This window comes from Python bivittatus, unplaced genomic scaffold (assembly GCF_059951505.1).
Source record: "Python bivittatus isolate LINGU-HERP-01145 unplaced genomic scaffold, Pbiv_v1 ctg000580_np1212, whole genome shotgun sequence".
Taxonomy (NCBI): Eukaryota; Metazoa; Chordata; class Lepidosauria; order Squamata; family Pythonidae; genus Python; species Python bivittatus.
The window spans coordinates 25,315,780-25,426,661 of record NW_028277087.1 but is presented as its reverse complement, the minus strand read 5'-3'; the positions used below and the strand labels follow the sequence as shown (position 1 = coordinate 25,426,661).

General features: G+C 38.0%; 2 protein-coding genes and 1 long non-coding RNA gene across 3 annotated transcripts; 1 reads left to right on the top strand and 2 right to left on the bottom strand.

The window, feature by feature from the left end:
• Positions 1 to 361: 361 nt before the first annotated feature.
• LOC103056224 (uncharacterized) lies at positions 362 to 5,296 on the bottom strand. The gene is made up of 4 exons (XR_455929.4): positions 5,184 to 5,296; positions 3,706 to 3,820; positions 2,095 to 2,139; positions 362 to 542 (listed from the first exon to the last, which is right to left on the bottom strand). It is a non-coding gene; the product is annotated as an uncharacterized LOC103056224 (long non-coding RNA).
• Positions 5,297 to 9,162: 3,866 nt separating this feature from the next.
• On the top strand, positions 9,163 to 99,145 carry TDRD9 (tudor domain containing 9). Its single transcript, XM_088149915.1, has 38 exons — positions 9,163 to 9,317; positions 27,497 to 27,603; positions 28,849 to 28,857; positions 35,477 to 35,568; positions 36,696 to 36,917; positions 39,017 to 39,139; positions 42,005 to 42,085; positions 45,675 to 45,842; positions 48,777 to 48,880; positions 54,491 to 54,505; positions 55,358 to 55,404; positions 57,556 to 57,610; positions 58,745 to 58,829; positions 59,275 to 59,332; positions 60,476 to 60,580; positions 61,634 to 61,731; positions 64,145 to 64,276; positions 64,745 to 64,907; positions 68,518 to 68,581; positions 69,052 to 69,115; positions 69,411 to 69,455; positions 70,556 to 70,609; positions 76,034 to 76,150; positions 76,963 to 77,070; positions 77,646 to 77,746; positions 79,895 to 80,068; positions 80,770 to 80,881; positions 82,627 to 82,839; positions 83,712 to 83,801; positions 83,915 to 84,175; positions 85,607 to 85,762; positions 86,692 to 86,762; positions 87,403 to 87,512; positions 87,644 to 87,740; positions 88,046 to 88,184; positions 90,795 to 90,913; positions 94,185 to 94,257; positions 98,811 to 99,145. Exons 1-38 carry the CDS (start codon positions 9,163 to 9,165, stop codon positions 98,910 to 98,912), a joined length of 4,089 nt encoding a protein of 1,362 aa, XP_088006041.1. The 3' UTR covers positions 98,913 to 99,145.
• On the bottom strand, positions 13,390 to 15,189 carry RD3L (RD3 like). The gene is made up of 2 exons (XM_007423460.3): positions 14,891 to 15,189; positions 13,390 to 13,895 (listed from the first exon to the last, which is right to left on the bottom strand). Exons 1-2 carry the CDS (start codon positions 15,187 to 15,189, stop codon positions 13,598 to 13,600), a joined length of 597 nt encoding a protein of 198 aa, XP_007423522.1. The 3' UTR covers positions 13,390 to 13,597.
• Positions 99,146 to 110,882: the final 11,737 nt, after the last annotated feature.

The following is a 110,882-nucleotide window of genomic DNA, read 5'->3' as shown; positions in this document are numbered from 1 at the left end:
TTGATTTTCCCCAGGTTCTTTAATTGTAAACTACTTTATCTTGGCTGGCAGATTTTATGGTCTCATAATATTACTGTAGATCCTGCTGTTTTTAATATGCTTTATTATGTTCTAAAGTTCTGTAATATATCCTAGAACCTGAACCCTCAAATAAATATGCTGGATACAGTATTATACTTTAGATAAACATGTTGTACAATGTCATTATGTTGTACTGTATGCCATTTTGGGAGCTGGACAATTAAACAGCAACATTTAAAAAAAAAGTGAAGAACATTTCTAAAAAAGAAACATTGATCATGCCTAGGGGTAAAAGATATTTAGAGTAAGTCTATATTCATTAATAAAATATTCAGCACACTTCTTGAACACCACATTTATTTAGTCCATGACAGATGGCAGATTATCACTGTGCTAATGATGCACACTGTTTACAGAACAATTAGTTTCCCATGATGTAGCTCGGCTTGTTTACAGCTAAGATGACAGTTCACAAATTCATACTGAAGAGTGCAAGTTTTAATGATGGTCAGACCTGGATCCTGTAATAACATAATCTTAATTAGACAAACAATAAACCAGTGTTAATAAAATACCTATACTTTACTGAAAAATTATGTAACCTTGACTTAAAATGATGGGAAAAAATTCAGCAATCAATCCATCAATTATAATATGACACATTCCACTGGGCACTATATAATTGTGCTTTCTCATCTGAATAAAAGATGCCACCAAATGTTTCTAAATCTTCCTCCCCAAATCTGCTCCAGAATATCATGTAGACTTTTCATAACAGACCTAGGATGTACATGTGAGATTGCAGTGGGAAGGAAGAACAGCCCATTCATATGATGTTGCAGTTAGCTCACTATTTTAGACACCTCTGGTATGACTGCATATAATATCTACGATTATTCTGATACAGAAAATACAACTATCTATGAATTTTCCAAAGTCTATTCCTCTTGCTAATTGTGCCTGATCAAACCTGGATAGATATGCAAATCTAAGTGTTATTTTATGCAGATACATAACATGCTACAATCTAAATAAAGTAATAGCATAATGCGATGCATGTTTACTTGGGAGTCAATCACACTATATTCAATGTTTCTTATTACTTATTTAAAATAAACTACAGCTCTTTTGCATTCCATCCATTCCCTTCATTAACACATGGCTATCAGAGCCAGCATATGAAGGACCCAGTAACCATACAATTATAGTCAGCCCTTCTCCTATCTAGTAGCAAAGTTTCCACAGGCCTCAGCCAGGTAACAGATTTGCTTTTTCTGGAGTGGAACTGTTATGACTGTTTACATCACAAGAATGTGAATACCAGCTGCAAGGCAACAGCTAGGATTGCAGCTAGACTCTTCCAGGTATTTCTGGGAGTTGTGAGAGATAATGGTTTATTCACTAAGTTTAAATAATTGTGAACAAAAATAATGTCTATTCAAAAATAGCATTATCTGCAAAAAACAAAAACCACAAAAGTAGAAAAGCATATGCATGTGAGTGAGAAAGAGAGTTTAAAATGTTATACAGATAAGATGGTAAAATTTTGACTAACTTAACTTAATACACAATTGACCGGATCCAGATTTAAAACCTATAAAATATCAGTAGCTTGCCCTTGTTATAACATCTGCTTCCCTTAGCCTAGCAAATTGACAAGAGATTATTTCTACCCATCCCCTGAATATTAAACTGTCTTGGATAATCCAGTTTAATGGGTTAAGTAGAGGAAAGGGGACCCATTCATAGGAGCCACCAACAGTTTTTAGGAGTACCCCTTACTCCTCCATATACCATACTATTTTAGTTTCCACCATGGGGAAAGAAGGAGCCCAGCTAGCCTAGATGCATGCCCCTAAATCTGAATCTTACTTAATGGATATACACAGGAAAAAAAGCCTATATTCGGAAGAAGTAGCACTATTTTCAGAGCTCTGTATACACATTTGGCACCAATGACAAATGAAGAACCATTGTCAAGTTCTACATTAAGATTAATCTTAATGAATTAAGATGAATGAAATACATAAATGTGACAGACATGTATACATTTCCAATTATGCTAGTACTTACTCCTCCTCCTTTTTTCTGCTGCTCTTCTTTCTGCTGACTTTTCACCTAAGGGTAAAATGAATTTCATTACAAAAAGACCAAACAATAATTCCTAATATATTTAAATAATGCTATATCAGCACAAAGCTATATTTGAAGAAGAAAATGTCAGTATAAGAACCTGAGTATTCAAGACAAATATAATTACAAAAAATCTGTAAATTGGATTAAGACCAGAAATTTTGTAGTCATAGATGAGAAAATCTTAATCCTTTTACTTCACAATTTAGGGTACGTGTATGATACACAAATACCTGGGACTGGAACTTTCAGGAAAAACATGCATAAGACTATACTATACCACACTGGGGAGAGATTTTGTAAATAGGAATGCTAAACATACTTTTAAAAATCTCTATCAAGGAATTTCAGTGAACATTTGAATTACCTTTCATTGCTTCTTGGTTATTTATTCAATTTAACAATTTATTTGGATATTTTGATATTGATGTCACTAATGCTTTGAAATTCCATATTTATTACAGACTGTTGAAGAATATATATTAGCTCCAAAACCAGTAACCCATTTTTATAAGAATTTGAAGAAATGAGATGAAATTGATATTTTTGCAAAATTTGGGACAAATTTAATATCCATGAATTGTTTTCTTTAGATTTTAAAGTGAGAAAATTTTCTTTTGTTTGAATACTTCAGGTAATGTTTAATAAGGGTTGGCTGCAATCACCACCATTCAGTACTAAAAATGAAATTCAGGAGTTAGAATGTTAATTCACATGGCTTGGGCTTGCTCTGCTATTGTCATATTTTTGGGCTAAAATCCACAGAAATCCTTTGTATCAAGGCTGCAGATGGTGTTCTTGAAACCTATCAAGACATTAAGAATTGTGGATAATTTTGCTAAAAATTATTATACAGCACCAGAAGAATAAATCTATGCATGTTTTCCAGCAGTAGATAGCTGATGTGTTGTAGTCAACATCTGCATTTTTTAAGAAAAGGATCAGGAACATCCTAATATCACATTATCACTTTTATTTTATTGATTTATTTTATATAATAGAAAAAGTAATTCCTGATTAATGTTGACCAATATACACAATTGATTAAGTTGTATGATAATGTAACAAATATCTATGCAATGAATATAGCATAAGGCAAACTGGGAAGATCTGTTAATCTTTTATAAGAGGAAAATTTGGTCTATTCACAGTCTACTAAAGATGCACTGTAAATCAAATGGAATGCACATCTTTTACTGTACTTAAGTTACTTTGATGCAATCAAACTTAAGGAAAGAAGCCTCAGTGCAAATTTGGGAACAGTTTGTCAGGCCACAGATCAATCAAGAATCCCTTTTGATTTCTCCATGATAATAAAAATTATATTTCTCCATGATAATAAAAATTATATTAATATAATTATTGTACAGTATATTATTTATTATTTGTATCCAACTAAATGAAAGTTGATTATATGGAAGCTAAAATTTAATCATTCAATAGCTGACTATCATAATTTTATTTGTCCTCTATCCCAAATCAATGTAGTTTGTCGAAATCCAAAATTACATCTGTAACTGCAGTTCCAGAAATCAAGCATATAAAATTTACCTCCAAATTCAATTTTGTAAAAAATGTATCCAGTAAAAATTGCAGAAATCAGGATAGGCTGAAATTCTTTTGAAGGTTTATACATAGTCCACAACTTTGAAATATTAAGCAGCATCTGTAAGTTGGAACAAAACAACAGTATTTCAAAGTAAACCAGTGCTTGGCATTAATTATAGTTCCTGTTTTTGAAAAAAAAATTGAAAAAGAAATACAGAAGTCCCAAGTGGGATACACATAGAGGAGACTCACAACTGAAAGCCTTTGCTTTCAGCAAAGAACTGTTAACTACATTCTTAAGAAAACCAAGCATAATTCTTTCTTTGTATTTAGTGTTTTGTAGCATTTGCTTTTAAGTATACATTGTGGAAACTCTTACAACTTTGCTGAACATTTTGTTACTGCAGCATTAAGAGTTGTAACACAGTGAAACATCAGATGCTAACAGACCACTATAATCAAGATGAGTCCAGAACATTCCTATGAAAAGCTTTAGCTAATACATGACCATCTCCCTGCAGTGAGATCAGCTAGTGGAACTGTATTGCACATGTTCTCCATCTAGCACAATTCTTTCTAGCTGAAAACAGCTGTTTGAGAGCCTGATGCCAGAGATGGAGCCTTTGTACCTTGTTTGCCACAGCGATCAACTACAAGCCTTTAAAAATCCACAAATCGAGCATGAAACCAAGAGCCCACCCTTATTACAACATTTGTTTCTCTAGCCTAGCAAATGGTATCCAGTTCATGTACAAAGGTTCAGGATGAAGCAGCTTAATACATTATTTTACCACCCAATACACTACACCAGACTTCTCCATGACTGGAATCAAAATACAACACATCTGTATACAACGCTGGCAACACCAATCTGTATCAGTTTCTATAACAGCTTCATTTAGGGATCCCATCTCAATTTGTACAACTTTTTCCCAAAGAGAAAAGAAAAAGGGCAATCGAAGCTGGTAGCAGTTTCTACCTCCTGTGGCAATGAATTTGATATACTGTACTCTAGGACTGCTTATCCAGGGATCACTTTTTAAAAGATACAGGTAGGACCTGGAAGTGAGCTACAGCTCAGAAAAGCTTATATCTTTTAATAGCATCTGTTAGTTGGAGAAGATGCTACTAGACTCCTGAGTTTTTGGCATCGTGGACTAACACAGCTCTCCTTCTACAAGGTAGGACTCGGGTGTAAGTGGGGTAGCAAGTCCCCCAACACCTCTTTCTCTATACAGTACTCCCAATCCTTCCCCAGCTATCATAACAGCCGGGACTGGCCTCTGACTTGTCTTTGTGCTCCTCAGACCCATCCCGGTAGCCTTCGGGAATTCGGAGCGTTAATTACGACCTCAAATGACCGGGAGACCCTCAAGGCGCACGATGGAGCGCTGCCATCAGGGTTGCAAGCACAGACAGGAAAAGATTTAAAAAATCCGTTAGGCAACCCCGCTAGTCCCAGAAGACAAGACCGAACCCACCTTCGAAGTCAGAGAAGCACCAAGGAAGAAAGGTCACAAACGGATAACCAGAAGGTAAGAATGCCGCAGGGATTGCTGGGTACGGAAGCAGTTTCTGCCTAGAACGCCGCCTCATCCGCTTTTCGCCGCCTACAGCACCCCCTGTCCAGGAGGATCACGCTAAACAGGCGCTTCCTGCTCCTCAAAGGGAGAGAATACCGAAGAAATCTGGGTCTGGTTTGTTTTCTGGAGATTTCAGTCCTTCCGAGTAAAAGATGCAATTCGAGGCACAGACACCGATATGCAAGGAAGCCCTGTTGCTTTCTCTTTCTCCACGGGGAGGAGCGTTAACTGCCAGTTTTGTTTAGGAAATACATTTGTGATTTCAGTAAGATTCAGTGCATAGAAGAAAATAAGCCTGCCAAATGCAATAGGTTATGTCCAAGGGAGGTTGAAATACTATGGAAGCTAATATGTGGATTTAATTAATTGACGCTTTATTTTGAGTCGACTTGCATAGGATCGGGCTGTCCACGTGGCTAACGCTTTGTATAATCTGCTCTATCCGTGGTGATTCACGATGGACCAAGCCGTCTTGATTTTCCTCGGATGATATTCTTATGTTCAGTGTGACACTCCTCCAAAAAATATGCATGGAATCGTAGCTTGTTTCGGCTTACATTTAATAATCCAAGTACAAGAGTAAGCCATACTGATTTCAATAAAATTTATTCCCAGGTAAGAATGTACAGGATTGCTACCTTAATTACCCTTATTCTCTCAAAGTACAATATGTTGTGTGTTCCTCAAATACAGGTGACTCATCGTAGAAGTGTGCTTATTAAACAGGCATAGCAGTGGTTAACATTTTTGTAAAGATCATTCAGTGTTCACACATTAAGAATTGCAGGCTTGGTTCTTACAACGTGGGATGACCACAAAATAGCACTTTCTTCATAACAAATTGCGTACAGTATTGTTGTTAGGATTAGAAGAATCCAGTCTTCAACTTGGTTACATCCTGGTTTATTGGAAATTAATAGGTAAAAGGAAAATGATGAGAGCTTCAGTCCAACCCAGCTAAAAGGCATCAGGGTGAGAAAGACTGAATTCAATCCTTCATAAACTAAATGCCATTTTTATTCCACCATCCCATACCATTCTCAATATTTAATATGGCAGAATAACTCATCCCGGTTAACTGCCATGGCCCATGCTGCTTTTGAGATGGCTAGGATTGTCCAGCACATCTGGAAGGCACCAGGTTGGACAACGTTGCTTAGAATACACAACACTTACAGAGATGCACATCATCTTTAAAATGATACGCAACTTGACTCTCAGTGGGATTTACCTCTTCATAAGCACACATAAAATGAAATGCAGATTAATAAATCTCTTCAACCCACTTGCTATACTTGTCAATTTATCTGTGCAAGAGCTTGTCTTTATCATAAATCTGCAGGTTAGTGACAGATCTGACAGGTTGCAGGATGTCTGGTTTGGCAGGTGAACTACTACACAAGAGGGAGAGTCACATCTGCTGAATTTATTTCAGCTGTTGAGACATGTTGCTGAGATAGTTTGAGGCTTGTATTAAATCCTGATAGTTAACAACAGAATGATAGGAAGACTACATTTTAAACTGTAATCTGGATCTTACTAAAGGGGCTTTATGGAATGCAGTTCTAGAGATTTAGTGAAATTCCAAAGACCATTATTTTTGAAATGCGCTATTAAGCTGTATTCATTACAAAACACTAACCCATGATTGACTGAACCATAGTTCATTATTTTAACTGGGTTTGTATCACATGCTAAACTGCAAGCTAGCCAACATTTTAGTGTAGCATTTTGTGTAAATCTAGCTATAAACTGGGATGCCTGATCACTTTTATAAACTTCCCTAGAACAAATAATTACAGTGGAACAGCTGTAGTACTAATTAAACACAGGTTTTTCCAATGGAAGTGTGCTTGTTTGCATCTTTATGATTGTAGCTTTAAGGCTATGTTCACACAAATGTGGGCTTGTTAGTTTGCAGTTAAACTGCTAGTTTGTAGATGAACACAGTCTAAGAATTACAAAACAAAGTGCAACCTTGTTTATATCAAAGTAACTCCTGCTGAATTCTGCAGCTTGCTTTCTGATAATCTTGCCAGTGTGTCTTTGGAGACACGTGTGACTTATTTACATGCTCTACCACTGCAAATATATTTAAACTAATTGCTTTAATAGCTAAATTATTTCTGCTACTGGCAGGTAACTGATGACTTTCTGGGTTTCTAAAAAAAAAATGAGGGGGAACTGGGTTCACGCAGTATGCTAGGTCAGCCCTCCCTAACATTACACCCTCCATATTTTAGGACCAGAGCTACCCATTTGCCTAGTCAGCAACCTGAAAATACCACCCAAAAAATACCATCTACGTGCAATGTAAACATGCCCTGACAACCTCTTTTTCTGTTGTGTCCTCATGTCATTACTTTCATCTGATCCCCAACTCATACCTGAGACAGACTTAAATCTACTTAGTTGCAGTGGTGTTAGTATCCTGACACATTTTTTGTAGTTGATTCAATCTGACATGCTTCGCCAACCATTCCATTAGCACCATGCACATGTGATTCCTGGAGGGGGTCATATCAGCTCCTATTGGGCAACTTTCACATTGGGAGCCCTGGACAGTCGTTCAGGGTGGTTTGGCCTATGGCAGGAGGAAACTCTTTTTTCAAGTCTTACTTCCCCTGTACCCATTAGGTTTCCAAGCTGGTAAGACTTATCAACTTGGCTTTTGAAAGTGAGATCAGCCTAACAGTAGGCAGGGGTTGAATGAAGAGACAGAATCCTATTTCACAGTGCAGCCCTGTAATGCTGCTGGATGTTGCGTGGGTTCTTTTTAAACAGTAGTTGGGGTGTTTTTTTTTCAAATGAGGGCTAAACCTGGGTTTAAAAACAGCCTGACATTTCTTGGCCTGCATGGTGCAGTAGGAACGAGAATCTTGCAAACTTCCCTGTCAATTGTCAGGGTGCACTGCATGATGTCACAGATGGCCTCCTCCCACCCCAGTGCAAAGCTCCCTCTAACCCTATCAAATGTGCAGTGTAGGCTCTAAAGCCAGAGGTTGTAATCCTGCTTGGGATAACAAATTCCAGAATTCCTGGCTAGGAGCTCTGAGAGATCAAATGAGGCTAAAATGCGATTTGCTAGTTGATGGCTCAGTATGCTGTGAGAACACACCTGGTACAGTTGGTGTATGGTTGAGTTGTGCAAATGCAGCCACTTGGGTTAACTACATAAACTATAGCTCAGTTAATCATGAATTAATGTGTTGCACAAGCCAACTGCAATTGTATGCAGTTAATTGGAATTCACTTACCACTGATCACAGTATGAATTGAATCTAATAGGTGTGATCTAGACTGCAACCCTGAATTAACTTTATGCTGAGTAAATTCACAATGCATCATATCACTAAGCAGCCTATCACATTTTAGTCTAGTGTGTTGAGTGAACCTAACCATATACTCTATGGTTCAGTATATTATTAAAACCCAGAAAACTGGGTTAAAGTAATTATGGATTACATGCAAACCTAACCCATTCCGCACTCGCATGTGCTTTCCCTGTAAGACTGCGATAGTGTATACCGTTGACTGTCTATACTCTTCCTAAACGCCACTGAATACAATCGAAATTGCTTCCAAGCGCAATCCTGCGCGCTTCTCGGAAATAAAGCTCCTTATTTTCAGTGCGTCTTACTCCCAAGTAGGTGTGCATAGGAGATACAGTAGTTGCCAGACTAAGAAGCCAAAATCGAACTAACCAGAAAGCGTAGCTTGGGAAGCAGGCAAGCAGTTGCAGCCTCGCTCACTATTTGCAGAATCTCGGGGTCGAATTGCGCACGTGGCTGTAAGGCGGGCGGATCCCACTAATTAGTTCAGCGCTTGGCGGAGGGCTGGATGGTTTCCTTTGTTAGCGGCTTGTTGAGGTTGAGCCATGTTGCGAAAACTCACCGTAGATCAGATCAACGATTGGTTCACAATTGGCAAAGCGGTCACTGGGGTGGAATTCCTGGGGAGTGAATTCCGGCCTGCTGGGTTTGCTCCTCACCTTGATGGAAGTGTTCAAGAGCAGGCGCCTGCTGCTCGTGTGTAAGTAGCCCGGGACCTACAGCAAAAATTTGATGCTGGTCCTCTATCGAGTGCATGGTTTATAGTATAAGCTGCTTGGAAAGGTCTAAAACTGCTTCAGGTTCTTCACTGTTGAGTGGTGTAAATAAAGCCTCTTCGGTCATCAAGGGGATGGATTTCTCCCATGCACAAATTCTTCCAATATTATCAAGCATGCTTTGTTTTCCACCTTAGAAATTGAGTAACCCCCGCCCGTAATAGTCTGATGGTGGTCCGCCTCAATCTGCGAATGCTTCTGCAATGCTTATATTAAGCTTGAAGATGCTGCAGAGTATTTGTTTCTGGAACACAACTTGCTTCTGCAAAGTAAGCAGCACCACGGAACTAAATAAGTTAAACTCAGTGCTAGCCGAAAAATGGTCTGTATGGATGTATGCATATAAAAAGTCAACCTGAACGTTTATAACATCATGGTCAGATCTTCAAAGAATATAGTGCTGTTTTCTTGTTTAAAGGAGAGTGAAAAAGGAGTGGGAATTGCTCCTTCCTTTATCATTAGGCAGGAGATTAGAGTTAACTATCTGGTAGCATCTGGAAAATACATTGAATAATGACTTAGTCAAATTAATCAATCGGGCTCAATTTGGCCATCTTGGTTAACAGACTATATGAACTTCAAGTAGCACATTTGTCTGTTGGTTTTAGTTTTAAATTTTTTTAAAGTTTTCCACTCTCAGTTAAACCACCTTGCCAGGTCATCAGTTTTACCAATACCTTGACTGGGTTCACAAACAGGGCTAAGCCATAATTTGCTTATGATTTATTTAATAAAGTACAATTGGTTATGTGCATGCAATACACTGAACTGAACTCAAGCCACAGTAGGGCTTAGAGTAATGTATGTATCCAGCCATTATGTGATTGAGCATCATATGTAGCATGCTAATAACTCTTAGAGAACTCTTGCACCCGTGTCGGTCCCGTAGAAATAAATTGTTTGTTGCGGGAACAAATTCTGAACTAGATAGATCTTGGATTTGACCAAAACTGCTGTTCTGATTATTACCTTTTGATCTCTTTAGTTTATTAAATGTATTTATATGCTATTTTTATTATTCATAGAATTCTGTAGTGTTCTCAACTGTATAAAAGCGATACAATTTTAAAACTTAACAGGACAGATCGATGAATTAGCAGCTTGGGAAAACCAGGATAAAAGATGCCAGTATTTGTGAATGAGACCATTTCTTTGCTTGCTCTCCTCATCCAAACCTGAGTAACTGTCAGGATTTCTGCTTTTTGAATAAACGCATGAAAAGCAGAAATTAAAATTAATGCTTCAGTTGGAAGTCAGTAAAAGTCTGAGAGGACACTGTGTGCGTGGCAGAAATCTCTGCTGCTACCAAGGTTGTGTTGGATCCAAGTCATGATCTTCAAAATCCGTACAGCCTCTTTGACAGCAGCCCAAGAAAGAAAATGAGTATGTGCTGAATCCAGAGAAGAGGAACACTTTGGAAACTTGGAAAATGTACTAGATATCAGTGTACTAATACTAGAAATAAGTATTTCCCAGTATGGCAAATATCCAAATTGAACTTTTTTTAAAAATTCACAGATACAAAGTCCAGGAAAATGACATAGCAAATATATCTATTCTGTCTGAGCAGTCCACCTCCCTTTAGTTCAGTGCATATTTACAATGATTGTGATTTAGCTTGGATGTGTTTTCAGGAAGAATCCATCTTGACAACTATTTTCACTGATGTCTTGCTCTGTGAATGTGAAATTACTGTATGGCTATAGTTTTCACAGTCAATATGAACCTATTAGAGGATTTTTCAAGCAAAACATGCTGTGTGTTTATAAAATTTTAAATTGTAATAGTATTGTTCTTATTTATGTAGTCTCATGTATATAGGGAGAGTTTGAAAATAAATCTAATAGCTATATTACTTAACATGATCCTCTGAGGTAATGTTAGCTCGTTTAAATTATCACAGTGTGGTTGTTTTTGTAGATTTTAGTATTTCAGCATTTTAACTGAAAATAAAGCAAATGGGAACTTTTTTTTAAGGAAAAACAGCCAGAAAAATATTTGAATCTCACCTGAATTAGCATCATGCTTTTTTTCTTGTTGCCTGTTTCTAACTTGGGGTTTGCGGTCCTGAAGAACAATACACTGTTTTGTACATGTTTACTAAGAAGAACATCACAGATCAAATGAGATTTATTCACAGTAAGAGTATACTAACCAGCTTTTACAATAATATTTTTCTTTGTTGCTTTAACTTCACAGTTTTATGGCATTGTTTTGCAGCCAGTGAGGCAAAATAACACTGATGTGAAAGAAACATCTTGCAACCCCCTTTTTCTACTACCTAATTTTCACAAATGTTGTTTAATAGTTGTTTTCTGTGCAGAGCCTAACTAGGGTTTCCTGAACCAACGCTGTTGAGTAAATTGATATAATACAAATTAGTTATTCATATTTTAGTCCAGCATGTTATAGATACTGAGTCATTTGACTTAATATTCCTAAGTTATGGCTACTCTTAGAAATTACACTCCATGGAAGCTGACTAGTTCTATACCTGCAGACTTTTCACTAACAGAAGCAATTATTTAGTCAGATTTTAAGCCCTCATACAAATCTATATACATACTAATCTTATTCATGACTTTTCAAAACATTTTATGAGCATCATTTGGTAAAAAAATATGATACTATTTTAACAATTAAAAAAACCCAGTTCTTTGCAAATCTAGATTTCATCTTTCATCAAAAATTACAGCATAAAATCTACTTTGTGTGTTGCTCCTGGGTATTTCTCTTTTAGGTGGATCTGAAGCAAAGGAAGAATGACTCTTTTTGGTATCAAAGATAAAGGTTTGCAAGACATAATATCTTATTGTTGTATCTACTTTTTTACCAGACTATTGCAGATAAAGGAACTTTGGCCTATATAGCCATTTTTTTAGAACTTATAAATGAATGACATCTTAAATTACCCTATTTATGGACAAACCTTTTACTAAATTTCTGCAGGATGAAAATAAAATTATCATGCAGATTTTGCAGAGCTTTATCTCCCCCCCCCGGTTTTAATTTTGAGCCAGTGCAAATAATACTTCAGCAATTAGTATGGCTAATATTTGCATCCTCCATAGCAGTGTTTATCAACCTTGGCAACTTTAAGATGTGAGGACTTCAACTCCCAGAATTGACTGGCTGGGGAATTCTGGGAGTTGAAGTTCACACATCTTAAAGTTGCTGAGGTTGATAAACACGGCTCCACAGTATTCCAGATGTAGCCTCATGCCAGGGTATTGTGGAGGGCACGTGTTAGCCACTATAAAAGAGAGAAAAATATGTCTTAAGTCTGTGCAATGCACGCATTTTTTCCTGAAGGTGTATCTGAGTATAAAAATGTGCCTTTTGGGTGCTAATGTATGTTTGGCATGTCTTACTGCTTTTTTTCTTTTTGTTAAAAAGGCAAAAGATGACGCTGTTGTTGTGACCTGTTTAGGCCTGCATAAAGCCTGTCTGTTTCCAGCCTGCCTATTAAAATCAGGGATCTATAACAAAATGGAGAAATAGCCATTATTTTCCTCCTTTAACTTTTCAGATTTGAGTTCAACATCTTTGGAAAAGACGACGTGTAAGCAAATTGCAAGATAAAAATCTGTCAATGTCTTTTCCTGTGATTGTATTTCAGAATATCGTTAAATCTTTAATTTGTTGTTGCCTGTTTAGAGGAGCAAAATAAATGGTATACCAATTAAAGAGAGCCAACATAGCCAGTTAAGTTGGTGGACTCGGAGTGGGAAGGCCCAGGTTCTAGTCCTCCCTCAGTCAGAGAAGCCAGCTGCGTGACCTTGGACTATCATTCCCTCTCAGTTCACATCAGCATCAGGCTGTGCGACAAGACAGCTGATAAACAAAACCCCTCATGGCATCGTGCATTGTTAAACTTTGCTGTAATAATTAGGTGAATGCAGTGCAGAAACAAGGGGACCCTGCAACTATGCAGGATTAATGCTAAGAAAAGTGACAAAATATTAACCCTCCATAAAAAAAGTCTCTGCTATACGTATTTGGTTAGAAGGATCTTAATGCAATGCTGTTAATTAGCATAAAGCAACCATCCTGTTTATTTAAGGACTGTCTATGCCAGCTGTAGTTGGTATTAAGTTTAAATTGCATTCATGAGGATAGTGGGATGGGAAGATAATTTTGGAGTACTGAATCATTACAAGATGCTTATAGCCAAACTGAATGGATATTAGGGAAGAGAAAGTAATTAACTTGACGGGTAGTAATAGGGAAGATTCCAGATCCTGTGGGAGAACGTTGGAAGGATGCCTTGCGTATTTTTGTCAACGTAGCTGGATACAGTTGGGATTTCCTCTTGGTCCATTTTCCTGGAGTTGGCGTTAGATGCTGCAAATTGTCTGGAGCGATCTGTATTCCCAACACCAGCCAGTTGATCTTGCTGAGCTTCTTTTTCAAGATTAGTAAGGAACTCCTTTAAAACTTGCTTGAATGTATAAACAATTTCCCAGGGTAAAACATCATTTTCTGCTAGAACCTCTCGAAATCTAGAAAAGGAAAGAGAAGGAAGAAAGAAGAGGCAAATAGCCTGAATTCTATTAGCATGTCTTCTTCTTGTCTGTTTAAAAAAATAAAGGGGGGAAGATACTCTATCCTTTTTAGCATTGCCTTCTAAAGAAGAAAAAACAAGGAATGGGAAAGAATTATGCTTGCGGTACAAACAGCTGAAGCATTTTTTTCTATGTTAAGTTGTCCAAGCAAGTTGATTCAAACTGACATTTCCCTGGAGCCCTTTTCTAGGATCAGAGAGAAAACACTGAGTGGTTCTGGGTTTTGTTTTGTTTTAAATTCCATATGCTGTCTGTATGGGTGAGTTTATATATAAAGAATATTGAATGGAGAATTGTTGAGAAACTTGTTTTGTGACCAAAACGGTCTTATCCTTATTAAAATTGCATGAAACAAATGTGAGTCAGGGTCACCAGTTTATAATGACAGTCATACCATGCAGATTTTAAAGCTGGGCACAGGATAAAAATATAGCTTATGAATATGGTGAGAAATGTGTAGCGAAAGGACTAAACAAACTAGCTTTCGAAATAATAAAGAGGTTTGAATATGTAGTAAGCATTTGAGTGACATGTGTTAAATTATTACATTTAATTATTTTGCTGAGCCCAGCATTAAAGACTGTAAAGAGCTGAAGATGAATTCTTCTATTACATTTTGGGGGCCAATAAATCTTAGAAGCTCCTTCACTGCATGCGATTCAGTAGAACAAATGAAATCCTAGCAATGCTTTGTGAGATGGCACAACCAACTCAGAGAGACTTATGAATAAGGTGGTGTGTGTGTTGCCAGAAAGTAAGTTTCTTTGAACTCACTCCCAAGAATTATTCTGTTAGTCTGAAGCATGCTAATTTGGAATTAATTTGAAGCCGTTTTCTTTTAGGTATAACATTTAACATAAAGCTGCAAAGATGGGATCCCTTTTCTCCTTTCCTGAAGCTTACGTGATGCTACTTTGATAAAATAGATTTACCTGCTGAGTATGATTCCAGTTTGACATGGTTGGATTTGAGAGCAAAGAGCTTCAAGCTGTCGTTGTTCAGTGGCTGGGATAGTCATTTGAAGATTTTGGTAGCTCTTTATCCCACTGTAATCACTGTCAGCTTTCTGAACTTTATGTCCATTTTCAATCTCCTGTATCAGCCGTTCACGTTCTTTCAAATGCCATTTTAGTTCTCTCAGAAGTGTCTTTGTCACAACTTCTGAGCCAGGGTATTGTCCGTTTCTGTAAGAATAACTTTTTGGCCATTTCATCCAGCCAAAGAATGGCATTTTGATAACTAATTAAAAAACAGAAACAAAAGGAGACACACACATACTGATGCTAAAAGGTAAGTTGAAATTCGGTCCTCGGGGATTTCTTGCTTAATTTTGATAGTTAAATGTTGTAATTTTTACCCATTTTTCACATAGCCAGGCAGTTTTAAACTGCAAATCCATCCATGTTTAAATGGGAGTAAGGCCAGTTGAACTCAGTGGATCTTAATTCTGACTACCTATGCATAGGATTGTGCTGTCACTAACAGTGCAATCAAAATTCATAATTTCCCTCCCTGATTCTTAATATATTCTATTTTAGCTGTATTCTGTTCTATTCTGTCCTGGGTATGTTCAAAATTTGTAGTACTTTTTGAAGTAACTGCCTAAGTCCATCCCAAAATAATTCAATTTTTATTTTTTTAAAAACAAAGATAATTTAAGGTATAATATTCTGTATGTGTCCAAGTATAGTTCACTCTGAACTGCAGTCTAAATGTAAGCAAAACAAAACAATTCAAAATCTAGATACCTACAAAAAAGTAACATCTAGTATAAGAAAATCTAGAGTTTAGAGGAAATACTAGTTTTTAATAACAAGATTACATATATTTACAACAGGATTTTTTATTACAAATACAACAAAGAGTCTTATGGCAGACTAACAAATTTATGCAATTGTCTTTTTATGGGGTCACAAGATTCGAGGATATTTGGAGTAGCTCTTAAGAGTTTTATATTTTTTATTTCAGCTCATCCAAAATTTTTAAATAAAATTATTCTTATACTTACCGTATTTGTAGAAAACAATCTTTTTCTTCAGTGAGGCTGTAGATGAGTTCTGCTTGATGTGGTGATTGTTTATTCCAGCATGTTCTATCTGAGACAAGTATTCTTCATTTCACCCACTTAAGAAAAGCGTGTGATAAATGCCACATATGTGATTTTCAATTATCCCAGCTTCCAAAATAACTTAATTCCTTCCAACAGGAGGGAACCAGAACCCTCTGGCATGGATTCTTCTGAAATTCTTTCCACAAAGCCCATTCAGAGTTTCTGCCTTTCCACACAGACTTTGTTTTGAGCCAGCGAGAACAGTTTTGGAAGCTCTCTATGGATGCTAAATGTATTGTCTGTAGTCATATGAATAATCGTAGTCTGAAGCCAAGCCAGATGTGCTCCTAGCTAAAGTAAAACTGTCGGTTGGATGATGTGATGCTTGGATGTGCATAGCTGTAGGTCACAATTCACTGCTGTATTTTTATGCCCTGTTGTGCTCTAAAAATAACCCAGTTGCTTTTTGTCGTTGGACTGAACTTTTGGGCAATTTTGACTGGATTTGTTGTCTGCTTCTTCGTATTAGTTTGAGGTGCAGCGACAAGAAATTATTGTGCTGCTCAGATTACCTATTCACCGTTATACTAACACATACATACAAACATACTTATACTAAAATTAACAAGACTCTGCAAGCTCATCTCAGGTAAATTTATGTCAGTTTAAGACTACCTACTAAGCAGCATACAGAGAGATTCTTAGTGTATGCTGTCTGTGGTTAAATTAATCCTTCAGTATTTGCAAAGTTCTTATTTATAGTCCACAGCTGTCAGCAAGTTTGTGAATCTTTTTCCTAATCTTATGAGTATATTTAAAGAAGAAGCTTGCTCCTCTAACATTTCAGAGAAACTATGTGAAAGTTATGGTTTTTAAAAAATAACATCCTAATGGCAAGAAGTCAGTGAACTTAGAAGTTGCCTTACATTATATAATCACAAGTCTTTCTCCATCTAGATCAGTATTGTATATCCTATGATGAGATTCATGCATTGCACTAAATTATGCTTCATTGAATGAAGTATAGTTTGCTGGGTTTACATAACATACAGCCATAAAGCAACCATAATATATGCTGCTTTGTGTATTGTCTATTTCATGTCTGTCTTTTCTATTACTGTACCTGCTAATTCACCTTTTGCACCAGAACCTAGGACATGGGAATCCTGTTAATACAAAACATTTGTTTTACCATGCAGTTGAGGTCCTGCCAATAATTTAGATTTCAGCTCTGTTGAGAAAAAATATTCATACCTGATCCTAGATTTTCCTTACATATTTGAATATACCTTCTCTCTTAGTTTGCCTTCGCTTGATTCAGATTGGGGAGAGGATTGAGGAAGTAATTTCCACTTTAATATTTGTTATCTTTTCTTAGCACAAAAGCATCAAGCAGCCATTTTGCCATTCCCCTTATTGGATTTCTTGCTATAAATATGAAGAACAAATATGGAATACATCTTAATTCATTCTTTCTCCTGATGTAATTTTCAGTAGAAATAGTCTCTTTTTGTAAGAACTGGTCTCACCTGGTTAATCCCCTTTTCAAAAATGTTGAATTGAACGGTTGTAGAAGAATAGTTCTGCAAATCTGGTCTAGATGTCACTGTATATAAAGGGTGACATCTGTGGCTGTTATTAAAGCTGATATTGCTTATATGTTGGAAAAATTCAAATGCCAGTACTAATCATCCTCAATTGGAAGGTTTTCACATTGCATTGTATGTGGTGCTAAAAAGTGGGGAAAGTAGTTGGATGTAGAATGACAGGATGCCTTTGCAAATTTTCAGACAAAATTAAAATGTTCTTTGCCGGCATAGTTGCCAGGTTAATACACTCTTTTATTGTGAAAGCTAAATAGTGGTGATAAGTTGCATTAGAAAAAAGAACATACTTTAGATAATGTGACCCACTCTGCAGAAGAATCAAGAAAGTAAAATTCTGCAGGATTAAGGATTCAGCAAACAATCTGTTGGAGATGCTAGATTGCTTAAACAGTATGGACAGAAAATGATATATATTTTAAAAGTCCAATATTCCATCCTCAGAGCCCATGTAAATAGAGTAATGGAGTTGTGTGTCTGGAAATCAAGTAAGAGATTACTTCATAAGATTTAATGTGTTTTCATAAGTATACTTTTTCAATGGGAAACTTAAAAATTCTTCCTCAAGTCTGTGGGCAGGAAGGTATCAAACAGGCCTTATATTTACTAAATATATAATGTAAGAATGGCCAGTTTTACTCATCATACTGAGCCAGTGTTCTCCAACTCAGATAATGTTGCATTAGCTCGAGGGGTGCAGTTGGTTTTATATATTGGTAGAAACATCTGTAGTGAATGAGAAATGAAGAAAAAAGCGTATCAGGCTGCGTCACTAAGTATACCATTTATTTTTTAAAATACTATGAAGCAGCTACTTTTTCACCATTTCATTAAGCAGATTACCAATATTGGTTGTTTTGAATAACAATATGGACTCCTTGTAACTAATCACCTTGTGAGGATAAATATACAGGAAGTTGTGGTTGTGTGAGGTCCTCGCTTAATGATGGCAACCGGGACTGCTGTTGCTAAGCAACACAGTAATGTGACACCACACTTTACGACCACGTTGCTTAGCCATTGTAAGCTGAGGACTACCTGTAGGGTTTTCTCCATTTTCTCTAAGCGGACAGGTCACACACAAGGAAATCAAGGTAATAAATCAGCACATATCACAGTATTTTAGGCTGAGGAAGTGATCAGTTGGTGTTTTAAAAGACTGTATAGAGAACAAAGTGCCTGGTATGTACAAAAATGGTAAAGTTTAACCATATAAGGGAAAAGCATACCTTAAACCAAGAGAAATGGACACATTGTGTTATGCATGACTGTAAGTACTGTAACCATCATGATATTGGTATCTGTTCCTGCTGAATAAATGTTTCTATTTACCTGTTGGCCTTCTCTCCTCTTTGGATGTGAGTCATCATCATCCCACAACAGTTGAAGCCTAGCAGGGTTTAGCTTCTTCAAAGAGGCAACTATGCCTGAAAATCATTTCCAATTCTGCCAAGAAAAGTTATATTGACAGTTCTCTGTAAAGGAAAAAAAAAATCAAGTTTTTAATTTGGCATGTGTCAGCTTCTTATAAGAGGCTATAAATCTTGCAGATTTAGCTCAATATTAGATTATTTTTAATGGGAATCAGGCTAAAAATTGATTTAAAAAGCCATTCTGTTCCACAGAAAAAAGCATGTGCCTTTAGGGGTTTTTCAGGTTTTAACAGGGAAGCATGGGGGTTTAGAGTTTAAAACCAAGTTTAAGATTTGAGCTTAAACTGAAGATTTGGACACTGATGTGGTCCTATCTCTAATGCAACACATTCTCAGATAACTCTAGTCAGCTGAAAAATTTGATTTCTTGCTAATATATTGTTCTGGTGACTATTTATTTTATTCAATTTTTATGGCTGCCATCTCAACAAACTGACTCTAGGTGGCTAGCAACAGTTAAAACCAACAAAGAATATTAAAAAAATAAATAAATGCACAGTCAGCAGCCATAGCGTTTTTTTTTTAAGGATAACTCAATATAACAACTTAATGGGCTCTAACTAACACTCTGACCCCACTCCTGGGAACACAGCAGTGTTTCAGGTTCTTGCGAAAAGCCAACATGGTCAGGGCCAATCTGATCTCTGAGGACATGATGTTCCACAGGGTGGGTGCCATGACAGAAAAGGCTGTCTTCCTGAGCCCAATAGATGGCACTCTATAATGGACAGACCTGTAGTATGCCCCTCCTGCTGGATCTGATGGGAGGGATGAACAATTGTGGAGAGGCGAGCCCACAAATAACCTGGCCCCATGCTGTGAAGGGCTTTGTAGATGACCATCAGCACCTTGAATTGAACCTGGAAGCATGCTGGCAACCAATGCACCTTGTGCAGATCAAGGAGTGCCCATAACTGTCCACAGTGCTGCACTTTGTACCAACTGCAGCTTCCACGTGCTCTTCAAGGGCAGCCCCATGTAGAGTGCATTGCAGTAGTTCGCTTGGAAGGTGACTAAGTCATCATGAGTGATGGTGAGCAGAGCTGCTTGGTTCAGAAAAGAGCACAAATGACAAAAGTCCTCCTGGCTATGGCTGATACTTGTACTTCAAGCAGGAGCCATGAGTCTATGACACCCCCCCCCCCCAAATTGTGACCAGTTCTGCTTGGAAAAAAAATATGGGAAGTCCCCGAAACCGAGTGTGTGGGTGGGGTGAGCTAAAATCTGAAGCCACTCAGTCTTGCTATGGCTGAGCTAAAGCCTGTTCTTTCCCATCCGAACCCCAACAGCCTCCAGACACCAAAGCAGAACCTCTCTTTAACAGCAGATAGCGTATGATTGAACAGTACTAGGTTTTTCAATGGTTTATTGTATTTTGAAATAGATATACACCAGAAGGATAACACCTAGAATAGCCTTTGTCTTGATGTTCTCCGTATCTGCTGGCTAAAAAATCTGGGAATTGCATTCACCAAAATTTTGGAATGATATTGGCTGGATTCATGAGACTTGTATCATATTGTGGCTTAGCACAATGTGTGAATTGAGTATTCCATAAATATTGCTATGTTATGTTACAGCTCTTGACAAACGGAATTTTTGCATCCACCAAAGAGATTCCATTTGTGTCTGGATTGAGTTGTTGCTAAAGTGTGGAGCACCTGCCTTTAATGGCAGAGATTTTAATTTGTATTTAATTTGTCAAGAGCTGTAACATAACATAGCAATATTTATGGAATACTCAATTCACACATTGTGTTAAGCCACAATATGATACAAGTCTCATGATGTTTGGTATTTCATGCTTGTTTCACACAAATTAATACTTTTAGTAGCTCATTATAAGAAACATGGGTATATGTGATTTCAGCTGGCATATAACCTGAGGCTCATATTTTATTTTATTTTATCTTATCCAGAGCAGTATATAAAGCTGTTTACATTACTTATGTAAGGATGTATTTTTATTATTTTGGTAGCTGGTTGCTCTTTGTTTTTTACTTGTACTATGTGGATAAAGGTGCTTAATTAACTTTCATTATGGCTTTTTCATTCAGTTAAAAAAACAGGGTAAGAGAATTGTGAAAAAGGAGAGAGGTACATGTTTTTTCCATGAGAAACAAGTCCCAGATTTAACTGGCATCACTAGTTAAAAGGATCAGCTAATATAGAACAAATACTTGCCTAAGATTCTAGTTATTGCTCCTTCACTAATCTGATGAACTCTAAGTTGGGATCATAATTTTCAGAATTCCTGGCAATCAGGGAATGTTTCTTTGGTAAATGTGATTTTTTAAAAAAATTGTTGAGTTTGGCCTTTTAATCTTACAGTCTTGGCAAAATTCGTTGGAGAAAAAGCACCTGCTTAGCTAACTTGTTTTTCTTTGAAATGCATAGTAATTAAGAGTACATGTTTGTATTCTAAAAAAAACCCCTGTCATATATTGTTTTGAACAACATGGTTACGTGGAACATAACATCTTTAGACATAAAACAGTATGGTGTCTTTAATGATAGACTCTGCAATTAAGGGGTGGGGTACCTGTGATGCCTGAAGTTTTTTATATGCCCTTGGCAAGATGTGTTTAATCTACGACATGAGAAAAGAACTTGTTTGTAATATAGGTCTTGGAAGTAGGTCTTCAGCAGATTTATGTCATATTGGCCAAACATCGGAAAGGAATCCTATTACTAGTTCTTTTATTAAACTAGCTAGGCAGATGGACTCCCTGTGCCATAGGATTTTTAAATATTGTTATGCATTGTGCTATATGGTGCTTATTAGTCCTAATTTTCTTTAGAATGATATATATGTAAAAGTACAGCATTTATATCAGAGTGCATGCTTTATGGGCTAGCCAGGCTTTGATGGACTATGTATCATCTGTATGTGATACCATTCTGTATAAAGAGAGCCAGTTTGGTGTTGTGGTTAAGGCATCAGGCTAGAAACTGGGAGCCCATGAGTTCTCTTCCTGTCTTAAGCAGAAAGCCGGCTGGGTGATCTTGGCAATGGCAAACCCCTTCTGAAAAAACCTTGCCAAGAAAACTGCAGGAATTAGTCCAGGCAGTCACCAGGAGTCAACCCTGACTCAAAAGCACCCCCCACAAAAACCTGAATAAAGATATAAATACATATTAAAACTACCATGGATCAGTATAACTCTGCTCACTATTACACTCTAGTCATCTCCCAAGTGGACCACCGTATCACGCTCTGTGTTTTATGCCATTGCATAAAATGAATGTTCCACGTGAGCATCTTGCCTCATTTTTTCTGGATTTCAAACCTAGTGTAGCCCAGCTAAACTTTGAGTTAGAACATGTGTAGGAAGGTGTGAACGAATGTGACTTTATGGGTTCAGAAAGTAAGCAGGAAGTGTTGCAAATCTACTTTTGTTGCTACGTGACCAGATTTTTTTTTTTAAGTAGTGCTAGGGATACTCTCTGGCCTTCTTAATTTAAAAGGAGTTTTATTTTGCTCCCTATTTAAAAAATCTTGAAGTAGTTTATAGTTCCCCATCTCCTTTCAGTTACTACAATAAGTTTTAGGTTATTGTAGTAACTGAAGCTTTAAGTGTCATTGTTTTGAATGCCATCTAGAAAAAAATGACACTTTTTGTGTGAAAATTGGTTGAAGTCTGCTCAGTCTTTTTCAGCATTCATTGAAACATTCAACAAGTCAGACCCTGGAACATTGTGTGCCTTAGGTTAAAACTGCATTATACATTTTTTTGATTGAATTTCAGTACTTTGCATCTTAAAATTCATGTGTGAATGGTGCTTCGGGGTCATTTCATACATTTAACTGAATCGAACAGCAGAAAGCATCAGCTACCTGTAGCTTTCTAGTGAGAGTATCTGTTTGATGTATGCTGTATATTGCTGTAGCTACTGGTTTTAACAGGCTGTCTGAAAATCACAAGTGAGGATGCCATCTGGATCTCCTGGAGACTTCCACAAGGTTGGTGCCACAACTGAAATACACTGATTTCCTGCTCCTGAATCTCTCTTGGGATAGGAATCCTCTATACCCCTCCTCAGGATGTGCACTGGCATGCTGAACGGATGACTCAGTTTGAAACAGTGATCCTGCAGATACTCGGTACTTAGCCAGATATGGCTTTATGGGTCAGAATCAGCATTTTAAAATGTAACTAGAAGCCTATTGCTAACCAGTGCAGAGCCTACAGCATTACTGGATTGTGCAGGTAGTGGTTTTCACCTGCCAATAACTAGGCTGCTACACTTTGCATCAAGTTTCTGAGTAGTCTTCAAAAGCAGCCCCTTAAAGAATGCATTGGAGTAATCTATACAAGCTGTGATAAGAGGGAGGGTTACTTTCACCAGGGCCTCATTTCTCCAAGGATTGCAGCTGGCAAACCAAACAAAATTGGATAAAATTCTCCTTAGCCATGATATCCACTTGCTTATCTAGCAGTAATATTGAGTCTAGGAGGACCTTCAAGTTAGGGTCCTGGTCTGTTGGGAGTGCTACGCCATTCAGAATCACCACTGGAGCAGATAGAGTACTAATGGTTTCTAGGCAAACAGCAGCTTAGTCTTGCTGGGATTCGACTTCAGTGTGTGTCTTTCCATACAGATCAGTACAGCCTCTAGTCGCTGGGTTAAGATGCCCACTGCATCATTGGCTTGGCCTGGTGATTTGCTGCATCTCTAGGTATCATCAGTATATCTTTTCACTCCAAACCAACAGAATACTTCTTTTGGTGGTTCTGTATAACTGTTAAAGAATAAGGGAGAATGAAAGAAGAACCCTGTGTAAAAGACTGACACCTTGTAGTATGCAGCAAGTAGACCTGTCCTCTTCCTAGAACTGGAACAACTCAAGAAGGAGCTCAAACTTGACAAAAGGTACTCAGATACAGGATGTGGCATAGCTAAATAAGAATCTTCATTGTATGCAAGAAGAGTGCCCCTTTAAGCAGTTGATTGCCTTCTGTCAATATGAGAATATGGCTGCTGCTTATACCCATTATAGGTTATAGCTGATGCTGATTTTTCCTACCTTTCCTACAGCTTGATGGACACTTCTCTTTGCAGTTTTTAGGCTTGGTGCTACTTGGCTGTAGGCTGTTGACATATCTAGCATTCTGGCTCTAGGAACCTCTAGCTTTCAACATGTCTCCCACAATATATAAGTGAAATAATGCATTCTTGCTCATGATAGCAACTGGTATCAAGTAATATATTGCTTTTAACAGTTAGTATATGCTACTGCAGCTAATTGCTTAGATGGTTTAATACTCCATGAATTTATAAAGCTGTCCAGTTAGTACCTTGTGCTAGAAAGTTCCATTGCTTAACCATATACAGTACTATGAAAATACAAAAAACATAACTATACTACATTAGCCTAGTATTCTATTTACATAGCAATTAGTTAGGTACCAATAGGCAGCCCACAGATGGCACAGATTCCATTCAGTTTGATGGGTATGACCAACTTGTGGCAAATTCTGTAGCTTGAGAATATGTAAAGTGTGTGCGCCTTCAAGTCAGTGTTGACTCCTAGTGAGTGCCTGGACAAGTCCCTGCAGTTTTCTTGGCAAGATTTTAGAAGTGGTTTGCCATTGCCTCCTTTCTAGGGCTGAGAGAGTAACTGGCCCAGAGTCACCCAGCTGGCTTTGTGCCTAAGGTGGGACTAGAATTCACAGTCTCCCATTTTCTAGCCTGGTGCCTTGACCATTACATCAAACTGGCTCTCAGATTTGATGGGTATGACCAACTTGTGGCAAATTCTGTAGCTTGAGAATGCATGAAGAAGTATTTTCTTTTATCTTCCCCGAATCTCTCATCATTGTTTCATCTTATGATCCCAGGCACTAGTGTTATGAAAGGAAACCAAAAGCATCTCCTTCTCCGCTTCCATTACATTCTCTTGGAGAATTGATAAAGCATATCCTGACAGGACTTTGTCCTGTGAATGTGAAAATTGGAGCATGGGTCCTTATTTGAGAAGCATCAGAATGATACTAGAAGCAACATTTAGATCAGAAGGTCTTTTTTCATTGATGTTCAAAGTTGCTGTGAGTTAGGCAACCTTATAAATCTACAATAAAATAAAATAGATATACTGTATGTATGCTATTGCTGACAGTGTAATTTCAATTGTGTGCTATTAAGGTGCAACAGTATATTCTATTCAGCAGAGCAGCCTTTTGTTAAGTGCTCCCTTAGTAACAGCATCTAAATGATGGAAAGACAAATTTTAGAGCAGTTACCATTTGAGCAGCACATTCATAGTCCTTCCCTTTAAAGAGAAAGTGCAGGAGATGAGAAAAAGGGAGATGTGTGTTGCATAAGAGCATCAGTGTAGTTGAAAGCACACCCTTTGGATTAAGAGTGGTTGACATCAGTTTTATATGAAACCTCCAGCCCTTTCCTTACAGAAGCGTTGATGCTGGGATGGAAAATTGGGTATTAAAATGGAAACATAGGGGCCCAAAGTTATCAAGGTCTGTGAAAGAAGGGATGCTGTCAGAAATGTTTGTGTTCAAGAGAGCAATTTCCAGTGGCCTTGCTCCGTCTTATTTTTTTCCACTTAAATTTTCATACTTTACTTGCCTTCTTAATGCCCTGTCAGTTTCTCTTATTAAGAACATTAGTGGAATGCTGGAATGGTTAGTTCTCCGTCATTTTTTTTAAAACTGTAAGACTCTGAGTGCTATCAGTTTTGGTAAGCTATAGCTGTTGACAGTACTCTGGTTTAGATTTTCATGCAATATATCTATTCTTATGTATGTCTGGTAAGGGGATTGTCTCCCCAAAAGCCTTTCCAGATCTCCATTAAACCACTTGTATTAACTTTGCAGCTTAAATACAATTTCCTGTTCTAACAAAGGAATAATCTGATTCTGTAAATGATGCAACATCTGAAAAGATAATGAAGTTGCTGTACTAACAGCATTTAGTGCACCATTGATTTATCAAGAAAAATAGATTAAGCAGACAGTTTTATACCACTAAACAGCTATTATGTTATGTTTTTATATTTATTTGGTCTATACATCTTTGTGTTGTAGAACTGACGGAAATGTATAATCTCCAGCTTCCAATGCAACATCTGAGGAGCATGACTATATCTGGATCGGGGCTATTAGCTTTGCCACTATGCTACAATTGGCTATGTTCATATAACACACTAAGCCAAAGATAGCCACATTATGTCTTAGCATGAACATAAATTTAGTACTTAATATGAATGTGTACTTCTCAGATCAGCAGTTGTAATTCTATCTCATATGTGACATTTTTCTAGACCTAGGTTCAGACATTTAGTTCGTCGTTTATATGGTTAAAGTTGTCCCATTCCTGTACAAGAAGAGCAAGTCTGAACAGGGACATGCAAGAGAACTACAAGGTTTGCAGAACTACACTCCAGGCAGAATTTTGCGCAATATTGATAGCAAGCTGACACATAATGTCTATGCAGTAATTCTCTTGGAATTCTTTATAACACTTTTTGAAGACAGGAACAACTTTTACCCTCCATAATTTATCAAAGATAACAGAAAAGGACTCTGAGATGATATCTGCAGATTCCTTCAGGACTGTCAGATGTTATTTATTTATTTATTTATTTATTAAATTTATCCCCTCCTATCTCCCCCTAGTTGTCTAGTCTTGGAAACTTAAATTCATTAATAATAACAAGGGGCTCCCTAACTTTCTCTTTACTACCTTGGGATGCTCTTCTCTCCTTTTTGCTCCTACTCCTATTTTTAAATTGTGTGCTGTCTTCAGTAGAGTACTGTATAGTTGCGTTAAATGTAGTAAATCTTATTTAATATAGTAAAGTAGTAAAATAAATAAATTGTGGTTAATAAATATTTCCCTTGTAGTTTCTTAAAATAAAAGAGTACACAAGGGACTTGCATTCTTCTGAAGAAATATAATATTGAATACAAGACGGGAGAAGGCAAAAGCAGAACTCATGCTGATTCATTATTAACGTTTTCAGTTAAAAAATCATATAGTTCTGTTAATGTTTGCAATAAATATGTCACCCACAGTTGTTCTGCTCAAATGCTTAACAAGCTGCTCTAATGCAACCTTCTTGAACATGAGAGACTCTAGATGAGTGACCTCCATCACTTCCAGTCTGCATTGGACATGTTGGTTGAAGGATCATGGGAACTGTATCCCAAAACATCTGGAAGGACCCAGCTTTGTGAAGATTGCTGTAATACTTGTTTCCTACTTTATAGATTATTTTAGTTGGTCTTATGCATTTTCCTTGCATGCTCAATGTCCCAGAACATTTTGTGTAGAAAATGAGTTTTTTCATGGACAGAAACAGTGGAATCAGATGACTGTGCCCATAATTAATTATGCCTCTTTGTAAAATTATTTTGTGGTGGTACTCAGGGGTTATCAGTCAGATTTTTTATGATAAGTTTCCATTTTAAGTCAATTTTTTACTTCTAGGACACCTGTGCTGCAAAGCGCTGGAGTGGAATATGTAAAAAGATATAGGCAATTGGAGGCAGAAGAACTGAATGCAGCAGGTGGCAATTGGTCTTCCACTAAACCAGGTAATTTTTCCCCACTTTCTCCCTTATCTTAGAAAGCCCTTCCAATCATGCATTGATCATAAGAATGGATTGTGAAATGTGGCATTTGGTAAACATTGGAATGAGATCTTGTATTTGAAGGAATGGCTCTGTTTTTCACCAATTTCAAGAGGAAGAGCTGAGCATGCATTTTCCAAGCTGGAAAAAGATACAGCTTTGGTTATCCAGATAGCTGCAGCTGTTCAAGCAGAACAGAATGCTGGATTTGCTCTTCCATCTTTCATTGCTAAAAGATGAATAATTTTGCATTACTTCTAAAAATGGACCAGTGATAGAATTTCTTTTTTAATCCGAGTGCTGTTCTGTTCCATAGCTGATGGCAATTTGGGTCTTGTCTTAGAGCAAAAGGCAAGAAATTCTGTGGATGATGGGAAGAACGTCTCTTGTGTTAGTCTGGGTCTATGAAGGTCCTTCGGATTGCTCTGGCTTAACTTGAGAGTTTATGTGTGTTCATATCTGGAATACTGGGCATAGTTCTGGTTGCCCCACTTGAAAAAAGATATAATAGAGCTAGAAAAAGTGCAAAAGAGGACAGTCAAGATGATCAGGGATTCAATAACTTCCCTAGGAGAAAAGACTGGAACCTTTACCGTGGAATAAAGATGGCAGAAGAGGACATGTCTGAAGTGCATAAAATTCTGCATGGCATGTAGAAAATAGATTGGGGAAAGTTTTTCACCCTTCCTCAACGTTAGGAACAGAGTCCATCCAATGAAGCTGGCTGGAAGGAATTTGAGAAGAGATGGAAGAAAGCACTTCTTCACATAGCCCTTATGCTAATCTTTGAATTCATTAATATAAGACACAGTTGTGGCCACTAACTTGGGTAACTTTAAAAGTGAATTGGGTAAGTTAATGCAGGTCTGTTGATAGCTATTGATCTTGATAACCTACTACCCCTCGGCTTTTTGGTTAAGATAAAGTGTAGATAATTTAATATTACTTATTTATGTATTTGATTTACACCCCATCTTTTTGTACAGGAGCTCAAGGCAGCATACATAATGCTCCTTCCTCCTGTTTTTCTCCACAACAAGCACCCTATGAGAGTTGGACTGAGAGAGAGTGATTGGCCCAGAGTCACCCATTGAACTGAGGATGGACTAGAATCTGGGTGTTCCCACTCCTAGTCCAGTGTGCTTCCAAATACAAGTTGCATAGAAACCATGGTGGGAGAAGGGTATGTTTTTGTTTCCTCCTTCCAAGCACCCCAAAGTTACCTGGTTAGTCATTGTGAAGAAAAATATGCTGTATTGATTGGGCTTGCCTGATCCAGCAGGGGTGTTATTATGTTCTAAAATTGGTGCACCTGTTTCATCTTTACAACTTCTGAACCTCTCTCCTGAAACGGTCCTTGGCTCTACTCATTTTTGTAGTGTAGCTATTGATGTGCCATGCAAAGCCTAATGTATCCTTGAATTGATAGAAGTTGATTTGTTTATTTTTTATTCACATAAGCAAACAGGAGCTTTATTTTTTTTATTCACATAATTTGTATTCTAGCAATTCCAGGTGGCTTAGAATATATGAAACTAAAATCACCCATAAAATCATGATAGAACAATTCCCAGTTAAAAAACATTACAGTATATACTCGCATATAAGCCCATCTGCGGATAAGCCAACCCTCAAATTTTTAACCCAAATATCATGAAAAATGTGCCACCTGGGGATAAGCTGGATTGAAATTTTTGAATGTTTTAATTTTCACAATTGGCTTGTCTGCGGATAGCACGTTTCTCATGGTATTTGGGTTAAAAATTCAAGGGTCAGCTTATCTGCAAATGGGCTTGTCTGTGACTACCTAGGGTTAGGGTACTTTTAAAAAGTATTACTGTATACTGTGGTCATGTGATTGTGATCTGTGACCTTCCCTGCTGGCTTCCCACAAGCAAGCCCCATTGCGCTTGCGCCATGCCTTCTCTGCTTCCTGCTCACCCTCTCCCACCCAGCAGCAGCCACCCAAGCCCCACTGCACTTGTACTGTGCCTCCCTGGCCACCCATGGACCCCCTTGCTCCCTCTCCCACCTGGCAGTAGCCACTTAATCTGCCTGCTGGCTTGCTTGCAAGCAGTCTGGGACTTGCAACTTCCCACCAGCTTCCCCACTGACTTTGGTTGTTGGAAGCCGGCAAGAAGTTGGGAGGAGCTGCTCACTTAACGACCCATGATCCTCGCTTAACAATGGCAACAGGGACTGCATGGATTGCCGTTGCTAAGCGATACAGTCGTGACGTCGCACTTTACGACCGCATCGCGTATTGATAGACATTCCAATCCCAATTGCTGTCATAACTCGAGGAATACCTGTAACAATACCTGTATCAGCAAGCAGCCAACTGCATTCCTTGGCAGGCTGCAAATTTGGAGTCCTTTTCAAGGACAACTCCATATAAAGTAAATTGTAGTCATCTAACAGATGACAAGGATGTAGAATCCAACTTTCTGCTAGTTGTGGATCTTTTTACTGATGAAGCTTACTAGTTACCATTTTTCCATTTCGCCCTTCTGTAGCCTGTGTTAACACAATACACTGAATCACAAACGAAACAAACTTACTTTATCTTAACAAAATAGAGTTAGGAAATTATAATAAATATTTTTGGGGCCACACTTGAATGATATGTCTCAGAGATGTCTCTCCATTTAATTAAGGCAGTTAATGAATGCATTAGCTGTATTTCCAGTGACATGAGTTATTTATTTATACATAGATTTAAAAAATGCCTGACTCCCAATGACTCTGAACACTTTACACAATAAAAAAGTAGAATAACACATTAAAGAACAAAGAGTTGTGCGCCCAGAAGAATACCATGTCAAATAAAACCATTTAATATTTTAGACATCTTGAAATATTGATGCTACTTATAGAGCTGAAGTAGTTGAAGTACTGATGAGTAAAAGCTAGGTAAGGATCTTGCACATATAGGAATATAGAAAAGGAAATGAAGCAAGGTATCTTAAATGGGAAATTCCAGTGGTGAGTATCAGGAAAAAGGGAAGCGTTTGGCAATATAAATGTTCATAAATGATGTCACCTTTTTGTTGTGCCTTGTTATAAAGGGGTGGGGCTTTATTATGGTACAATTATTAATAGTGTTTACTATAGGAGTAAAGTGGTGCCTTGGGAACCATTTCTGAAGAAGCTGGAGATTAAAATGTGTTTTAGCTTTAACTAAAAAGCAGTTGGGAATAAAATAATTTCTTCTGTTAATGTTGTGCAAGGCAGTGTCAAACTTCTGCTTGCAATCCTGTTTGGAACTGGATTAAAAAAATAAATTTAGCTTCCTAGTTATTAACCAACAAATTTCTAGGCACCTATCAGTGAACTTCTGGGATTTTTTTTAGCAGTGCTTGAAATATTTCTCCTAGCAGCTTGAAATATCTTTTAGCTCAGTTGGTCAAATTGAACAGAGCTCTTGATGTTTCCATACTGACATCTCTGAATTTGCCTGAGGGTGGATACCAGCCAGCTCTATAATGTTGTGACAAAATATATGAGTCTTTCAGAAGAAATTTATATTTAAAAGTAGCCCAATATTAATAGTAGTATTTTATTGTCATCACTATAACTTTTAAGAACAAAAGAATAGCCTAATTTTACTTACCATACTGTAGTATGTATGTATGTATGTATTTTATTAAATTTATATGATAATTAGTTATCTTAGTTATTAAGCCCAGATATATAAACAATTCACATATATAAACAGTTCATTTTACTTAAACTGCATCAGAACCAGAGAAACAGGATTATGAGATTTGGAACAAGCCAGGATCTATGCAAGTCTATTTCAAATCATGGTTAAGATTCTGGCTTGTTCTAAACCTCTGGCTATTTGAACAAGATGGAAGCAGTTAATGCAAGATACTTTGTGTAACTTTTCTCTATTCAGTGTTGGTCAGACCGCACCTGGAATATTTCACCAAGTTCTGAGTACTGTATTTTAGGAAGGACGTTGACAAACTGGAGCATGTCCAGATGAAGTATTGGATATGTTTAGCTTGGAGAAGTTTGTAGGGAGACATAATAGCTGTCCTCAGATATTGGATGTCATGTGAAAGACAGGGCAGAATTGTTCAGAGTTGTTCCAGAAGACAGGACAAGAAATAATGGATTTAAATTACAAGGAAGTAGATTTGGCTGTATATCAGGAAAAATTTCCTAATGTTAAGATTTGCTCCTTACTGGAAAATACTGCTTCAGGAAGTGGTGGGCTCTCCTCATTGGAGGTTTTTAAATAGAGGCTAAATGACCATTTGTTGGAGATTCTGTGGTAATGAATACCTGCTTTCCTTCCAATTCTTTCAGATTCCATGAACTGCCATAACTTTAATAAATCTCAGTATCAGATGTGACTGGGATAATGTGAAGGCCCTTCCAAACTGTAGCTTCATGGTCAATAATAGAGGCTGTGTTCTCGTGACATGCTAACACGATTGACTGAATTAATTCAATTGACAGGGCACAACATACTGAACCATAAAGCAAGCATACTGGCTGGGCTTGCGCAACAAAATGAGATACAAACCAGGCAACCACATTACAGATAGTCCTCATTTAACATCCATTCGTTCAGTGACTGTTCGGAGTTACAACTGCACTGAACGAAGGAACTTACAACCGGACCTCAAAGTTCTGGCCATTGCAGCACCCCCACAGTCACATGAACAAAATTTGAGCCCAATCTGGCCCACCCACACTTACAACTGCCTTTTGGCCACCCGCCTACCTGCTGCCGCCAGCTGTCCTGCCCCCTGGCCCTGCCCCCCCCACTGTGTCCACCTCACTGTGCGCCACTACTGTACTGGCTGGAGTCTTCTTTCATGCCACCTTTCGTGCTGGTGCAGCTGGGGCTTCTCTCACAGCCTGCCCGGGGCCTCTGTTCACATGCCAGCCAGGGCTTCCATTCCTTTTTTTCCACAAAAGAAGCCTGGCACATGAAAGAATGCCCCAGCTGTGCTGGTGCAAAAGAGGGCCCTTCTTTTGTGCCAGCACATCCAGGGCCGTCTTTTGCACACTGGCAAGAGAAACTCAATATGTGAAAGAAGGCTATGGCTGGTGTGTGGTTGCAGCTGCAGTCAGGGCTGGGCAGCAAGGGCATCTGGCAGCAGTGGGTAGGTGGGTGGCCAAAATGGCAGAGATGGGGGGGAGATAGGCAGGTGGGGGAGTTCAAGAGGAGGCAGTCCCTTACATTACTGAGGCCCGGAGCTGGAAGAGACCAAGCCTAATGACCGATGGGATTCAGTTAACAATGCCAGTAGGAACTGCTGGGATTTTCATCCTAGGCGATGTGCTCACGCAACGTTGAGCTTCACAACCTCATTGCTTAGCAGTGGAAATTCCAGTCTCAATTACCATTGTTAACAGAGGACTACCTGTATATCTTACTGTGTAGTGTGAATCCAGTTGTCAGATGAGAGTCAAAAGCTACATTGTCAGCCTTGCCTGTTAGACCTTAACTTATACTACTGCTACTATATTTTAACTGCTTATTGGTTGCTGTTCTTTGTTCTTAAACAAAATTAGCTTTTTTATAGTGTCTTACAATTTAATTTCTTTAAATTAAGATGGGAATACAAAAATGAGGTTAATAATGGGAACTTTGCAGCTCCGTCTCCAAGAGCTCATTCTAAACTTTAAATAAAACGAGGAGATAGATCTGAGGTGGCAGAATCATAAACGAAAATACTTAAATCCCAGGATAGGTTAGGAGAATCCTCCTCTGTATGCTTCTGCATAAAAAACGTTTGTCCCCTCTTTCTGCAGTCCCTAATCAAGAACTGTGCAAAGTAATTATGTAGTTAGATTAGGAAGAGATCCAGATTCAAAAGACAAAATGTAGCATAGAACGCATCCAAGCAGCTGACTTCTGCAGATGCTGTGTGACCTCAGGAAAATATATTTTTCGTTTAAGAAGTTTCTGATAGGTGTTATATGAACGTAAACCTAAAGCACTGTTGATTTGATTATTTATGATTGAAAGAATTAGTAAAGGATAGAAGTGTGACAAGAGTTCTGTATGTGAGACCAACCACTTGGTAGTGTCAAAAGTAGATATTTGGGAAAAATGAAAAAGAAAAAACATGAAAGTAAAAGTTGAAAAAATGCGGGAAGCTACGAAACAATTGTTGCAAAAAATAAGGATGAGAAAAATATGGTATAATGTGTAGAGATTGAAAAAGATATAGGTAGTCCTTGACTATGTCCATTCGTTCAGTGACTGTTTGAATTACAATGGCAATGAATGAATGGTGGTTATGACTGGTCCTCAGAGTTCTGGTCGTCCCAGTAGTCCTGCGGTCATGTGATCAAGATCTGGGCGCTTGGCAACCAGTTCACACTTAGGAGCAGTTGCAGTGCCCTGCAATCACGTGATCACCATTTGCAACCTTCCTGCTGGCTTCTCTAGAAAGTCAGTGGGGAAGCTAACAGGAAAGGTTGCAAGTCACTAGAATAAGTCTCCTCCACCCGCGCACCCTCCCCAGCCCCTCTGCACTTCTGGCCACTCACTCACCCTCCCACACCCTCCCCGAGCCTCGCCATGCCTTCCTTGCACCCCTGTGCACCCTCCCTGACCCTCATTGCACCTGCCGCACACCCTTGTGCACCCTCCCTGATCCTTGCCACACCTCCCTCGGATCCTTGCTTGCATCCTTGTGCACCCTCCCCAACCTTGCTGTGCCTCCCTGGTTCCCTCACATGCCCCCTTGCGACCTCTCCCACTTGACAGCAGCCAGTTAAACTGCCTGCCAGCCTGCTTGTGAGCCACCTGGGACTTGCAGCTTCCTGCCAGCTTCCCCACTGATTTGGTTGTAGGAAGCCAGCACGAAATTGTCTTGCCTAACAACCGTGGGATTTGGCTAATGATGGCAACTGGGACTGCGGGGATTGCTGTTGCTAAGCAATGTAGTTGCGCTTTATGACCGCATTGCTTAGCAATGGAAATTCCGGTCCCAATTGCTGTTGTAAGTCAAGGACTACCTGTAGTTGCAAATAATGTATTCAAGAGAATAAGGAACAGTTAAAAGAGAGAAAATGCAGGGTGATTTTGATGGAAATAAGTAATTTTAGAAGTGGGTGAAAAATGAAGCAAGGAGCTTACAGCAAAATGAATGGAATTAAAAATAAAAGTGATGACATTATTTGTGATGAAACTGAAGTGGGAATGCTGGAAGGAGAATGATTGTGATGGGAATACTAATTTGTATGAGTGATAGTGTGGTATCTGAAGGAATGGTATTGAAATAAATACTGTAAGTGTTAAAATTGAAGAAAAAAATGATGAAAAGGAAGCCATTAACACTGAAGAAAAGATGGTAAGGCTGCAGGTACAGATGATGTGACAGGAGAAATACCTGTACTAAAATTATGCCTTAATATGTTGTATAAATTAGGCCATCTGTTATTTCTCTAAATTCATAATTTCAGGTGCTCGAAAGAAACAGTAAAATGTGAATGGTGCATATGAATGAGAAAGAATTTCCAGTTAGAGCCAGTATCTGAATTTTGATTGACCAGACTTGACTTGCTAGATCACTGAGATACTGTATCAGTTTTTGCTTTCATTTCTTTTCATCCCTTTTCATGATGCCTGCCTGAAGTACAGTAGGCTCCTTCACCTTTCTGGATGCTGCTGCTGCGTGATAGAGCCAACCATAGATGTTGTGCACAGTTGAAGGAATAGTTGGATATTAGAATTAGAAAAACAGGCAGCTGTTCAGCAGAGATGCATTCAGTATCTACTGCTGATCAAAACTTGGATTTTGTGGTCTCTGAGCACAACATTTTGGTTAACCTGCATTTCTCATCTCTTCATTTGTGTCTCCAGGAACACCTCAGCACGAATCTACTCTTGCTACTTGCATACCAGATGGCAATTACAAATATCCTGACTTGCCCATCTCAAGATACAAGGAAGAGGTACCTACTTCTTTTTAAATCATAGTTTAAGTTACAACTGCTATGTCTTTCTTCCCCAGTGCCCATACTTTTTTTTGATCAATTGTGTTTTGTCCATTAATGGTTTTTGTGATGCTGAGTTAACTTTATTTTTCAGTCTTTCAAGCTTGTCTGTGTATATGTAAGTTTATATTAGGCTAATTGGGTTTGTTGTTGATCCTATTCTGAATGGGAAATTCACTGCCTCTCAAGGTAACAAGTGCACAGCCCAGAGTGTTACTAAATATGCCACTTACTTTGTAAATTCAAGAGATGTTTGTGGCCTGAAGTGCTTTTCTTCAGCAGTGTTGATGTGCCAGTTGTAATCCTATCTTGGGGTGGATGATGTTGCTACAGTCATTCATACTTCAATAATGTTGCAATGGAATTATTCAGAAGCATGGAAGTTACAATGAAGACCTGCAGTCCTTGCAATAAGGCAGCAAAACTATTGTCTTGCACTTGCCAGGCTTCTGAACTGAACCCAACTCTCCAGTATATTGTGCTTTTTGGGGGGGGGCGGTATTTGTGCTTGTTTCAATGAAAAATGAATTTAACAATACACTAAGCAATCTTCTGCTGATTGTACTCTTCAGCAATTTATAGGATGCTTCATAAATTAAATACATGAGAACTAAAGTAGTATTGGTTAAAAAAGATTAGAAAACAAAAGGAAATTCACATATAACCAATAGATTTTACGGAATATGGCTTAAAAAGAAGTTGTTTTTTTAACATGGAATTGGAATTTAACAATACCTGGAGATTTGCTCTTGATGTAGATGTTCTAGAGGAGAATTCCTAGCAGCTGGATCAGCAAAGAGGAATGGTCATTTAAAATAATAATTGGGGGCAACGAAAGATGTTGCAAGTGGAGGAATAAGAATTATGGACAGTGAAATAAGGGCTAAAAAGTGACACACAGCAGTGTGGAATCTGTAAAGGTGCACCAACAAGGAATTTCTACTACGAATATAGAAAAGAGAATTTTAGAATTGTTAAGAGTGAAAGAAGGTGGTAAGGTATAACAAAGAAGACAGAACTGGAAAATATTTTAAAATTTGGGTCTCTCATCCTTTTAATACAATTGTTTTCTTTTTTAATTTCAGATAATTTCATTGATAGAAAACAACTCAGTGGTAATTGTACATGGATCTACTGGTAGTGGCAAAAGCACACAACTTCCACAGTATATTTTGGATCACTGTGCACAGCATTCTGTTTATTGTAACATTGTGGTTACACAGCCTAGGAAAATTGGTGCTAGCAGCATTGCAAGGTGGATAAGCAAACAGAGGTCATGGCCTTTGGGTGAACTCGTGGGCTACCAGGTAAAGCAGTGCATTACTTAGCATCACGTGAATGTCACTGAAATAGAAATCACATCCATATTTTCCTTCCCCTCCTTTTTAAACATTCATTCCCTGTGCTTTAAGAGGCAGTTCATTTAATTTTTACATAGCTTTTGGGTGTACTAAAATTAGAAATCTAGCTTTGTAGAAAAGAGAATGGTCAAAATATAATATTGCATAAGTGGAACTGGACTCTACTTTCCCATCTTTCTACCAATAGCCCGTTTATACAATTATCAACCCTTGGGACCAGATCTTGAGACTAAAGGAGAGATGAGGAATTCAGTCTATAAGTATTATCCTTGGACCCATCCCCTTAGTATTTTGGGTGCAAGCCTATGATTGAAGTCTCCTTGGATTCCTTCCACTAGTATGTCCTTACCTTGGCTCAAAGAGATTTTCTGTAGTCCACCATTAAAATCCATCAGTTTGGTGACTAAGCTCGGATTTCTGATTTTTTTTGTAAAGATGTTTGTATAGCTTTTTCTGAATTTGTTTTTAATCAAACATTTAAAATGCTTCTGTTCCAGTGTTTTATCAGTGCATTACACATAATTACTACTGTTTTTGAGTTCAGATTGCTTTAACTGTATTTAAATCCTCAATTTTGTTTTAAATTTTCGTAAGATGTTCTGGGAAATCTTCCTTTTATCTAAAGAATAGAGGTGACTATACGTGCATGCGTGTCTCCCTATTTCTGTGTGTATCCAATCTGTTCATGTATAAAAGGGAGGATAGTAGGAATAAGGACTCTATTCTGAACATATAAAGGAGTGTGCAGGAGAACCAAGCAAAAGATCTGCTACCATATTTTTCTAGTATATTGCTTTAAGTCAGGGTGGCCTCCAGAGGTTGCATTCCAGTATCCATCAGCACAGTCAGCGTGGCTAATGATCAGAAATGACATGAACTGTAGTCCAACATTGTCTGAAGGTTTCCATCTGTGTTCTAAGCACTGTTTCTCAGCCCAGTTCACTTCCAGTAAGATAGCTAGACAGAAAAGAAACTGATGGAGGTAAACAGCTACCTAGATGTGTGACTTTTTATTGATTTTATTTATCATATCCTCCCTTTAGTCGAAGAGCTTAGTTTTATGCTTTTTTTCTGGTAAAGCAAGAGGCCAGCTATGGAAATGATTCAAAGTATGTTGATTCAGCCATCTTGTCACATTTGGTCTTGCTCTCACACAGGTTCATTGTGCAAGTGATAGTTCCTTTTGAAACTTACAGCATTTGGTACTTTATTTCTTTGCAGTGGACTTAACACACATTATTATCTTGCTTACTGATTATAGGCATCCAGTATTTTAATGTGGTGTTTTGGTTGAAATACAGAGCCACTGATTGCAGGTTATCAAAAATACAGCCTCTGAAGCTAGAGAAGAAGGCAGCCATTTGCTTCAGATTTTGTAAGGAACACTGCATTGTCTCTGCCAGGCCTTTTTTAGGAGGAACACATTTGTATTTCATGAACTTCCATACTTTGAACAAAAAGTGGTCCCTTGTTGTCACTGAAGAATTATTGGCTTCAAAATAGGGTAGTCTCTAGTGTTAAGCAAAGTGATACGGCTTCCTTTGAGAAATTGATGGTGGGGCAGGATTCCATTTGCATTTTCTACCTCAAGCACCAAAATGTCTTGCACTTTATGAAACTTCAGTACGTGAGCACAAATCATGTACAAATAATTGGAATCCAGGTACAAACTTACAGACCCATAGTGGTAGCAACTTAAACATGGATAATATCAACTGCAAACGAGTGGCAATGCAACATTAATGTTCTGGGGTAATTTTAAAAATCTTTAGAAAATTGTATCACATGATAAGTTTTTGTATGCTTTTATTTATTCTCAGTTGTGTGTGTGTGGGTGTGTAATGGCTTAAGGACCATGGGATTATTCCAGCAAGTGAGATTGCAGTACATGCCGCAACTTGTGCTGTTCATTTGAGTAAATGTAGGATTCCTATTTAATACTTCAATACTTTAGGATGTAATAGTGAGCTTATCACAAATGCTTACAGTTTTCACAGTGATTTATAAGTAAATACAACAAGCGATGTCTCTTTCCAACATTCCAGGTTGGTTTAGAAAAAGTTGCAACAAAGGACACGAAGCTGATTTATATGACAACTGGTGTCCTTCTTCAGAAAGTAGTTGGAGCCAAAAGTCTTTTGGAGTTCACCCATGTTTTTATAGATGAAGTAAGAGCTGGACTGTTTATCTTGAATATGTCTGTTTACTTTGGATTAGACAGATGTAAAATTATATTGTAAGACTGTTTTTATCACAGATATTTACTGTAGACACCTTCATGAGAGCTCTGTTAATTATATATATATAACTTGTCCTTAAACAGTAAAATCATTAATGCATTAGGAGTAAGTTCCCATCTCTTTGGAATATACATGGGCCTTACCTTTTAATTTTCTCAGGATGAATTATAATATCTGGCATCCCTGGGCAGTTCCCAAGATACATGGTTTATAACTGCCCTGAACCCTATTATTATTTTTTAAAAAAATAATTCTGGTTTAGCACTCCAGTTGGGCAGCTGAATCTGGCTGTTTGACTTTTCCAAAATAATCTGAAGTGATTACAATGCTAAATTTCACTAACGGCTAGATCCAGCACCCTGACAGTGTTTGACGTGTTGGTAGTGCTGCCCTGTTCCATAAGATTAAGCCTATTAGATTTTTAAAAAATTATATTTATTAACAATTTTGCATAGAATAAAAGACAAATCCAAGAAAAAAAGGAAAGAAAGAAAGAAAAGGAGGAGAAAAAAACAAAAGTGACTTTCTTTCATGTTTGCAAAACTAAAATGCTTGTTTTAGCTCATAAGGTTTGGAGGACCATGAGCTGTTAAGTGCCAAAAGTCTGTCTTTCTTGGCCTTTATCACTGTTACTCACAATGACGATCTAGCATTTCAACACAGTTAATGGAATATACAGGTGAAACTCGAAAAATTAGAATATCGTGCAAATGTTCATTTATGTCAGTAAGGCAACTTAAAAGGTGAAACCAAGATATGAGATAGACGCATTACATGCAAAGCGAGATATGTCAAGCCTTACTTTGGTATAATTGTGATGATTATGGCATACAGCTTATGAAAATCCCAAATTCACAATCTCAGAAAATTAGAATAGTGTGAAAAGATTCAATATTCTAGGCTCAAAGTGTCCCACTCTAATCAGCTAATGAATCCATAACACCTGCAAAGGGTTCCTGAGCCTTTAAATGGTCTCTCAGGCTGGTTCAGTAGGAATCACAAGCATGGGAAAGACTGCTGACCTGACAGTTGTGCAGAAAACCATCACTGACACCCTCCATAAGGAGGGAAAGCCCCAAAAGGTAATTGCAAAAGAAGTTGGATGTTCCCAAAGTGCTGTATCAAAGCACATCAATAGAAGGTTATGTGGAAGGGAAAAGGTGGTAGAAAAAGGTGCACAAGCAGCAGGGATGACCGCAGCCTGGAGAGGATTATCCGGAAAAGGCCATTCAAAAGTGTTGGGGACTTTCACAAGGAGTGGACTGAGGCTGGAGTTAGGCATCAAGAGCCACCACACGCAGACAGATCCTGGACATGGACTTCAAATGTCGTATTCCTCTTGTCAAGCCGCTCCTGCACAACAAACAACGTCAGAAGCGTCTTACCTGGGCTACAGAAAAAAAGAACTGGTCTGTTGCCCAGTGGTCCAAAGTCCTCTTTTCTGATGAGAGCAACTTTTGCATCTCATTTGGGAACCAAGGACCCAGAGTCTGGAGGAAGAATGGAGAGGCACACAATGCACGATGCTTGAAGTCCAGTGTGAAGTTTCCACAGTCTGTGTTGATTTGGGGAGCCATGTCATCTGCTGGTGTTGGTCCACTGTGCTTCATTAAGTCCAGGGTCAACGCAGCCGTCTGCCAGGAGATTTTGGAGCACTTCATGCTTCCTTCCGCAGATGAGCTTTATGGGGATGCTGACTTCATTTTCCAGCAGGACTTGGCACCTACCCACACTGCCAAAAGTACCAAAACCTGGTTCAATGACCATGGGATTACTGTGCTTGATTGGCCAGCAAACTCGCCTGACCTGAACCCCATAGAGAATCTATGGGGCATTGCCAAGAGAAAGATGAGGGACATGAGACCGAACAATGCAGCGGAGCTGAAGGCCGCTATTGAAGCATCCTGGTCTTCCATAACACCTCAGCAGTGCCACAGGCTGATAGCAACCATGCCACGCCGCATTGCGGCAGTCATTGCTGCAAAAGGGGCTCAAGCCAAGTACTGAGTACATATGCATGCTTATACTTTGCAAGGGTCCGATATTGTTCTATTTCCAATCTTTGTGTTATTGATGTCATGTAATATTCTAATTTTCTGAGATTGTGAATTTGGGGTTTTCATAAGCTGTACGCCATAATCATCACAATTATACCAAAGTAAGGCTTGACATATCTCGCTTTGCATGTAATGCGTCTATCTCATATCTTGGTTTCACCTTTTGAGTTGCCTTACTGACATAACTGAACATTTGCACGATATTCTAATTTTTCGAGTTTCACCTGTATAGGACCAATTAATTTTGGATATGAGTAAGTTAGCTCAGGAGGAAATGATTTATCTCAGGAGCAGAGGACCACACAGTCTTTGAGTGGCATGCTATAAGTTGTACTCTGAAAAGAAAAAGGTATAGCCAGGACAAAATCTATGTTTGATTTAGTTAGAATTACATGACAGTTGATATAATTACTCTTCAATCATGCATTTTATATCCCCCCCCCAAAAATTGAATAACCACTGCTGGAAGTTTTTACAGCCACACTCAAGGCTTTTGAAAGCTGGATGAGATCCTTGAGGCCTTAGGACATACATATCTGATTTAGCTCTTTCAATTGTAACTCCCTCATTTAGGTCATTAACCACAGTTCAGCTAAGCTCGTTCACTGTGTACCTTCCTCTTGTATATAAATATTGAAAGTTCACTGTTTTCTAGTGGCTCATCTCAGAATCCATGTACATGTATAATAAGCTCATTTTTAGTTGAGCCCTCTCATCTTTTAAAATAATGTTTTAGGTACATGAGCGTACAGAAGAGATGGATTTCTTGCTGCTGGTGATCCGTAAACTGCTGCGCACGAATTCACGATTTGTGAAGGTAAGTCAGAACTTCCAGTATTATTCAGCAATACAGCAATATTCTACCACAGCTCAGCAGAAGTTTCTAACTTTCTGTTGCTAGTAACATTTACCAATACGATATAGACAGCTGTTTGTAGAAAGTCCTCATTCCCTTTGATAATGATCACTTTCATTATCTTTCTCATTCACAAGGAATACTAATATCTTGTTCTTAAAATGTTTGGCTTCAGCATTGCTCTGTATTTAAGAAAGTGAACAGTCCTTAGCTTAAAATAAAACCAACTCATTCTTTTCACTCCTGAATCCATTTTCAGTCCTTTCTCCACTACCATCTGCTACTAATACTCAACTTGTTCCCCACCTGCTGAAAAGGACATCATAGCTGAATTCAGCTCAGTTAAAGCCAAGGTTACAACCAGGCTTATTCTGAAGCAATCTCTGTGTACAGGGGGAAGTGTGTTCTCAGCTGGAGAGCTGCAGAGGTCTGGATGCTGTTTTCCCTGGCATCAATAATGGGGTAGCCCTGAAAGCTCAGGGTGCCCTTTGTGAGTGTTTATCTTTAAACATTGGCTTCTGCCCATAAAATGCTTGTAGGGATAACTGATATTAACAATTTTCTGGCAATAAAAACTATGGACAGTTTAATGTGCTGTATTGGTAGCTGTAAAATTATTCTCTCTCAACTGTGAAAGAAATATAGAGGATAGTGTTTGTATCCAGTGGTCCTCAACAGACATATAGCTGACACTTCAGCGATAAAGGAAGATGCAGATAAAAGGTGAAGTAGGTAGCTAAATACATTTCATGGCCTGAAATGGAGGTAATGCATCTTAGCTACACACTGAAGTATTTATCACCTGTCTTAAGCCAAAAACATGAGTTTTGTTTTATGACATTTTCTATATATAAATTTGGAGCAGTCCCGATCTTAGACACGTAAGAATGTTTCTGGTTGTGCACATTAACTATGGTGTGATCTTTTCTCATATATATTTTGTTTTTAAATGGAGAGATGTGACTAAAATTACATACAAATTATGTTAAGAAAATTCTATTTTCTATGATATTGCTTGGATTACAAGGGCCAAATTGAAGTGTGGGGGAGTGCTTTCACAAACCTGTATTGTTGTATTTGCATATAAAAGGAAGAACTTCATTTTCCATATACAGGAAGTTTGGGGAATGGAGCAGATATGAATTCCTGCCACTGTGCTCCATTCGTTTTAGCAAAAAGATGCTTAAATGTCCAAAGTGCAGTTCTTTGGAAAGATTCACGCCTCACCCTAAGTCTTAATGTGATTTATTTCATTTTGCCTTAGCAAATTTTTGAAACCAGATATTATGATTTGTGAATGGTAGATTATAGTTTAATACAGTAGACAAATGCAGCATTATATGTGACTTATTTCGCATACAACACCATTTATGCAATTTCCTTAAGTTTGTTAATAAGGTGCAATTTTAAAATGTGAATTTGTAAATTATGTGAAAAACTACAAATTTATCAATCGAAGAAGATTATTATTTAGTAAAGATAGAGATACCACAGATTTACAGTTTTGGATTACAGATATGTATTCACATTCTGTTTGTGATCTGGATGTTTATGAATATAATGCGAAGATTGATTAATATTATTTCATGTGGTCAAGATTTCATGGTTTGTTAAAAACTAGGCAGAATAATTTATTGTATGCAATTTTAGTTGCTACTTTTTCTTCCTGTCTATTTTTGTCTTTTTTTGTTCTCTCGTTTTTGGGATATTGAAGAATAAATTTTTTTAAAAATCTGAAAAATAAGCAGGTGGGTTTTTTTGGAGGGGGGTGCCTTCAAGGCAGTGTTGACTCCTGGTGACTGTCTGGGTTAGTCCCTGCAGTTTTCTTGGTGAGGTTCTTTTTCAGAAGTGGTTTGCTATTGCCTTCCTAGGGCTGAGAGAGTGACTAGCCCAAGGTCACCCACCTGGCTTTGTACCTAAGGCAGGACTATTGACGGTCCCCCGGTTTCTAGGGTTTCTAGCCTGATACTTTAACCACTACACCAAACGTTCTTGCAAACGTTTCATTACCCGGCTAGGTAACATCTTCAGTGCTAGAATGGAGTGGAGTTTGTTCTCTGTTTATATCCTGTGGCATGCCCTGCCAGTGTTGGTGGGGGTAGGTGGGTGGGTTTTGTTTTGTTTTATTTTTTCCTCTGGTAGTTCCTTGATTAGGGTATTGTTTACTGCTTGATTGTGTACCTGGTTGTAATCTCTGCTTATCTGGGTGATGATTGCTGGTGTGGAGATGTTCTGATCTTTCATTTTCTTTTCTATTGTCTCTTTTGAATAGTGTGTAGATGTTGTTTATCTCTATGTGCCTGTTGATGGCTGTCTTGTCTGAATACCAAGCTTCCAAGAATTCCCTCGCATTTTTGGATTTAGCTTGGTCTAAGATGCTGATAGTTTCCCAGTTGATACTATGATTAAGTCTGTCCATGTGTTGTGAGTAAGGAGTTTTCATCATGTCTTCTGACTGCTAGTTTGTGTTCATGGATACGCTCTGCCAGCCTTCTGCCTATCTGTCCTGCATAGTGGTTGTTACAGTCCTTACACTGTATGTTGTAGATGACTCCTGTTTTTTCTTCTTGGGCTAGTTTACTTAAGATGTTTTGGAGGGCTTTAGTTGGTTTGTGTGCTATGGAGATGCCATATGGTTGTAATAGTCTGTTGGTAGTTTCTGAGACGTTTCTGAAGGATTCTTATAATTCCAAAATCTTATCTCAAATCCACCTTCCAAAATCAAAGTTCTAATCACCCTTTTGCTGTTTATTCCAAAAAAAAATTTTTTTTTTTAATCCTTAAACTTGTATTTAAAACTTCTTTCACTAAGGAATGAAGGAAACTCACCTGGTGTTTTCAGACTTGTCAGTCCAAAGCTTCCTAATAGCTAAAAAGCAGTTAACAAGCAATTTCCTAAAGCGATAAGAAAAGGAAATATGGGAACTCAGTGTCCTTAAAGGCGCCGACTGTGGTTTGAGCAAGTTGGCTATTCCCTCATCTCCCACAGCTCCAAACCTGCTGGAGACTGCTATCTTGTGGTCTCCTTATGAGGAGCAGCTCTCTGGAGCACTTGTGGGTAATCTCAAGTCCTCTCCTTGTCCAGAGAGGAATTAGGAAGAGCCAGTCTGCTTGCCAGCTATGGTCGTTCTCTCCGCTTTTAGAAGAGCCATCTTCAGTTTGCCATCTCTTCCCTGGAAGTCCTCCTGTGACACCATGCGTTCAAGGAAAACAGCAGCAGAAGGCTATTGCATGAATGTTCTTCTTATGAGTTTCCCAGAAGAATCTGGTTGGCCCCTGGGAAGCAGAATGCCATCCTTATGTTCTGATGGATTGTATTTTATTGTTGTAGTTCACACTCTGCAGCAGAAATCAGCAACATACATGTCCATATATGCCTTTGACTACTCCAAGAAGTAAACCCAATATTTTTTTAAATAATGTGAGATCTTGGCAAACTCAAATGATTCTAACTCTTTGTCCAAGAGGGAAACATGTTCTGGACAATCAGAGTTTGCTGATCCATGGTATGTACCTTGTAAAACTTGTTTGTATGCTTTTGTTTTTTAAGGTAATTCTGATGTCTGCAACTATTGACTGTCAGGAGTTTGCCAACTATTTTGCAATACCAGTTTGCAACAAATTGTATCCAGCCTATGTATTTCAAGTGGAAGGCAAGCCTCATGCGATTGAAGAATATTACCTGGATGATCTGAAGCCTGTTATTGGTCATATTAGGGTATGGAATAACCAATTTTGGCTTATCTCTCTCATTGGGTATCTAAAATATTTGAGTATTATTAATAATCAAGCACCTTACAGAGATGGTTGAAATAGAGATTTTTCCTGATGATTTTAAATCTGATGAGATTCCATACTGTCAGTGGCTGGGTTCATAGACTTGCTGTGTCATGCCTTGTTTCAACCCTGTTTTGTTGAATGAGTTATAGGACTTACAGGTCATATAAATCAAAGAAAGAAAATATATCTGAATTCATTGAGGAAGATTCTCTGGTTACAGACCATAACTGCTATTTTTTTTTAATCTTAACTACATCATAGGGATTTGTCCAGCATGATGCAATTTAAATAGCAAATCACACCAGAGAATTGGTGATTAATAGTTACAAACTTATGTGTTAGGAATTAGTCAGATGATGATGATGATGATGATGATGATGGGCTCTGTGCTCTAGGCAGAGAGAATAGTCTTGCAGAAACATTAAAAAAATAAAATCTCTCCGATAGGATTTTGTCAATGATGTGTCAGCTCCAAAGGGAATGTGTCAGGAGGGAAGATTTTATAATATCTGACATTTATGAAAGATTGCTGGTGATGGGTTGACAACTGTAAAAATAACCAGGACATTCACTGGATGACCTTTTGCTATTGGGTTAGATCTGTCAAATGTTCAGTTGCCTCTAGGATAGATTAGCTGGCCCCCTCTTCCAGCCCTGGCATCTTTGTGAATGGGACAGGAGTTATTGTGGGTTCCTGGCTTACTTTTTCTTTCATGGTTATGTGGCTTTACTCCTCATGATGTTTTGTATCCTGCTGTTGTGTTTTTCTCCTCTTTTTCCCTCACTGGTCTCTTTCCTTAGTGGCAACCTTTTCTTTGCTTAACTGAGAACAAAAGCTAGGATGTTATAGATAATGGTTTGTTGTACATTAGGATAACTCCAGTGTAGTTTTAAAGAAGGCGGTTTGCTTGAAAAAGAAGGCTTTGCATTTCAGCTTGATTAAATGATATTTTTGCAATTCTAAAAAATAAATAAAAATGAAGTCACCGTGTAACAGACAGGATGAACTCAGGAAACCTGGAGCTAATGATAGTTTTGTTTTGTGTGATTATATGAAAGTGTTCAGGGCCTTGAGCCTGATACTGTGGAAGGAACAGTGCAAAGCCAGTTGTGTTGGGGGTATGGTGTAACAGAGCTAAAACAAGCTTTAAAGTGACGTACACCTTTTAACTATATCCAGTCAAAAAGTACATTCCAGTGTTCGAGCAAGCCTACTAGAGATGAAATCACCATCATACTAGCTTACCTGGTTTAGAGAGCTACCACAGTCTGTTTAAGCAAAATAAATCCATTTGATGCATTGATCCATTGAGGCAAAATCCTTAACATGGCAAAGCATGTCACATGAAGGGGCCCCTAGAAATTATTCTGCTCCCTCCTTTACCACTACCAAGGTATATTCCAGATGGGAAAATATTTATAAATCAGTTGCAATATCTTATTCTTCTCTTGCATACTAAGGGTCCCCACCTACCAGGAGATGTGGTGAGAGGGGGCCTGATGGCAGGTGGCATCTCCCCTCCAATGGAACAATCTGTCCCCTGAAGTGAGGATGGCCACCACTCTCATGGCTTTTCAGAGACTGATTTAAAAAATAGCTTTTCTGGAAGGCTTTTGGGGATTGACAGTGGAGCCATGGGTACCTATATTGTATATTTGTCATTTTAGTTTTAATCATTTAAAGTACTGTATTTACAAATGTTGAACAATAATAAATAATATATAAATATGACTTAAGTCATATTGCAAACTAGAACCCTCTAGGATTAAGGTGGTAGATAAATTGCATAAATAAAATAAATGTTCCTGATTTAACAACAAAAAAAAAACATTGGGAAGAAGTTGCTATCTTAATGTAATATGAAATAACAAGTTGTAATTAGTTTTAAAACATATATTCAGACAAAGTGTTTTAATAAGGTTGCTTTTTTTAAAAAAACTGCTTGTTTAAAAACTTGATATGGATGGACAAATTGCTCAATCAGGAGTTGCCAGTAATTTACCACAACAAGCTAGTACTGTAAATCAAGAAGATTAAAAATAACTTCCTCTTTGAGTAGATTGCAACAGATTAATTCTTTCTTATCTGTTGAGTTTTTGAGGTATTTAATATTTGCCCTGGGATATTTGCACTTGGGAATATTATGTCACATTTGGTTGTCCATCTAGTTTTTCAGCAATATGGCTGCTTGCCAAGTCTAAACACAATCTAAACCTTGCCCTTTTGGGTGGAGAGGGGAGATCTATGAACAAGAGCTTTGATTCAGCAGCCCATAGTAGCTGGCTGTGTACATTGTATTAGGCATAGTATGTTTCATCATGATTTATTAAACAAGAATGCGTTGGATTCACACATCACTAAGCTATAAAGTATGTTTTACAAATCATACTGATTAGATTCACATACAGCACTTAACTGAAACCAAACAAACCATATCATGACTTAGCATGATGAGTTATTAACCCAGTAGTTATCTTGAACTTTTTTTTTTCTAAAGTTAACAGAGCTTCTTTTGGAAGTCTCGAGAAACACACAGCTTATATAGAAACTGGTTTTGGTCAGCTAATGCCAGGAAAGTTTTTAGATGAGCTTTGCTGTCTTCTTCAGGTGCTGCTAGTCATGATGGTTATCTCATGGTTAGATGGTTGTCTATCCAGAATCAGGGACTGAATCTGCTAGGGATTAATTGCAAGGAAGGGCTGTTGAATTTATATCTTATTTAAAGACTGGCCTTTTCATCTGCAGTGGGTTTAAAATCCGTTTGCTGAGGGACCAGATTCTGCATTCTGTTCCATTGCCTACAGTGGAGAAGTGGCCTATATAGAGTAAGAATACCAGAGATGGCTTTACTGTCCTCTCTTTTCTCCCTAGATTCCTGCTCAAATTATTGAGGAGCCACTGATAAATCCAGAGACATACAAAGCTGCAGTTGCTCTGATACAGTGGTTTGATGAGCTGGAGACGAAGGAAAATGGGTAAGGTATTTTCTTCAGTGTAGTTTCTGTGAAGAGGTCTGCTTCTATCCAACAGACCTTGGAAAGTTCTAGAACCCTTGCCAGGGAGCTGATAGATGTAGCCCTTGATTTTGTTTTAATATATTGTTATTAGACGTCAAGAAGAAAAATTGTATTTTAGTTTCTTGATGGGTTAGTTATGTAAGGTAGTATGTCCTTGGCTAAGGAGGGCAAGCTTTTCACAAAGGAGATGGTACCTATTGGAGATTTATCTCACATGTTTTGCTTTTTAATTACTTTAAAACAAAGACAAAATTTATGCTACTTAAAAGTCAACATGTCCTGCCTATAGTGATACCTGGAGACTGGTGCCGATGAGGTCATTGCTTCCTGTATGAAGGAGTTCTCTGGTTTAATTTTGTGTGTTGCAATACTAGAATCTGTGATGGGGAAATGTCCTTGTTGACCTTGTATTTATTGGCTGTCTCATGTGGGCAGCATGCAACCGTCATGGAGGCATCATCAGTACCACCTGGGCTTTGTGATACTGTTGTGGAAGTTGTGGATAACTCTGTTTTGGGATCATTTACTGATTTTTTGAGTATCAGTTTTTCTTTTCTTGCTTATAATAATGTTTGTAGAGATAAAGGAGTAGCATATTAGTCTCTCCCCACCATGACTCTGGTATAATTATATATTATTACTATGCTGAAATGAGACATTGTCAACTCTGATTAAAATATTCAGGAGCTTTTGGTGAAAATACTGCCAAGTATTTGATTTTATTCTCTTTTTTCCCCCTCTATCTTTTTTTTCAGAGTTATGCAGAATTCAGCTCAGATTAATCAGTGTTTACATGTTATTGTTTCTTAAAAGATATTCAAAATATTTTCAGTGACAGCTATGTATGAGTGAGTTACCAAGCAATGTTGGATGAAGAGGTTGTTTTGTTAGCTGCAGGGCAAGATCTGGGTGTTTGTCTTCTGTATAAAATGATTGCATTTTGTAAACAAATGAAATGCTTGAAGGGAAATTGGAAAGAAAGCACTGTAATTGATTTTGTTCAATTTATCTGGCTTTGATACTTAAAGTCCATGTTCAGAGTGCAGACTAGGTTAAAGCAATTTAATTTAGTTGAAGCATTTTGTAGCTTAGCATTCAGGAAGTTCAGAAATATGAACTGTAATATTTTTTTAATCGGGACCATTTTTTACTTGAAATTGTATTTTTAGTAGATTTTAGTACTGTTACTAAGATTTGTTATCAAATATAATTTTAAAAGAAGACACGTTTGGTACAGTCTTTTTCTTAAACCTCGTTAGTTATATCGCACTGCAGCAAGAAAATAAATGGTGAAAAAAACATGAACAGATAATTTCTTCAAGTCATGAAAATACAAGATCTTTTTCAAATAAATACTATAAGCTTCCCTGCACCATCCACCTCCCTCTGTTGGATGTCTGACTTACTTTAAGTAAGAGTAACTGGAGAGCCAGTTTGGTCTAGTGGTGAAGGCACCAAGCTAGAAACCAGGAGACTCTGAGATCTAGTCCCGCCTTAGGCATGAAAGCCGGCTGGGTGACCTTGGGCCAGTCACTTTCTCTCAGCCCAACTCACCTCACAGGGTTGATGTGGGAAAAATGGGAGGAGGAAGGAGTATTAGGCATGTTCACCACCTTGAGTTATTTATAAAAATAAAAAAGGCGGAATAAAAAAAAAATTAAAAAATACTTTTTAAAACATTTTCAATTAACCCTGACACTTAAAACCATGTTTTTCTTTGAGAGTCTCATTGATACAAGGAAACTATACTAAGGCAAACCAATTTTGGAGTATTTGTGGCAGTATAAAAAATGACCTTATGCTAAGTTAGATCATTCCTCCATTTAGCTAAATCTTATACTGTATGCTCATGTCCTCCACCTGGATAGGGCCACCTTTTTGTTCTCTTTTGGGGCTCACAATGATTCAATTTAGATTTATTTATCAAGACACGGACAGCGTTTTACTTCAGAAGCTCTTGAAATGAGTTGTAACGGGAAGAGCCATTGTCCAGTGGTGTCAGCTTGACAGTGAGAGTTGTATAATTGCAGTGGGGTATAAGTTCAATAAAATTCACAGGGAGGAGTTTAAAATTCTATTAAAAGTTGACTCAAATTATAGTGCTGTTAATTTATTAGCTTGCTGTTCTGGAAACTCACAGTGGATGTAAAACTCCCTAAAAGGTGGAAATTTGACAAAATAATTATGAACATTTGAAACCGTTTGAACTCAGCATTTGTAAAATACAGAGTGAAATCACGGTTCCTAGTAACTCACCAGTTTTTTTGACACGACCATCAATCTCTTGTTTTAAGAGGAAGGTCACAGATAAAAGAATGCCTAATTTATATGCAGAATGTTGCTTAGTTAGTAGCCTGTGGAACGTTAAAGGGATCAGGTTGTGTGTTATGAAACACAGCATAGAAAGCCATTGTAGAAAGTGCTCATTTAGATGTGAAAATAATCCGACTTTATATAAGAGTTCTTCTATTCCTCAGGCAGGGTTAGGTAATCAAATGTGCCTATGGATGACTCCCTGCACTGCCTGATTTTATTTTTAAAAATCATTTTAATTTACAAAAATTTTAAATGAGAAGTTGACATGCTGTAAAGCAAAATACCAGCTTCTAATTTCATCTTCATTTACACAAATGTATCTAGGCCCCACATAGTCATTTCTTTTAAACAAACAGTGAGTGGAAGAACCTCAGTATTTTGTCTGGAAGCAAAACAAAATACCTTACCTACCTAGGAAGAAAACAGTTAAAAACAAATTGGAGTAGTAAGAGGGCATGTTGGGAAAGTAGAAGGGAAAAGGAAAAAAAAAATCAAATGCTCAATGTATAGTGTTTTGCTCTTAAGCTATAATTGATTGCCCTTGTAATCAACTATAGTTTTATCCAAAAAAACACACATAAACTTATAGTACACTCCCCATTTTCTGGTTAGCAGTGGCTAATAAGGAATGTTTTGTATGCATTTAGCTGTATACTATAAATATGCCAAATATTGTATAACTGATAAAGCACGCATGCACAGTTCAAAAGTTCCAATTTCAGCTTGTTTTTCAATCTAGAATTTGTCCAAAACAACAGCATTATTTTGTTGATCTTCAGTGCACAACTATGTGTATTAGTTATAAATAAAATAGGCATACTTAACTACACAAAACCTTGAGTCCCCTTCCAAAAGTTGCTCTGACTTGTAGCTTTTAAAGTGACAGAAGGGGAAAACACACTGAAGCTTTTCATTAATCAGATTAAATTTAAATTTAATCAAATTTAGTTTTCAACTTGGACCTGTCCACTTTTTCCATTGCGGGCCCTACGATGCTTATTAAAGGCCTGAAGTAGCTTTACAATAAGACAAAAGTGAACAATTCACAGCCAGCTTGTGACTTTTCATACGCTACTCCAGCATTCTCAGGAATGTCCCATTCTCAGAAATTCAGTAGGAAAGTGGCTGATTTTCAGTAGTGGGTGTGGGTTTTTTTTAAAGATAAGGTTAGAATGCAGTCTGTGTATAACAAACTGTTTCCATTCCCCCTCTAAAAAACAAAACAAAACCCAAACACCAAAAAGTATCTGATGTGCCATAATAAATAAATAAATAAATAAATAAATACAATTTACTCAAATCTTTATTACAGTCAAAGACCAGCATAGTAAATGAATCCATACATACATACTTATCCTGTCAAATTTGGGGCATTTTACTTTTGAATTTTGATAGGAGGATTACAAGCTATTTTGAGATGAGAATTGTTGGGAGGATTTTTAAGAACGGAAATGGTAGTACAGTAGATTGCCTTTCGTAGGCTTCCTGTTCCCATTCCTAATCTTGTTGTTGGGATGGTCCATTTGGTCAGCCCTGACTTCTGGTGATTCCAGGGGCAAGTCTCTGCAGGGTTTTTTTGGCAACATTTTTGCAAGTGGCTTGCCAGTACTTTCTTCCTAAGACTGAGAGAAAATAACTGATCCAAACTCACCCATCCAGCTTCCATGCCTGCAGCAGGACTGGAACTCATGGTCTCCCAACTTCAAATCCACTTTAACTACTAGACCAAGCTAGTTTTGTTTCCCGTTCCTAACCTTTAAGGCACCAAAAAGGTACTAAAACACTGTCTTTGCCTTCGTGATATTATGTCTACCTGATGATACATTTTCGGTGATACGACAAACAGGAAACACGCTATCTGTACAGTGTTTTCCAATATAATGGATACCTGCATAACTTCATTAAAAAGTGCCCAGCTACATAACCTATTGCAAATTATGAAAAGGATAACTCCCATATATCAAAAACATCTCTGAGGCAACCAACAGACTGTTTCAACCTCTGAGCATCACTGCAGCACCCAAACCAACAAAATCCTTCCAAAGCATTTTAAGCAAACCCAAACACTTAATAACCAAAGAAGAAGAAGCAGGGGTCATCTACAACATATAATATAAAGACTGTAATAGTCACTATGTAGGACAGACAGGGAGCAGATTGACAGAATGCATTCATGAACATCAACTGGCAATCAAAATAATATGAAAATTGCTTAATCTCTCAATGCATAGACAAATTCAACCACTATTTAACTGGGGAACTGATGAATTTTAAATCATGCCAAATCCTAAAATGCTAGGTGTCAGGGGAAAAATCTCATTAAACACAGGAGACAGACACACCAGAACATAAGTCACTTCCAAGTTCTAAAAGCTTTATTAAATGTTAGTTCAATAAGCAAATAAATTCAACCAATAGCATACAAGGTACTCACTTAGATTCACATTGCAATGAGGACCAGCATGAGCAAGCTGTCAGGTAAGACAGCTTGGCCAAGTGGCCCCGACCCCCTTGTTGCAATCCTTTTTATCCTCAAAAACTGCAAACCACAGACATGACTCCCAGGATTAGCAACTGATTCATAACGTCCTTGGTGCTAATTTTACCATACTTCCCTGTTCCATTTCTCCTGTCACACTCCTTCTATCAGCACTTTACTTTGTCCATCTATTTTCCAACTTCCTGTCCATGACTGAAAACTTTAGTCCACATAGCAATTTTATTTATTGCTCTGTAATTTTATTTACTTTATTGCTCTATAGGCTTGTTTTATTTGTATGTTACAATTAACAAAGGCCTTAAGTATTAATAAATCAGTTTTTTTCCTCTCACAAAGGGAATTCCTAGAAGCTTGGCATTCTGATAGATCAGCCATCAACAGATACGTAGAGATAAACACCATCTATATTCCATTTAAAAGATGTAATCGAAAGTCAAGGAAGAAAACAAACAGCCCAGGATACACTCTCCTTAGCAACCACTACCTAGATAAGCAGGAAAAAGCACTAGATAGGAATGATTTCTGTTGAGGAAACAATACTGTAAACCAGGAAAAAAAACCACACCCCAACCAAGGTTGGAGGGCAGGCTACTATATACAAACAACCAGCAAACCCCATTCTCCTGTGCACTGATGTTACCTAGCCTGGTAGTGAAATGTCTGCAGTAAAACAATCTTAGAAAACACTAAGAATCCAACAATATCACTTTAGGCCCTTTACCTGGGGAAGCTGCCCATCCCTGCTGCAAGAGAAAAGGTTCATATTTGTAAAAGCTTGTTATATACAGTAATTCCAGCTTATTTCAAATAAAATATGGTATAAGAATTTTTTTTCTCTGCCAAGTTTCTAGGGGAATACAGGTAGTCCTCACTTAACAACGACAAAGAGACTGGAAAATTGGTCATTAGTGGGGCAGTTGTTAAGCGAGTTACCACATAATTGGACCTGATTTTACAACCATTTTTATGATGGTTGTTAGGCAAATCACCATGGTAGTTAAGTGAATCGTGGTTATTAAGTGAATCCAGCTTCTCCAATGGACATTTTTTGCTGGAATTTGCTTAACGACCACATGATTTGCTTAACGATCATGGTGATTTGTTTAACAACCATCATAAAAAAGGTCACAAATTGCAATCATGTGACCGTGGGGGGGTGCAACAGTTTGTGATCGTTGTGTGAATACAGGTTGTAAAGCACTTTTTCTGAGGCCATTGTAACTTTGAACCATTGTTAAACGAACAGTCATTAAGCAAGGACTACCTGTAATTTGCTTTTAGCATCTTTCTCCATATATATTACTACAAACCTAGTTTTAGATGAGTCTTTGTGAATAGGTAGATCTGTTTACCCAGTTAATCCAGTATTGCTTAACCATACCAGTTTCCAGAATTCAGTTCCCAGAATTTTCAGTAGTCTGCCTGGGGACTTCTGGGATTGATGTCTACAGATCAGGAGGCTGTTTGGGTTGGAAAAAATTGAGTTAACCAAATGATACCAGGAGTGTGCTAGTCGGTCTTTAAATGTATATGTACCATAGGTCTTCTGAGGAAATAAGTAATATTTGCTTTAATATTAACTGAGGCAAAAACTGTGTTTCTTATACTAGGGATCGTAGTCTGGAGTTTGTGTCAGAACGTGGCAGTGTGCTAGTATTTTTACCAGGTGAGGTTTTGTTTTGTCTTTTAATACAGTAAGAACTGGTTTTCTAACTGGGGAGAAAATGTTTACCTTGTCTGTTGCAAATAATAATAATAATAATAATAATAATAATAATAATAATAATAATTATTATTATTATTATTATTATTATTTTATGCCATTAGATTCCTAGCAACTCTGGGCAATTAACACATTGTTAAAACCATTTAAAAACAAGGGACCAAAACAAAAAGGAACAAAGATAGTAGATATAGCAAACCCAGATGGGAACAAAGAAAAAAAAGGGGGGCTTTAATCACACTTGCCAAAGGCCTGGGCAAAAAGCCAGATCTTCAGGATCCTTCAAAACACAAGTAGGGTGGCATTCCAGAGGGTAGGCACTGCTACAGAGAAGGTACGCTTCCAGATTCCTGTTATATGGCATTCTTTAAGTGAAGGAACCCAGAGTGTGCCAACCCTGCCAGATCAGACTGGCTAGGCAGATACTAGGGAGACAGGTGGTCCCCCAAGTAACCAGGCTGTATGCCATGTAGGGCTTTATAGGTAGAGACCAGGACCTTGAATCACATCTGGAAGCAAACTGGCAACCAGTGCAGCTCATGAAGCAGAGGTGTTACATGGGCATACTGAGGCATGCCCATCACTGACCACACCTCTGCATTCTGGATCAGTTGAAGCTTCTGGGTAGTCTTCAAGGGCAGCCCCATGTAAAAGGCATTGCAGTAGTCAAGCCATGAGGTGACCAGGGCATGAGTGACTGTCTGAAGGTGCCCCCCCCATTCTAGAAATGAGTGTTATAGCAGGTAAGATTATTTCTCATTCTAAGCCAGTTGTCTAACCTAACTTGGCAATGACTTCCAAGGACTTAAGCATAAATCTTCCTTGTCTCCTGCTTCGTCTGGGATCTCTATGTCAACTAAAGAGGCATAAAGTATGCTCTTGGTATCTGTTAGGCTTCCTGTCCCACTTGATTTTTACATTTTAAAACTTCTCAAAAGGATAGAAAGCTGGCATGTTACAAAACCCCCAACCTTTAATACCATCTTTAGTTTTAAGAATGACCCAAATAGGCCATAAAAGTTTTCTTAGAAAATAAAAACGAATGTGGCCACTGCATGTTCTGAAGGTGTATTCACTTCTACGGGTAAATAAATATAATTGGGAATATCCTGGGGTAAGTGGGGGCTGGAGTGGGTGACAGGCAGCATTCTGGTAAAGGATTTACCTCCGGATGGCCATTGGTGAGGGCACCCACCAGTCTGAAAAGGCTGGGTCCTCCATTATTAGGTGAACCATTTTTAAAGGGATGCACATGGGAGATGCCAGTGATTGAAGGTGGTGGGGACGTTTTGCATGCCATGTGCTCCATCACTGATGGAAACTCGTGGGTTGGAATTGAGGAGACTTGCCTTAGTTAAGGAGCCTAGCCTGATGATTTACATCGGGATTCCTCAACCTTGGCGACTTGAAGATGTATGGACTTCAACTCCCAGAATTCTGGGATTTGTAGTCCACACATCTTCAAGTTGCCAAGGTTGAGGAACCCTGATATACAGTACTGTAGGCTGAGAGCATTTTGGGGGTGGGGAAAGCAGTCATTCCAACAGTAACAGTTCTTGCCTTTGGCAGGTACTATAAAGCTTCTGGATTGGACAGACCTAGGGAAAGGGCCTGTGTTTAGTCCTTACTTGTTCAGTTAAACCTGCCTTCTGCATTTAGAGACACTAGATTTGGGAATATACAGGTTGTGATATGTTTACTACCAGGCTTAGTGGTAAACTGGAGAATGAAGTGCAAATAACATTGTGTCTTAGATCACATATTTAACCCTAGTTTATTGAATTAATTAGAATTAGCTGTGTTCAGACAACAGTCTTAGCCATGTGTTTTGCTTGGCTTTTAGCTTTGCTCTGTTATAATAACAGTAAGAATAATTACTTACTAATTACTTAATTAACAATAATTACACATCTAATAAGTGTGATGGCCAGAAATGAGAATGTTAAACTGTCAGCTGAGTACTTGGTTGAGGCATCTGAGAGATGCTGTTAAGACAGCTACTTTTAGCTGAAGAAACTTCTAGATTATTCTTTTTATTTATTTTACATTACTTTTTTCACTGAGATGAAACAAGCAGTATTTTCTACTCTTTAGGTTTGGCGGAAATAAATTACTTGCATGAGCTTCTCACAAGCATGGTTCACAGGAGGTGAGACAAATTCTTCTCTGTTTACAATGCCAGACATTCTGAAAAGGTCGCAAGATGTCTTGCCAAAGCTGGTGCCTTTTCTGTGACAATGCACTATGAAGGGGTAAGGATGAAGCAGCTGATGAAGGTGGAGTTTGATGGGGTAGCACAGAACATCATTGGAGGTGTAGGATGGTCTTTAAAAAGGAGGAGGAGTTTGAGATACAAAAATAGCATGACAGAGGCATACTGTGCTGTTGGTACATTGACTCATCTCAGCTACACCAGGTGGGATGCAGGAAATGGAGGCGTACACTAATGATGTGGTATTTTATCTCTCGAGCACATTCTTTTAAAGATTATTGATTAGAAACCCCATGACAACATAGGGCGGTGGCCAAAGTCTTGATGACTGGATTTTGAAATACTAAAGGATTGTGCATTACACAATCTTTGGGTGTGCAGCCCCATTGCCCCCCACTCCTACATCAAATTGGCTTTGTAACCCACAACTAGTTACTTGCAGAAGACTTCAGTCTGTTTTCATCTCTCTCCACATGGTTAGGAGTTACAGATTTCTTGCTCTTCCTGCTTGCTTTTTCTCCTTTTGGTTTTACCCCATCCTGCAGCTAACTGAAAGCTTTTTGCAGGGGTTCTCCAAGTAGCATCAGTTTTTCTTTTTATGCACAATCCCTTACACATGCAAAATAAAACAAGAGGGGAAGAAATTTTCAGAGCGATGGATTGAAGGGCCAGAATGAGCCCGTTTGGAGAATAAAAATACTCTCTTTGGCTTCATGCATTTTTCCTTCCACTAGATGATTGCATTGTTTTTGTCCTCTTTAGATTGGAATCAGACAAAAGCACACTCATTGACCAGGTTAATACATCGAGATGCCATCATTTTTAACGATGTTTTAAAAAATAAACCACAATTATGTTCACAAAACATGTTAAGTCACAAATATATAAAGATAACTGAGACATAGGGAACAAGTCTGGTTGAAGTACTGTCTTATTTGCAATGTATATTTGTAGAGTTGATGTATATTTGTAGATGTTGATGGTTTCAAATATGTGGTTTTGGACCCAGCTTGGGGGTTGTGGGGAAAATGTGCATCTTCCTCTTACAGCTTCTCAAATGCATTTTCTTAGGTTACAAGTATATCCACTCCACTCCATTGTCACATTGGAAGAACAGAATAATATATTTTTGGCTCCAGTTCCTGGTTATCGAAAAGTGAGTTTTTAATTAGTGAGTTAGTACTGTGATTTCTAATTTTGAAGGTGGACGGTAGGCAGCATCAGCTGAATTAGCTAGAAAAGACTTACAAAAATTCTTGCAGTAAAATATTGCCAGAGAAAAGGAAGAGGTGGATTGATTGACTGATTAATTAATGGCAGATCATCAATGAAATTCATGAAAATTTGATATCTTTAATCCTGTTTCCCCAAGTGCAAAATGGTAATAATTTTACATTTTAAATACTATACTTTTATAAGATGTTTTAAAGAAGAAATTAGTTGTTATTTTTATTTGGGATTCTATCTAGGTTTGGAGAAGCAGAATGTATAAGCTAATAGAAAAACACACAACTGTCTGTAATTGCATAAAATTATTGTAAATGAGATCAACAATTAGATTTTTAAAATTTCTTAAATCTTATTTTAAAACCTCCTTGTAGATCCTTCTGTCTACAAATATAGCAGAGAGCTCTGTAACAGTTCCAGATGTCAAATATGGTGCGTATGTCTTGTTATACCACAAGTCTGGCTTCACCAGTGATTAGAATCTTTAGAAATCTTTGTTTAGGACTAACTTTTGAAAATGCTATTTCTGTAACCCGGTTTTAAAGTGAAGGGCACAGTTGCTACAAACTGTTCCCTTTCTCCCCCAGCAGCTTTTCCAAAAGCACTTTTCTGTGCAAAAAATAAAATTCTGTTAAAGCCAACTGACATTTGTACAAAAAGAAGGGTGAGAACATGTTATTAATACTAATTATTATTAAATGATATTCATTTATGACCATTGTTAGTAGCTCTTTGGATTAAATTAGATAAAGAATTTTAATTTGTTTTAATTAATTCAGTTTTTGTAATAACAAGGGCAATGCTTATGGTTATCTTTGGCAAACACCAAAGAGATAAGAAAGGACAGAAATTCAGTGAATCTTGCCAATAGATTATATTCTGCACTATTTTGCAGGGTAGTGCTGTTACTCTTTCAGTTAGATTTATGGAGATTTTATTCACTTAACATATACAGTACTGTAGTTTTAGCACAATACTGAATGGAGATCAGAAAGCTATTGAAGCTTTTTAGTGTTGCTGTTCCTTTTTAATGAGATGGTTTCTTCTACTTTTTTCTTCTGCAATCCAAGAATGGGATGGTGATAACATTAAATTGTACCTCAACTGGTTTCTGTTTCCTTTATTTGCATTTTAATTATTGGTTTTGCTTTCTAAAAATTTTTTTAAAAAGCAATTAAATGGAAGAAGTCATAGGAAGGAATCTTCTAATTAAAGTTACAAAACACTCTTGCTGAATTCAAGAGACACTTCTGAGTTAAATTACAGAAAGCCATGAGGGATTTCAGATAACATTGCAGTATAATTAAAACTACTATCTTAATTTATCTGGTTGCAGAAAAACAATGTCACCCTAGCAGGGAAAGATTCTAAAATAGGTCGTATTTGTCCTTCCCCCATAGCTACTCCATAATTCCATCCTATTATTTTAGGATTTTGCCCCTTCATTTAATTGAGTTGGGAGAACCATGAACTATGTTCCAACAAAGTGGAACTGAATCTAATTTCTTTTTAAAGTACTTCAGGAAGTTCTAATATAATTCCTATCTATTTGTATCTTTTGCTTTTATTCTACAGTCATTGATTTTTGTTTGACTAGAAATCTGGTTTGTGATGAAGATACCAACTATCAGAGTTTGAGGCTTTGTTGGGCATCTAAGAACAGCTGCAATCAGAGGAGGGGTAAGGGATTTCATTGTATAAAATTCCAGGTCTCTTGGAGGCCCCAATCCTGAAAATTATTTTATGTGTGAAGTGTGTCTTACATACGTGCAGTGAAGCTATTTACTTAATCGGCAATTCTTTGCAGTGCTTGAAATACATTAAGACATAGGTGCTTGCTCTTTCTACTGATCGTTTAAGTAACCACATAGGTATTTCAGAAATAAAAACAGTGATGATCAGATGGCCAACCCACTTTAAACAACAAAGCAATTTAACCTCTCTCTATAGAGTGTGTGTACATGTGGTGGAGTGAGGGGGGGAGTTCCTTCCCCATCATTAAGTCTTTATCCAAAGGTTGGCACAATTGTGATAGTCTTCAATTTCAGACAACTGTCTGTGAAAACTATTAAGCAGTGAGCAGTGGAACAGCTTGGCTCCTGAAGTCATGGGTGCTCCATTCCTGGAAGAGATTGGACAGCCATTTGTCCAGGTGGATATGAGGATTCCTGCAATAGCCAGGGAGTTGGACTAACTCCAAGACCAACTCCATGGTCCCTTCCAACTCTATAATTCTACATTTGCAGTACAGTGATTTATGCTTAAGGGCAGTGTTATTCCTGAAATGTGTTAATTTAAATTATCTTGTATTAAGTAAAAAAAAAAAAATGGTGAGCCTTGTAACAATATGTCTTAAATCATTATCTCACAGTCATTGTATCGTGGAATGTTTTGCTAATAATGAAAATATCAGAATTTATTGAACCTGTCATCTACTGGAGTCAATATTTTAAATCCATCTTAATGCACTGCTGCCCATCAGAACTTTTGGAATGGAATGTTTCAATTTCACAAAGTTTGGCACATTTCTGCCAGCTGTTCTTCCTGTATCAGTCTTAGAACAGTCTCCTGAGGCCTCCCTGTTGATGATCCTTTAATGATTCCAGAAGCTATTACTGTAGTGAGGCTTTGATTGCAAGCAAGCAATCAGCATGTCCAATGCTGGTCCCTGTCGCCATTATTAAATGTAAGTGGTATTGCAGCTTTTGAATTGTGTTTTTCTTTAATGTCAAGGTCGAGCTGGCCGCGTCTCTAAAGGATACTGCTACAGACTAGTATACAAGGACTTCTGGGCAAGCTATATACCAGAGAGCACTATTCCTGAGATGATGGTAAGAATAACATACACCATTTGCATGTCTTTAGACTGGGAAGACCAGTTATAATTTTGGTGACTACAAAAGAGTTGCCATTATAGTTAAGAACAACCAGTGACAGGAACTGATGAGAACTCTTTGATAACACATGGAAGGATGATAAAAGGACAGTTTTAGATTCTGACATTCTTAGGAACAGTTGATATAGAAAACACACAATGTTTGGCTATAACTAACCCATCAGCAAACAATTGTTACCTAAATCTAGGACATTCAGTAGAAAGCTCTGAAAGGGAAATATTTTTTTCTGCCTGTGATTGATTTTTTGTATTCACTCATTGTAACAAATTGACTGAGAAAAGGCATGTACCTTACTGGAAAAATTTAGGTAGTGCTTCGACATGTTCTCATGGCTCAGAGTCATTGAGAGTTGGGCAGCATACAAATTTAATTTATTGTTATTATTTAAACAGTGCTTCAAATAGTACAAACTATTTCCTAGAGCCTGCTGACCTGTCCCTTTCTTCTGTTGTGTCTCATTGTGCCTTCTCAAGATTCCAAACCCTTAACGAACGGTAAAAGAAAGTAGTCCCTGCTATATGTTTCCCATAAAAAAAGGAATAATCCATTTTATGAATTACTGATGAAAAGAAAATGTGTGTGTGTGTATAATTAAATGTTATTATAAAAAACTTTTTGTGTTCAATAACATAATTACCTTTTAATCTTACTTAAATTTACAATAAGTAATACTCTCAGATTGTCAGTCCCTTGCTTATAACAAATAAATCCTGCTTGATCAGGTTGTATCAGGTATGTTAGTACCACCTGCAATTGGCTTGCAAGAATCCTAGGTAATATTTTAATGCTTCATTATCTAATAAATTGGGTCTATTATTAGCACAGTTCTCAATATAGACAAGTTTGTAATGGGAGAAGTGATTCTTCAGATACTCAGATCATAAACAATTTAAGGCTTTCCAGGATTAATACCAATACCTGAAATTCTGCCTATTAAGCAGTCGGAAACTAATGCAGATACTCTAATAAAAGCATTACATAATCCGTTTGACTGGTTATGTGCCATCAAGCCATTTTCAACTCCTAGCGACCACATAGATATTCTCCATGTTGATCTATTGCTAACCTTGTTTTCAGGTCTTCCAACAATGCACCCATCGCTACTGTAACTGAGTCCATCCACTTTGCTGCTGGTTGTCCTCTTCTCTTTCCTTCCACCTTTCCCAGCATTAGAGCCTTTTCCAGAGAGCTGGATCTTTGCATAATGTGTCCAATGTAGGGTAAATTGACTGGTCATTTGTGCTTTGAGAACTCTGGGTGGATTTGTTTGTTTTCTTGGCTGTCCATGGTATCCTTAGTCTTCTCCAACACCAAAGTTCAAAAGCATACTTCTTCTGTCCTGCTTCTTCAGAGTCCAATATAATCCATGTACCTTGCATAAATTAGCCCCAGTTTGTCACATTTTGGACCAGTCCTGTATCCTTCTGTGCAGAACTTTTGTATAACTTCTGTACCCTTTTCAAGGATAGCCTTGTAATGAGTGCATTGCTGCCATCAAGACTATGGTGACAGGTTTGTGGAGTTTGTTTTTCTAGAGCTGGGCAATCAAATTTTGTAAATAGTCTGTCTTCGTTCTCAGGGCACATTCTCAGAAGGACACGGCAGTTGACTTTTCCCTTTATTCCTTTTTGGCTGCTGCAGTTTGTAGGAAGTTTTGCTTTAATGTTCATCTTTGCAGTCACAAAATTCATCCTTCTTACAGGTGGCATTTTTACCTTGATCATTTTCTTTTGTTGTGTCTTGGATAGCTGTAGTTGCCCATTTGGAGCTGAGCAGCAAGATGGAAGCCACATCTTGTTAGAGCGTGCAAGTAGAGGGCTGAGACTGGGCTTCTGGTCAAAATTTTCATCATTTAGTGTCAAGGAAGTGAGAACCATACAGAATTCACATCAACGGAACAGAGAACGTTGTGTGGTTCTCACCTCTTGGGTTGCTAGTTATGTGGCTTCCATCTTGCTGCTCAGTTCTTTAGTACTAGTCAGGAGTAATAACATCATCTTGAAAACTGTAGATTTAAGTTCCCAGGCAGCCTTACAGCAAGTGAACTAAGGCAAAGTCTCTTTGAAACATTTCGTTCCCATAGCCTTACACATCTGGGTGTGCTGAACTCCCCCATCTGCTTCTCACAGTCTTTCACATCATCCTTTAGAAAGAGATACTATTCCTGCTTATTGAATAAAAAACATATCAGGAATTAGTTACTGTGTCTAGATGATCTATAGGCTGGGCATACCGTAAAAGCAAATAGCTTTACTAGCTACTACTAATTTTCTGTTAAAAAAAATCACAAGAGTATCCTTGCAGAATTGTGGAGTGTCAAACACATGCCATTTATTTTTCCTTTTAGCGTTGCCCGTTGGAAACTACTGTACTAAAAGTGAAGCTGCTTGACATGGGAGAACCAAGAGCTTTGTTAGCAACAGCTCTCTCTCCTCCTATTATCAGTGATATTGAACGCACAATTCTGCACCTTAAAGAGGTGAGTGTTTTATTAGTTAAAATAAATGCACTTAGTTCTTTTCAGTTTAACTATTTTGCAAAAACCAAGCCATGCGCTCGCTTAATTGGTGAACTGAAAAGTTGAATAATCCATGACTTTGGTAATTTGTATATGTTGTGTCACTGTAAATCAGCCTACCTCAGTCTGGTGCCACCTGTTGAGCATGGATAACCAATTCCCAGAATTAAGTTTTGGGAGGTTACTCTGAATAATTAAGAATGAAATCAGGTCTCAGAGAATGAGACCATATGCTTCAGAAAAAGGTCTACTCTTTTCTTTAGTCAATACATATGTGCATACAACATGGTGGGCTGCAAATTGTGCTAGCCTGACATCATTTGCTACTAAACTTTGAATGTAACTTTTAGCTAAAGGCTAGTCTTAAAAGTCATGATTGTTGGGACTCATTCTCCCATTAATATTATTATTGCTTTTGTTTTGGAATAGTTAGGGGCACTTGCTGTTGATCATTCTGAAGAAAGAAACCCTTACGATGGTAAGCTGACCTTTCTAGGAAAGGTGCTGGCACAGTTACCTGTGAATCAGCACCTAGGCAAACTAATAGTTCTTGGACATGTCTTTGGATGCCTGGAAGAAACACTTATAATAGGTGAGTCAACAAATACAGACATTTCTCAGCTTAGGTTAATAATAACTTACAAACTGATCACAATAGAAAAATAAGAACAAGGCAAATCTTTAAACCCAGAAATGCATGATTGTAGCCAAAGAGCCACCTAATATAAAAATAAAGTGGTTGAAAACAATGCACTGAAACTGATGAAAGAAATCTGTTAAATTCAGTGATGCTGGAAGGGAGATACTGATGTAATGAGGGATGGATACACATTTCTTCTTCATCCTAGTGTTTTCCCACAGGCACAGGGTCCGTTTTTCAGATCAGTGAACTCCATTTCATGTGATCAAACGCAGCAACCAGTCCAACTGTATAATTTTCACGTCCACATTAATTGTGTCCTGCCACCTTTGCTTTAGTCTTCTGCATGGGCATTTGCCATCAGTGTTAAGGTGGTAGGCAGTGCAGGTGACGGTGTGGGATACTGCTTGTAGAACATGGCCATACCACTGTGGACATTTTCCCTGCATTTTCTCTGTTATTGGTGGAACACCCATCTGCTGCTGGACTGTATTCTTGCTGATGTGGTCAAGAAAGGAAGCGCCCAATGACCAACAGAGGATGTGCATCTCAGTGGCATGTAAAGGACGCTCAACACTTTTAGTGGTTGAACAGCACTCAGTGCCATACAGTGCTACTGGGTGGACCATCATTCTGTACACTTTCGAGTTTACATGGATTGGCATGTGCTTATTGCAGAGTGCTCCAGTGGTCTCCTTCCACTGCAATCATGTTGCATTCACCCTCGTGCACTTCCTCATTAATGCCACTGTCACTTTGCAGATGGGATCCTAAGTAACTGAAGCAGTTTGTCTTCACTAGATCTTCGCCACTGACCTGGATAGTGGAGGTGCTCGGTCTAGTCTCTAGATACTCAGTTTTCTTGATATTAGTATTAACAATATTAGTATTGTTTTAATTCTGGATGTATTATGTGTTTTAGATATACTTATAGTTTTAATGTTTTTTGTAAGTTGCCCAGAGTCCCCTGTTGTGGGGGAGATGGGCGGGGGAGAAATCCAACAAATAAATAAATAAATAAAATATTGAGGTGCAAATCAAATTGGCTAAGACGGTCGTTCCATGTCTGGACGGAGTGCTGTAATTCTTCCCTGGTGGTAGTTGTGAGCAAAACATCGTCGGCCTAGAGCAAGGCCCAGGGGGCACTGTGTTGCAGGTCTCACATGACGGTATCCATGACGAGAATGGTGATAATGCCAAGCCTTGGTGCCCACCACCGTTCACAGGAAAGCTGTCAGAAAGGCTGGCAGTGCATCTCACTCAGTTGCTGGTATTAACGTAGAGCATCTGGATTCATTTTATGAGTAGCTCAGGCGCACCATGGTCACGTAGCGCATTCCAGATCAGCTGATGCGGGACATGGTCAAAAGCTTTTTCTAGGTTGAGGTGTAATGACTTCTTTTCTGTATGCTTCTCTGTGAGTATGTGAGGTGTGAAAATGGCATTGGTGGTACTCAAGTCTTTGACAAAACTGCACTGGTTGATACTGATTTCAGTGATGTTATGGTTGATAGGCTGGTTTCACTGCTTGTGACAGGAGGTAGATTGATTGGTAGTTGGAACAATCTGCCAGGTCACCTTTGTTCTTAAAAAAGGGAATTGTGGTACTCATGGCCCAATCAGCAGGCAGGTAGCCAGACTTCAGTGGCATTGAAGAAGTTTGTCAGTCTATCAGTTGCTGTGCCGTGAAGTTCTTTCAGCTTCCAGACGTCTGTTGGTAGATTGTCCGGGCCAGGTGCTTTCAAATTTTTCATGCCGCTGATAGCTTTGGTAACCTCTTCAGGTGTAATGTGCAGGATTGGGCCAGCATTAGCTGAGCCATCGGGAATTGGCAGGTGTGGAAATTTGACGTTAGAGATTTTGTCGAAGTGCTGCTGCCAGCATTTCAGGATTTTAAGCTTATCCTGCAGTTGTCCATTTTTATCCTTAACACACACGGAGTATTCAGTGCCTTTTGCCACCTTGCCATTTTCACTAGTCAATAGATGTTTTTCTTACCTTCCTTTGTGGCCAGTTGTTCATATAAGTCCCGGTAGTGATTGGCTTTGACGTCTGCGACAGTTTTCTTTACTGTTCTTGCAGTGACGTACTTTTGCCAGTTCTCATTGGTCTTCTGCACATACCAGTTCTTGTAAGCCACCTTCTTTTCCTGTACCTTCTGCTGCACTTGCTCCATCCAGAGCCACACCTTCTTGTTGATTTGATGACAGCCTGGTCTCGTAGTGCCTAAGGTTATTCTCGCAGCAGTGGTAATGGACTCGTGGAGACCTGTCCATGTGGCATCAGTCGAACCTGTGATTGTTGAAGGAAATGTGATGCAGTTAATGATGGCTGTCTTGTGGTCCCGTAGCTTCCACCATTTGATTATCTCTGGATCTGTCATGCTGCCGCCTCTCTTTGCATGCTTGCTGATCTTCATATTGGCAACAAGCATCTTATGTTGCGGGGCGAGGCAGTCAGATGAAATGATCTTTATGTCCATAATAGTGGGGAAGTCAAGTTGTTGCACAAGGACAAAATCAATCTGGCTATTGTGGTGGTTGATGTGCTTTTTGAAAAATGTGTTGATAATGACGAGGTCATTTGCTTTGGAAAAGTCCAGGACTCACTGTCCATCATTTTGCATGTCATATCCATTTCCTCCATGACAATTGTAGCCTTCCTGCACACATCTGACATGTCCATTTAGGTCGCCACAGAGAAGCAGCAAGTCTTCTTACGGGCATGTAGATACACAATCTTGTAGTTCCATCCAAACTGTTTTTCTCTCCTTCATCACATCCAGTTTGTGGGGGATAGGTCGAGAAAACGTGTAATCGATGGGCAGCAGCGTCGATGACAGTTGACATGAGGTGGTCGGAGTGTTGATGGACCTTAGCAACATGGCTGCACAGATCAGGGCCTATTATGATAGCCACACCTTTGTTGTTGAACCCACCATGGTAGATTCGTTTGTATCCTTCATCGATGTCACGAGACTTTTAGCTTTTCCATCGTATCTTTTGTATGCATGCAATATCCACCTTGCATCGCTTTAGCATATCTGCAAGCTCATGGCTGCGTCTGGTCAAGGTGCTGATGTTCAGTGTGGTGGTGTGTAATTGTGATGTGTGAGCTAGCTTTTTTAGCCGGTTCCACCCTTGAACTGGTAGCCTTTGCCGACACCTGTTGCCTCTGGGGGACGCCCTAGCATTGTTCAACATTGTGTATGGCGATTGATCCGTAGTTGTGACAGAAATTTACTGACTGGCTTGTCGCTCGAGCCTGATGTCGGTTGGTCCATGTTCAGCTCAGCACCACCCTTGCAGGAGGGCAGTTTCCAGCAGCACCAATGAGGAAGAATGAACCTTGCTGCCTATGGATGCACAGTCACTTTTCAATGAAATGGGCGGTGGCAAATTTAATAAATAAATAAATAAATAAGTACCCCCATTAGTCCCCTGCATCTGATAATTAGAGTATACAACTTCTTGGCACGGAAATAAAATTTGTGTCCTCTGTGATAGAAAGGCAAAACAGAGTTGTTAGCAATAAACATTATTTTTTTCTCTCTTTGTTACAGCTGCAGCCCTCTCTTTGAACAGTTTCTTTGTAATACCTTTCAGGCAACATCTTGATGGATACAGGTATTCTCCCTAAAGCCAACTCCTGATTTTTTGAAATTTTATCTTTTCATTTTATTTATTTATGTGTGTGTATGTGTACACTACTGTTTTTCATGAAATTTGTTCCAAGGATCTAACCATCTTAAAATTCCATAAAGAGAAGCAATAGAGAAGGGGAAGGCAAGTATAAGAGGGATAATCAAAGGAGGATTATACAGTTGTTACAGCTGCATGCAGTTAAGCTTGGTATCAGATTCATCCATTTTACAGGCTGTTTGTTGCTGCTGTTTCCGAGTCCTGTCTGTTGTTGGCTTAACTTTTTTCTTTTTTGATGCAACTCTATAAATAATTTTACAAGTAAAATATGTTTTACTACATACATATTCTTTCTGAACCCATAGAACAAAAGGGTTGGCCAAAACAGAAAGAACTAGTATAGAGAAAACTATATAAAGGAATATATGTATTTTAGACCTCTTGTTGATCTACAGGAACAAGCTACGTTTCTCTGGGAATAGCAAGAGTGATTGCATTGCAATTGTTGATGCATTTAAGGTAACTCATCTCCCTCGTTCCTCCTTTTATATATTAGGTTCCTGGAATAAACAGAGGTTTCTTTGTGTTATTACCTGCATTTATTTATTTTTCCTTTTCTTTAGTAATTATTGCTATTAATGAGATACTGCAAACTGTCCTTAAAACTTTAAATTAAAAGTCTATCTAAAAATATTTTCCATGTAAATAAAAATCAGAGCTATTTGACTATAAGATTTGGGATCAATGTGCATGGAATATGCTGCATCAAGGTCAATTACAAATTACATTACGACTTTTTTGTTGTTAATGTTAGGAATGGCAAGAAAACAAGCAAAAAGGAAAGCTCAGACATCCAAAGGTTAGTTCTACTGATAATCTTGTTTTTAGCTTGAATGTTTAATTGATCAAATATACTATATACCGTTGTGGAGTGTATCTTCTCCTTCTGCCTCTTTCAGTAGTGCTGAGCTGATCTTTTGAAATGCTGGATTAATGTCCTAAATTTAGAAAGGAGGTGAAACTGAGGGGAACTCATATCCAATTGTAGGAGATTAGATTAGTGTCCACTGGTCTGTGTCTCTTAAACGAGTTTAAATATTCTGGTCTTGGTACTCAAGTAGACCTTTTATCCTAACAGCTGTGTGTAGAAAGGTTGACTGCATTTGGTGTATATTGACTAACCAGATTATTTCTCATCCAAAGCTTTGGTACTTGAACAGATTGGGTTGCCCTGACACTGAGAATATTACCTTGGCTATTGTTTTAGGGAAAGCAGCCAATTAAATGTGAGCTTTTAAAAGGTTTGTTTATTACACCATTTCTATCCTGCCTTAATCCATGTGGCAGGAGCTGGTTGGTAAGCTTTTCGAAGTTTTCTAAGCTGCCAAGCTATTTTGGGGGTGCTCTTCCTGCACTAATGCCACTCTGCATATTTATGAATTTGAGTTGCTAGATTTCTATAGGATTCCATGCATCTAGTAGTAATTATTGTGGAGAGCTGGGACTCTCTTGATTTCTCCCTTTTGGATTAGGCCTACCTACAGATATCATGCTTATAGGGTAGAAGGGAATTTAACTGGAAGCTAAAGGGGGCCCGATACCACAACTTAGCCTGCTTCTGGAATCCTGATTGCACGTATAAAACAACCTGCAGCTAAAAGACTGCGTGCTTGCATGATACAATCTTGGAAGTTTGGGCGTTCACATGACACACAGTCTGTGGACAGAGGAGAGCCTGTATCTAGAGTAGAAGTTCTTCATTGTTTGCTCTTGGCTTGACTGCTTGAATAGTTCTGGCAGGTTGCTAATGACTACTGGAACAAAAATCTTGGTAGATTTAAAATAAAAAGGGAATGGCACAGAAACAAAAACAGTTGAGATTATGCAAGTTGCTTTTTCAGCTTCTGGTTACAATTATTATTGTTAGAATTATTTTTAATTCTCTTTTTTTCCGTCTAGGATGAACTGGTCTGGGGCCGTTCCAACTACATTCACATCAAGAGAATTAGAGAGGTGAATTTGATAGTATCTTTGCTGTTTCACTGTTCTTCCCTCCTCATCACATGATTAAAAATAATTGCTTGGCCATCTTGTTACACTTTTGCACCCACCTACTTGTGTTTTTTGCAGCTTCTAGTTTACACTGCCAATATTTAGTGGTGTGCCAAATTTCAGGTAGGCTTTTTATTTTTGCAGGGTTTTTTTTCAGAAGCAAGGCTGGTAAAGTTTTACTTTCTATGGTTAGAATTATTGCCCCCAGCCCACAAAGGCAGGTTACCATTTTTCAGGTTCATTTGCCAGAGATGTCACCTCACTATTGACCATTTCTGTACTATCTTTGGTGGCCAAATACCATTAAGATGGAAGATATGGGCCCTGGTTCCCCACATCTGACTTAGGAAGATAAAAGTGATCCAGATTAACCAGACCTGTATCCCCAGAATGTTGTTCTTGGCATTGAGAAGTACAATAAAATTGCTTTTAAAGCTTTTATCTGGGACAGGCATTTTCACATTTACTTTGGAGAACAAACTATGGATGATGCAAGAGATGTCTGATCAGGTCAGATGATTATTTTTTCATTCTTACAGAGCAATTTTAGGTAGGGAACGATGGGAAGATGTTTCCCCAGTGCCCCACCACCCAGTTAAAAACTTCTGGCTGTTTTTCCTTGCTCCCCTATGGGCTGATTTAGACTTAAAAAACCCCAGTCACTTGCAATTTGGCCATCTGTGTCTTACAGTTCCATGGAAAGCAATATTGTCAGGAGTTTTGCCTCTCATCCATCGAATTTGATTGTACCCTTTTTTCTTCTAACTGCATTTTGGAAAAAAAAAGGATATAATTTCATGAGTTCAGAGGTATACATGAGGTGCTGTCCTGTGTGCCTTATATAAGTCTTAGTAGCATGCTGGGTTTTAGCTGTCTGACTAGATCAAAACAAAAGAACGCATTTTTACAATATGCAATCACTCTCACCTTTATTAAAGAACTTAATTAATTTTTTTATTTTTGTGCAAGGAGAAAATATAAAATAATAAAACAGTGATTAGCATAATTAGCATTGCTGTCTGTAACATGTCTAATTAATAAAAAAATGTAACAGATAAGCTCCTTACTTCCTGCTCTTGAATATAAATGTTTGAAGCTAGTACCCCATGGATATAAACATGAACCTTGTTCCTTTCAAGCAAAGTTACTTTCCCATTGCATTTAGCTTCCAGGAGTAGCTTTCTCCTAAGAAAAGGTAGGCTTATTCAAGGCCAAGAGAAATGAAACATGTTCAAATCCCAGTGAAGAAGAATCTCATGCAACCCAGATTAGGTTCAAAAAAGATTTCATTTATTGGAACAATACATGCAACTCTAGGCAAAGCATTGCTGAAACTAAAGCCCGTACTTTTTCCCTCTCTTCTTTTACCCCTATTTCTCACCCCCCTCTTTCCAGGCGCCAGTTCTGTTTCCCACAGAGGTGCGACCTTGCACATTCCTATCCCCCGATAACAGTCCATCTTCCTGGCCTTTGATATCACACCAATTCCCTCTACTTTCCTTTTCACCCCTCCCCCTTCTAAAGAATGGCAGAAACGAAGCAAGCAACTACTAAGCTAATATTTTGATTGCTGAAGGTTCTGACATGCCGCCCTTCCAAAGAAAATGGCTCCTCCACGGATGTCTTGGGAGACCTGAAATAATAGGATATGGTTAGGATAGATACACACTACTGTAGATAAGTTCGTATTTACATTGTACATTCATTTAGGTTTATCTGGATATGTTCTGTAGAATTCCTTAATTAAATCTGGTGTTTTCACATGTTTCCTAGCTACCCGTTCTGCAAATGATTTTGGGAAATGTTTCCATTGTACTAAAAACTGTATGTCTGCCCTATGTCTCCTGGCATCCAGAATGTCTTTTATCTCGAAGTGCTGTTCACCTTCAATCATTAAGGGATCCGAGGTTGGTGGTGTGGGATGACATTTAGCAGATTCTTTATATGGCTTCAATAAATCACTGTGAAATACAGGATTGATCATGCTTAGGTTTTTTGGTAATTTAAGACGAACCGACACGGAGTTAATTACTTTCTCAATTTCAAACGGTCCTAAATATTTATAGCCCAATTTTTTGGATGGCTGTGAAGATTTTAAATTCTTTGTTGACAACCAGACTTTGTCTCCCACCTTCCATTTTTCTTTCCTCTTTCTGTCTGCATACTTTTTATAACTTTCTTTCACTTTAACCAGAGCTTTTTGCGTGACTGGCCACAGATCTTGCATCTGTTTAACCCATTCACCTACTGAGGTGACTCCTGTTTTTTCATGAGGTAGTTCAGGGATTGGCACAAAGTCTTGCCCTGTCGCAATTTTGAAAGGTGAACATCCTGTATGTCACAAACAGCGTTATTATATGCCACGTCTGCATAAGGTAGCAAGTCCACCCAATTGTCCTGTTGGTAGTTTACAAAACACCTCAAATATTGCTCCAGTCCAGCATTCTGTTGTTCACTCACCCCGTCCATCTGTGGATGAAAACTCAAACTCAGACCCTGCTTAGTCCAAGTCAGCCTCAAGAATGCCCTCCAGAATTTCGAAGTGAACTGTATTCCGCAATCGTTGATCACCCTTTCCGGACATCCATGAATTCAGTAGATGTGTTGGATGAACATGGCTGCTACTTCAGATGCTGAGGGGATGGCTTTGCAAGCTATAAAGTGCGTTTGTTTTGAAAACAAATCTGTAACTGTCCAAATTACTGTTCTTTTCCTGCTCTCTGGGAGATCGACAATGAAATCCATTGCAATCTCTTCCCAGGGTCTGGTAGGGTTTGCCACTGATTGCAGCAATCCTCTGGGTTTACCCCCTTGCTTCTTTGCCATTGCACATGTGGGGCATGTATTTACATAGTCTGCCACATCCTTTCGGATGGTTGGCCACCAGAATTGCCTCCAGAGGAGGTGAAGGGTTTTCACGAAGCCAAAATGCCCAGCTGTTTTATTGTCATGGCTTCTTTCAAGTACTTCTTTTAGGGCTCCGACAGGAACGTACAATGTATCTCCCCTCCACCACGCTCCTTCCCATTCCTCTAAGTCCGCTTTATTTTGTAAGAACCATTCATCTTTGTCAATATGGGAGTTAATTTCCTTCAGCAGACCCTGGGCCAGTTCTTTCACTTTGCTCTGTGCTCTGGTTACAGCAGCTAACACCTCTTGATGGTTCAGAATAATTGCTGACACCACCTTTTCCCTCTGACTATTGTGTTGGGACAAGCGCGAGAGGGCATCTGCTAAAAAATTCTTACCCCCTGGAATGTATTTCCAAGTAAATTGGAATTGGCTGAAAAACTGTGCCCAACAAACTTGTTTGGGAGACAATTCCCTAGGGGATCTTAAAGCCTCTAGGTTTTTATGATCAGTCCACACCTCAAACGGTAGATTGGACCCCTCCAACAAGTGCCTCCAATTCATCAAAGCCCACTTCACTGCAAATGCCTCCTTTTCCCATGCTAACCAATGCCTCTCTGTTTCAGTGAATTTCTGGGACAAATAAACACATGGTAGCAATAGTCCCCCTTCATCTTTTTGCAATAGGACTGCTCCTATTGCCACATCAGAGGCATCTGCCTGAATTACAAAAGGTTTCTTTGGATCTGGGTGGCTCAGAATGGGTTCTGCAGTGAATAGTCTTTTTAATCGCTCAAATGCCTCCTGGCATTCCCTAGTCCAGTTTAATGGGGAGCTTGGTTTCTGTGCTTTTTCCTTGTCCTTGCCCTTGGTTTTTAATAAGTCTGTCAAAGGCAGGGCAACCTGAGCAAAGTTGGGGATGAATTGGCGGTAAAAATTAGCAAAGACTAAGAAGCTCTGTAGCTGACACCTGGTTTTTGGCGCCTCCCATGCTACTATATCACGGACTTTGCTTGGATCCATTTCCACCCCCCCCAACTGGAAATTCTATAGCCCAAGTAGTCAGTTTGTTCTTGGTGAAATTCACATTTTGAGAGTTTAGCATATAATTGTGCTTCTAATAGCTTCTGCAACACCTGCCTCACGAGCTGTACATGCTCCTCCCATGTTTCAGTGTAAATTAGGATATCGTCCAAATACACCAGCACCCCCTTGTATAAATGCTCATGTAACACCTCATTAATTAACTGCATAAAGACCCCGGGTGCCCCCGATAATCTGAACAGCATCACGCAGTATTGGAAACTGCTAAGCTAATATTTTGATTGCTGAAGATTTGGACACATGTTCAGATAAGACCAACAGTCATGTTATCTCGGTTAAATTCTATTAAAGTGGAATGGAAAGAGAAAATTGCAATTTGTTGACTGAAATCACATGGCATTGCTTAACAAAACTGCATGTTCCTGCTATAAGCAATTAGAAAAAACTGCTCATGGGTACTTTTGAATCATTCTCTGTTACTAAGGTTACTATAGCACTTAGTAGCGGTTGTATTCCAGAAGCTTTAATGGGTAGCAGGATGAAAGAGAAAATACAGACTGATATTCTTAGGGCTAGCATCACTTCTGGTTCCTGCTTCTTGTTCCCCTGATCTCTCCTCTCTCTTTCAGTAATGGAAGGGGCTAACAGACTACATGGCCTTTCAACTTACTTTCATATTTCTCTTAATGTTCCCAAGTCTGATTTCTGTAACAAAGTGGGCAGAAGCATGCTGTTATACACAGCCATTTTTGCTTCTTTTGACAATAATTTATTCTTTTAGCAGGCCACATGCTACCCACTGCTTTTTTTTATCACCATCTGTATGTATTAAAATTTCTCCATCCATCCTGTATCTTTGGTAAACATTCTGCCAAGATGCACAAATTCAACTACTGACTCTAGTTTTTTGCCATGTATCTTCATTTTCCATGTCAAGCACAATTACATAATTTTCAAACCTATGTTCCTTGTTGAATCATTCAGCCTGTGCAATTACAAATCATTCATGGTCTTAGTTAACACACTTCTAACCACCAGAAGCACTCCTCATATTATTATACTAAAATACATGAAACAATTAAGGGGACATTACTTAATCCTGCCCAGTGTTGAACTGTTTGTTAAGCATTCTGTTCATTCCATATGTGCTTTACTTCCATCACACAGAGCTCATGTTATATTCAGCAACCAACCTTCAAATCATATTCACACTGAAAACCCAGGATCTTATTGGAAGAACTCCCAGAATTCCTAGCCAGCATGATGCTAGGAATTCTGGAAATTATTAATGTTACACATCCGAGAGGCACCAGAACATGGGAAGGCTACTCTTGGATTAACTCAGTCTACTGCTCAGGTAATATTAAGTAGGTTATCAGCAAAAGTCTAGGACATAAACATGTGGGACTTTATTTCGTAGAAGTGTTTTATCTTCATGCACATTTATTTTTTAGGTCCTCATGAGTTTTAAAACAGTTTTACAATTTTTAGGTGGCTGAATTGTATGAGGAGTTGAAAAAAAGAGTTGGTGCATTGAATATGTATGTCAACACTCATTCTCCTGTCATGGATCATGACCATGTATATAAGCAGCGTTTTATTTTGCAGGTGAGAGGGTTGGTTATATTAGAAATATTTTAAGGGATATTCAAAACATTTATGAATTTGTTGTGACTTAAACAGATTAATTTCAGAGTGTGGCTTTGAATACATTTACTGCTCCTTTTGTATTGTAATGGTACAATTTAGAAACACAGACAAAACTATGATTAAAATAAAGATACACAGATTTTGTAGTCATAATTTTCTTGTTTTTAGTCTTTAAACACGAGCTCTGTATTCCTCTGGATGTGAACATATATATGCGAATACAATTAACTTGTATGGTTTAGTGCTTTGTATTGTTTCTTTGTTACATTTATATCCCACTTTTCCTCCCAATGGCTCAAAGAGATATATATAGTACTCTCCTCCAAGTATGGAAAGATCCTTCAAGGAAGGGGTTTTTTTTCATTAGGAATGAGTGGCTGCAATTTTCCTTGGGGACATTCCCTGCTCTGTCCTTACAAATGCCCAAATGTTGAAACTGCATCTTCTGCTTAAAAATGTGTGCTCTGTAACTGAATGTTGGGTTCTTTGCAAGACTTTCACACATGCATACTTACTATTCAGTAGGTGTAATATTAAATCATCCTCATATTTTAAGGAGCTATTCCATCCAGAGATGTCACCACCAGGTAGGCTCTCTAGTGTATTGGGGAACCAAGGGGATAAAACATATGTAAGTTAGAGGAACAAAAGCATGTACCTGAGAATGGGAGTGTGGATCACATGATCATATTTCAGTAATTGCAGTGGGAAGGGGTTTGCTAAGAGGGAACTGCCCCTTTTACAGCAACTTACTCCCTCTTATTTCTCAGGTGGTAATGGCTGGAGCTTTCTATCCAAATTATTTTACTTTTGGGCAACATGATGAAGAAGTTGCTGTGAGGGAATTGTCAGGCAGAGATCTCAAAACAACAGTGATGGTATGTAAATTAAGTTTTAAGTGGATCTCACAATGGGATCATACATTTCCACATGGTAGCTGCATTAATCTTTTGTGGCCAATGTAACAAAGAATCTTGTGGCATTTTAACATATTTATTGTGACATAGTTTTCATGGCTACAGCATACATAGCTGCTTCCCTTCCTAGTCCATTTCAGGTCCACTTATAGTGGATTGAAAGAAGAATATAAGAAAAGGAGCAAAATCTAGGAGGAATTGAGGTTGGGAACAAAGAAAAAAATGGAACCAGTAAAACCTTACATGGGAGCCAAGAGACACTATATTCTTCTGGCAGGAAGTAAGTACATAGACAGCAGAACCTGGGATGCTGGTAGGCCACTGGAAAGAAGAGAACTGGTTTTCACATTTCAGTGGACTTAATGTCAATCAACTGACATTTGCCTTGGTAATTTGTCTTAAAATGTTTAAATATTGAAGAATGATTTAAGAATGGTTCATTTATTTAATTATTATTTTAAAAATAATGTTAAAAGTTTGTTTGAAAATGTCAAAATAAAATATTTCTGAAGGTGCATTCTTATTTTTCCTAACAGTTGAAGAACATTCCTCCCTATGGCTTTTTGTATTATAAGCAGCTGCAATCCCTGTTCAGACAATGTGGTCAAGTCAAATCCATTGTTTATGATGGAACCAAGTAGGTGGTTTTTGCAGGTTTTCACATTGTGCAATTTTTGTTTTGTTTTGTTATGATCTTCTGAGCGATCAGTGGTAGCCTTGGCAGTTGCACAGAGCTCTGCAGTTCCCCTCAGACCACTAGAAAACCTTGGACTTTAAAGCATACCTTCATAGTAAAAAGCTGTTATAAATATAACACCTGGGCACAGAGAGAACTGCTCCTGTCTGTGCTCCTGCCCTCTGAAGATGCCGGTCACAGATGCTGGCGAAACATTAGGAAACAAAACTTCCAGAACACGGCCACACAGCCCGGAAGACCCACACCAGCCATCGTATGCCGGCCGTGAAAGCCTTGGACAATACACTGTTATAAATATGCTTATGCTCTTTTTAATACTGAGGGTGTAAGGAACTGCAATGCTCAGTTCCCAACGAGAGCAACTCTCCTTGAAACCAATGCAAGTTCAAAGAAAACTTCATTTATTGAGAAGTAGTGTACAGCCTCTAAACCATTGCTGGAACTGGGTTCCGTGTGTGCCAAAACTTGATTTTACCCCCATCCCGTTTCACCTCCCCCCCTTGTCTCTGAGTCCCTCTTGCACATGTCGACCGTCCTCTCCTGGTCTCACGCTGGTACAGCCTTGGCATTCCTGAGAACCATCTGCACCTAATGGCTCACCTTCCAACCCACCCCTTCTCTGTAATCGCAGAAACTAAGCAAGTAAACTAGCAAGATGGTTGGTTGGTTGATTGCGAGGATTCTGGCAGGAACTCAAGAAGTGAAATTCTGGACCCAAAAATATTATACTAGGGCTGACTTCAAATGGAAGTTGGAAGGAGACGGTACTTTTGTACTTACTTTGGTGGTATTGGTAATAAGAATGACTTGTCTTAGGAGCAAGAGAGATGGAACAGTGTGGCGATGACAGTTGTACCTTTTTCATGTCCCCCCCGCCAAGTCACTTAAAAAAACCTTGCTATTTGTGGCAGTATCGGGAGCAGAACTCTAGCAGTATTGTTTAAAGGAAGGATGAAGTTGGAAGGTATAGATAAGAGAAGAGCACCACTGTCAGACTCCCCGCCTCCATTGAAAATTATCTGAATTTTTGCCTTCCGAAACAGCTGATTGAGTTAAGGTAAAGGAGAGTTTCAGGGAGAGAAATCATCATAGCTCTTCTCCATTCATGAGTCTTCCTTTCCCCCTGGAACTGTAGCACACACAAAATCGCCTTACCCATCAGCTGGGAGTGTTTTTAGAATTCTCAGATCTTTGTATTGTGGTGGTGGTGGTTACTATTATGGCATGGTTTATTATGTTGTGGTTACTATTATTATATCATCATGGCAGGAAACAACAGCAAATAATGAAATAAGAATTGCCCCTTTTCTGGTTCCCTTTCCCTTTTGCTTGCTGCTTATTTTCCAGTTTTAAGTAGTTCCATCAGTAGCTAGAAGAGTCCTCCTGGTAGTCATGCTTTGGTTCTGTATATTTTCATGGGAATCCTGGAGGATCAAATAGCATCAGGCAACATCTGTAAGGAAAATTCTTCCAACAATATCCTTCTCCCCCCCCCCTCCAAATTTCCTTCCTCTCTCTTTCACCATCTGTAAATGGGATGGGAGGCAAAAATTGAGACTTGTTTTCAGTCTAACCATTAGCACATCAGCTGGCAGCTATTTGTTGTATTTCTCAGCTGAGATGCAGCTGTTTGTTTTGTTGCTTTAAGTTGGGATGCTGACTCATCATACAGTTCATCTGTGCAGATAGCTTAAATTGTGGTTAACTTGATTATATTGCTGTACTGTTTCCAGTGATGCAGACTAAATAAGAAAATACACACACATATTGAGTTGTATCTGATTCTTGGAGACTGCCTGGACAAGTCCCTGCAGTTTTCTTGGCACGGTTTTTCAGAAGTGGTTTGCCATGGCTTCCTTCCTAGGACTGAGAGAAGGTCACCCAGACAGCTTTATGCCTAAGGCAGGACTAGAACTCACGGTCTCCCAGTTTCTAGCCTGATGCTGTAACCACTACACCAAACTGGCTCTAGTGTCCTCTTAAAATCTTGGTGTTGTACAGATCTGAGCACTAAGTGCATTTTTGCAGTAGTTGCTTAGTTCTAATCCCTAGGATACAATTTTATTCTTTTTAATTTTTTTAACCTAGAGCCTTTGTAGAATTTTCTCGGAATCCTACGGAACGTTTTAAAACACTTCCTGCAGTGTACCTTGCCCTTAAAATGGCACAGATGAGGATTCCGTTTGAACTGAACGTACATTCCCCAGAGGAGATAGAGGGGAAGATGGCAGAAGAAGCTAGCACTGTTCTGAGGGGCGAGAGGTATGTTATTACGAAACTGGATTAGATTCCTTATCTTACAAGGAAGCTGTTTTGCTTTAATTCAGCAACATCTAATATCTTTTGCAAATGTACTTTGCAAAATTCTAATATGGAATGAGCTTTAAAAGAAAGAATGCATAGTTTGGAATACTAAAGAAAGACTGAGTGATGTGGAACTCTGAAACGAAGAAGAGGCCTGGAATGTCCAAGAACATGACATATGACCTTTCTACCTGATCCAGGATCTTCTGACATGAACTAAGAGTAGTTTAACCCTAATTAGCTGCTTCCTACTCTACTTTTTATCTGCACCAGCTTGGTATTTAAAAGTTTGTCAGTAGTCATAGACAAGAAACAATTCTGTGGAAGGAGTGGTAGAATGTTCCATCCTTTGCATAGAAACTAAAAAGACTCCACACCCAGGACAGAAATGCAGAGATACAGTGAAGGGAGGGTGGGGTTCTCCATACTTGCTCTTCCAATCCCCATCAGAGTGGTAAAAGTTTTTGCATGCCTGTAACTCCTATAGATTTATTTAAACAGTTGATCTAAACATTTTTATCCTAATGGGATATATATAACAGGGTCCATGAGCCATCTTTTTGGAATAGCCTCCAAGGTGACTTATTGACAGGGATGTCTTTAGTTTGTAGAAGATTAATGACTGGGTTTTGTTTATTATGTTTGATATTTGTTTTTAGAGTGAACATTGACTTTCAGAAGCATACTGTGACTCTTATGCAGAAGTTCTGTAATACCTTGGAAAAACTTCAGACTATAATTAGTCTTGATTTATCTATCAGTGTCACTGAGGTAGGTGATAAGTGTGTGTGAATGCACCACATCAACTTTAGTTGGGATGAATTCTAAAATGGGAGAGATTGGGAACCAACTTTTGGGTGTGAGTAAATTATGACTGAGTTACCCAGGCATATAAAGCATGTACGCAAGTAGTATTTATTTCTGATAGCTGGCTCTGCTCAGAGCTAGCAACCATAAAAAGAATGAAACTTAAAACAGTTCCAAACCCAAAAAGTATAAAATGTAAACACTTACAATATTGTAAAATAAGTTTAAGTTATTAAACTAAATTCAAATTAAATCAAAGACCTGCTGGAAGAAGAAGGGGTTGTCTCCTTTTCTCTAAGCAAAAAAAGAAAAGGTCTGAATAAAATTTCCAGGGGGCTGCATTCCATAGCTTGGGAGTAACAAAGGAAAAGGCCATCTCTTCTATACTTGCCTAATAGAAATACCTTTGTTTCCAGACAGAGTCATATCCAGATAAGCAGTTTCTTAGGAAACTAAACCTTAAACTGACTTGTGTCAAACTTCATGCCAGGTGCATTTATAAATCTCAGCTCTCCAGACATTTAATATCTTAATCAACACTTGGCTTGCTTGACAGAAAGCTCACAGACACAAGTGGGCAAGATATGTCTTTTTATTGCAAACAAGAATGAAACCACAGATACACAGAAGATTTGTCTATTTCTGCATAGGTGTGTGTGTTCCAGGGTTTAAACGCTAGACTCTTTCCTCCTGTCTTCTTGAGTCAATGGATATTTGGCTGTTCTCTTTATGTCCTTGGAAGGCACCTGATCTCTGATGACAAAACACAGCTTCATTAGCTTGTGAATCACAATACAGGTAGTCCTTCCTTAACAACTGCCTTGTTTAGTGACCATTCAAAGTTATAACAGCACTGAAAAGGTAACTTTATGACTGGTCCTCACATTTACTATCATCGCAGTATCCCCAGCAGTTACATGATCAACATTCAGGCTCCTCACAGCTGGCTTCCAACAAGCAGAGTCAATGGAGAAGCCAGCAGCAAAATTGCAAGTCACAGTCACATGTCTTGCTTAATGACTACAGGTGATTTCCTTAACAACTGCAGTGGAAATGAGGTCCTAAGTCCATTGCAGTCATGTGACATCTCGCTTAATGATCACATCGCTTAGCGACAGAGTTGCCAGTCCCAATTGTGGTCGTCAAGCAAAGACTACCTGTAGCTTCATTCCTAAAAACTAAGACCTTAAAACATGGTTAATTTTGCAGAAAAAGCAATGCCTTGACATGGCAATGTAGGTAAAAATATTTAAATGTTACAGAAGAACAGCAAATAATTAGCTCAAGAATAGACACTTGCAAAATATAATAATTTGGGATAAATCCTGAGATAAATTATTTAAATTTCTCCTTTTTTTTTTTTCTTGTCCTACTTGACTCCTAAACTGTGCTTTAAACAGACTATTAACTGAATCTTGTTAATTAAGAGCAGTTTGAAAATCTAGGTTTGTTTCTGTGTGTGACTTGGTTATATATGCAGATGTGGCAGTCATGATAAACTAGAGCGGCAGTCATAAATGTGTATGTGCAAATTATACATAGCAGAATTTGGGGTCACATTCTTTAAGGACATGTGTCTATAATAGTTTCCAGGAAGGCCTTTCTAGACTTTTCCAGCTCAAGCAGCTGCAAGTCTGTCTGTCAAAATGTGTGTTTGGGGGTGGGGGATTGTTCAGAGCATGCTATAAAAAATACCTTATATTTTTCAGGTTGTAGAGGTTGGACACTTCTGGGGATACAGAATAGATGAAAGAAACATGGCTTTACTACAAAATCTGTCTGCTGAGATCAGCCGGCTGGAGTTGATCTCTTTGCCTGTTCGCCCCTATCCGGACTTGGTTTGTTTGGCACCTTTTACTGACTGGGAAAATGAGAGGTACTACCGAGCCCAAGTCCTGTATGTGTCTGGAGAAAGGGCCGAGGTGCTTCTTTTTCAAATCCTTGAGCATATTCAAGCATAATCGTACAGAATGTGTATAGCATAACAGTTAAACAGATGGCAGCACCTGAAAAAATATTTGACTGGCCTCTCTGCTTACGTTTTGAAAGAATACATTATGCACTGCTTTGAGTAAAGGCAATAAAAGCACTCTTTTGGAAGGGAATGGGAGACTGACATTTTTTAAAAATCCAGCTTCTGTACAGGAAGAGTCCACGTGCAGTGCTACAGTATAGCCTTCCCAGCCTAGTGCATTTGAGATATGTTGGGCAATAATTCCATCATCCTGAGCCAGCAGCAGATGTGCTCACTTGAGGATGCTGAGCTGAGGGATGTATATGCTCCCAGTCACATAAAAATATCTGCCAGCAGTGGTTATTTCTGGCATTTGCTGGCACTAGCAGGGAGACCCTTGAAGGAGCCGGGGGTATCCATAGATCAAATTGTTTTTCACTGTTGCTTCTCCTGGGTGCTGTTTGATTTGGTTTGGAGTAGTTTAAGTACAGGCCATGTTTGTATGAATATTTGGGAAAGAGCAGTCAGATACAATACTGTTTGGGGGAGGTGATGGAAAGAGCTAGCTGAAGCAACGATAGGAAATTAAATACACCCCACCCCCCCGTTTTGAATGAAGCAGACCTCAGCTTTCACAATAGCTGGGCACACTGTGTTAAGCCATATTTTGTTCAGTTTAGCTTTATGTGATGTGTGACCCTAGCCATTGTGGCTTATAAACCATGGTCTGAGCCTTATTAGTATATGTAAGCCAGCTGACTATTGTCTAGGGCTGTATTTATGATCTGTTTTCTTCTAGGCCTTGGAAGAAGTCTCTTTTAATTGCTGTTTATTGTACAGGTGTTCTATGTAGATTATGGCAATAGATCAGAAGTGGATTTGGGCCGGTTACGAGAGATTCCAAGCCATCTCCGAGAGCTTCCCTTTCAGGTAAAATTTTCTAGTTTTTAATTAAGGAGGGGACAGTGCTATGGGGAAGTGGAGCAGTCAAAATGTTTCACGTTCTTGGAAAATATATATTTGTTTTAATGTTTTTTATTCAGGCTCTGGAATTCAAGGTGCGTGGAATGCGTCCCTCTGCACAATCTCTTGTTTGCGGAGAACAATGGAGTTATGCCGCAAGCCAAAGATTTTCTTCTTTGGTCAATGGCTGTGCCCTGATGGTGAAAGTTTTCTCAGTTGTGCATGGCGTCTTGCATGTGGATGTGCTTCGATACTCTGGCATTATGGACGTTGTGAATATCTGCACCATCCTTATTCAAGAAGGCTATGCTGAACCTGCAGATGACTCTTATGAATCAAAAGTATGAGATTTTATGTATGGTATTTCTGTTAGAGAAAAGGTTGGAACTGTAGTTTCTTGAACTTATAGAAGCAGGAAAGTGAGGAGCTGAAGATGGTTATTGACCTCAAGGTGGCCATTCTTACAAAAGAGCATTAGAAAGACAGATTTCATTGTGAAACAGTTGAGCTAGAATTGATTGGAAGATTTAACATTCTCATGATTTAAGCAGAGTGTAAGGGTTTTTTTTATTATACTACACAGATCATCAGTATAAGGATGCCTTTATTATATCAGTTCAGCTTTGCTCACACCTCTCTTTTTTCCCCATTCTGCCTTCCCCTCCTTTCCCTTCCCAGCTCTCTGGTAGTTTTTACATATGCGCATGTAAAATTTCTCCATGCATCTGGTGAAAGGGACTGTGATCCATGAAATCTTATGAGATAATACATGTGTTAGTTTCTTAAGGTGCCAGTTAGAGAGACTTCTGTTGTTTTTTTCTGCAAAAGACTTAATAATTAAATTTAGAAGATACAGGTAGAATCACGACTACATTGGCTTCATGTTTTATTTTTGTAAAATACATTATAAAACAGACATCTTGAGCTGGCACTTTCTTCTGTCTGCTGTAGATGCTTCGGCAGATTATTTAAAACCAGGTCAGCTTGCAGTTGAGAGTTCCCATTTCAATGATTTTCACTGCCCTTCTAAATTGGAGAAGGAAGTTTATGACCTTATGTTTGCTCTGCAAGAGCTTTCTGTTCTCTCTGTTCATTTTTTTCTTGTGTTATTCCAGCTGGACTTACTAAATCTTGTTGCTTGGGCTTTGATTCTCAGAAATTTTCTTGGTGAATTTGGGTCTGTTACTTTTCCTTATACGTGAGAAAGAATTTCTCTTTTGTCATGAGGAGGTGTAAGGAAATGTCTTCTCCAACCAAAAGAATTAAGAATAAGCTTGTTGAATCCTGTATTTGAAGTGAACAGAAGTAGGAAACAGTACAGAGTGCTTTTCATCCACTGAAGAGAACAGGCTGATATAGTGATGTAATAATTGTTTATTGTGGGAGCCTGTGTGGTGTAGTGGGGAAGGTGTTGGGGTGTGACTGGAAAGTCTCAGGTTTGTGTTCACCTTTAGCCATGGAAGCTCAAAAGGTAACTTTGGGCTTCTCTCTCTCTCTCTTTCTCAGCCCATCCTACATCAAGAGTGATTGTTGTGGGGGAAAATTGGAGGAGGGAGTGCTGTGTATATCCCCCAGGAAGAAAGGCAGGCTATAAATCTATATAATAATAATAATAACAACAACAACAACTCGAGCCGCCCAGAGTCACCCATTGGGGGAGATGGGCGGCATACAAATTTAAAAATAAATAAATAAAAACAACAACACAAATAAACATTCCCCTTCCTGCCTTTTCACTCACTTTTCAAAATCTTTTTTCCCAATCTCTTTAGCTAAATCATGAAAATCTCAAACAATTGTTTTCAAAGCCCAAAGAAAGTAAGGGGAAGAAATTGGCGCCCCCACAGAAGATCTCAAGAGAAGAGAATTCCCTGATTGAAATGTTGGAGAGCTGCTCTGCTAACAAGATTAGTGCCCCAAACTACAAAGTAAGTTTAAAAGGTATATCTCTTCCCCATTCCCCCCCCCTCCCATTTCATTGATGAGCATTTAATGGTTCACCTGAAGTATGAAATGCTGTTTTTCTTCTGTTTCTATGAACAGCAAGATTGCTTCATCGTTCCATATTAAAATAATTGTGATTTTTGTTTTTTTCTCTTGACCTTTATAGAAAACAGCTGAACTCCCCCCCCAAAATACTTTGTACTTACTAAAAGTTAATTGTGAAATGGTAGTGTTTGTGCCATTAGTTTCTTGCTTGTAGAGAATTAGACAATTTCTTGTTCGGAAGAATGAGCAAGGCAATGTCACAGGTGTGAGTGTGACTTTTTGTCCCCCAGGATTTAGTGGAGGAGGTTTTGGGATCCTTCCTTCCTTCCTTCCTTCCTTCCTTCCTTCCTTCCTTCCTTCCTTCCTTCCTTCCTTCCTTCCTTCCTTCCTTCCTTCCTTCCTTCCTTCCTTCCTTCCTTCCTTCCTTCCTTCCTATTAAATCTTATAACTAGTTGCAACAACCAACGTTAGATTTTGGATTAAGAGAGGCTTGTTTCAAAATACCCCGATTAAGCTGCAGTTTAGGATTCACATGTTATTTAAACAGCCTCTTTTTGGCAATGATCAAAGAGGAGATAGGATATACGTGTGCAAGATTTTTGTATCTTCAAACCACGACCAAGCATTACATTATATTTTGTGTAAGTCAAGAGCCTTCTGCCTCCTTTTGGGCTGCATATTAATCCTATAAGATGCAGGATTGTCTTGGGTCCTCAGAAGAGGCTTTTTGTTACCTTGGGAGAGAAGACAAAAAAATGAAAGACTGAATTTCACTTACCTTAGTGAAGACAAATCCCAAAGCTAACAAACTGAAATATTGCATATGCTTTCTCAATCCCATTCTCATTCTCTCTCTTTTTTTCCAAAGGCAACACTACTTGGCCCTTTCAATCCCTACAACTTAAAATTCAGCAGTATGACCCGAATTTCCAGATTCAGGTAAGATGCTGTTCTACAGTGCTTTGGGAACAACTGTGGAAGATTATAAACCTCATGCTTCGCTTTTAGGCATTTCCAAGATAGCTAGTGGGCCACTGCAGGCTGCAGAACACTGCTTCAGATGGACCTTTTATCCAGATCATTGATGAAGAGCTAAGGCTGAAAGCAGCACAAGCTGTTGTTTGTGATTGTGGTTGTCCTGCCCATTCACAACAATTTTATGAAGCAGATGCAGGCTCCAGATATCAGCATCTTCAATACCTTTCACCACTCCCATTTTTCTACCCTTTCCTCCTTTTTTAACCAATAAGGAAGCAGAGATAGAAAATCTACAGCTTTTTTTCCATCTGGTAGCTCTTTGGACCCCCAGTCTGGAAGCACTCCTCCTTTGTGTTTAGTTTCTGCATTCTGTCCTCTGTGAGGGAGATGGTTGTGAGATATTTCTAAAATGTTCTCTGCTTATTATGGTTTGTGTAAATACTTGTATATAGAGGGCTATTTAAATAGTAATAGTGGTATTTATTTTTAAACATTTGAAAAGTTTTCAGTAAACTTAACCAATGGGTCAATGAAATGTTGCAGACTTGGATTTTTAAAAATTCTCATAATAAATCATAATGATTCTTTTTCCTTCCTCTAGAACAGTCTTGATAGAGAAGGAAAGTGTAAACTCTGTTGTTGTAGCTGATGCTCCTGAAGATGCATTTCAACAAATACTGGTTGCTGCTTCCATATCTGTAAATGCAACAGGTAAAGAATGCTCTGTCAAAGTTGTATAACCTTTTCTGCCTACACTATAATTCTGATCAAAGCTATAGCTGAGTATTTGTGTGACTTTTTTCTTGAAAATGTCCATATAAATTTGTTTTTTATGGTGATAGGCTCAACAATGATACTAAGGGAAACTTCTCTCATGCCTCATATTCCGGGTCTCCCAGCATTACTAAGCATGCTGTTTGCTCCTGTGATAGACCTCAGGTATGTGAACATTTCCAAGGAGAAACGTGGTGTTCACTGTAACAAATGCTTCTACTCAAAGTTTTATTTGCAGCCCCCTGGAAACCTGCAGATATTTAAGGAAAGTCCCACTTTACCTTTGGGGGTCTCCTGGAACCAGTTAAAAAAGCCTTCTGCAAATGGAAGGAGTTCTTCCTTTTGCAATAATGACATGCGGATGCAAACTGTTATGTCTGTATAGGATCATTATGACAATATGACAATACATATCAGACGTAGGTGCTGTATTTTTCTTACACTTACCTTCAATAAACTTGTTACTTCAGGGTTGATGAAAGCAGGAAGAGGTACATTGGTGTCCTATGTGGTTTGGGTTGGAACCAGGCCCTGGGGAGCCCAGTCCTCCAAGACCATGATATGGAACTTACATTTGATGTGCAGATTGATGCAGATGACATCACACAGGTAAAAGTACTTCAGTTTTTCAGATGTTATGACAGCACATGATTGGAATGTCATATCTTAATGTACTCCCTTAGGTTTCTTGGAATGAATCTGGCTTCTTCAGAATTAAGAAATTGTCTGGTTTCTGTGAAACAAGATTGCCTGGTTGAAACTTGCAGATAATTTTGCTTGTTGGATTGTAGGCACAGTCTGATGTGACTATTTTCTAAAACTTAGATATGCAGCAGAATAACATAATAGAATGGTAAGTATGACTTCCTACAGTAAATGGATTAGCAGTTCCTTACAAATAGAAATGGAACAACAGGCAAAGAACAAAGCTGTTGGCTGGTGTGGGTCTTCCGGGCTGTGTGGCCGTGGTCTTGAAGTCTTGTTTCCTAACGTTTCGCCCGCACCTGTGACCGGCATCTTCAGAGTGCAGGAGCACAGAGAACTGCTCCTGTCTGTGCTCCTGCCCTCTGAAGATGCCGGTCACAGGTGCGGGCGAAACATTAGGAAACAAGACTTCAAGAACATGGCCACGCAGCCCGGAAGACCCACACCAGCCATCGTATGCCGGCCGTGAAAGCCTTCGACAATACAACAAAGCTGTTAAACAATGTCTTAGTTCCATGCATGAACCAATCCAGCTAGTTTTTGTTTCTCTCTACAATATTTTGCCATTGTATTGTATATTCATTTTGCACATAAATTGCTTTGCAAAACAATGATGGTGAGAGAAGGATGGCATACTAAGGCTGCAAACCTCTAGCTGCTCACCCAAGTAGCTCATTGAATTTTGTAGGTTACAGAAACTACAAGTAGTTTAAGTAATATGAATGAGCCAAGGGAATCAGGTCAAGCTGATGCTTTTCAGATTTATTATTCAGCCCCTAAAAGTTAGGAGTCTGTAAGAAGTTTTTATTTGGATTTCTCTTTTGACTAAAAAAAAAAGGCTAATAAAAATAATGGTGACAAGGGAGAAACAGAAACCCCTGCATTCTGTGCTACCCATGGAGGAAGCAAAACAAATGGATATAGCTAATATGATAAGGAAGTACACTACTGTAATGAAAGAGAGATAAGTCTCCCGACCTGTCTGCTTATTCATCCTGGAGAAATTCTGTGCACTATCCCTTTAAAATTGGTCTAGAAAATCTAGTTGTGATGCCACTTAAATAGGTAAGGCTGAAATTATGCTATGTTTTTCTCCTATTTTTGGGAGATATGGGGCTTAAGAGACAGAACTGTCCTTAATTTTGGCCTGCCACTTTGGGAAAAAATGACTGATATGCTGTAAAGTTTCTGCCAGTCTTAAGGTATCCATTTTGATTCTTAAAATGGCCCCAAATTCTAACACATTTTTTAAAAAAAGAAACTTCAAGCATTGGGCTTCGCCCACTTGGGGTATCAGGGCCTCAAAGAGAGTGCTGGAATGCTAATTCCAAACATGATTGCCTGAAGAGGAAGTAACAGTCTGTCTTCCAGCTTGCTTGGCAGATTGGCTGGATCTAATTGATGTCTCCCATTATATAAGCAGGAATATGGGTATTCTTGAATCTGTCCTAGGCTACTTGCAGATTACAAATTCCCAAAGACCTTTTAGTTGTGAACCATTAAAAAGACTATTTAAGAGTTGTTTCAGTTAATAGAGATACTGAATGTTGGTGGGCAATAAAGCTGGGTTTAGTCTGGATCATCAGACTTAAATGCAGAGAAGTGGGCCTTCAGTCTGCAGTTGCAATGCATAAGTGTGAAAATTGTTATTAGTGGAAAAGCTTGGCATTTGGAAAACTTACTTAATTATTCTGAGAACATTTAGTAATCTAACCACCAATCTGAAATGCCTGAAATATATCAGGACTATAACTCCCATAGTTCCTAGGGAGTATGACTATTGACAATTTAATGGACCATTTGTGGAAGAAATTGTTAGTTAAGTGCAAATTGGTGAAGGTAATATAATTTGTGTTATTATGTATTTGATACTTTTAGATTTTTGCATCAATTTAAATCATTTGTGAATTATGATATAAGTTTAACATGTAAATTATGCACATTATGTCAGTTGTTCAGCTACAGAAACAAAATACTTCGTCCATTGCCAAAGTCCACTGAATGGTGGTCCAGAGAATGAAAGTTTACTATATGCAAAGAAAAAACATTTAGACAGTCGTTGAATCTATAATATGACGTGTTTAGGTTCTGGCTTAGCATAATGCAAAATTAGGCCACATCAACTTGTTCAACAACTATGACTTTAAAAATCCTGATTAAGTATTATGTCTGAACCAAACTCATATGCTTTTTTCTTTATAAGATGGTGACATGAATTGATTAAATTATAAGTTCTCATTGTTAAGAGGAACGTGAGGTATTCCAGATGCACTGGAGTGCCGATCTCATGGTTCTTCTCCAGCCCAACCATTGACTTAGTGGCTGGAGGTAGTGCCAGAGAATCTGGAAATTCCAAGATTAATAGATTGAAAACTTGAATTTAAAAGTCTTCTAAATGTATGTAATCAAGTAAATGATTTTGTTAGAAGCTAAACAGTTTAATTCATTTTATTTTTTAAAAAGTAATTGCCAACTGTCACTGTTCTTGTTAAAAAAAAATCACTGTCTTCATAGATAAACATTCTAAGGACTTGCATTAACAAATTAGTCTCTGATGGCCCAAATGGCCTGCTGCATTTTGGTCCTGAGAGAATTGCCCAGTTGCAGAATACAGCTTGCCAAAAGCTTTTAAGGTAAACTCTCTATTTTTCCTACAGTTCTTTAACAGTTTAAGTTTGCTTCTATTCCTTATAACTGCATTGTCTGAAAAAGCATCCCTCTTGTTATAACAAAAAGGCCCTGTGCTATAATTGGACATCCTTTAAACACAGAGGAAAATGGGCAGGGTTGCATCTTTGTATAATGTCTAAAGAAGGCTCTTTGGAGATTTATCCAGTTTTTCCCCATGCCAAAATACACCAGCTCCCCATTTCATGTAGTAAATTGTACAGGAGGAGGCTATGGGCATTCACCAGAGAGATAAATGATGAAACGAGTTCTGACATAATGATGCAAACTCTGCCCCTTTGGTGCCTCAGGTGTCACATGGAAATACATAAGGAGTAGAGCTTGCATTGTGATGTTGTGACACATGCTTTGTCATTTTAACAAAATCTTGGCTTGCTGCAGATGACCCTGGAGGGGGCATTTCAATAATTATGGTAGAAGGAACACTTACTTAAGTCCTTCCCACTGGAAACCAGAGCCTGTCATCCTAAATCAAGCCTAGAGGAAGGCTGAATAATAGGTCTTCCCCAGCCTTCACCTTTTCTCTAAGAAAGTGCTATCTACGCCATCTTGAACTCCTGAATGAAAGGTAAGATTTGAATCAAATAAATAAAGAAGCCAGAAAAGCAAGGAATGAAAGCAATAATATTTCTTTGCTCTTTCTCTAAATGTTATCTCAGTGAAGAGATCAATTTAAGCCTGAAAAATTGCAAGGTATAGTCTCCTCAATGCATTTTTAAAATCTGTGGCTGTTTTTTAATTAAAATATGTTGAAAGAACTAATTACAGATTTCCTGTAACATAAAGTAGGCCCAAGTAGAACTTTTCAGAACTATATACATACCTCTGCAGCAATTTCATTGAGCATCCACATGATCTTGTCATTCTTAGTTATCAACCAGTGGTTTATTTCTCCTATGCCTGTTTTAGCTATAAGTGGACATAATCGATTTAATTATAAAAGCCCAAATCAGTAGTGCAAATCTCCAAAAATATGGAACTTAAGAGACCCTATAGAGAAGATTATGAGGATAGGAGGGGAAACAGCCACCTTCTAACAGACAATTCCACTGTGTGTTATTTGGGGGAAAGGGTTGGAATTCCAAAAGAACAAACATATAGTTGTTGCATTTTGAAATGCTGGGATTCTGAAATGGATGGATGGAGAAATAGAGCAGAAGAGATTATGTGCATGCAACTCTGTAAAAGAGCTGTGTTTATAATTATATGTGTGGTGGGAGTGAAAAGAAGCTGAGGTGGGTGGAAGAAGCATATTCTGCCATTATCTACTGACTGGGATGTTGTAAATTTTTTAAAATGAACTCAGAATATGAACAAGTTGTGTGGACTGTACATTAGTGCCACATAGCAATAAAGACAGAATAGTAATGGAATAATACAAAAGAAGGCTCATGTCTGGATACAGTGTTCATCTGGGTTTCAGGTGGTTTATATGAAGTTATAGTTAGCTGTAATGTAGGTTGCCCATGTTTTCTAATGCATTGAAAAACCCCGATCAGAAGTGCAAATCTCCAAAAATAGGAAGATACTGAAAGAGAAGAATTTCAGGTTTTGAGATCTGGAAAATTCAAATGATGTTGCCTTGTTAGGAGTTTGGCTATGCCTATTGCCAAGGTTAACTTTCTCTGCCCAGCACAATCTCTGTGATGAAGGACAATCTTTTGTTGATTCCTCTGTATGAGAAATACAGCAATGACAACATACAAGAAAATGATTTTTTCTTGTCTTTGGAACTCTGCAATTCAAACTCTAGGAGTAATGGCAAAGCTTGTAGTTACTTGGCAGAAATTGAATGGATGATTTACTTTCCTTCCCCATTTACCTGCTCTGCAATTTTTTAAAATACAGAATTAGATAAACTTAACAATATGTTTGGATCCTATAGTGTATTAAATAATAAAGAAGGGAGTAACTTTATAAACACATAGTACTAGAGAAGTAAAAGGGCCTCAACAAAACTTTGTATTCTGGGCAATTCATACATCTGCATTTTAAGTTAATTGTATGTCTTATATGTCTTCACTACTTAAGAGGAAGCTATGTTTTTGAAAAGCATGTCTAGACAAAATGAATTGGAATATAAATGTTTAGAGAGGGAGGAGTTGACAGACAAAGAATCTGTAGCAATCAAGTTGCTGCACACAAGAAGACATTCTAAAAATAGCTAGCATAGCTTTTCTCTCTTTGGATGGATGAACAGACAGATAGATAGAGGCATATAAATATATATACATACGTACATATTCATCATGGAGAAAATCTATGTGGTTGATAAGAGTCAACCCTGACTTGATGGCACATCATTACATATATATACCTGTTCAATACAAAGTTTAGACACTGGGAGAGTGACTAAAATTATATTATTCAAAAGGTATGTATTGTTAGGATGCCCTTAATAAATTAGTCCAGTTGGTATGTGAGCTGCTGGGAGATGGGAGCAAGGACACAGAAGTGCCTATCACCCTAAGTACCTTATTAAGGCTAAATAATGGGATAATTTTACTACATTGTATAGTTTTTAGAAGGCCATTTCCCTTCCCTTTCATAATTTTCAACTTTTTTTCCTTTTTTATAAATAGCTTCCTAGACAGCTGGGAGTTTTGAGAGTTACAGCCCCAATACATTTAGAGACCATCAAACTAGAGAAGGCTCATACAGGGGAAAGAAATCTATTGTTTTGAATGATAGATAACTTGATTGGCTCCAAGCACACAATACATCTTATTTGCATTTACCCTTGACTTTTTATTTTTTAGCTATAGGTCTGAACAAATACAGAATGATAGAATCTTAGAGGTGGAAGTCACCCATTTAGATTATGAAATCCAATTGTCTGATTAGTCCAGGAACCCAGATTAAAGTATCCCTGAGTGAAGGCTTTCTAGCTTCTGCTTGAACACATCTAGTGAAGAGAAGGCCAGCAACTGTCTCTGAATAATTATTTCCACTGTTAAACTGCTTTTACTGCTATTTTTTTTTAAAAAAGAAACATTAATCAGAATCTGCCTTCCTGTAACTTAAGCTGACTTCCTGTAACTTATGCTTTATTCTGCAGTCTGGAATGAGACAGAACAAGTCTTGACCTTCTTCTGTGTGATATCCTTTCAGGCATTTCAAGTGTTATTGTTTCTCCTGTCAATCTTCTTTTCTCAATCTAATGGATATTATTAATATGGATTTTTCTTTACTGACAATAAGTTTTTCCTCTTTCAGCTTAATTTGCAAATCAAAACCTCGTGAGGTTATTCCTCCCATGTGGTATACAAACCCATACGAATGGAGCCAGGCAAGTTTTGTCCCCAGTTTTTAATCCTGTTTTAATGTATAATCCGAACAGATTGGAATGTATAAGAGACTTCAAAATTTAATGCATAATCATGGATTCATAGATACATGGACAGTTATGAACCCTGCAACAAAAGCACGTACATTTTATTCAGGTAGACATACATCTCATACTAGGATAGACTACATATGGATATCTAAAACTTTTTCAAATTTCCTGCAACAAGTTAAAATTGCACCAATTCTTAGATCGTGCTCTAGTAATTATTACACTTAAATTAGAAGAGATTATTCTATTTATTTATAATTGGTGTTTTAATCCTATATTACTGTATAGTGTAGCAGCAAAGCAACGACTAACTCAAACCTTGAGAAATTTTTTCAGGAAAATAATAGAAATGAAAGATCGGTAAGAATAAGGTGGGTGCTATGAAGGCAGTACTAAGAGGAGAGTGTATGAATCGGATGAGTATGATAAAAAAAACAGCACAAAGAGCAAGTAAGCTTTATTTAGAAATTAACAATTTATTAGCAAACTATAGTAGAACTGGATTAGGTAGTATTTTCAAACAGCTAGTAAATAAAAGATGATTTGGAGACAGATAAAATCTCTCAGATTATCTTTGCTAAGCAAAGCTATTACGAACATGACAATAAAAATTCTAGAAGGCTGGCAAACGAATTGAAAAAAGCTAAGGAAAAAAATGTATTAGTGCAATTAAAAACAGCAATGGTCAAATTATGACCAAAACCAAAGGTATAAGTGAACAATATACCACCAATTCTTGGATTATATTGTTTATTTATGATCGCTGTTTTTATTGTATTTTAAATGGTTTTTTATTCTTATTGTTGCTGTAAACCAGAGTTGCTTTTGAGTGAGATGGGTGGTGACTAAATTTGAAATATAAATAAATAAATAAATACATACATACATACATACATACATACATACATACATACATACATACATACTTTTCCCCCAGCAGTTATATTCTTCAAATAATCCATCACTAATAAAAATTAATCAGTTTTTACATAGATTAACATTCCCAGAATTGGCTCCAGAAGATATCCAAGTTTATGGAATCTCCTTTTTCTATTTCAGAAATCTCTGAAGTTTTCAGTACTGTTCAAAATGGAAAATCTGGCTCTGATGGATTGTCAGGGGAATTTTATAAAGAATTTAAAGAGATTTTAATACCTGAATTTTTATTTTTATGCAATACTTTGCACCAAGGGGACCCTTTACCAGAGCCCTGGAAATAGTCTAAGATAATTTTGATCCTTAAATTGGGTAAAAATTCTCAGGATTTGGCTTCTTATAGGCCCATTTCACTTCTCAACATGGACTATGAGCGGTATACTAAACTGTTAGCTAATCACCTAAAAGTGATTATAGGTAAAATTATTCATATGGATTAATCTGGCTTTATTCCAAATTGAAATATATCTACCCCATCAGGAAATTATTAAATATTATACAATTTAGTAAAATTAATCAATCTTCCCTTGCCATTTGTTCCTTAGATATATTTAAAGCTTTTGATTCTCTAGAAATACAATTTTTAAAACAAATATTAATTAAATTTAAAGTTGGAGCTGGTTTTCATAATATGATTGAACATATTTATGGACCAATTAAAGCCCAGATAAGACTTAGCAGTTATGATTCAGATCCCATCACGATTTTAAGAGGTACCAAGCAGGGTTGCCCTTTATCACCTTTACTATTCAACCTAGCCATAGAAGCATAGGCATTAGAGGCATTTGCAGAGATGTCAGGACTATCAGTTAATTTTCATAAATGTCATCTGATTTTTCATATTCCCTCAAAAACTCAAAAGGAAATTTCTGCAGTTTTAGGGATTCCAGTAGTATATAAATCTTTAAAATATTTAGGTATTACTGTTACTAAAAATATTAATAAAATCTTTAGAAATAACTATATACCAAGATGGAAGAAATTAAATAAGGAAATGAAAAATTGGGCTTCAAAACATTTCAATATTTTAGGGCAAATTACAGTAGTAAAGATGAAAATTCTTGCGCAGCTTAACTTTTTATTTCAAAGCCTCCCAGTGGTAATTCCAGAAGAAGCTTTAGGGCATTGGCAGGGAAAAAAAACTAGAAAGCTGGTGCTTTCATGCCAAGAAATTGAGAGTAAATAAAAGGATTTTATATAGACCTCAGAAACAGGGAGGCTGGGGCATGCTCAATTTGTTAATATATTTAACAATATAGGGCACAATTAGGGGATATGATCCCATTTATTATGGAAGACTCTTCTAAACAATGGATTCAACTAAAACTGTGTTAGAGTCAAATAAGTTTATAAATCAGTGGTTTTTTCACCCAAAACATTTTTCTAGAATAAAACAGATTGAAAATGTTTTTATTAAAACAGTGCTTCAAATTTGAAGAATAAATACACAGTTTTGATAAAGGATGTTTCTCCTTTAACACCTTTGATAACATATTTCGATCAGGATAATTATTACAGTTTGGCTAAAATGAAATCTTTGATAGCATATAATCTTTATAGACTGAAAGATTTTATAGTAATAGTGAACCTCTCAATAAAGATCAGATAGAGCAATGAATAGATGATAAGCTACCATGGCTTTTTTGGTATAAACTCAAATCTCTCTTGGACAATAGAAATACTAGAGCTTCAGCAATATGCCTTATACTAATTTTGAGAATTTAATACTTCATTATTTAGAACAACCAAAAGGAACAATCTCAAAAATGTATAGGTTATTACTGCAATCAGTAATAGGAGATCTATCATATGGATTAAATGTATAGGTTATTACTGCAATCAGTAATAGGAGATCTATCGTATGGATTAAAGGAAGCTTGGGATACTGATCTTGGTAATCCCATATAGGAGACACATTGGCAGCAGTTATGGAAACCGGGTGGATTCACTTCAGCTTCAATGCAAGAATTGCAGTGAAAGATTATACATCGTTGGCATTGGACTCCTGTTAGATTGGCACATATGTATCAAAATTATTCTTCCAAATTTTGGAGAGGTTGTCAAAAAAAGGGTCATTTTTTTTCACTTGTGGTCATGTGATAAAGTTATACCCTTTTGGTGAAACATTTTTGGAGAGGTAAGTATTATCACCAAACAAAGAATTGAATGCTTTCCATTTATTTACTGGACCAAACCATAACCATTAAAAAAAAGAGCTAATTATCTATTTAATTTTAGTAGCCAAAATAATAATTGTACAACATTGGAAACAATAATTGTGCAACATTTAGATAACCTAACAGTTGAGTTGTGGATTAACAAGGCCTCTTCAATTGCCACATTAGACAAAATCAAAGATAAAATTAAAGTAATGAGACTTCAGAAGCAGGAACTACAATTTTACCAAATTTGGATGGATTTTATGGTTTACCTTAATAGCAATTGATTATAATTTTGGTGTACTCTATACATAGGGTAAATTTTCACATATGTAGTAACCATCTCTTTAGTCACATTGTAGCAGATCTTTTTTGTATTTTCTGTATCTTTCTTTTTTCTTTATATATATCTTAGATTTAGGTTAATGTAATTACCTGATATTGCTTGGAAAACACACACACACACACACACACATACATACATACAGTAAAACCTGTTTGAGTTTGAACTGTGAAGATGGTAGGGTAAAAATTAAAAGTTGGACCATCCTCAAATGAGCAACAGTGTAGGCCTAATTAGGAATCCCCGTATGCCTGACTGGATTATGGTTGTTTTGGATGCAAATCCTAACCATCCTCAACTTCAAATGTGTTTGAGTACAATTCTGGTTTTCCCTACCTAGCAGAGCCAACTTGCCATTTGGATGGGAAAGAGTCATGGGATGGCATAACTTTGCTCACTTTTTGAGATATTCATCTGCCTCTGGTTCAGAGGTGAGCAGCTGCAGGCCATTCACAGTTCCTGTAATGTGGAGTCCTCTCCTTGCCAGACTCTTGAAGTACATCCATATGGTTAGCTGTCAAAATTCAGTGGCCTATTTTAAGGCTGCTTTAACATCTGTAACATTACTTTTGTTTTGAATTATATACTCTTTTTGCTTGTGTTGGATTTTTTAAAGAAGATTTCAAAAGTATCCCCCCCACACACAAATATACCTTGCAGTTCCCCCAAAGGCCATTGACCCTTGTTCCTACATAGCCTTGAGGACATGGGGAATTATCAGAGGGAAGTGTGCTACTTGATACTTTGTTCCTGTATCATACTGTCAGATGCTAAAAGAATGTTTAAGGGATGGACGTACACATGTATGCAATCTGTAGCCCTCTGTATCTGATGTAACAATTGTGCTTATTTTATATGAGGAAATTTCATGCTGTCTCAAGAGTTAACTTTACTACAAGCCCTTCCCTACCACAAAGCTTTTTTTAAAAAGTAGCATTCTCCAACCTGGTGCCCTCCACATATGTTTGCCCATACTGGCTGGGCATTCTGGGAGATGCAGCTCCATTTACTGATGTGTGGATAAAATTTTTGGTTTATTACTAACTTTCTTAATTTTCCCCCTTTAGCTGAGATCATCGCTTGTGATTGATCAATCTGATCATCCAGATGGAAGGGGGAGGAATGCCTCTCTATACCAGTTGCATAAGTTGGTGTTACTAAATGCCTAAATACATGCTGGAAGAAGTTCCATTGTTAATGGGTGGCTTTTATTTCACAAACAAGTGTATTTAAGATCAAAAAGTTACCCATTCTCAGAAGAAGCCTTTATGAAAGAAGCGCGATATAAAGTGCTCAGTTAATTATTTATGTTGAAATTTTTAAAAAGATTTTATTTTTGCCTTCATGGATTCTGAAAATTGAAGTGTTCTGTTTTGATACTTGCTTTCAGTTATTCTGTGTTAAATTTCTAGTATACCTGAAAAATAAAAAATAAAATTATTGAGTATGAAACACTTTTTGTAAAGAAAGTCAAAAGAATAGCAAGTGAGCATAAAACACATCTTCATTATTTCAAGCAATTCTTTTTTATTTAAGAGAAAAATGGTTTATAATGTATTTCAAATGCACTATATTATACAGCCAGAATTGGGGGAATACCCCCCTGTCCTCAGCTTCCATTTGCTGTTTGAGCAGGAACCAAGATTGGTTGGTTTCAATCACTCCTATCGGGGAGCGTGATCCCTTCCAGAGTAATAACTGGGCCAAAGTTATTGGATTATCACCACTGACTAGCAACTCCATCTTGGTAGGATTTAATCTGAGTTTGTTTTGCCCCATCCAGATCCTTAGAGCCTCCAGATGTTGGTAAACCCTTCTATTTTTTTTTCTATTTTTTTTATTAAAAGAAGATTTTACAAAGATTTAAAAAACTTCAGAAACATAGAAGTAGAAAAAGAAAAATTATAAAAAGGTAAAAGAAAAAGTCAAGAATAACAAAAAAGAAAAAAGATATCTAAAGAAGCAACTTCTGATCATCTTTGCAGCAGTTACAAACCTAGCAATTACCATCTCCACCCTCCCATACTACATATGGTTCCCTACTTCCCATAAACAAGCCTTTTTAATCAAATTGCAAAATCGCCAGTATATTTTTATCCATTTTCAGCAAAACGTCCATAAAGGGTTTCCAGTCTTTTATAAAAGTAGTTGTACTTCCCTCCTTAGTCAAACAAGTCAATTTAGCCATTTCTGCAAACTCAGCCATCTTCACAATCTATTCCTCCATTGTCGGTATTTCTGTAGTCTTCTATCTTGCTGCAGTTACCATATATAAAACCAATCATCCATGAGCCTTTTCTAGTTGATTATCCATAAGTCTTAAAAAGAAATTTCCAGTTTCATCTGAATGTTAAGTTTTAAAACTCTCTGATCGCCATGTGCATTTCTGTCTAGTATCTTTTTGCTTTTTCACAAGTCCACCATGCATGATAAAATGCCCCTTTGCGTTTTTCACATTTCCAGCAATGATTAGAAGTACCTTTATACATCTTAGACAATTTCTCTGGTGTCATATACCAACAGTATATCATTTTAAAAAAGTTTTCCTTTAAATTGTAAGACAATGTGAATTTCAGACCTTTTAACCACATTTTCTCCCATTGATCCATTTGAGTATTATAACCAAAATTCTTGACCCATTTTACCATACGTTCTTTAACTTGCTCTTCCTCCATTTCAAATCTTAGCAAAAGTTTATACATTTTAGCAATTGCATGTTCATCATTTGTACATAATTCATTCTCAAATTCTGCTTTGTCATACTTTATTCCTGATACTTTATCTATATTAAATCATTCTCTTAATTGTGCATATGACAACCATTAAAAATTAAATCTCTCTGCAGTCAGTTCTCTTGATTTCATCTTAAGCTCCCCATTTTCCTCTGCTAGCAAATCTTTATATATTAACCATTTGTCTTTGCTTGCTGATTCTTTTCTATAAAACGCTTCTTGAGCTGAGGCAAGCAAAGGTATTTTCGGGCATAGCCTGGGTTTGTATCTGTTCCGTATTTGTGGTATGGCATTCCTAATATAATGATTTTTAAAATCTACATTTATTTTAAGTATGTCATAACGTAAGTAACCATGCCACCCAAACCTCAGACCATGACTTTCTAAATCTAAAAGTCTTATTTCTTAGCAACAGCCGTTCCTTCATCCAAACCAAACATCAGGTAGCAAAATACAATTTAAAATCAGGTAGTCCCAGTCCTCCTCTTTTCCTTTGCATCTTGGATAATCTTATATTTAACCCTTGGTTTTTTCCCGTGCCATATAAATCTGGATGTGCCTTTTTGCCACTGTTTAAGTGGTGCATCAGTTCTCAAAACAGGTATTGTCTGAAATAAAAGCAACATTCTAGGTAACACGTTCATTTTTACCACAGAAATTCTTCCCAACAATGATAATTATAATTCTTCCCATCTTAATAAAACTTTCTTACTTTAATTCCATACTTTAACATAGTTATTTTGAAATAACATACAATTCCTGTTAGTAATACCCAGATTTTTCACTTTTTTCTCAATCTGAAATCCAGTTTTTACAGACAATTCTTTTTGGTCTTCCATCTACATATTCTTTGTCACCATCTTTGTTTTTTCCTTACTAATTTTAAATCCAGCAAATGCACCAAATTCTCTTAGATTTTCCATTAATACATCTATCCCTCCTAAAGGGTTTTCCAAAATTAAAACCAAATCATTGGCGAATGCCCTTAGTTTGTAAACCTCTTCTTAAACTTTCACTCCAGCAGTTCTCTCGTCTTATGTCCCTGTTCAAAACTTCAAGAGCCAGAGTGAATAATAATGGAGAAAGTGAGCAACCCTGCCCTGTTCCTTTCTGTATTTCACAGGGCTTGGTCAATTCGCTGTTCACAATTATTTGTGCCATTTGTGGAAATATATATCCATTTCACCCATATAATAAAGTTCTCTCCAAAATCTGTATCTTCCAAAATTTTAAATACAAAAGTCCCGTTTAAATTGGCAAAATCTTTCTGTGCATCAAGGAATATTAAGGCGGCTTTTTTTTCATTGTGTTGCTCCAAGTACTCTTAATACATTAAGAACATTTCTAATATTATCTCTTAATTGTCTCTTAGGTAAGAAACCACATTGACCTTTATGGATAAAATTTTGTAGAACATTTTCAGCCTTTCAGCTAAAATCATCACAAATATCTTATAATCATTATTCAGTAATATTGACCTATAATTTTTCAGCAAAGTCAAATCCTGTCCTCCCTTAGGAATCAGTGGTATATGTGCCCCTATCCAACTATCCAGTATCTTTCCATTATCTAAAATGGAGTTCATCATTTTTTGCAAAGGTAATAAAAGCTCATCTTCAAAATATTTATAAGCCAATAATCCATCTGGACCAGGGGGCTCTACATTTATGCATCTTCTTCATAGTATCACAGATTTCCCTGACTGTTATTGGTCCATTCATCATTTGTCTTTGGACATCTATTATCTTTGGTAGGTTTTGTTTCTTTAAGTATTCATCTGCCCTTGCTGATGACATTTCTTCTCTCTGATCTAGCCTTGTATAGTACTGATGAAATTTTCTTTGAATACTTACATTATCAGTCATCGTGGTTTTCTCATTTTGTAATTTGAATATTTTCTTTTCCCCTTCCTTTTCCCAGCCTATAAGCCAGCCATTTTCCTGGCTTATTTGCTAACTCAAAATTCCTCTGTTTAGCAAAGGTCAATTTTATTTCCAACTCTCTCACCAACATGGAGCTGATGCTGTAGGAGTTTAATTTGCTGTGAAATATTTTTTTTCTCCCTGGAGATCTCATTAGTTCATCCTTTTGTCTTTTGCATATATTCTTGTTTTTGTTTTTTTTCAATTTGTTGTTCTGCTGTATAAATTATCCTCGCATGAATGCTTTGCTGGCATCCCATACTATTTTTATATCAGTATCTTCATTGCGTTATTCTCAAAAAATTCTTTAAGATTTTTTTTTTACATTCTTCCACTATTCATTCACTTTGTAGTAATATTTCATTTAGTCTCCATCTATAAGTTCTAACTTTCTTCTTGTATGTTAAAGTCACTGGATTATGGTCAGAGAAAGTCTTTGGCAATATTTCAACTTTATTACCACAAGTGGCCAAACCTTCTGCAGCATCTTTGGCTTAGCCCAGATTGGCAATATATAATTGAGTTTCATCAGCTTATTGATGACGTTTTGCCCCAAACCACATGTAGATGCTGAAGAATATGGGGACAGTGCTGAGTCTTGTGGGTCCTTGCATTGGAGCTCCCAAGGACTCAAACTCTTCCATAACTACTGACTGACTGAAACCACTCCTCATATGGAAATAGGTGGTACAGAAGGATACCGAAGCCAGTGATATCAAGAACTGCTGAGAGGTCTAACAGGATCAAGAAAGGTATATTCCCCCCATCTAGATCCCAATATAGATCACATCCTAGGGCATCCAGTACTGCTTCTGTCCTCTGACTGGGCCTGAATCCTGACTGAAAAGGATTCAGATAATTTCTTCTGAGTTTCTGTATACCTGATTTCTCACCATCTTCTCAACACTCTTGTCCAAAAAGAGTAGGTGGAGACCAGACAAAGGTTGTCAAACATGGCCAAATCTAGGGATGGCAGCAGTACCTCCTCCCTCAAAGAAATCTTGATTATTCCTGTACTTCTAGTCACTTGAAGAAGTCTAGCCCACAGGTGGCAGAGAACCCTATTCACTTTCTTGGCTTCCATCGGTTAAAAAGAATCCAGTTACACCATAAGACACTGTTTTACTCATTTCCATGGACTTTGCCCAATTGGCATCCAATGCAAAACAGATGGGAGTGATGTATTGTCGAAGGCTTTCACGGCTGGCATATGATGGCTGGTGTGGGTCTTCCGGGCTGTGTGGCCGTGTTCTGGAAGTTTTGTTTCTTAACGTTTCGCCAGCATCATTACACCCTGCAAAAGGTCAACGAACTCAGCTCATCCACCAGGACGTGTGAACAGTTCACACAATGAACTTGCTAATCATCCTCAGCAGCCACTCATTAACAACGCAATAGAAGAAAAAACCCTGCCTAATCCCCAGGAAGATACACACACATTCTGACACCAAAATAAGCAGCCACTCATTAGCAGCAAAATAAGCAGCCACAAAAGGGTCACATAATCCTGGGCACTCCTATCTGTGCTCCTGCACTCTGAAGATGCCGGTCACAGATGCTGGCGAAACGTTAGGAAACAAAACTTCCAGAACACGACCACACAGCCCGGAAGACCCACACCAGATAGGAGTGACTTTATCTCCCAAGAAACCTTCAAATTCTTCACATGCCTGCAGCAATTTCATTCTACCCATCATTCTTCAAAAGAGAATAACTGGTGGGATCCTAGATACAATAACAATCCAACATCCAGGGATCATAGTTAGAATAAATTCTGGTGTCCCAGGAACAAAGAACTAAAGAAAATGTTGGACTGCATAGGTTTAGGACAAGCACATATCAAGAACTTGTGCAAGAGATTAAGTTGATGGTCACATGCCACTAGAGTTATAGGGGTTTTTTTTCCTGCAAGGGTCTTATTGTAAAAAATTGTAATGGTATGTGGGAATGATCTTGGGAGACAGGGTGAAGAGTTGCAGCCAAGAAAACGGTCAGATAAAAGGCAACAGCCTGCAGCAGGAATGTGGGTGAGGCAAGTGGCTCAGAAGGGACCCTCCCTAATTTCTTGGGGGTAAAGGAGATGGGAGGAGAATTGTACTTTCAGACTTGCAAGATTCTGTTAATGTAACCATACAATAAAGTAGAATTAGCTCATTGACCATGTTTCCTGTCTGGTCTGTCTCGCAAGACTGACAAAAGTTCTGCTTGCAGAACAACTACTGAATTTATGGCACTGCTTGTTCTAATACAAGTGGCTGTAGCTCCTTTCTTGATATTAACTGCAACCATGAAGTTAGGTAATTTTCCTCAGGTCTTCAGCATTGGAGGGAAGAGTTAGAGAGCCTTATCCCACTGCCAAACCCATTTGTTACCATCTTAATGAAAATCCCTATCTTGCACTGGCTGATTTTGTTTTTAAATGTAGCAGTGAATGGTGTGCTCAGCATCATATTTAGAATGCTGTTGCTTCCTTACCTTAGTTAACTGAGCATGGAATGTCTTGAGAAAGTGCATGGTGTATCCAGATGCTGTTGAACTACATTACCCAACATGCATCAGAATTGGTCCTGCTGGCTGGGAATGTAGGAGTGGCATCCATAGTAAGGAGTCACTTTGCAATTCCACATGAAGTTTACAATAGCAAACAGAATCTGCTCATACTGAGTCAAACCCTTGTTCCATCTAGCTTAATATTATCTATGTTGGTTAAGAGAAATTTTCCAGGGAAAAAGGCAGAATATTTTTCACTCTTACCTGGTGGTGACAGATTGAACCCTAGATCGCATGAGTCTTCAGAAAGGCCTCTCCTTTCAAATCTGTAGCCTGAAATAATTCAGGCTAATCCTCTGAAATAATTATTTACATAAAATTACATTTGCTGCCGCTTTAGTTACAGATTAAACTGTAAAACTTGTTCGGTAAATCTACTCTCAGTGTCAGTGAAACAAATCTCAACCACATACTTCAACTTGTGAGGAAAAAATATGTATATATCAGTTTATGTCAAATGAATTAATAGAAAACAATATAAATGCAACAGTAAGAACATTAATATGTCAGCAGTAATAATTTTGTAAAAGCTGGAAAAGTTGAAGAAAAATGTCTTGGAAGTCCTCATATTTGCCCCTTTGTCAAAGAGATTTTTGCGGGGGGAGGGGGGATTTTAAGTCAAAACATTCAAAAGCAACAATCTCTCTATGGATCAGATATAGATCTTTCCTCCCAGTGCTGTATAATTCTTTTGGCCCCAAAGTGTCCCAAAGTCTGCAGTTCTTAATGCTTTGATAAATTCCATATATTGGGGACAGAGCCAAAAAAGACCATGGACATCTTTAATATTCAATGTTAAATTCAGTCCATTAAATCCATGTTAACAATCCTGCTAATTTCAGCCCCAAATCTGGCAATAATAGAATAAATCCAGCGTATGAGAGTCCGGAATAACAAGGCAACTAAGCCTTTTTTAAACACTCCCTGGTATGGTTACGTGAGGGTTTTTTTTTTATTAATCTCAAAAGGAAATTACAGTAATTTCACATTCTTTAAAGTAACCACTGGGTTACCAGGACAGAATATTCCAGGTTTATCATTCAAGCAGTCAGCATAAATTATTAATATCAGTTTCATCAACTTCTGAAAAAAATGAGTTAAGGCTGTGGAGTCACAATTGATTCCTCAAAAACTTCCATCCACTCTGGAACTTCAGAAGCAGGAGTAACATCAGGAAGACATAATCCAGTTAAGTGTTTGAGCTGTGTAAATTGCCAAGAAGCACTATGAGAAAGAAATTCTGCACTGAAGATGTTACCTAGCCAGGTAACGAAACGTTTGCAAGAAAACAACCAAGCTCAGAGAACCCCAAGGACTCCACAGTTCAACCCTGAGCTACACACATTCTCTTCTATTGGTAAATTCTGTTTTCATTCTCTAAAAGTTATAAAAACAGCATTTTCACATTGAGTTTATCCAAATCAGTGATAAGAGAGGCCCAATTTATCCAGAAAATAGATGTACTTACTATTTTAAACTTCCCAGAATATAAGATTTACTTTGGCATGGTGTAGTGGTTAAGATATTGAACAAGTACTGGGGAGACCCCAGGCTCAAACTCAGTGGATGATTTTAGACCACTGTTTCTTAACCTGTGCAACTTTAAGATGTATGGACTTCAACTCCCAGAATTCTGGGAGTTAGGTCCACATATCTTAATGTTGCTCAGATTGAGATCAATCACTCTCAGCCCAATCTACTTTACAGGACAATTGACAGATGGAATGGGAGGAGGGAATGCCTTGAGCTCCTGAACAAAAGTTGGGATATAAATCTAACAAATACATTTATGACCGACTTCTATCTTGCAGCCCTAAATGCAGGTTCTGAAATAGATCCCCAAACAAGGGTCACTACTCTTGCTAGGATTTCAGTGGGATAGAATAATTGCTGTGTTGGAGGGTGGGCATGGATAGGAAAGAAGCCAGACAAACACATGCTTTTAATGAGTGACAGTGCTGTTTACAAACAGTGCAAAGTATATGTGTGTCAGTATTTATATATACAGAACATACATACATATATGTAAATTTATATTTATTAAGAATTTTACATAAAAGACAAATCTAAATTAAAACTGGAAGAAAAGAAAACTAAAGTTATGAAACATAATGACTTCTGACCTTCTCTTCAACAGATATTGACAAATCCATCATCTCCCCTCCCTCTTACCTCTTCCAGAAGTCCCTTTAACCCCATATTAAATTCTCATCTTTCTCAGTCATTAAATCCATATATCTTCATTTCACTTTTTTTTTCTTTTAGCAAAAAATTCATAGGTTTCCAGTCTTTTAAAAAAGGACTTGTTTTCTTCCTGACCAAACAGGTCAATTTAGCCATTTCCACTAATTCTGACAGTGTTACAATCCATTCCTCCATTGTGAGAATTTCAATACTCTTCCAGCGTTTGTATGTATATCTATCTATAGTGACCAAGCGTAAATATGTATTCTAATACCTACTAAACTTAGCATAAAACTATGCTTAGAAGGTAACTAAACAACTTAAATTTGTACTGCTTTGCTTATAATATAAAATGCTAGTTTCTTCCTTCCAGGCTACCTTATCTACAGCTTCTCCCCTTAATACTCTCTTGCCAGTTCTCCAGCACCTGCATCACATGGAGTTTGCTTTGCCACCATTTAGAGTCTAGGGCTGCATTTTCTTCTTGCAGACTTCTTTCTGCAGGTTCTTCTTTGGATTCAGCCATTTCAGGCACCTTCCTGGATCTTCTCCCTGGCTGTGGATCTTCTGGCTTCTGGCTCTTCTCTGCTCCACACCTTGTCCGGTCACCTCTCCCTTCAGTAGCATCTCCTGCCAAGCCTAGAAGAATGCCCCTTTCTTCTGTCTACCTGCTCTGGCTTCTTTTATTATGTCTTTCTTTTGAAACCTATGGGCCAGCTTGCAGGTGCTTCAGAGGAAATTTTCAACTTTTTTTCCCTTTTAGGGCCTACATACCTAAGCTGAACAGTCAGACCACTCAGAGAAAAAAACTCTGGCCTTGATAGTTGCATGTAACATTTTTCTGTTTCAGGGCAGTTCATCCTTCCACATGCTCTCAAGTTGAGCCCAAATAGTTGAATTACCATTTCTTATGCCAGGCAAATGACCAGAACTAAAATGTCCAATGATATGCCTGAAAGCATGGAAAGAGAATCTACCTTTCCCAACAGGTAATTGTGAATTACCATTCGAAAATCTCAAGGTTCATTCATTATCCTTCTGAATGAGTTCCTGCTTAATATGGAAAGTGATATGAAATCTGTATCTTCATTCATTATTCTATACTTTTAGGGGAAGAAACTATTCAAAAGTTGAGGAAGTGGAGGTGTTTAAATTTGCTATAGCTGCCCACCCTGGTAGACTCAGGACAGCTAGAATAAACCACCCCCAGCAATTTAATGGTCCATCAAGGGCCACCTGGGGGGACTTACATCTTCATTTGACTTCTTCCTCCTTTTTAACTGTTTAAAATCCTAGTTTTTTGTTCTACAGTATGTCGCTCACTTTTATTTTTCTTGTTTGGCTTAGCTCCTTTTTTTGGAAAGCTGTTATATTCTGTTTTGATATTCTGATGTACTTTTCATCTTCTGATCCTCTACCTATTTTTTATCTTGATCTTATAATTCCCTCTACCTTAAGGAATTGTATTTGTGTGTAAAAATAAAAATAAAAATGGGTTTAGGTTTATTTTTGGGAATTTGCTACCACCTGGTGGACACTATAGGAGCAGACCTATGCTAGTTTATGGTAGCCAAAAAGTAGAGAATCTGGTAGCACTTTTTATGACTGACAAATTTTATTATAAGGCCTTACAATTCATTAGATCTTATAATGAATTTTTTTTAGTCTTAAAAGGTGTCACCAGGCTCTTTCTACTGTACACACACATACAGACTGTTCTGTTTTTTACAATAATGTTCAAAAACATAATAAAATACATTTGAATATTATTTTAATGCACTTACTCCTCTTTGATTTTTATTGTTGATGAACCACAGAGCAAAATTTGGAGCAGTTCTCATGAGATATGTTTTGGTTTATATACTTGTTTGATAATATGAAATTAAACAAATGTGCATTGAGCTGCAAACTACACACATTTCTCTCCCATCCCTATCGTATGATAGTCCTCTCTCATTCTGTACAGGTCAAGTTGCAACTGAGAATATTGTGTTCATTTCTGGCTGCAGTTTTTTCAGAGGGACGCTGACTACTACTGGTAGTATGCTTAGACGAAGTAATTCAGGTTGATAACTGGTGTTTGGAAATCAAGGCCTCTGAAGAACTGTTAAAACTGCTGGATGAATTTAGCCCATAGAAGAGAATAATATTAAGGGGAAACATTATCATTCATAAATACATTGGACTGCTTGGAGAGCAGCATGCAAACTGTGATCCCAGATACCTGCAGCACGCTAAGTTGGGGCGGCTGACATGACTGATGGCACTGACTTGTTCTCTTTTACTTCAGAGGACGGGAGCTGAAGCACAAATGTAGCAGTTGCAGGGAAATGTTTTTCAGCTAAATATTTAAGTCAAATTCCCAGACTGTAAGAGCTGTATGAAATAGAATCCTCCACCTAAAGGTTGGTATGTGCTATATAAATTAGACGGCCATTTATTAAGGATGCTGTAGGTATATTCTGCACCCCATATCCTTATTTGAATAGATCACCTCCAATGATCTTCTGAACTCTAGTTTTCTTTTGGAGAAGATTAGAAATGCCCATCCTCACAGTAATTCCAATCCGCTGTCTCTCATTCCTAAGAAGTTCTTGCCTCTCTTTTCTGCCAAGTGAGGGACAGGCTGTGTTGCTGTGGTTCTGGCATTTAGAGTATGTTGGACTTTGAAGGAAGGACTGGAAGAATGTTCTCAGTGCTGCTGTGCTGGAGGCTAGTGAGTTCAGCAAACCCAGTTGTCTCCTCCTCTGTGGCTGTTGATAGGTCATTAACTTTAACTGTTTACATTAACATTAATTTTGTTTCTCTCTGTTATGCTTGATTTTCTTGTACTCTGCCCAGAGTCCATTAGAATTGGAAAAGGTAATAAATTTTGTAAAATAAATAAATTTCAAACAAGTGCTTCCAATCCCCAACTCTTGCAGGAAGTCCAGAAAGATACCATGCTTGATAGACTGACTGGTCTAGCATGATCAGGAAGGACATACTTCTCTTACCCAGTTCCAACAAAGATTATCTATAGGAGTGACCAGTGCTGTCTCCATCTCATGCCCAGGCCTGAAGTGTGAGTGAAAAGGGTACAGATAATCTGCTTTTTCTAGGGTGCTTTCACAGATCCCCCTAATACCATCTCAATCATCTTCCCTAGAAAGGGAATATTGGGGACTCGGCAATAGTGGTCCAAATTAACTGGATCCAAGGAAATCCTCTTTAGGAAATGCTGCACCACTGTTCCTTTGAAGGCTACCAGCAAACCCTCTCCCAAAGTAAGGTGCTGCTAACCTGCAGATGACCGTGTCCTCCTTTCCCCCCAAGAGAGCATGGATTGAGCCTAGTGGTGGCAGAAGGCCAAAAAGTGTCCCAGGTAATGTGACCAGACATCATCCCAGTTACCACACAGAACTCTGCTCATGAACAATCAAGGCAAATCTGAGTGACTTTATTGGCAAAATGCTATACAAATTGTTCACAGTAGTTAGGCAGATAAACAAGGCTCCTGGAGAGCAGCCTGCTGATCCAGTAAGAGAGGAAAAGTAACAGTGCATCACCCTCTTATCATTATGAATAGGCTTATACAGAGGCTCTTACTCCTGTTCAAATTGGCTTTTCATCTTCCTTCACTGGTGCTCCAGATGCTGCTTCTACAATTTCATCTCCTGGCATTTCTTTGTAAAATAAACCAAGGAGCCATCCAAGATCAGCCAACAAGAACTATCTTGTCAAGTGCTAAGGTTGTTTCCTGTTGCCTGTG

Bases quoted from the DNA above. Each gene is read 5' to 3' on its own strand.
- RD3L (XM_007423460.3), bottom strand. From the start codon at position 15,189: ATGCCATTCTTTGGCTGGATGAAATGGCCAAAAAGTTATTCTTACAGA. The intron at 13,896-14,890 runs GTAAATCTATTT...TTCCTTTTCTAG, and splicing joins ACTGGAATCATACTCAGCAG to ATTTCGAGAGGTTCTAGCAG.
- TDRD9 (XM_088149915.1), top strand. From the start codon at position 9,163: ATGTTGCGAAAACTCACCGTAGATCAGATCAACGATTGGTTCACAATT. The intron at 68,582-69,051 runs GTATTCTCCCTA...GTTGATCTACAG, and splicing joins CAACATCTTGATGGATACAG to GAACAAGCTACGTTTCTCTG. The intron at 69,116-69,410 runs GTAACTCATCTC...TGTTAATGTTAG, and splicing joins CAATTGTTGATGCATTTAAG to GAATGGCAAGAAAACAAGCA.